Consider the following 144,179-nt stretch of genomic DNA (forward strand, 5'->3'; position numbering starts at 1 on the left):
ACCTCCAGTTCCGTTCGTGGTGGTTCTTCTGTCTTCAGCTATGGCTGTCCTCAGCCAATTGAAAAGTATGAAAGTCACACGACACGAAAGCAGCGTATTTGCTGCATGAAATACGAAACTGCCAAGACGCCTAAGTGATAGTTTCATACTTTCTGCTATATTATTAGCGCTCTCGCACCTCATTTGTGTTTATATGGACATACCTATACAGTAGACATTCAAGATGATAAAATGTCTAGGTTTATTAGATTAAATAACACAAACTGGTTCACTGTTTCGAAACAGCGTATCGAAACATTACATTGTACTGTTTCATTTGTTTCGAAACAGTTACGTGTTTCAGTTTGCCCATCTCTAGCGTGAACAGTGAGTTTCGGCATTAACATCTATTTATAAATAACTGTTTAACCATGGGTAACGCCACAGTTCAAGCTAGTAATATATATAATTATACTAACCCCCTAAGACATTCCCCCTCCCCCCCCCCCCCCCCTGGTTAAAGCACAAATCGTACACTGCCTTGGACATCTCATGCTTGCACCCTCGTTCTCAAAGGTAACTTTGTTTCTGTTATTATTACTTCATACGCTAAGGAGCTGGGGTGGACTAGGATTAGGCTAGTATTACCAGTAGGTAATAGTGCTCTATTGACTGCATCACCTAGCGTTTGCTCAAAATTAAGACCCCTGCAGTTCAGACCACAGGATTACCTAGTTTTGTACACATACATTTGTTTTAAATACCTCCATAGGGAAAAAGTTTGTTGGTGGGTACAAGACGTGGACGTCTGGTGAACCAGTGGACCATTCCTCCCTTACATATCCCATTTTCACATAATACAGAGACGATTCTAAACGAGTGCTATCGAGTTCGGTGGATCTATATTAAGTAAGACTGAGGCTGAAGAAGAACTTTCTAAGATAATTAGAGACCGGCTTACAACAGAACTGATTAAAAGATTCACAGACTTGCGTGGAAATGTGTACATGTAAACAAATGTGCAACAGGTTACCGGTACGCGTTATAGTTCGGACAGCACTCATCTCACCCACAGAAATCTCTGCCTAAGATAACCCTCTGACGAATTCGTGTTTGTCAGAGTTTTATGGTTAGGGTCCAGTTAATAGTGCGGGAAAACAAGACACAATTAGCACAGCAGTGATTACTGCAGAAACCTTAGTGGGTGATGTATTCGGGATGCGAACTAGTAATTTTGGAAAATAGTCCTATATATTTACGAAAACTGAAGAGTTCAAATCTAGCAAATGAGATACGTTGTGTATTAATCGAAATATTTCTGGTTGTTACTTAGAGGCCCTGTTCTTCCTTTTGTTGAAATCTTGCTTAATTTCGAGTTGACACATCCTGCTGCTGTTCTTTGAACTGCCCAAGTAAGTTCATAACTTAACTGCAGTGTCACAGCAACTACAGTTCATTATGAAGCCATCGAATAAACTGTAACATTATGCATTACCACTAAACACCGATTACACTTCCATGTGAACACCAGACCTTTTGTTTGCGAAATACTGCCTTGCCGTCGACGTTCTTTTATTTTTGCCTATAAACCAAGCGGGAAACTTCACACGGGGGTGCTAGTTATCTCCTGGGAAATGTTAATATGTTGAAAATCCAAATTTTGATTAGAGACTTCCGTCGATGAATTTTACAGGAAAATTGTCAAAAATGATATTGTTAAGGATTTTCTATTAATGCACTTTACAGTGTAATCACTAGAATTAAATCACAAACAGGGAAATCCCAATGAATTCTCAATGTTGGCAACATATTAAAAATTAGACGCTTGAATTTCTTGATTCGCAATTGCTCTGCGGGTTGAGTACCCGCAAGTGCACGAAATCGTGGTGCCTGTCGGAATTTGGTGTGTTAGAGGCTTTGCATCGCATTCGACATGTAAACAATAGTCAATGCGATGTATGATACTTATGTAGTCCGTCACACTTACAAAATTGCGTACAGTTTAAGGTGGCATGGATCTCATTCCCGTAAAAATAAAAGTTCATCAAGAAATTTACCATCATAGTTAGTAAATACGGCATAATGACGAATTCTGCGTTACTTAACTAATGTTTTAAAATTTATTATACCTTGAGACAGTGTCGGCTGAGGAGAATCACGAGAATGATCAAAGAAAAATACGGCGATTCGGACACAGCTACTAGTCCGGTCATTCTCGATTTAGAGAATTGGATGTCAGACCTTCCAGAAGAGTTGCAAAATTTGCCGATAATATGTCTGGCAATACCAGGTACATAAACTTTTTTCTCCTCTGAATAATATGTATGGAAAGTTGTGAATGACTAACGAATATACATTAGACTTTTTTTGTAGGCTGTATTAATCTTCCATTGAAGGTTACCTATAATTTGTTTATAATAATAGCTTATAATAGTGTTCTGGTAAATCCAGTGAAATTTCGGAACCCAAGTATAATACAATTTGACATACTGACGTTTTTCATCGTTGCTGAAAATTGGTGGTTCCAGAATTTTTATTTTGCGTGTTTCATACAGCATTTGGTATATTTTTCACACCTGTACCATGTACATTGTACTTTAATTCAAAATGGAACTGCCCTTCCTTTGAAGATATTTTGTGTTGCAAGAGCATTGATTATTAAACTGTGCAATTAACATGATTTCTGTTAGCTATCTGTTTTTTCAGTCACTCATTCTTATCAGCTTCAGTGACTGTTAGCCATGCAAGTGCCCTAGGTATTCATACCAGTTTGCTGGTCATATTTTTTTCAATTTTGTGTACCACTTTAAATGAGAGCCAATCTGCAAAGTGCATCACGTTACTTACATAATCTGTTATATTCTATTTTCAGCTGAAAAACAGTCTACGGTGTCAAGAAGAGGCAGTGTATCACACTATAATACTCATTTAATGTGATACGTATTCCACAGGATCATTTCCTCAGATGGTGATTTTTCTGAACTCTTACTTATCCTGTGGTACATTTAGCATGCCTGTTAAGACTTCAATTACATGTGTATTGTTTAATTTTATTCATTATTTTTTTAACTTCTGTCTACTCATGAGTAGACTATCTTCTGTTGCCATTATACATATTTTGTGTTCATTTCTTTCCACACGTTGGACTCTATTTCGAGCATGTGGTTGAGTTCTGTAGTAGCAGCACTGGACTGTCCCCTAAAATATCTTTTCTATAGATGCTAGTTTTAGAATTCATCCTTTTGAATACTTCACATTACTTTCTTTGCCTGTAACATGATTCTCCTTTTTCTTCTTCATATTCTATCCACCCTCTGTCATGACATCAAAAATATCTTCATTTATTGATGTACGGAACAGCCAAGTATTACCCTCTGAATGAAGTCTGATTCTGCTGATAAGGAATATTGAGAATGTTACTGCTACCAACTCCGGCAACAGCTCTGTTAATTTGTTATTATTTGGCAGGTACTCATGACTCCGGAAGCAGCTCTATTACTCGAATGTCACCCATTGCCCCGGATTCAGGACCCCTTGTGCGGAGATTGGGGAAGATATTTGGACCAATTGTTAAATTCCTGGTTTATAACTGGGTTGTCACTCAGCAAACCTCTCTTACTGAACAACTGAAATATGGTATCAGGTAATCACTGCAAATGTAACAACATGTAAAGCTCTGTAATAATGTGTAATTTCAGACACTGGATGTTTTTAAGTAGGTGACAACACTTGCTTTCATATTTTCTTTAAGTAATATTTATCTTTCACTGTGTCTTTCTCATTCTTTAAACTGAGATGTTATTTTCGGTAACAACAAAGTTGTTTTGACATGAGTGACTGAGCCTATTTTTAGACAATTCAGCCAGAAAATTAAAAGATGCCTTGTGTAGAAATAGCTGCTACATAATTCTCAGGTGAAGGTGTATTAAAATGGCCAGTGTTTTAAATAAAATAATCAGATTCCCACAATACTGCACAACAACTTGTTCCTGACTATCTAGAAATGTCTCTATCACTCATTCAATCTCTTCATTTTCTTGGATCACTTATTGCATTCAACATCCAGTAGGCCCCAGCATATACCAACAACAACAAGAAAAATTGTAACAGCACTATTGCTATAAGGGGAAGCAATATTTATTAAAGTGTCAACATAGCTCACAAGCATATATTTGTACTGCCTTTTGTGCCATGACTTTAACTACTGAACGTCCCATTTATATGAATGGACAGGTAGAATGTGACCATGGCAATTTGTAGTACTTGGTTGCCCACCATGCACCTTAATGTTACATGTGTGCTATTTACTGTTCAACCCACATCATGTAGATACCCACACTGTCTTCCATCATAGGTTGAAATGATCTGCTTCACTGTGTAAATAAGTGAGTGACTGCATGTGAAGTGTGTTGTACATTTATTGTTTGAGATAGAAATGAAAGTGAAACATAATGTCTGCCTGTGGTTTACAACTGTTTACAGATACCAAAGGGCTGTCAGATAAGTTACTTATATTTTTTTCTAAAAATATTGCTCCTATGTTCATCTGAATACCATTGAAGAATAAGTGGACCCTCATTTCAGTTAGTGTATTAATTTGTTCTGCTGATTGGCTCTGAGAAGCAAAAATTAGCAGTCCACACTTTTCTTGTGCTCATTCATGATTTGTCCTAATTTTTGCTACAGTACTCACTTTTTATGAGCAGAGTCTGTGGTACTCCATCAGTACACACAATTTTAAATTAATTAAAAATTCCCAGTGAGTAAAGGAAGTTGTTATATCTCTATAGTTTCTCGGCAAAATATATTTTTTATGCAATAAGAGCAAATTTATATATGTTTATTTTTTACAGTGGTTCAGGGTACTGTTTTATTCAAAGATTTAAAATTGTCATGTTTCATGCTAAGAATTTATTTGTAGTGGCTTGTAAAATATATACATTTGTTCTCTCTTTGTAACAGGTATTTTGATTTGCGAGTTGCAACAAAAAAGAACTGTAAGGAACTTTACTTTGTACATGGTTTGTACGGCAGTGAGATAAGTTCGCTGTTACAAGAAGTGCGTGCATTTCTTGACACACATCAAGGAGAAGTGGTGATTCTTGACTTCCAACATTTTTATAATTTCTCAATTGAAGATCATAGTCAGCTTGTATCACTTTTGGATTGTGTCTTTAATGGCATGATCTGTCCAGCTATTAGTGATGTGAAAAGTATTAGTCTTTCTTGGATGATAGAGAAAGGGTTCCAAGTGATTGTAATATACAGGGATGCTGCAGGGCAAGGGTTTTGGCCAGCGCGGCGCTGGCCTACTCCCTGGCCAGATACGACATCCCCACAGAAGATGCTTACCTTCCTCACAGAGACACTGAATCGTCGTCCAGCAGGGTCTGGGTTTGTTAGTCAGTGTGTACTTACACCTAATATAAAGTTTGTACTGTGTAATCCATTATCCACGTTGAAGAAAACGTGTGGTGAACCGTGCAACCGAGCTGTACTGCCTTGGATAGAAAAACAGTGCCCTGGTCCTGCTGGAATCAATGTCATAATAGCTGACTTCGTACACACCAAAGGTTTCCCATTCACAGAGACAGTTATCCTGCTTAACCTCAGACTGTTGCGAAATAATCGAGAATCTGAGAAGACCAACTACGAAATGGAAATTTATAGCTCAGAAAATTAATATTGCAGACATGTGGGACAGCCGAAGTCAAGCACACAAAGAACTTTAAGGTATAGCGTATATACTTGTCTGCCCCTATAGATAGAACTAATATTTATCTTGAAAAGAAGCCACTGATATGCAAAAAAATGGCTTTTCTTGATCTTCGTATGTAAATAAGCACAAATAAAGGTATTAATCTTCACATGTTATTGAATAATAATAATAATGACGGATGTGTCTCACACACACACACACACACACACACACACACACACACACACACACACACAGTGTCATAATTTATGTAATTTAATAATTCATTCAAAGCAGTTATATGGGGCATTCCATGGTGACTCACGTTACATTTTGAAATAATCGGTGTTTTGTTATCAATCTATAAACCCATATTTTCTTTTGTAACTCATCATTATAAATTGTTATTCAGGCAAAGATTTTGAAGTGTTGTTTAAGCAGGGAAGGGCATTAAAATTAAAGAACAAGAATGTAATTTATCTTATGACTCATGTTACAAATTTGGGACATCCAATTCCTAATGTGCATTTTAGGTCAAAAGTGTCCTCAAACTATTGGGAGTATGGTTTTTATCACAGAAAATGTGTATTAGGTTGGCATTCAAATGACAGTTAAAAATTTCTAAAAATATTTATACCCTGTGAAATATTGTGATATATTGAAAAAGGCGTGTCACTCAACGTTACGTAACTCATGTTACTTGCTACTTTTTTCCTGCTAACAGAGATATGAAAATATGAAATGAGGTAAACTTAACATTAACATTTCACTTTTCAAACACTATGAAAAATTATAAGAGCATGACATCTGGGAAAATGAACTGTAATTTCAACTAAAAGTCAGAGAACTGAAAATATACTCTTGCATTTAAATCATCAAGTGGATTAATTTTCTTTATAATTTCATCACATTTTACAGGCCATTGCACAGATTAAGTAAGAATTTCCAAAAACTGCATGTACTTCTCCAGCATTGAATTTACTGTCTTATCCTACTTTTTACCAGTCTCCACTTTTCACACTTTCTATAGTTTCTACAGTACGATGATTTGCAGTAGCAAAATTGTTTGGAGAAAGCAGATATGTTTGTAGTATTCCTTTCTTGTGGTGATAGCAGTCAATGCTCTTTATGTTTGGTACTGAAGAAAATATTTGAGCCAGATTAAGTATTACATTGATCCCTTGAATTTCATGAATAGACACATGAAAAACCTGCATAAGCCCTAGTTGTGGTACTTGCAGGTACCTGAGCAAAAGTTGATGCATCACCTACTATAAATTTTCGCTTTTTTTTTTACTGCATTCCCCAGTAGCCATTCCACAACTTCACCAATTCCATCAATGGCTTTTTTACCATGGGATGTATAAAATAAATTTCAATAGCTTTCCACATTATGAAATTAAGGTACAGCAGCAGTTTTTAAATTGTGAGGCAGGTCTATCTGACCAGATTGAAACTACCTTCACATTTTCACAGGTATAGTTGACAGTATGTTGCTAATGTAAGCAACTGCAGCATTCAAGCCATGGCGTTATCCAGCACTAAGTGACTTATATGGTGACAAACTTGCTTTACTAGGTTGCTGATCTTGCATCTTATGTTTCCTGTGTTTTCTGACTCTCTCTCTATTTTTAGCTCTTCTTCTAATAACAGCCGTTGCGTATGTTGACTCAAATGTAGAAACTTTTGTTTCTGCCTCTGCTGCCCTTTTCGAGCTTCTAGATGCTGCTTCTTACATTCTTCATATTTTCCTTTATTCTTTAACTTTTCCCTCCTCCTACTCTGTCTTTCTGCTGCTTCTAAGGGCATCCTCTTCTTCTAATCTCTGTGACTCAGATTACGTGACTCGTGTTTTCTGTTTTTACAATATTGGTTGAAATTGGGAAATTTTTAGTAGTGATATTAGTTCCACATTCACATTAAGAAGTAAATTACTGAACAAGATAGTTATTTCTAATATCTCTATTTGTATAAAAACTTAATTACATGAAAGTTCATGCTGTTGTATTATATTGTTTACCCAAACCTATAATTTCCCTACTTCAGTTTTAAACTATCTGTGCAATACATTAGGGTATGTAACAGTAATATAAATAATGATATTCTAATTCTTACCTGCCAATTAGTTGAAATGAAGGTCCAAATCTCCAATAACTCACACTCTCATTACATGAAAAACGTATGGTGTTATAAAAATGGCCACAAATTATGGAGGGAAAGCAATAATGGGTCACAAACCATTGCTGCCATACAGTAAAAAGTCCAGTCCTTTCAAAAAAAAATGTATAAAAAGTACCAAATTTTAAACTTTTAAATATTGTACGTGTCCTACGTTACGTGGAATATCTCATATGATTCATTTTAGCTTCTGTTGCAATGCCATTTTTTGGCTTGGTTAGACCAAAAATTAAAAGGTCAGGGGTTCAATATCCCCAGTCGAAAGATTTTTCTGTCACTTATTGTTGGTTTCACGTCTGGCAATGACTGTACACACAAAAAAATGCAGGTTCCCCTATAACTAGCAGTTACTTTCAAAGACCTGATGGAGACAAGTGTATACCATCTCTAATAAAACCATACCCAATAAAGCAGTGTGATGTTAAAATCTTTCGGAGGGTTGATGACAACTTTTCCACAAGTATCAATAAAGGTATTGTTTGCTGAGAAAATGAAAACTTACATCCACTTTTAAATTCTGAAACTAATCTAACTTATTTACTGTAATTAAATCAGTAAAAAAGAAACCATGAAATACAAATCTTTCAACAAGTGTAGAAATTCATTTTATTACTTTCTTAAATTACTACCATCATAATAGATTTGACCTTCATTGGGTGAATACCGGCTTGACAAAGTAGTGTTGGACTGGTCATGCTGTTACTTATGTCTGTAAGTCAGTGCTGAATATTCTACATAATTAGCAGAGGTATCCTACAGCCAGTGGCAGTACAGAAATACCTAAGAATGGGCACTAAAGATATCTTGAGCTACCTTTACTTTTACTGTAATAAAAAATAAGTCACATGCAAAGTTTAAGAAAGTTTCATTTTAACTGATTATACACATATACAAGACACTGCCATCTTATGATATAAAAAAGTTACAGTTGTGGTTCTCTTCCTTAAATGATGACTTCTATGTGCCTATTCTTCCAGGCAAATTGTTTAATTACATCATCAATAGGACAATCAATGTCAGGGTGAGTGTTCAACAGAGCTAAGCCATTAAGTCGGTCCTCCTCCATTGTTGATGTCAGCCATGTCTTTGTATGCAGCAATCTTCAAAAATTTCTTTCTACTGTAGTAATAGATGCAGGTAGACAAGCATATATTTTGAACAGCATGTGCAAAGTTGGATAGTGAGCTCTAGGACAAATAGACAACACTTGCATAACTGAATCACGGTCATTAAGGGCATTTATATATATCCGCCACTGCCTACAGCAAGTACTGGTACATAAAGTTTGTCGTCTGGCTCTCTTAAATAGTCAAAGATAAATGTCCACATCATGAAAGTTTCTCTGCCTGTTGTTAACGACAATTAGCTTTGACTGCACTGGACTCTTGCAATCTGCTGCCTATATTTTACCATATCTAACTTTACAGCTTACTCACCTTTTACAGAAATGCCAATAAATAAATCAGTTTCCTCAAAAAAAATTACAACTGATCTTGGCATATTTATCATACTTCCAGTGTTTATTGTATATATTTAACAGCAGCACACAAACAGATCCAAATATATTCTTAGGTTGTATTCATCTGATGAGTTTTGTATAATCTTTTGGTTTGCTGGTGAAGTTTTAGGCCAACTGGTGCCTTAAATTCCCTTGATACTTGTTAGCACTTTTTTCCCTCCTTCCTCACTCATGCTGTGGTACAAATCTGTCTAACTGTTGTCATTTTGTAGGTCTCTTGTCAAGTGTCAGTGTGACTGTAGTTGCATTTGCATAACAATCCAAGAAATCTGTGTATGGATGGTGATACAGGGTGTTTCAAAAATGACCGGTATATTTGAAACGGCAATAAAAACTAAACGAGCAGCGATAGAAATACACCGTTTGTTGCAATATGCTTGGGACAACAGTACATTTTCAGGCGGACAAACTTTCGAAATTACAATTTTCAACAACAGATGGCGCTGCAAGTGATGTGAAAGATATAGAAGACAACGCAGTCTGTGGGTGCACCATTCTGTACGTCGTCTTTCTGCTGTAAGCATGTGCTGTTCACAACGTGCAAGTGTGCTGTAGACAACATGGTTTATTCCTTAGAAAGAGGATTTTTCTGGTGTTGGAATTCCACCGCCTAGAACACAGTGTTGTTGCAACAAGACGAAGTTTTCAACGGAGGTTTAATGTAACCAAAGGACCGAAAAGCGATACAATAAAGGATCTGTTTGAAAAATTTCAGCGGACTGGGAACGTGACGGATGAACGTGCTGGAAAGGTAGGGCGACCGCGTACGGCAACCACAGAGGGCAACGCGCAGCTAGTGCAGCAGGTGATCCAACAGCGGCCTCGGGTTTCCGTTCGCCATGTTGCAGCTGCGGTCCAAATGACGCCAACGTCCATGTATCGTCTCATGCGCCAGAGTTTACACCTCTATCCATACAAAATTCAAACGCGGCAACCCCTCAGCGCCGCTACCATTGCTGCACGAGAGACATTCGCTAACGATATAGTGCACAGGATTGATGACGGCGATATGCATGTGGGCAGCATTTGGTTTACTGATGAAGCTTATTTTTACCTGGACGGCTTCGTCAATAAACAGAACTGGCGCATATGGGGAACCGAAAAGCCCCATGTTGCAGTCCCATCGTCCCTGCATCCTCAAAAAGTACTGGTCTGGGCCGCCATTTCTTCCAAAGGACACATTGGCCCATTTTTCAGATCCGAAACGATTACTGCATCACGCTATCTGGACATTCTTCGTGAATTTGTGGCGGTACAAACTGCCTTAGACGACACTGCGAACACCTCGTGGTTTTTTGCAAGATGGTGCCCGGCCACATCGCACGGCCGACGTCTTTAATTTCCTGAATGAATATTTCGATGATCGTGTGATTGCTCTGGGCTATCCGAAACATACAGGAGGCGGCGTGGATTGGCCTCCCTATTCGCCAGACATGAACCCCTGTGACTTCTTTCTGTGGGGACACTTGAAAGACCAGGTGTACCGCCAGAATCCAGAAACAATTGAACAGCTGAAGCAGTACATCTCATCTGCATGTGAAGCCATTCCGCCAGACACGTTGTCAAAGGTTTCTGGTAATTTCATTCAGAGACTACGCCATATTATTGCTACGCATGGTGGATATGTGGGAAAATATCATACTATAGAGTTTCCCAGACCGCAGCGCCATCTGTTGTTGAAAATTGTAACTACTGTAATTTCGAAAGTTTGTCTGCCTGAAAATGTACTGTTGTCCCAAGCATATTGCAACAAACGGTGTATTTCTATCGCCGCTCGTTTAGTTTTTATTGCCGTTTCAAACATACCGGTCATTTTTGAAACACCCTGTAGGTGAATAGAGAATTTCAGTGCTGCTTCTTCATGTGACATTTGGACAAAATACCGAAAGCATTGCTCTTTCTTATAGAAACACGCACACAGGTGTTTTTTTTTTTTCATTTACATGGAAATATACTGACTAACATTAATCTCAAAGAATATTTGACAAAGTTATTAAACGAAGGATATTTCAGGTTGGGATATCAATATAAGGAAAAGGAATAGATAGCTACTCACAGTTAAGATGGCACACTGTAAAGACTGTTACACATTTAGCTTTTGACCTAAGCTTACTTCAAGAAAGGAAACACACACACACATTTGTCCAAACAAATTAGTACACCTCACATACACATGATGCCACCTCCGGTGGCTCGAACCAGAATGCAATTGTCAGGTCAATGAAAGCCTTCACCCAATATCACCCTGGACTGGAACAGCTGAACCACATCCTTTGTCAGGAATTTGATTACATATCATGATGCCCTGAAATGAGGGACATCCTAACTAAGATCCTTCCCGATCCCTCCTAAAATGGTGTTACATTGCCCACCCCACCTCCACAACTTCCTAGTCTATCCTTATGCCAATCCCAATCCCTTGCTACAAGGATCATATCCCTGTGGAAGACCCAGGTGCAAAACCTATCCCATCCACTCACCCAGCACTTCCTATTGCAGTCCTGTCACAGGATTATCCTACCCCAAAAGAGGGCAGGCTGCCTGTGACAGTAGCCTTGTCATATACCACTTCTGCTGTAACCATCACACAGCTTTTCATGTTGGTGTGACTCCCAACCAGCTGTCGACAAGGATGAATGACCACTGCCAAACTATGACCAGGAGGAAAGTAGACCACTCTGTGGCACAACATCCAGCTGAGCATAACACGCTTGATTTCAATGGCTGCTTCACAATCCAGGCCATTTGGATCCTCCCCACCAGCATCAGATTTTCTGAACTGTGCAAATGGGAGTTTTCCTTAAAACACATTCTCTGCTACCAAAATTATCCCGGCCCTAACTTAAGATTACTGTGTCCACACTCTCCACCCAACAGTTTGACCCCTCTGTCCTATCACTTCCTCCCTATTCATATCCCCTCCCCCTCACTGTGTGCTGCCCTTTGCCAATGCACCTGTCCATCCTTCCCCTTCCGTGCTCCTCTACTTTTCAGCTCTCCATCCTGCTCTCCCTCCCCACATCTCCCTTGCATCTCAGTGCTGTGCCTAGTGGCAGTCTTCTCATGCCTCCGTTTAGTCCCTGCACACTCTTTAAGACAACACTCTTCTCTCCCTCCACCTGTACCTTGCTATCCCTTTCCCTACCCTGCCCCCTTTTGGTTGTTGCATTCATTCACGTGACAACTGCATTCCAGTCTGAGCTGCTGGAGATGGTGGTCATGTGAGCATGAGGTGTGCTTCTCTCTCTCTCTCTCTCTCTCTCTCTCTCTCTCTCTCTCTCTCTCTCTCTCTCCCCCCCCCTTCCACCAGCCTCCAACATCCCTGTTTCACATTGAAAATCAACAATTTGTGAATAGAAGTATAATTAAACATTGAAAATTTAATTTTTGTTATACTGTTTATTTAAGTAACGGACAGGAGGGTAACTCTGTAGAACAAAAATGTTTCGTAGGTTATGCGGCTTTTTATATATACCCACCCAGTTTCGAGACAATTCACCACTTCAGGTCTCTTGGGGAACCCAGTAAGACTGCATTAAAAACAAAAAGATCAAAATGGGGCAACGCCACTATTAGGTATGCGACACACCTCATATACTGACCAAGGCTACTAAGAAAACTACCATAGTCGATGGCTATTTATGATAGTGTACAGTAGCAGCTGGTAGAAACTTCTATGAACTCCCTGCATTTATTCAGTATAAATGTAACACAGCAAAAATAAATGAACATTGCTTCCTCAGTCTTATTAAATAGTTGGTCTGCATCTCCTATTTCTTGCTTAATACCTGTGGCAGCACTAATTTATCATATAACTGAACACTGTTTACACAACCAGCACTGCTATTTGGTACACAGCTAACATAAATAAAAACATTATTTAAAAAATTAAGATTCAATATTTGTCAATTAACATTGTCATTTGTTAATAAATATAGAGTTTAAATAAAAGCAAGGAAACATGCTGCGACTACTGAGGTTCAAACTGACGACTTCACAATTACAATACTTCTGTGCCACACACTCAGCCACCAATGACAGTGAAGAAGATATTAATAGTGCTCGGAAATCTTCTAAAACATTCTCCCCCCCCTCCCCCCATTTCTTTTTATTTTTATAACTGTGACTTAATGCTTTAAGAAATTGATGTCTGGGCACTGAGCTCCAAATTTAGTATATAGTATATGAAGAAAACAGAAGAGAGCTGGTCCTTGAAACTGAAAATCATTTCAAGTTCTCACTACCTGCCTTTGTATATTGCTCATAATGAAGCAGCCACAGGAAACCTCAAACATGGTTGAAGAAATTTTGCCCATTTTAAGATATTCCATTTTGATGTATTTAACCTTTACTGATAGTCACTATAAAGGAAGCTATGTGATCAGCCTGCATGTCTTTACATTTTGTTTCTACCGTACAACTCACTTAACATATACAGGGTGCAGTTTTGAAGATTTTCAACACCTGGAGAAGGGACAATGGCAAGCACCTTATTTTAGGGTGCCCCAACCTTTCACCATAGATATCTCTCAGTGTGCCCTTCCACTTCAGAGGACAGTATGAGGTAGGTCATATTTTTATTTTTGGAAGATAATTTATAAACAGTCATCTCTGGCTAAAGTCATTACATGTAACACTTTGACTATACAACAAACTGAGATGTAAAAAGTTTCCTCTCTCTAAAACATCACAGATACCTCACATAGTAGGTGACAGAACCTCAAATTAAGGTTTTGCTTTAATTCAGAGCCAACGATTAAAGCAAGAACCTCTGGATGTACTGGATCTATTCTGTTTTTGTGTGTGGTCAGTTTCAACAGAGAATGGCATTAGAAAGTCTTGTGATCTGACATACCTACATGACTAGCAATATGCGGTGAAATATCCTTGCTGCAGTGTCGAAATTATTGCAAGAAAAGACTGAAAATTGGGTCTTGGAGCCAAATAAGAGTAAAATTGTCCTAACTTTAACCCAGTAACTTAAAATTCCCCACACAAATGAAGGTTTGCTGTACAGTTGCGCATTAACACATCTGATTTACTTGTGTTAAATAAGGTACTAGGAGGCTGTTGGCATTACGAACTGTTGATTTTATGAAGGTTACACTGGATGTTTTAAGGACAATGACAACTATTTAATATTTAACCAAAATAAAATTCTTTAATAACAATGTTGCAATAAAGACACATACACCACACAATAAATAATATATTTATTGCACTTCATAAATACAGGTTGTAAAATATGAGTATGCTATAGCTGCTTAATTTTCTTTATCCACTTTTAATTACAATTTTCCAAAATTTTGTTTGGAAGACAATAATAAATATGACAAGTAATTCTAAAAAATAACCTAAAGGTAGGTATCAAAATTTGAAAATACTTTATTACAAAGAATTAATGAATATATGTATAGTATTCTTCATAAATAATTTTTTTTTTAGTTAAGTACTAAATGTTCACTTACAAAAGCATAACCCAGGCGGAGAAGTGTTCTCATAACTGTCAAAAGAAAATGGTGATCATATTCTTTGAAAATAAATTATTACTGTGACATAAAAAAATGAACTGATCAGGGACATGTGCACAATGAGAAAGATTACAATGCTTTTACCTTCAACTGCTTCATTTTTGGCGCCTTTTTCTTCATTTGGCGTTTCATTTCACGGTCTTCCCATTTGCGCTGCTTATCTGGGTCATCTTCCTTCAAATACAGACAAATAAAATATTAACTGATCAACACCTTGGTATTATTTGATTGCTGGTCAGGCAGAGAGAGATAATTGTGCTAAGGTGTATGGTTCCTCCTCTCAGCTTGTTCTAATATTATTTGGATGACATTTTTCAATATACCATGTATCGCAATTTGTCTGACCTCCAAACTGAATAGACAAGTTGCGCCTTAGGTCAAACAACCCAAGAGCCTACCATTGCAGCAAGACTATACTTAGTGAAGCCAAGACCAACCTATGGAAGAACAACTACTCTGCTGTACCTAAAAATTAATAACAGTAAACAGTCACCATGCCCAACATTTATAACTACTAAACTAAATGTGTCAGGTCTGATCCCATTCACAGCTTAAATTTCAAACAAAAAATGAGTAATTTTGGCCAAAGAAAGACTTCCATGTCAATGAATTATCACATTTTGGAAACAGCCTTATTTAAAGATACAGAGTAGATGGTAAAGTTACGAGGTTTTAGGGAGTACTCTCATCCAGAGTTATAAACAAGCCACAGAACAGAATTGAGGCTATCAACACTATAGTGGCCTAACCCACAGCACACTGGTTTGTGGAAATGGCCACTGGAAGATATTGACGTTTGCAGAATTGATGTGTAAGGTAGTGATTGTGGCGTATAGCAATGATTGTGGTATAAATAATGTGGTATGGTGTCCGGTAATCGGCTAAACGTGGAGTTAACTGTAATACTGTATTTAGACCCTTTTTTGTGTGGGTTAGGCCACTATTGTTTCAGCACACTTGGCCATAATACACGAAACACGCTTTAAACTGTAGTCGAACATTGGACAAGATACACATGAGGTTTTAATGCTCATCATCCATATCATCATTTGCAGGGATGGTGTCGCCACACGGCTGTGCAGTTGTCTTCAAGTTACGGTAATAACTAGTACACCAGGGTTACGAATTGCTGCGAGGTCATTAAATCGGTCTTTTTCAATGCGCTAATAGCATGTCCATTGGGATATAGTATGTCCAGACTCTCCATTACTTTCTAACCTCGTTTAGAAAAACGTCAGCATTCAGGACATCTGGCTCATTGGAGTACTTATAACACATGATCTGGGGAGAGGATACTTTATATTAAAGCCACTGAATATGGAACCATTGCACCCTGGTATTTTGTGTCGACACTTTACGGTTACGTATGTTTCTCTCTAAATGTACTGTGGACACGAAACCATTCTTTGTCATACATAGAGCGGTGAAGCGTTGCTGTTTCTGTGCAGTGATAATGACATTCATCCAGTCAGAGGGTGTGTATATGTTTGGGTGAAATTTCCTGTTTGCCATGATACCAAAGTCCTGGTCACATGGTAGGTATGTATGCCCACTGACTAGGAATTTATGGTGGATTACTTTCGGTGTGAAGTCTGCATGCAGAACCATGAATTGACACAGGAAGGCCATTTTTATATTCCAATTTTGCCCACCACATTGATCCGAGTACATAATCAGTTGCTTTGTTTGGACATTATGTTTAATGTAATCCATGAGACACAATCCAGTTTCTTGCGGTCCTCAGGATGCTTCGCCCTCACTTCATACATACGTGGTAGCTTTCTTGGTACGCAGGTCGTGTATTCCAAGGCAGTATGTCGACAATTGCCACTTGTAGTAACAGATATCTGTCGGTAAAGTCCTCATCAAATCAAAGGCAATCACAGTTGTATCATTGTTCTGATGCCTTCTTTCTGCTGCACTGCGATGCAGTCCTGCCCGCACGCTCTGGCCTTTCGCTGATGTAACTCTCTTTCACGTTCCCATTTACCCTGCTCTTCCATGGCGTCAGCTGCAGCATGTTTGATGTTACAGAGGTCGCATTTACAGCAGGAATCACTTACAGGGGGATGAAAGGACATCTAATGTGAATTGAGATTGAAAGAAGTATACAGAAGTAATTGTATACAGAGTTACTCAAATCAGTGGAAGGCACAAGAACTACTTTATTTCATCATTCATTAAAAATCTATGAACCAGAAAGCTCACTATTATATTTCCATGAAAGTGTAATCACCATACCACTGAAGAAACCATGAATGTATAGATGTAGAAACTATAAGAAATCTCGTGTAAGTTAAATTATGACTCAAATAATGTATGGAGAGAGAAGAAAACATCTGCCTCAACTAAATATATAAGAGTAGCAATTCAGTTTTTGCCTGCTTAGTAATGGATCGAGACCTGCTATCAAAGAACATGTGTTCCGTGTTTTGAAAAATAATGAAAAGATCAGCTGTCCTCAAGATTCACAGGTGAAAAAGAACTAGTAGATACCAATTTATATAGAAACAAAGGGTGAGTGTTTGAAGTTCTCTGGACAGATACTTCTCAACCTCAATCTGGCAGATCGAAGCTGATATTCAACCTGATTTCATATTCATGATAATCCTTCTGTACCTGAAGTGACCAAAGAAACGAAAGACCATGGTCACAGAACAAACAGAATCCTCAAATGCCTAGTAAACTTATTCAAGAGACTGATTTACACACAGCTCCACACTGACACTGGAAAAAAATAATGATCTTTCAACCTGACAGCATACTGAATACCAGGAGTGTGAATGCAATGAAAGTCTTCCTGCTGTGTCTAGTAGTTACACATTATTATTGAACTTATAAATGTGTATTGGTTTGATGGTGCTCCACGTTTGCTGTAAGTGTTCCAATGAACCAAATATCAGCTATGCATGAAACCTTCAAAATTATCTTTAAGTGTTATTCATTTTACAGTGGTGATGAACTGTAGTCTGTATTCAAACATTACCATTCCAGTAAAACTTACTTGCAAAATACGTTCCTTCTCCTGCCTCTTCTTTTCCTCACGGCGAGCTGCAGCTGCTTCTGCCCTTGCAGCATGTGTCGTCTTGAGGAAAGCCTCATCCACACGGTTCCTATTTTTCTGTGCTTTATTCTTTGCCTGCATCAACCAGAATATTTTAAATTAAATTTCACATATTTACATCCATATATCGACTGAATAGGTTGCTTCAACCTTTACAACTCCGGTTAACTCACATCTGTCATTTGAAACATCCATCAATGGTCAGAAAGTGGCAAAAAGAGATACAGGTCTCCTTCCAGAGTTCTAAGATACAGAATTGCAAGAGCTTGGAATCTCTTTCTTCTGCTACCTAACTGAAGTTTAGGACAAACTGGACAGAATATGCACCTCATTTTTCTCTACCTAATTTTCTAATGAAATTCTGACTCACAATTGTTTTTATGATACTATACTGGCTGGAAGCTTAGTAATTATCTGCAGCTGCAGTTTACTGGTTGTAATTCTGAATTTTGTCAAAATTAATGTTCTGAATTTTCACTGTGCTAGCAACAGAGAAATAATAGCAACACCAAATTGGACAACTGGTTGTATCTTTCTGTGATATGGCTACGAAAAGAGAAAAAGAAATGTCTTAATGTATTAACTGGCAAAGATATACAAAACAGAAGATTACGTAAATAGGACAGTTTCCCCCCTTCCTCCTCTATTAATCCTAGAATCTAGTTGTATGCACATAATCATATACACGAGACAGGAAGTGAATGAATACAAATGCCAAAACTGTTTTGTGTGTTAATAAGCAATGATAATACACACCTCTCTGCTGAGACGGAATCTTTTAACTTTCTCCATGCAGTAGATAACAAGCATCATAAGAGGTTTCATCTGTTCCATGGCTTCATCTATTTGTCTTCCCTTAACGATCATGTTGAAATTGAACAACAATACCTTCTTTGTTTCAGGCAATTTTGTAAGATTTGCATCACTGCAGAGAAAATGTAAATGGCTGTAGTTAAAGTTAGTTGTAAAATTCAATTAAAATGCTAGACTACTAAAAACATGATATGCTCAATATACCCTTCTACCCCCCCCCCCCCCCCCCCGGCCCAAAATTCGACAATCTGGAAGAATTTGGTGTTTAAGAGCGAACACAACAGCTATCACAGAGGCCATAAATATACACACTATTTATATTAGTGGAAATGTGAGACCTCACCATATGTTAAATTTGTTGCATCCCGTAAATAATTCAGAATAAAGCCTATGACAGTATGAAATATTCTATTTCAAACGGCTATTTTTTCATCTCTTGTGATATTGACCTCTCCTTTTGTACTAGCCTTATAACGAAACATGCAAGGACAATTTTCAATGAAAATATTTTTTTATTTAATAATCTAAGCTGGCACTTTCATAGCTCTGTTCTGTCACTTTTTAATTACAAAAAGCACAGGTGAATTCACATGTGGGTATTAAATATAATTAATCAAACTCACAGACTGGTAGTGCAGCACTCACTGAAACTTATCATAGACTTGCAGTTCTAACTACTAAAAAAATACATACAAGGCACTGAGAATCACAGTGGCCTTAAGCACATCAACATCAGCTTAGAGATTGTAGCAGGTATGCAGGTTCCTGACATTTGTTGATATTATGGTGAGTCAGGTTTATCTGTGTTGTAGGTCCATGTTACCTATATGAACATTCACGAAAAGCTATCTCACTTCCATATGTACTTGATGACTGTATGCTTTAGGCCATTATGGTTCTCAGCACCTCATCATAACTCTGAGGTTTGCTGATGACACTGCGGTTCTATCAGCAACAGCAAATACTGGGAAAAGCAATTAGGAAATGAACTATGTAGCCAAGATAACCACAAATCCCACACCTACCACAGTAGTAAAAGTTTATATGCCAATTAGCTCTGCAGACGAAGAGGTTGTAGAAATACACATATATCTACACCTACATAGATACACCGCAAGCCACCATACAGTGCGTGGCAGTGTACCCTGTACCACTACTAGCCATTTCCTTTCCTGTTCCACTTGCAAATCGAGCAAGGGAAAAAGACCTTCTATATGTCTCCATACGAGCTCTAGTTTCTTGTATCTTATCCTCATGGTCCTTATGTACAATGTATGTTGGTAGCATTAAAACTGTTTGGCAGTCACCTTCAAATGCCAGTTCTCTAAATTTTCTCGTAGTGTTTTTTTTGAAAAGAATGTTGCCTTCCCTCTGTGGATTCCCATTTCAGTTCCCCAGGCATCTCTGTAACACTTATGTGTTGTTTGAACCCGCCAGTAACAAATCTAGCAGCCCAACTCTGAATGGTTTTGTTGTCTTCTTTCAATCCAACCTAGTACAGATCTGAAACACTCAAGCAGTACTCAAGAATAGGTCACACCAGCATCCTGTATGCCATCTCTTTTAAGGCGAACCACTCTTTCTTAAAATTTTCCCAATAAACTGAAGTTGACCATTCACCTACCCTATCACAGTTCTCACACGCTTGTTCCATTTCATATTGCTTTGTGATGTTAACACTCAGAAATTTCAACGACTTGACTGTGTCAAGCAGGACACTAGCAATACTGTATCTGAACATAACAGGTTTGTTCTTCCTACTCATCCTCATTAACTTATATTTTTCTACACTTAGAGCTAGCTGCCATTCATCGCACCACATAGAAATTTTGTCTAAGTCATCTTGTATTTTTCTACAGTCACTCAACTTTGACACCTTACTGTACACCACAGCATCATCAACAAACATCCGCAGATTGCTGCCCACTCTGTTCATAAAATAATTTATATATACAGAGAACAACTGTGGTCCTATCACATTTTCTTGGGGCACTTCTGACAACACACTTGTCTCTGATGGACACTCGCTGTCGAGGAAAACATACTGGGTTCTATAACTTAAGAAGTCTTCAAGCCACTCACATATCTGTGAACTTATTCCATATGCTCATACCTTCATTAACAGCCTGCAACGGGGCACTATGTATAATGCCTTCCGGAAATGTAGTATTTGTCTATTGCCCTTCATCCATAGATTCCAGTATATCACATGAGAAAAGGGCAAGCTGAATTTCACACAAACAATGCTTTGTAAAATCATGCTGATTTGTGGACACAAGCTTCTCACTCTCAAGAAAGTTTATTATATTCAAACTGAGAATATGTTCAAGAATTCTGCACTAAACCAAAGTTAGGGATATTGGTCTGTAATTTTGCGGGTCTGTTCTTCTACCCTTCTTATGCACTGGAGTCATCTGCACTTTCTTCCAGTCATTTGTATCTTTGTGGTGGGCGAGAGACTCATGATAAATGCAGCTAAATAAGGGGCTAATGCCATAGGGTACTTTTTGTAAAACCGAATTGGGATTCCATTGATGCCTGGTGATTTATTTGCTTTCAATTGTTTCTTGATACCAGGGATGCTTATTACTATGTCGTCCATATGGCAGTCTGTCCTATGGTCAAATGACAGTCTGTTTGTAGTACGATTCTCCCCTGTGAATGATTTTTTGAACGTGAAATTTAAAACTTCAGTTTTTGTTTTCCTATCTTCAACTGCCACACCAGACTGGTCAACAAGAGGCTGCATGGTAGCCTTAAACACGCTTAGTGTTTTATATAGGATCAGACAAAAGATATTATTCATACAGTTAAGGGAGATGAAAATGTAATTGTGATGGGGGGGCTGGAATTCAACAGTAGGAAAATGAAGAGAAGGAAAAACAGTAGATCAATATGGACTGGTGGGAAGGAATGTAAGAAGCTGTTTGGTAGAATTTTGCACAGAACATAATTTAACCAGCACTAACACTAGGTTCAAGAATTATAAAAGAAGGTTAGATGTGTGGAGGAGACCTGGACACACCGGAAGGCTTCGGATTGCTTATATAATGGTAAGACAAAGATTTCAGAACCAGATTTTAAATTGTAAGACATTTCTGGGGCCAGATGAGGACTATCTGTCCAATTTATTGGTTATGAATTATAGATTAAAACTTCAAACCACAAAAAGGTGGGAAATTACGGAGATGGAACCTGGATAAGTTGAAAGAACCAGAGACTGTTGAGGGTTTCAGAGGGAGGATTAGGCAACGACTGACTATAAAAGGGAAAGGAATACAGCAGAAGATGAATGGTTAGCTTTAAGAAATGGAAGAGTGAATGCAGCAGAGGATCAAATATGTAAAAAGACAAGGTCTAGTAGTAACCCTTGGATGACATAGGAGATAGTGAATGTAACTGATGAAAGGAGAAAATATAAAAATGCAGCAAATAAAACATATGAAAGAGGATATAAGTCTCAAAAATGAGTGTGACAGGAAGTGCAATATGGCTAAACAGGAATGGCTAGAGGACAAATGAAACAATTTGTAAGCACATTTCATTACAGGAACAACAGATACCACCTACAGAAAAATTAAAGAGGCCTTTGCACAAAAGAGAAGCAGCTATATAAATATCAAGAGCTCCAATGGAAAACCAGTCCTAAGCAAAGAAGGGAAAGTTTCCAGAATGAGATTTTTACTCTGCAGCGGAGTGTGCGCTGATATGAAACTTCCTGGCAGATTAAAACTGTGTGCTCGACCGAGACTCGAACTCGGGACCTCTGCCTTTCGCAGGCAAGAGCACTTGCCCGCGAAAGGCAAAGGGCCCGAGTTCGAGTCTCGGTCGAGCACACAGTTTTAATCTGCCAGGAAGTTTCAAAGAAGGGAAAGCTAAAAGGAATATATAGAGGGTCCATACAATAGAGGTGAACTTTCAGGCAATGTCATAAAGCAAAATGTGGACAATAAATGGTTAAGATAAGACAAGAAAAGAGTAGCTTTCGAAATGTGGTGCTAAGAAAGAATGCTGAAGATTGGAATTAGGAAGGAAAGAAATTTATGGCACAACTTGACTAAAAGAAGGGAGCACTTGATAGAACACATTCTGAGACATCAAGGGATCACCAGTTTAGTAGCTGAGGGAAGTGAGTGGGAGACCAAGAGATGAATACAGTAAGCAGGTTAAAATGGATGTAGGTTGCAGTAGTTATTTGGAGATGAAGAGACTCGCACAAGATAGACCAACATGTAGAGCTGCATCGAACCAGTCATAAAACTGGTCCCTTATATCATGATTATCTGTAACCTAGTCAACAAGTAATATTCCACCTTCTTCATGTCACATTTGTTGATGATACCACTACATTGAGGTCTGTATTATTGCAAATGTTTCATAGAAGTCCACACATATGAGGGTCACTCCAAAAGAAATGCACACTATTTTTGTAAAAATAAAGTTTTCATTCTGCATTTGTGAAAGTTTGACAGTGTGTAGATACAGCCTTCCCACTTGTTTTCAAACTTGGTTCAACCTGTTCCCGTGAGTGGCGCCGTCACAGCATGTCATCAAGATGGCTGCTACACTTGACGTTTGTCAGAAGCAACGTGCTGTCATAGAATTCCTGTGCTGTGAAAACGAGACAGTGGGAAACATCCACAAGAGGTTGAAAAAGGTGTACGGAGATGCTGCTGTCAATCCCAGTACAGTTAGTCGGTGGGCAAGCAGGTTACGTGATGAAAGCGGGCACGGCAATATTGAGGATTGTCCTTGCAGCGGTGGCCTCATACTGCACACACTCCAATGTGACTGTTGGCAGACGCATCACAGTGAACGAATTGTTACACTATGTTGGGATAGGGGAAGGAAGTGTTTGCAGAATACTGAAAGTGTTGGCGTTAAAAAAGGTTTGTGCCAGGTGGGTTCCCAGGATGTTGACAGTGGCTCACAAAGAAACAAGAAAAACGGTATGCAGCGAAGTTTTGGAACAATACGAGAATGGTGGAGATGAATTTCTTGGAAGAACTGTGACAGGTGATGAAACATGGCTCCATCATTTTTCACCAGAGACGAAGAGGCAATCAATGGAGTGGCATCATGCAAATTCACCCCAAAAAAAAATAATTCAAAACCACACCTTCTGCTGGAAAAGTTATGGCTACAGTGTTTTTCGATTCTGAAGGACTCTTGCTTGTGGACATCATGCCAACTGAAACCACCATAAATTCTGATGCATATGTGACGACACTGAAGAAACTTCAAGCTCCACTGAGTCGTGTTCAACCACATCGGCAAAAGGATGTTTTGCTGTTGCACGACAATGCGCGGCCACATGTCAGTCAAAAAACCATGGAAGTGATCACAAAACTCGGATGGACAACACTGAAACATCCGCCTTACAGTCCTGACCTGGCTCCATATGACTATCATCTCTTTGGGAAACTGAAAGACTTTCTTCGTGAAACAAGGTTTGAAGATGATGACTCCCTTGTGCACACTGCCAAACAGTGGCTCCAACAGGTTGGTCTAGAATTGTACTGCGCAGGTATACAGGTGCTGGTTCCAAGATGGTGTAAGGCAGTTGAGAGGGATGGAAATTGTGTGGAGAAATGAAAATATTGTTCCTAAAGGATGTATCTACACACTGTAAAACTTTCAAACATGTAGAATAAATGATGGATTTAAAAAAAATAGTGTGCATTTCTTTTGGAGTGACCCTCGTAGAAGTAGCTCTAAAATAATGATGCACTAATTCTTCGCATATCAAACAAACAACAGAAAAAGACTACTTATGTGGTCCACAAATAAATGCTCGGGAAATTTCTCAGCCTGGCAAGTGAAAGAAAGCTTTTTTAAATCTTTAGTTAATTAATGCACTAACTTTTCAATGCAATCTCCTTTAGACCAGTGCACGCTGTTCAGCGTTTTTACTCTCAGTAGCTTCCATTCTTAGACTGTGATTCTGGAAAGTCTGCAAAATATCCATTAACTTTTGCCACATCTTCATTAACTTCAATGCATTTATCACCCAAAAATTTCAATAAATATGAGAGGAAGTGAAAACAAAGATTCCCAGTACCGTGGATATCATGGTTGTTCCAATAATGTTTACTTCAGTTTTCCCATGTTTAGGTGCAATATTCTGATGGAAGAGGAGGAGGAAGAGTAATAGTAGTTTAATGCTTAACATCTTGTCACAACAAAGTCACTGGAGATGTAATGCAAGCTCGGATTAGGGAAGAACGAGAAAGGATATCAGCTGTGCCCTTTCGAAGCAACCATTTCAGCATTTGCCTGAAGCAATTTAGGGAAATCATGAAAAACCTTAGTCAGAATGGCCAGACGCCATCGTCCTCCCGAAAGAGAGTCCAATGTGCTAACCACTGTGCCACCTCACTCAGTGATGCAAGTGGATTTCATTCCTTTTTAAGTCCTGGTATTTTCTCACATATTTATTTACATATTAGTATAAAAGACATCCATGACATTTACCAGCTGCTCTGTTATCCTTTACTAGGTAATCAAAAAGAAAAATCCCTTATGCATCACAGAAAACACTGCTTATAGTTTTTGCAGCAGATGAGTCACCTTTCCTGTGGGGACCACCAGCTTTCACTCGCTGCTTTAACTGCTCTCATTCTAGCATGGATTGTAGATCTGTATCATGTTCACAGTAACTGCACATATCCCTTACTGTCAGGCAACAATTGCTGTGGGACAAGAACCACCAACCTATGATATTTCAAGAGATATAATGTAATAAACAATGAGGTGTGTGAAAAACTGCCACATCATGCATGATGTTTAAATTTATTACTTCTGAGCTATGAATTCTATTCACAAGCAATTTCGTAGACAGCCTCCACATATGTCACCCAATGCACCAACAAAATAATATCATGGAACCACACACAGTTCAGGAGATATGATGTCATAAACACTGAGATGTGTGAAAAAAAATACCACATCATGCATTCTTTGCTACTAAGACACTCCTACAGCCGAGTCACCTTGAGGAAATCCCTGACACCTAGCAGCATTTCTGACAGCTTCTAGCTGTGAAACTCAAATGGCTGTATATAGAAACAATAGCCATCTACAGAGCTATGAAGAGGCATTGCCACAGACATTTACAAAAACATGTTGTAAATGCGAGACACAGCTGTGTTATGTGTACAGAAACTGAATGTTCCTCATAGAAAATTACCAAAATGAATGCCTGGGCAATGCCGGGTGGGACAGTTAGTTCATCATGTAAAATACACTAATCTGTTTCTTTTGATATGCTTATTTCATACACATTTAACAGTTACAGGCTAATACCATACTGTGCAATTTCTTAGTGTTTTTATCTGTGAATCCACTTTGTGGGACAGCTTTTATGCCTCTCACTTCAAGGCAAGTATGATATATATTTTAAATCTGCCACACATTTCATAATGGTTGCAAATAAACAAACACCAACAACAATTTTGGATAAATTTCTGTTAGTGTTAATATGTACAATGCAAAGAAAATTAATGGTGTAGTATTCCATTTTATCCATATGAACAAAGCAAAAACAACGAAATTACTTCAAAATACCTTACTAACAAAACTGTTCCCCAAATGAAGCTGACACTTCACTAACATTAAACATTCACTTACATTGAACATTATCAGCACAACACACGAAGACATGCTGATATCAGTATAATCACTGTGCCACACTGAGAAATTTTCTCCTTGCTCTTATATAATTTACTATATATCAGAAATTATTCAGAATCCCTTGAATTTTCTGAACAAATATAAAGTAGTTTTGTAACACTTACAAGTTACTTATATCAACAGGGAAATTCTGAACACAGCTTTATCAAAAGTGGATCTAGACGTAAAGAAAAAAAAAGAACTATATGGAAAACATCATTTATGTGAGAACAACAATAGTATTCTCAACAGTCAGCAAGAATGCATTAACAAATTTTTATATGTTTGACCTTCTTATGCGGCATTTAAGAAAATCAAATGAATTCCAGTACTTACTCTGGCTGCTTTGGGCCTGAATATTGATCAGAAAAATGAATGTAATCAATCATATCTGCGTGAGTTTTAATGACGTTTACAACTTTTGAATCCAAAAGAGCAGAAGATGCTTCAGCTATTTCAGATAGCAAATTAAAACTGGCTGGCAAGCCGTATTTCTCCACTGAACGCCTCTCTGGACAGTATACACTCTAAAATGGACAAAAAATTAGAAATATATTTAACCACAAACACCTTTCATTTTGATAATATTGTTCTTATCTCAAGATGAATATACAATTATAAACCAAACAACGGAAAATCCGAGATGGAATGACAACAAATTGAAAATGATAGACGCTACTCACCACATAGAGGTGTTGAGGGGCAGACAGGTACTTTGAAAAAAGACTGCTAGATATAATTAGCTAGCACACTAAATCCTTCATCAGACAGACAAAGCAAAACAAAACAAAACAAAAAACCGCGTGCGCACACACAGTGCACTCTAGCCGGAGCGGGACAGCTCCGCTCCAGATTCTGCCCATTTGGATCAAGAGTAGATGGCCAGGACACTTTGCTTCTGCTTTGCACCTATGAACTAAGTTATGTATGCCTCTGTAAATATTCCTGCACCAGTAAACCACTTTTACTCACTTGCAGTACCGACGTGTATTACATTTTCCTGATCCTACCCACGCGCCACCTTCCAGGCGGGATACAAAACACTGCTGTTTCCAGACATTAATGCTTGACTCAGATCTTAGCATCCAGGGACAACAGTGGCCATGTGTCTGTGAGGTGTGCGTGTGTGTGTTTTGTTTTGTTTTGCCTCTGTCTGATGAAAGAGTTTGTGGAATGGCTACCAGTATCTAGCACTCTTTTTCAATGTGCCTCCCTGCCACTCAATGCCTATCTATGTTGCGAGTAGCACCTATCCTTTTTATATAGTATTGCTGAGGGTTCTAAACACAAAAGGGCACATCAACATTAATGGCTTCCAGTAAAGACTCAAAGTTAGGGTTTAATGTCCCATTTGGTGAGGTCTGTAGAAGTGGAGTAATGTCCTGTAAGCAATGCTTAACACAATCTTATACAGTGAAAATTAAAAGTCCACTGACTAGCTTCCAGAAGTTGATGAGGATTGTTTGTTGAGTGTTTTCATGTGACAAACCCTTACAACCCAGTGGTGTCAGAATAATTGATTTGATTTGTTTTCCAAATCACCTTTCAAAATGTATTGCAATGAGAATATTTGCAAGATTAGTGCAAATGTGTTTAACAGAATGTCACATTCATATATAAAAACAAAGCTGCTCATGGTACACAAATGAATACCCTCATATCACTTTTCACCTCAAAATGAGTCTTACAACAGTAGGACACTATTGTGTACAGGAACAGATTCCAAAAATTTACCAAACAAAAACACAACAATATAGTTACTGGTCGGTACAGTACATTACTATCACTATAAAATTGTTTGTCTACACGAGTTGTAAGGCGTATTTCGATCAATACGGCTGTATGATATTTAACAAAATTTCTGTATCTAATGCATATGAACGTGGCCCTTGATACTGGTTAATCTCATTAAACCAGGCAATCCACCAAGTTTCTCTGCCAGACTATATTGGTTTGATCATTTGAAGCATTGATTTTGCTTCCATTATATAAAAGTGACAACAGGAGACAGTTAAAACAAATAAATTTTGAGAAAAAATAATAATAATTTCAAGTGAGACTAAATATTACACAAAGAATCAATTTTTTAACTTTGATAAAAAGGGTTCGAAACTAATGACCAGGTGTCCATTCATTTTTATTGCTGAAGAATCTGCTCCCAGTTTTATGGCCACTAATAATCAATGCGTTCTCATTTTCAGAGGAAACACTTTTAGGGAATTGTAAACTAAATCTGTTTTTACTTACCCCATGTCAGAGAAGACAATGAAGTGATTTGGTAAGAGTAGGTTTTCTGTTCACAGAGGTGAACAGGTTGGATGGCATCTTCAAACTGAACTGCTTTTTTTCAAAAAGAACTGAATAATGAGTTCAGGCATAGTGTAAGAAATAAAAAATACTTTCCAAAATAGTCCTCCTCACTGGTAATGTTCCCAGCCTTCTGTTTCCAATTATTGAGTTGAATGAAAGTATCAATTTTATTTAATGCCTTCTAACACTACTTCCAAATTGCACCCTATGAACCAAGGGGCTACTGGCACATTTTCAAAGCTTGTTAACAGACTGTGGCTTGAGGTGAGGTTACCACCAAGACATTCAGCCACAGTTAAAGATTAAGGTGGCAATCAATATCATTAGAGATGAATGGGACAATGATCACTCCAAAATGTATTAAAAGTTTTCTTTTGAAAACTGTCGTCTGATGTTGTATCAGTTGCAGAAAATGAACTGGACATTAGTTGTATCAGTTGCAGAAAATGAACTGAACATTAGTTACACTGCCAATGAATCAGAAAAAAGAATGGGAATGGCACAAACAGTAGAACTAGAGATGTCAATGAATAGAAAGTGTAAGGCTCTGAACTCAAATTCTGAAGAATTGAGGAATAAGGATTGGGTGGCTATTACAGAAAGCAATGACATGGAAGTAATCAAAGTTTAGGAGTCTCATTCTGTGAGAAAGCTAACTAAGATGATGACGGAATCCTTCTGAATAATAGCAGCCGAAAATGCAATCTTTGAAGACAGTGATCACACGAATGGAGAGAAGTGCTGAAGTGAGAAAGAGTTTGTGTGTTTTACTATGTTCCAAAAACCTGCACGACCATATAGTGAAGAATAATCATCACTCAATTGTACTCTCACAGTTAGATGATTGAAATGAACCTCTAAGGTCCACTTAAAATGAAAAACTTCCCAAGTCATTTCAGAAGCTGGACTGGGTGCGGCATCATCAATATATTCTGTTCATGAAGATATTTAGGGTGTGAAATTTGAATTTATAAGGATAATGTACAGTATATGTTGAAAACATTTTAGTGAGTTGTATCACTAAAACACTGCATTTCCATTTTTTATTTCCTATATTCAAATCAGTGACAGAAAGATCCTTTTAGAACAGAAGGCTACACAAAATGATTCTGAGAAACTTTTTTTTTTTTAATTTATTGGCCTTTAGCTTACACCATAATACTATAGAAAACAAACTATATAAAATATACAGCTATTGATAGAAAACTGATGTTATAATATTTGTTTTTTTGCATGCGCACACATATTGTAGACAGAACATACGTAGTTACAGACAGACCAAGACCCTATAAACAGTGTACAATCAAATGATATAGACCACTTTTGAGCTTTTCAGCATCAATCATATATTGGTATTAGATGTGGATACCTGTGGCAGTGGTGAATCTGTACGTCACATTATGGAGTCTATGATTCTGTATTGCTAACAAAGGTGTCATACAGGTTGACAATGGATGACAAAGCTTCACAAGTTATTGCTCAATGACTGTAATACTTCCATGCCGTCTGGGGCAACCTCAGAAAAGAGCAGAAATGTGTTTCTATCTTGTGCAGCCTGTGAAGATGTTTACAGAAACATCTGTTGGTTCAATCTGAATCTAAATATTAGAAAACCAAGGTGTTTAAGCAATGATTATGTATGAGATTTTGTGGAATAGAGGAGCGATGGGCGAACTGCATACTTCTGATCCCTGTATCTTGTTGTTTCCTCCCATTCCTGTTGCCATCATACTGGTAACACAGACCTGGGATTGCAGTGCAGGTGGTAATCACTGTCACAGCAGCTCCTTTGGCTAAATGGTTAAAAGCTCAATGTCAGTGATCCACAGTGTGATTTTACCCAAATAAAATGAACAGAATAGCCTTCTTCACACAAGGATTCAATCACTTCAACAATCCTGTATAAAATGATGTTTTAAGTCAAACAGCTGCTGAAATTTTTGAGTGAGTTGTCAAGTAGGAAATCCAGAGATGCTGTCATCTGCTAGGAGAAATTAAATACTTCTAGTACTGCAACTAATTCCACGGTTATGGTTCTTGCCTATGCTGGTTATCTGATTAGCTCAGACTTCTGCCAACATGGTATGCAGTACGTACTTCTAACACAGTCACCGGTATTGGAGCCATCAGTATAGGTATATATTGCCTCCAGATAGGGTTTTAAAATCAGCAACAAAGTTTTATTGTTAATGTAAGCCTCATGGTCATAGGTAACTCTAGTTATTATGTACACCTTAGACAATTTCAATGTGAGTGGGATGCTAAAACTATGTACGATATCTGCTCTAATGATATTCCTTGCAATCTCCTGAGTATCTACATACCCTTGGACTTAAGGAGGAAGAATTCTAATTATCCAGGAATGTCATGGTTAAGCACTGTAGGGTTAGGTCTGAGGCAATCTTTTCCATATTGCTGGATTCATGTTGATTCCTTTTAAGAGGGAAAAAAAAAATGGATGCAGAGATGCCACTGGAGTAGATGGACCGGAGGTTCATGTGCTTCAACTTAGGCTGCATTGGTAGGGGTGGCATGTGTTGTTCCCACACAAGCTCTCACTGCTTTACACTTGCATTTATTAATTCTGCTGAGGTAATTGTCGGTTGCAGATACATAACCATCACTCCCATCAACCATAATTGGATGTACTGTTGTCAGCAACGTGCTGACATTTAAGCCCTACCCAAGTCATGTCATAACTCTAATTCTGTTGACAGCCACCTCCCATTTCTTAGACATGTATTTTGTGTGTGCCTCTGAGGTTAACTTATGTCTGATAAAGAGTCCCGGATAACTGAGTAACATCTTTGAAGGGTAGTGGTAGTGGCTTAGTGCTATTACCACTGGCAGATTTACTCTATGCCTTGAAAACAATATTGCATTTGATTTAGCTGTGGACACATACAGTCAGTCTCTTGTGAACCACTATTGGAACATGAGCAGTGTGGTAGTCAGTTGAGACGTGCAGTCTTATGGGGATTGTATTTTCTACCTAAGTACATATATCGTCTGTTTGTTGCAAAATTTTCACCTTCTCCTGGAACATCTTATAACTTCATTTTGCACTGTGTAAAATGTGGAATGTATACACTAGCTATACAGGACCTTTTTGTATATGATAAACTACTTTTAATACTGGCACATTAATGGGCAGAGGAAAAAAATTAATTAGAAACTTGATTCTATTTCTTAAAAAAGGATTTGACCATACTTACCAGATCTGCCATTTCCTTTGAAAGTCTTAAAGCAGTTTTCTTAGCAGCAATACAGAAGACAAAACTGTCCATATCTTCCTTGTTCATATCAACCCTTATGTGTACCTGATCACTGGAAGGCCGCATCAATTGTCCTATGACAGCAACAAGATCTTGGCGCTGCAACAGAACGATTATTTAAAAAAGAAAAATTCCTGTTGTTCTCATCTGTATTGCACGATCATTTTGCTTGCTCTTTTATTTACTGAACTATCATTTAGTCTACATATCTTCATGTTCTATATGGATCTTAGAAATCTGCAATCCTAAATAGTGGAAGATCCAAACCTAAGTAACAGACAAGAGATAAACCTCTGCATAAAATACAGATCAAAAGAAAACTGATAAATTTAACAGACAACAAACTCACTGCAATTTTAAATTTCTGTAAATAACAGTTTTAACCCTATAACTTCTTCTCTCTTTGCAGTTTGTAAAGGTTAAGATACTAACATTTCATCTATTAGGACTATATAAAAATGAAAAGCACAAATCCGTGTAGCACTTCAAGGTGAATAATGGGGAAAGGAAAACATATGTACAGGCTTTGTCTCTTCGATTAAAGTTTTACACCGGCAAACAACTTTAATTGTTGTTACATGACACAAACAAAAGGAGAAGCAGTGAGTGGCTAAATCTTGGAAAGCACTCATAATGACTGGATTAATGCTACATTAAATACCACAATGTCACAGTAGCAAGTGATAAAAAATCTGACCAATAAGCAACAATAACTACACTTTGACAGCTGCCACACAATGACAGCTGTCACATCTCCTACTTCAAACATTCCTCCCCTGGGAATCCGCGACAAAATGTGTCTGCTCTATGCTCTATCACCGACTCTTGTCAACACCTACACCAGCAACCTCTTCCAGACTTTCCTCTCCTGCATCTACCCCACTAATCTTATTCACAAACAAGTCTCCTGGGCAGTATCCTCCCTCAACCTCTGTGTCATATAGTTCCCACTTTAGAAAATCTAAGAAGCACTCCCCTCTTTTCCTGGCCTCAAATCCCTCAACACATTACTTCTCCCAACCTCCGTAACATCTTAGTATGACATTCCGGACATCAAGACTCCTTCCCCAGCTGTAAAAATTGCTTCGTACACCTATCTAGTCCAGCCCCACCATTGGTGAATCGTACAATACCAAAGACGGAGCATCTTACAAAACCATACATGTTGTTTAACATGTCAACCTGTATCCACTGTCGAGCATTTCATGGAGGCATGGCCAACACTTATCTGGCTGAGTGCTTAAATGGGCATAAAAGACCTGTCCACCTTGAGAACACCCAGTATCCACTTGCTGCTCATCTTCTACAGCAGGGGCTTTCAAACTTCAAGTCACGGTTCTCATCATGACCTTAAGGTATGGGTGTCATAAAAATAATAATTTGTATTGTTTGCTTTCTGAGTAAAGGATCAACATGTGAACTAGTAGTGACGTATTGCAAAGCTGGTGTATAAAGTGTTGTTAATATTGGAGTGATGTAGATGACAGTTGAATCACACGACTTGCTTGTTATTACTCAGTAACAGTCAGCATGCAGGTTAGTTTTGTCAAATGTAGATAGCTTTTAATTGCTGCTTGTCTTCTGTCATTTGTGTTTCTCTGTCAGCATGGACAAATTTTTACATGCAAGTTCAAAATGTAATAATTCCAATGTACCATGCAGTTTTAAAGAGAAGTATGATGACAGTTACTTGAATTTCGTTTTAATGTGTACTGTCATGGGAAATGGAACACAAGCACAGAGCATCATTTGTTTCAGAAGTCCTAGCTATTGAAAGCATGCTTCCTAAAAAATGATACTACATTTGGAGTCAATTCACAGTAGGTTGGTAAACAAACCATACGAATGGTCCCACAAGTTAAATGACAGAACAAAAGAAAGCTTTCACTAAACAAGCTGAGATTCCAACAAAGGCTCCTCTTTCACATTACGAAGTTGCCTATTGTGTACCAAAGAGCAAGAAACCTCACACCATAGCAGAGGTGGCACTTTATTTTACCAGCCTGCCCAGTTATGGTATGTATTACGATGGGTAAGTCAGTTGCTAAGCAATCTGGAAATATGCTCTTGTCAGACAACACTATTAGTCGTTGAATATTCAATATGGCTGATGACGTTAATGAACAGTGTGATGTGCATCTAATTTATTACGTGCGGTTTGTACATTACAACAAAATTCACAGAGATCATCATCTTTCCTGCAGAAAAAGTAACATTTGGAACAAAAGCCACAGAACTCTTTGAAACACTACACTGTGTTATGCAAGAAAACAATGTTAATTGGGAAAACTGGATAGACTAGTATACAGATAGATGTCATTGCATGGCTGGTTGTTACACCAGACTGTAAGCTCTGATCTGTAAAAACACACCTCATGCTATTTAGATACACTGTTTCACTCACCAAGAAGCAATGGCATTAAAAAGAATGAGAGTGCTGTCCTTCATGAGGTTATTTAATCAGTAATTGACAAACTTCATTAAAAGTCAGCCACTTATGATGTTTTTGACAAATGTGTGTTGATATGGAGGCTGAGCGCATTTTGCTAATTTATTACAGTAAATATCACTATCTTTTATGTGAGAATGTCTTAAGGGTTATTGAATTCAGGAATGAATTTAACTCTCATATTGTTCAAGAGAAACACTTAGATTCATTTAACAGTGACTGTTTTGAAGCTCATGCATTTTCATAAAACTCAATTCACTGGATGTATCTGTTCAATGTAATGAGACCAACTGTCTGAAATTGACACACAATTTCAGTCTTCAGGAAGAAACTACTACTGTGGGAGAAAGTTGTATGATTAAGGTATACTCTATATTTTCCCTGCCCTTCACACAGTCTTAGAAGACAATAACATTCAGTGGAGAGAAGAACTGCGAACTGTGATTTGGTTTGTGTCATTTAACTGAATTCAGTGACTATATTCTGAGAACTTTCTAGAACCAGACAAGCACACCAGGATCATACACCCTTTCAGTACTGAATTCTGTCAACACTTTCCACTGAAGAATAAGAGCAATTTATTAATATTTCTTCAGACACCACGATGAAATCAAAGTTTGTTTCCTCATCACTGTTCAAGTTTTGGAACTTAGTGAAGCAGGAGTGTCAACATGAAATATAGATCACAAATGAATGTGGAGAAGGAGATGTGAGTCACAATTTCCAATTTTGTGCCATGACGTAAAGAACTGACGATGAAGAAGCAAGCTTATACTTCCCATCAATTTCATTGCAAGAATATGATGCAGTAACATTAGAAGTGGCTTAAAATGTGTTATGTTAATAGATACAAAAGAGATAATTACTCTTATTCATTTTTTTCGAAAGTTGAGTTTATTTTCCCCATACTCCGAGTCGGAGGTCATGTGCGAAAGAAGCTACGGGTGTTCACGTTCAGGTCAAAGAAGCTGTGGATCCAAAACGATCTAAAACTGTGGATCCAAAATTATCTAAAACCACTGCTCTACAGCATGACTCAAAGGAATCACTGTTACACCATATGGGCTATTTAAATACTCCCACTCAATGCTAGTTTCCCTGAAATCTGGAGTAGGGAACATGGCCTCCAACACATCTTTGCATCCTGACACCCCCCTACAAGTGATCACTGTCAGCACACATCCTCAAAGTTTTCTTTATATTATACTTTTTATTATATTTTTAAAACTTTTATTTTTTCATCTTTGTTCTTCTTCTTCACTCCCCCCCCCCCATTTCCCTCTTGTCACAGTTTTATTGCTGTCCTAGTTCTTGACTGCATTATTCATTTCTATCTTTACTTCTCACTCTGCCTTTATCATCTCTTGGTCCCCAATGCAGGCTGACCTTAGTGTAAGTAGTCCTTTTGCCCAATAGGGGCTTGGGCAATCAGGAGAGATGCACTGCACAAATCCACAGATGGAAGGTAGTGGGGAGGGATGATGATGAAGATGATGACGATGGTAACAAAGGTTTGTTTGTGTGATCACACAACAGTAAGATTTTTAGTGCCCATACTAACATTTCATAGAATGAGTGTGGTTGAAGCGTAAAAAATAATGTAACGAGTAACTACAGGAAAAGTGAAATAATACCCTAAGTGTGTATGTAGATACACTTGTGCATGCCCACACCTATGCATGCACGCGCGCGCGCGTACCTCCCCTCCCCCCCCCCCCCCCCCCCCCCCCACACACACACACACACACACACACACACACACAGTTTGAAAATATTGTTATAGTGCAGACAGAAAAAGGAAGAAATTAAATTTTTTTCTTAAGTTCACACTACTACAGCCACAGGTGACACCAGGCAGAGATGATGACATAGCTATGCAGAAGGGAAGAAACAGTTAATGCTCAAAGTAAGTCTGTCACTTTCATGAGCACGAGTTGCTACAGCAGCAGACACGACTTACACATTCAGCAAAATGTCCACTGAGACAGAATATTCATTAGCTCTTGTTACATGGAGCAACAAACTCTACCTTGGATGCAGCAAACATCTATCGCAAACTTGACAGTATAGTTAAGAGCATTTAAAAAACTGATATTGCAACTGTGGTCTAGGGGTAGCGTCCTTGATTCGTAATAAAAACGTCTTCGGTCCCGGGTTCAAATCCCGCCGCCACTTAAATTTTGATTAATAATCAGCATTGGCGGCCAAAGACTTTTGGCATAAGAAGTCACCCTCAATGTGCCAACGGCCCTGTCAAAGAGGGCGGAGGAGCGGACAGAGGTTCAGGGCACTCTCTTGTCCTAGGAATGGGAAACTGCCCCTACAGGTGGAAGAACCCGCAATGATCAATGGAATGAGTCGGTAAATGAAGAAGTGCCATGATGATCTCTCCTTTAGCAAAAGATTCCAGAATAGTCCCCCATTCGGATCTCCAAGAGAGGACTGCCAAGGGAGAGGTTACCATGAGAAAAAGATTGAATAACCAATGAAAGGATAACATTGTATGAGTCAGGGCATGGAATGTCAGAAGCTTGAACATGGCAGGGAAACTAGAAAATGCAAAGGCTCCATTAACAGCAGCAGTAAGTGGTACAACGGGGTTACGATTCATTATGAATAGGAAGGGAGGGCAGAGAGTGTGTCACTGTGAACAGTTGAGTGACAGGGTTGTTCTTACCAGAATCGACAGAAAACCAACACTGAGAACGATAATTCAGGTGTACATGCTGACGTTGCAAGCTGAAGATAAAGAGATAGAGAAAATGTATGAGTATATTGAAAGGGTAATACAGTATGCAAAGGGGGATGAAAATCTAATAGTCATGGGGGGCTGAAATGCAGTTGTAGGGGAAGGAGTAGAAGAAAAGGTTACAGGAGAATAGAGGCTTGGGACAAGGAATGAGAGAGGAGAAAGACTAATTGAGTTCTGTAACAAGTTTCAGCATGTAATAGCGAATACTCTGTTCAAGAATCTCAAGAGTAGGAGATATACTTGGAAAAGGCCGGGTGATACGGGAAGATTTCAGTTAGATTACATCATGGTCAGACAGAGATTCTGAAATCAGATACTGGATTGTAAGGTGTACCCAGGAGTAGATAGACTCAGACCACAATATAGTGGGGATGAAGAGACATTAGTCAGGAAGAATCAATACGCAAAGAAGTGGGATACGGAAGTACTAAGGAATGACGGAATACGGTTGAAGTTCCTTAAGGCTATAGGTACAGCAATAAGGAATAGCTCAGTAGGCAGTACAGTTGAAGAGGAATGGACATCTCTAAAACGGGCCATCACAGAAGTTGGGGAGGAAAACATAGGTACAAAGAAGGTAACTGCAAAGAAATAATGGGTAACAGAACAAATACTTCATATGATCGATGAAAGGAGGAAGTACAAAAATCCTCCGGAAAACTCAGGAATACAGAAAAATAAGTCACTGAGAAATGAAATAAATAGGAAGTGTAGTGAAGCTTAGATGAAATGGCTGCAGGAAAAATCTGAAGACACTGAAAAAGAAATGATTGTCGGAAGGACAGACTCAGCATACAGGAAAGTCAAAACAACCTTCAGAGACATCAAAAGCAAGGGTGATAACATTAAGAGTGCAACAGGAATTCCACTGTTAAATGCAGAGGAGAGAGCAGATAGGTTGAAAGAATATATTGAAAGCCTCTATGAGGGGGAAGATTAGTCTGATGTGATAGAAGAAGATACAGGAGTCAATTTAGAAGAGATAGGGGATCCATTATTAGAATCAGAATTTAAAAGATCTTTGGAGGACTTAAGATCAAATAAGGCATAAGGGATATCCAACATTCCATTAGAATATCTAAAATCATAGGGGGAAGTGGCAACAAAACGACTATTAACCTTTGTGTGTAGAATGTATGAGTCTGGCTACATACCATCTGACTTTCAGAAAAGCATCATCCACAGAATTGCAAATACGGCAAGAGTTGACAAGTGTGAGAATTACTGCACAATCAGTTTAACAGCTCATGCATCCAAGTTGCTTACAAGAATAATATACCAAAGAATGGAAAAGAAAATTGAGGATGAGCGAGATGACGAGCAGTTTGGCTCAAGGAAAGGTAAAGGCATGAGAGAGGCAATTCTGACATTGCGGTTAATGATGGAAGCAAGACTAAAGAAAATTCAAGACACATTCATAGGATTTGTTGGCCTGGAAAAAGCATTCGACAATTTAAAATGGTGCAAGATGTTCAAAATTCTGAAAAAAAATAGGGGTAACCTATAGGGAGAGAGAGGTCATATACAATATGTACAACAGCCAAGAGGGAATAATAAGAGTGGAGGATCAAGAACAAAGTGCTCCTATTAAAAAGGGTGTACGACAAGGATGTAGCCTTTTGCCCCTATTGTTCGATCTGTGCATCAAGGAAGCAATGATGGAAATAAAGAAAGGTTCAGGAATGGAATTAAAAATCAAGGTGAAAGGACATCAATGATATGATTCGCTGATGACATTGCTATCTTGAGTGAAAGTGAAGAAGAATTACATGATCTGCTGAACGGAATGAACAGTCTAATGAGTACAGAGTATGGATTGAGAGTAAATTAAAGAAAGACGAAGGTAATGGGAAGTAGTAGAAATGATAACAGTGAGAAACTTAACATCAGGATTGATGGTCACGAAGTAGATGAAGTTAAGGAATTCTGCTACCTAGGCAGTAAAATAACCAATGATTGACAGAGCAAGGATGACGTCAAAAGCAGACTAGCAACAGCAAAAAGGGCATTCCTGGCGAAGAGAAGTCTACTAATATCAAATATAGGCCTTAATTTGAGGAAGAAATTTCTGAGAATGTACGTCTGGAGTACAGCATTGTATAGTAGTGAAACATGGACTGTGGGAAAACCAGAACAGAGGAGAATTGAAACATTTGAGATGTGGTGCTACAGACGGATGTTGAAAATTAGATGAACTGATAAGGTAAGGATTTCGGAGAGGAAAGGAACATATGGAAACACTGATAAGTACAAGGGACAGGATGACAGGACATCTGTTAAGACATGAGGGAATGACTTCCATGGTACTAGAGGAAGCTGTAGAGGGTAAAAACTGTAGAGGAAGACAGAGATTGGAATACATCCAGCAAATAATTGAGGACGTAGGTTGCAAGTGCTTCTCTGAGATGAAGAGGTTACCACAGGAGAGGAATTAGTGGCAGGCTGCATCAAACCAGTCAGAAGACTGATGAAAAAAAAAAAGGAAGCAGACAGAGAAGAACTACGACTGTTGACCACTAGTAAAGAAGCAGGCTACATTTGATTATAATGAACAGAACATCACGGCATTACGTACCTCCCATCTCCATAAGTACTGCGGTTCTCCATCTCTGAATTCAGTTGGTCATTTGCACTGATGGCAATTGTACCAAAGCACTCAATTCAATGATTATTATGATGTAGTGACATCCATGTGTTAGATATTCCAGCACTTCATGTGAACGTTCCTGAGATGGTAACGTCCAAATAACCATGATCTGCCACTTGTCAGACTTCGCATTTGCCGCTGCCTACAACATCGCTGATGAGGAGACTGGGGGTCTTCCAACACCAGTACATCTCGCAGTGCTTATCACATTAACAACATCGCCTATGCTGAGTGAGAGGACCATCTGGCACTTATGTTCCTGATTATCACTGTAGGTACTTCCGGGTGCCAAGGCAAGACCCTGTCTGCCCAGTGGCCTAGGATCATCCAATTACATGCCTTCCAACAGTGCGGTACACCCAAATGGGTCACCGCATATCATCAACGTCTTCCAGAGAGAGACTGCGGATGCTGTAACACAGTTTGGGGGGCGGGGGGGCATAATCTCATGCTATGGCTTTGCCTGCCAGATGGCAGCCTGCAACTGGAGGACTTCGGCCAAATGGCTGGAGCAGCAACCTTGCCAGCTGAGCCGAAAGTGGGAATTTCACTGTGTCACTGGCATAGGGTGTCAGTTGAGGCTGACAAGAAGAAAAGAACTGTAAATCTGAATGAATAAATATTAACTTGCTAATCATGTTTCACTAGTGCCAAAAGATAGTCTACACTTTTCACGGCACCATCCGGACAAGGAGACGTGTCTCAGCTTGGTACCCCTACAATAACATTAAAAAGGAAGAGAAAGAAGTATAAGAATATAGCATATAGCTGTGGCTAGCAAATCATTGAGATAGAATGTACGAGCCAGCCTCTCTGTAACATACTAAAATCCCCAGCCTAGAGTCCAGACACTTCACAAAACTTTAAAATCTTCACCACACTTATATCAGCTACAACAGAGGGCTGACTCCAACAGAAATTTGTTTCTGTGTTCTCATTACAATATAAAATGCACTCAGGAAAAATGTGGCTTGCAGTGATTTGCACACCACAGGTTTCATAGACTGGGGGATCCTCTCACTGGATTATGGAGCCATGTGTTTGGGGACAATGCCCAATTCAGAGGTGTATCAGGGTCACATTATCCCACCTGTGTGACCAGGATGAGGAATGTCATGGCTTGGTATCTGGCTACAGCGACCACAGATTAATATCACTCACTGGCAACTACTACTCCTCTACAACTGCATGGATCTCTGATGCAATAGTGAAATGACAGTCCGCAGCGGTGTGGCGCATTTTGTTGTGTCATGTTCCCTGCAGGCCTCTTTGGTGGTTTGGTCCCCAGATTCCTGAGTGTCACGGTACCCAGCAGAATGATACCTACTTCCCACCCATTGAAAGAAGTATTAGCTGGACCAGTTTTTCTGCTGCGTGCTGTGCAGCAATGACTGTAAGGCAATAATGGGATCAGAGCAGGGACAAGATGCTTGCCCTGAAGATGCTTCATCTGCACGACTGCCTTCAGGACTGCATGGAGCTCTGCATTAATCACAGTGTATTCATAGCAAAGGCAAATCCTGAAAACCGGTTGGGGAGGAGTTCCCTTGCTTGAAGCTGTTAGTGTACACAACTTTAAAATTTTGCTGCCTATCTAAAAAAGCAGATTTGGAAATGTAAACTCTAGAATGTAATCCTTCTAATACTGCATCAAATAATTCTGGGTATCTGTAGGGGTTACAGTGGAGGTCTGTTACGACCTTGATGAAATAAATTACAACCAACCACACCCATCTCTAAAAGGGAATACTTTGCACAAGCCCCATATGGTCTCATCACTCGTGTTGATTACAAAAAAACCTTTCCATTGGTGAACAAGCAATGGGGCAGGATGGTATGCAGATGTGTAGAGTGTGAGCAGTGTTTTATAGGCCTATTGCACCATGAGGAGTCATCGCTTGAAGTGAAGTGTAGGCTCACTACTTCAGCACAAAGGCTCAATATAGGGCTAGTTCAAAACCCCCGGTGGCCAGCCAATTTCTTTAATGAAGCACCATGTCCAACATCTTTAAATAAGAGGGTCATGCAGGCCCATACACCAAGCATCCATAATCAAGCTGAGAACCCACAGAGCTCCTATAAAGCTTGAACAGTCATGTTCTGCCTGCTACCCATGAATTGTGCCTAAGACACTTTAAAATACTGAATGATTTAAGGGACCATCTTTTCAAGTTCCTAAGGTGTGGCAAATCAAGTGTAAGGCCCAGAAACCTCACCATGCCTTTAAAATTAAGAACAGTGTCCCTAATCCTCAATTCAAGAAAGTTTAAAACAGAATGTGAATTGTTACAGAGAACACACACAGACTTCTTGGTAGTGAATTTAAAGCCTCTCTTCTCTACCAATTCCTCCAACTGACAAATAGTCTGTTGCAATTGATGAGTAGTTGTTGCAAGGCTTGAGGAGGAACAAAACACAGGAGAGGAGGAACAAAAGACAAAGAAGTCATCAACATGTAAAGAACAGTGGGCAGAATGTTCAACTACTCACGTGACACTATTAATAGCTATGCCAAAGACAGTCACACTTAAAACACTGCCTTGAGAGACAGCATTCTCTTGCTTCAAGCGATCAGAGAGGAAGTCACTGACTTGATATCTAAAATAGTGTACCAAGAGGAAGGACTGTGTAAATATGGGAAGACATGTGTCTCAAAGCAGTATCACAGGCCTTCTTGGTGTCAAAAAATGATGGTGCAGGAAAGCCTGTTGTATAGCTGCTTCCAGAAGGGTCCGGTCATCAATGGTGGAACCCACACTGAAAGCAACTAAGGAGATTCTACAATCCAGACTAGATGGCAGCTAACCATCCACTTCCAGGTCTCTCACAAAAAGCTAGTGAGGGCAAGACTATGAAAACTATTAGTATATATACCATCCTTCCCAGGTTTTAAAAATGGAATTAAAATTACCTCTCTCCACGAGTTGGGAAAGTATCCTGATATTTAAATGAGGTTAAAAAGGGAATGGAGGATTTCTTTGCTCTGCCTTGTGAAGTGCTGTAAGAAACCATAATGGACCGTATCATGACCATGCGATGTGTATCAAGCTGCACACAATACAGTATCTAGCTCCCACATGGGAGTCCCAATTGCCCCTTTCAACAGCCACCCTGTGGTTTCGGAATGCTGATTTCTGGCTAGCTGCGGCAAAACAGGCTGCCGTACTTTGGGCAATTTCTCGCAGGTTGGTCTGGTGGTTTCCATTCCCCATTACAACAGCCACTGTGCAATTCCCTCCTCCCCATAAGTCATCCTGATGGCCTCCCATGCAACTGTACTTTTAGTGGAATGGTTTATGGTGTTCAGGAACTGTTGCCACAATCTCTTTTTGATGTGTCTGGTAATTTGACAACTTTTTACCCTCACTACCTAAGAGGCAGCTTGATTCCCTGCAGTTGGCCGCCACTTGAATATACACAGAGCTGTCATCCTTGTCCTGATTGATTGCAGAACGACATTTCTTTGTCCATCACGGGACTGGCTGCCTTTTCAGCTGGCATGAACACTGTGGAATGGATGCTTCAGTGGTGTGATGGATCATTTTGATAATACGATCCACCCATTTCTCGATGATGTCACAGTATTCAAACACAGCAAGTTGGCTGTAAAGTGCCCTGTCTGACCTACTGAGCACCCATCGTTGTGACTATCTTTCTGGCACCACTCTGTCTGGCAGATGAATTCAGATTAGGAAGTGATCACTTGAGTACAAGTCATTGACCACTTCCACTGAGTGGTGCGTGCAAACACTATAAAGCATACCAAGAGATTGAGAGAGAGTGCGTGCTCTGCCCCATATTCAACAAACGTGCATATGAAGACACTAGAAGCTCTCAATTGCTCTACATCTGGGGCACATGGCTGCAGAGCCCCAAAGCACACTGTGTGCTTTAAAAACACCACGGAGGAGTAAGGGCTGAGGTAGCTGCATTAAGGCACATTTACACTGAATTCTAAACATGTTCTGCAACACTGTTCATGGCCAGTACTGAGCTAACAGTGTTCACAGCATGTAGTCAACACACAACAAGTGTTCCATGGCTGCGTTGGTCAGATCAAAAGAAAATTGTTCCTGGCCTGCCATCACTAAATGCTGCTACACAGTGATAGTGTCCGTTTTGGCTCAGTCTGTAATGTTGTCTGTTGTCTTTGTGTGTGTTCCTTTATGAAAAGGAATGGATAAGAAGCAAAATTTACAAACTTGTCACACACTATGAGACAGAGGAGTGCATCTGGAATGTTTGAAGTCATATTTATAAAAATATTAGAAAGAAGCATGACTCCCTACAAAAAAGTACTGGTTTTTTTATCACCAGCAGCAGTGACATACATAAAAAAAAATTAAGTCTCTCCTTTCTCAATATGACAACGGCACCGGCAGCAGCAGCAGCAGCAATAACAACAGCAACAGCAACAACAATAACCCGTCACATTCATTGGAGAAGTTGTCTTTATTGAAAATGATATTGTGGAATAATCTTAACATGAAAATAAAAATAAATATATAATAAATTAAGTACATGTTTCAGCAATACTAACATAGCTTAATTGTGTTTACTATATTCTTCAGTCCTGCAACCAAAGCTTCACAAACTGCATGAACTATTTGAGATATGGCTGGCTTTGAAATGTGGAATAAATGTGCAAGGCTTTGATATGAATGTCCTGTTGCCAAAAAATGACGAGTAACAGCAAGTCTTTGTTTCACAGAAACTGCTTTTCTGAAGTTTTTATCTTTCTTTGAAAGAAATGGCACTGTACTATTCACTAGAATTTCAAAATCAGATGGTGACATCCTAGTGAAGTTACAAAAACCAGAACCAACTTAAAAATTCAGCTCACACTGTGTGTCATTCCTGCCACATATTCTATAACACGTCTTTGTTCACGAACGTGAATACGTCATTATCTTCCTCTGCTTATTTTGTCGAGTGTTGTTAATGCAGCACAACATATAATTAATTCTTCCTCTTCACTTGTCATAGCGTAGCACTTGATGTGAATACACAATGCAAAATGTTTCCTGCCAGTTCAGCAAAGCAGACAATGCGGATACATAAACATTCCGCATATTTCTATAGACTAGAGTTCAAAGCAGTGCCCACTGCATTGATACCAAAGTTGGGTTACATCAATTCAGTGGCACACTATGACTTAGCTGACGTGCAACACATTAGTTCCCTAAGAGTTACAGACCGCAAACACAAGCTTGGTGGTTGGTGACTAAGTTAACTCTTTCAATTGGAGGATACAGCCCCTTTTTATGGCTTAGGTTTTCCGTACCCAAGTGGTTATTGACAGTTGGTAATGCTGGTGGAATACATAAAAAAAAAACAATTGAGGCAATAAGTGAGTGCACATTACGCATGTCAGAACCAAGAGAAGCAAATATCAGTCTCTTGTGTAACTGATATAAATGGACACATCAAACTAGGTTCTGTTTGTATGTCCTTATCATCCCTGTAATGAAGCTGGCACAGTCATTACCGGTGTTCTGATCTTCACTCTCTGACACCACCTCCTTCATCTTTGTCTATTCCCATCCTCACTACAGGTAGACCCTTCTCATCATGGGATCTGAGAGACCTGCTCTTCCTTTTAACCTTCCTTAAGCTATCACCCTCCTCGCAGAGGAAAAATGGTTGCAAAATATATGACTCTGTAATTTAACAATATTATGAAAAGAAAAGCTGCCGCTCACCATATAGCAGAGATGCTGAGTCACAGACAGGTACAACAAAAAGACTGTCACAAATAAAGCTTTCAGCCATTAAGGCCTTCGTCAACAATAGAAGTCTTCTATTGTTGACGAAGGCCTAAATGGCTGAAAGCTTTATTTGTGACAGTCTTTTTGTTGTGCCTATCTGCAACTCAGCATCTCCAAGAGTGGCAACTTTCCTTTTCATAATACTGTTGCATTCCATCCTGGATTTTCCACTGTTTGATTCTATAATTTTTATTTTATATGAGTCTACAAGGAGGACTAAACATTTTGCCCCGTGAAGGTAAGCCAGCAATTCTGTCTCATAATTCTGAGTACTGTTATAGCTTTGGCAGTAGTCAGCCATCATTCATTTTAACAGCTTCGCTTGACAGCCATATTTTTGCATATTGTGAGGGAAAAAGAACACATTAACACAGTACTTTACGGGGCATGTGGACAGCAGTAATCACCAGCGTGAATGCATGTGTAATGCATGTAAATACTGGAAATTTTGTCATGCAATGATTTCAACTTGCAAATATGTTTATTTTTTTACCCCACTATGCAATTAAAAGACTAATAGAGTTGTTTCATTAACCACTAGTCCTCAGTGCATCAAAAATGAAGTAGTGACGCCAGCTGGTGACATTCAAATGAAATGTAATTTATGTGTTCAACAAGTCTGGTCAAGTCCAGCTCTTAGAGGCATAGAGTCTAAAACAATAAATTTCATAATTGAAATGCCTAAACAACAGCTTTTTTATATTTTATTACATTTTATGACATGATATACCTTCAGTAACTTCAGTTCCACAAGCATTCCTTCACAACATGTTCGGCCACTGCACCATAATAGATACATGCTCTCGGAGTCTTTCATTAGCCCAGGATTTTCGTTTTCAATTTTCCCATCATCACCTATGGAAAGAGTTAAATATGGCAAATCTATAAAAAATGATGACAAAACAAATGTCATAATCTTGGACACTGGAATTCTAACATGGTTTAGAACTTCAGGTTATAGCACATGTTTCACTGACAGATCAAACAGCCACTTAAAAACTGTGTGTTTGTCACTACTAACTATGAATTGCTTATGAAAAGATAATTACTCAGCTGTCCCCAGGAAAAGTAAGTAGGCACAAGGGCACACAAAAGCCGCAAGATGGGTTGTCAAGATTATCATGCATAAAATTATTCAGTTATCCATAATTATCAATGAGACCCATTTTGAGGAATCAGTTATAATCTACACCTCATTAATTTTAACCATATTATTCACATACCATTTCATAATTTCATCAACAAAGCTGCGCCCTTCCTCTGTCTGCATTACCTTGATGAAGCATTTTTACACAACTTTTGATGATAATGAACCATAATATTCAAGAGAGGATAAACTATAACTCTAGGATTAAAGATAACCAAACATGTCAAAGATCAAGTTGTGACCATGAACAGATAGAACTAAAGGGTTCTAACTTCATAAATCTATATTTTATTGCCAAGCACTGAAAATCGGAACAATTAGCATACATATTACCACAGCTGCAGTATGAGTACTGTAATAAATAATAAATGTGACCTGGAACATGTCTGTAGCAGCAAGAAGCCAATCAGACATAGCGCCAGGACACTTTTATGGTTTGGATATCAGGTGGAAAAGTGCCTTGTTCTGAAGTGAGAAGAAAATGGTCAGAAAATATGGCATGCAATGTAGATGGAAAAAAGATATCATATAGCATTCAATCAGAAAGTAGTAGTAGTAAAAATAAAACTATCCTCAATCAAAGAATTGTTTGTAGACCACACTGTTTTATTAGGAATGGTCCTTACCTTCCTCCGACCGCTCGACTTACTTACCAAGCCTCTTGTAATATGACCCACAGTTAAAAGTGGACTGTGAACCACACTGCAACTTGGTATTTGCAACATTAATAAATCACTGTCAGAGGTGAAAGAAGCAATAAATGATAGAAAAACTCCTTTAACTGACTGGGGATACAACCTCAAATCTTTGGATCTACCTCTGGTTTGTATAAAAGTTCTCATTTATTCCTTTCTTATTTGAGAGCCAAAATGTGTAAGGTTGTGCAATTAGTGAAATAAAAAAGTGGTCAACAAACAAAATTCTATTATTTAGTGTAATTATGATTGTAAACTCATATATTGACTATATATCATTTACTGACAAAATTTACCACCTAGCTACAATCAACTCAAAACTGACATGGGAATGAATAAATGGTAGGATGCAAGGGGAGACAAGCTAAGTAGAAAATAAATGGACAATTTCAAAAGCTTACAACTATTAAAATTTTGCATGCAGTTAAGTCATGGTCAAAGGTGTGCACACCCATCTGAAGAGGATACATTCATGGGAGACTTTGGCTTCATTTCATTGCACACAGTAGGTCACCTCTGAAAATCCACTTGCATACACTTAATAGTCTGAAAAAAACTTAACATTTCTGACTGTAAAAGCTTACACTTTATGGCGATAATTGCAGAAAAAGCTAATGACTCTGCTTCCCTTCACATATCTCAACATGTATTACTATCAGCCATCAGCTCTTCATAAGTTTCTAGATTAAAGCAGATGCTGCACACCAATAGCTGTATGTGCTACTGCAGTTGATAATTTCCTATCACAACAATCTACAGGACAATAACTGTAAGAATTTTACCCTCCACTGACAATGTGATTATGTCTCACTGTACACTTCTTTTTCATTTTGAAATTTCTAGATCACTCCTGGTAGTTACAAGCAGTCAACTTGTAATCACTGTATATAAAACACAATGTCCGGACCAATTGACTGACTCATCATTGCCCAGCCCAAACCACTATGGGTAGCAACTTGAAGTTTGGAGAAGGTGTGAATATTACAATGTAGGCATCATTTAGGAAAGTACTTTTCAAAATTCCAACCCTAAGGGGGTGAAACAGGGGACAAAATGAAATGTCGATATTAAGGCAATTTTGAAGCCAGACTGACAAAAACTGGTATTCAGTTTCTTGGTCAGAAATAGAGAAATAGGTATTTCAGCATTTTTTGAAATTTAACCTATGGGTTTGCAATAGTGGGTGAAAGCTTTTTTTTCCAAAATATATCATTGGTAAAGAACTACTAAAGAATTTTTAAAGCTACAACTATGAACTATACTGCAAAATATTAAAGACTTTAATACGGATGTCAAAGCAAATATATTACAAGGAAAAGATAGTTATATCAGATAACAAAATAAAGACAATATGGGATATAGCGAAGGAGGAGACCGGTAGAACCAAACATGAAGAGGAACAAATAGCATTAAGAGTAAATGATACATTGGTGACAGATGTGTATAGTGTTGCAGAACTTTTTAATAAACATTTTATAACTGTTAGCGAAAAGATGGGGTTGTCAGGTTCGGTAGATGCTGCTATGGAATACCTCAGACCAGAAATTTCAAGCAACTTCCATAATATGAATTTGACCCTCACTACCCCAACAGAAATAATGTCCATCATAAAATCTTTAAAATCAAAAACATCTAGTGGGTATGATGAAATATCAACAAAGTTAATTAAAGAATGTGATTCTGAGCTAAGTAACATATTAAAGTATCTGTGTAACCAGTCATTTATCAGTGGAATATTTCATGAATGGCTGGAATATGCTGAAGTTAAGCCACTGTTTAAGAAGGGAGATAAAGAAATAGCAACAAATTTCCGTCCAATTTCACTGTTGCCAGCATTCTCAAAAATTTTTGAAAAAGCAATGTACAGTCGGCTTTATAACCATCTTATCTCAAATAACATACTGTCAACGTCACAGTTTGGATTTCTAAAAGGTTCTGATATTGAGAAGGCTATCTACACTTACAGTGAAAATGTGCTTAATTCATTAGACAAAAAATTGCAGGTAACTGGTGTATTTTGTGATCTGTCAACGGCATTTGACTGTGTAAATCACAATATCCTTTTAAGTAAATTAGAGTATTATAGTGTAACAGGAAATGCCTCAAAATGGTTCAAATCTTGTATCTCTGGCAGGAAACAAAGGGTGTTATTAGGAAAGAGACATGTATCAAGCTATCAGGCATCATCCAACTGGGAACTAATTACATGTGGGGTCCCTTACTTTTTCTTGTGTATGTCAACGACCTTTCATCAGTAACATTACCAGAAGCCAAGTTCGTTTTGTTTGCCAATGATACAAACATTGCAATAAATAGCAAATCAAGTGTAGTCTTAGAAAGATCAGCTAATAAAATATTTGTGGACATTAATCACTGGTTCCTAGCCAATTCTTTGTCACTAAACTTTGAAAAAACACACTACATGCAGTTCAGAACTTGTAAGGGATGTCCCACGAGTATATGTCTAACATACGATGACAAGAAGATAGAAGAAGTGGACAGTGTTAAATTCTTGGGATTACAGCTTGACAATAAATTCAACTGGGAGGAGCACACCACAGAACTGCTGAAACGTCTTAACAAATCTCTGTTTGCAATGCAAATTTTGTCACACATAGATATGAAAATGAAAAAGCTGGCATACTATGCTTACTTTCATTCCATAATGTCATATGGGATTATTTTTTGGGGTAATTCATCAAGCCAAGCTGAAGTTTTTCGGGCACAAAAACGTGCAGGAAGAGTTATATGTGGTGTGAACTCAAGAACATCCTGCACAAGCCTGTTTAGGGAACTAAGGATACCAACTACTACTTCCCAATATATTTATTCCTTAATGAAATTTGTCATTAAAAATATATCACTTTTACAAACCAACAGCTCAATTCATGGAATCAATACTAGAAATAAGAATAATCTTCATAAGGATTTAAAGTCCCTTAGTCTTGTACAAAAAGGTGTGCATTATTCAGGAACACACATTTTCAATAACTTGCCAGCAGCCATAAAAAGCTTAACAACCAATGAAATTCAGTTTAAGGGAAGCCTAAAGGATTTATTGGTGGCCAACTCCTTCTACTCCATTGATGAATTTCTCAGTAAAACCAACTGATTTTTGTGTGTGTGTGTGTGTGTGTGTGTGTGTGTATATATATATATATATATATATATATATATAATAGAAGGAAACATTCCACGTGGGAAAAATTATATATAAAAACAAAGATGAGGTGACTTACCGAACGAAAGCGCTGGCGGGTCGATAGACACACAAACAAACACAAACATACACACAAAATTCAAGCTTTCGCAACAAACTGTTGCCTCATCAGGAAAGAGGGAAGGAGAGGGAAAGACGAAAGGAAGTGGGTTTTAAGGGTGAGGGTAAGGAGTCATTCCAATCCCGGGAGCGGAAAGACTTACCTTAGGGGGAAAAAAGGACGGGTATACACTCGCACACACACACACACACACACACACACACACACACACACACACATATCCATCCACACATATGCAAACACAAGCAGACATATTTAAAGACAAAGAGTTTGGGCAGAGATGTCAGTCGAGGCGGAAGTGCAGAGGCAAAGATGATGTTGAATGACAGGTGAGGTGTGAGTGGCGGCAACTTGAAATTACCGGAGATTGAGGCCTGGTGGGTAACGGGAAGAGAGGACATATTGAAGAGCAAGTTCCCATCTCCGGAGTTCGGATAGGTTTGTGTTGGTGGGAAGTATCCAGATAACCCGGACAGTGTAACACTGTGCCAAGATGTGCTGGCTGTGCACCAAGGCATGTTTAGCCACAGGATGATCCTCATTACCAACAAACACTGTCTGCCTGTGTCCATTCATGCGAATGGACAGTTTGTTGCTGGTCATTCCCACAAAGAATGCATCACAGTGTAGGCAGGTCAGTTGGTAAATCACGTGGGTGCTTTCACATGTGGCTCTGCCTTTGATCGTGTACATCTTCCGGGTTACAGGACTGGAGTAGGTGGTGGTAGGAGGGTGCATGGGACAGGTTTTACACCGGGGGCGGTTACAAGGATAGGAGCCAGAGGGTAGGGAAGGTGGTTTGGGGATTTCATAGGGATGAACTAACACGTTACGAAGGTTAGGTGGACGGCGGAAAGACACTCTTGGTGGAGTGGGGAGGATTTCATGAAGGATGGATCTCATTTCAGTCATTCTTCCGGCGAACAAGGGTTCCACGAGCGTGGTACTTGATCGTCGGGAGTATGTGGCTGAGGGACTGCGTCAGCTTTCAAACACCACATACAAAGTTTGCCAAGGTAACCCCATTCCTGATGTCCAGGCGGAGCTTCAAGGAATCCTCAGAACCTTAGGCCCCCTGCAAAACCTTTCACCTGACTCCATCAACCTCCTGACCCCACCGACACCCCACACCCCTACCTTCTACCTTCTTCCTAAAATCCACAAACCCAATCATCCCGGCCGCTCCATTGTAGCTGGTTACCAAGCCCCCACAGAACGTATCTCTGCCTACGTAGATCAACACCTTCAACCCATTACATGCAGTCTCCCATTCTTCATCAGACACCAACCACTTTCTCGAACGCCTGGAATCCTTACCCAATCTGTTACCCCCGGAAACCATCCTTGTAACCATTGATGCCACTTCCTTATACACAAATATTCCGCACGTCCAGGGCCTCGCTGCGATGGAGCACTTCCTTTCACGCCGATCACCTGCCACCCTACCTAAAACCTCTTTCCTCATTACCTTAGCCAGCTTCATCCTGACCCACAACTTCTTCACTTTTGAAGGCCAGACACACCAACAATTAAAGGGAACAGCCATTGGTACCAGGATGGCCCCCTCGTACGCCAACCTATTCATGGGTCGCTTAGAGGAAGCCTTCTTGGTTACCCAGGCCTGCCAACCCAAAGTTTGGTACAGATTTATTGATGACATCTTCATGATCTGGACTCTCAGTGAAGAAGAACTCCAGAATTTCCTCTCCAACCTCAACTCCTTTGGTTCCACCAGATTCACCTGGTCCTACTCCAAATCCCACGCCACTTTCCTTGATGTTGACCTCCATCTGTCCAATGGCCAGCTTCACACGTCCGTCCACATCAAACCCACCAACAAGCAACAGTACCTCCATTATGACAGCTGCCTGGACATCAGGAATGGGATTACCTTGGCAAACTTTGTATGTGGTGTTGTCTGAAAGCTGACGCAGTCCCTCTGCCACATACGTGTGAAAGCACCCATGTGATTTACCAGCTGAGCTGCCTACACTGTGACGCATTCTATGTGGGAATGACCAGCAACAAACTGTCCATTCGCATGAATGGACACAGGCAGACAGTGTTTGTTGGTAATGAGGATCACCCTGTGGCTAAACATACCTTGGTGCACGGCCAGCACACCTTGGCACAGTGTTACACCGTCCGGGTTATCTGGATACTTCCCACTAACACCAACCTATCCGAACTCCGGAGATGGGAACTTGCTCTTCAATATATCCTCTCTTCCCGTTACCCACCAGGCCTCAATCTCCGCTAATTTCAAGTTGCCGCCACTCATACCTCACCTGTCATTCAACAACATCTTTGCCTCTGCACTTCTGCCTCGACTGACATCTCTGCCCAAACTCTTTGCCTCTGTATATGTCTGCTTGTGTCTGTATGTGTGTGTGTGTGTGTGTGTGCGTGTGCGCGCGCGCGCGAGTGTATACCCGTCCTTTTTTCCCCCTAAGGTAAGTCTTTCCGCTCCCGGGATTGGAATGACTCCTTAACCTCTCCCTTAAAACCCACATCCATTCGTCTTTCCCTCTCCTTCCCTCTTTCCTGATGAGGCAACAGTTTGTTGCGAAAGCTTGAATTTTGTGTGTATGTTTGTGTTCGTTTGTGTGTCTGTCGACCTGCCAGCACTTTCATTTGGTAAGTCACATCATCTTTGTTTTATATATATATATATATATATATATATATATATATATATATATATATATATATATATATATATATATATATATAATGAAACTTACCAAACAAAAGCGCTGGCAGGTCGATAGACACACAAACAAACACAAACATACACACAAAATTCTAGCTTTCGCAACCAATGGTTGCCTCGTCAGGAAAGAGGGAAGGAGAAGGAAAGACAAAAGGATATGGGTTTTAAGGGAGAGGGTAAGGAGTCATTCCAATCCCGGGAGCGGAAAGACTTACCTTAGGGGGAAAAAAGGACAGGTATACACTCGCACACACACACATATCCATCCACACATACACAGACACAATATTTTTCCCACGTGGAATGTTTCCCTCTATTATATATATATATATATATATATATATATATATATATATATATATAACTTCTGCGCAATTTCAGTGCAGTATTGTGTTCACTGTAAGTGTGTGTGTGTGTGTGTGTGTGTGTGTGTGTGTGTACAATCTAACTTCTGCGCCATTTCAGTGCAGTAATGTGTTCATTGTAAATAAGTATTATAGTAGTTGTATTACATGTTTATTACCTTATAAATAAATAAAAACTGTTTTATTTTCAATTCAGTGCATTAGTATTTGTAAAATGACTTTCATAATATAGTGTTCATTAAAAAATGACGATCATTCCACTTGGGACCTGTGGAATGGTACATTAGCTTATTTGTTTTAGTTGTAAATATTTGTCATGTATTATTGTTTTTCTGACATGTTCCACATCCTGGAGGACCTCCTCACTACGGATCAATTGGAATGAAAGAAATCTAATCTAATCTATTTGGTTTCTTGGTTACAAACGAAAAATGTGTGTTTTAGTTGTTTCTGGAAACTGAACCCCTAAGGCGATGACATAGGGGATGAGAGATTTTTACGAACATATTTTCTTATGAAAGCATTTTTAAAACTAAATCAACGAGAATTTAAATTTGGCTCCTCAGTTAAAAATAAAAAATACATGTTTTACTGTTTTTGGAAATTCAACTCCCATGGGGGTCAAATGGGGGGAGGGGGAACATTTTTAAATCTTGATGTATGAACGTTCATATTTGGTTCCTCTGTTAGAAATAAAACATATGCATGTCATTGTTTTTGGAAATTCAACCCCTTAGGAGGTGAAATAAGTGGTGAAATGTTCTACGAAAATATTTCACTATGAAAATGTTTTTAAAGCTAAATCTTTGAAAATTGGAGTTTGGCTTCTCAATTAGAGATGAAAAAATATGTTGTTTCACTGTTCTTGGAAATTCACCCCTAAAGGGGTATTGGGTCAGATTGATTCACTGACTCATCATCGCCCAGACCTAACTGCTAAGAATAGAAACTTGAAGTTTGGAGAGGGTGTGGATTTTGTACTGTAGGCATCGTTCAAGAAGCGATTGAACGAAATTCCGCTCCTAAGGTTATGAAGTAGGGGATGAAAGACTTATTGAAAATATGTCGCTATTAAGGAAATTTTGAAGCTGGAACTATGAAAACTGGTATTTCACATCTCAGTCATAAAATTAAAAAGTACATTTTTCAGCATTTTTGAAAAGACAACTACTAAGGGTGTAAAACAGTGGGTGAAAGTTTTTTGAAGATAAAGAATTACTAAACAACTTCTAAAGGATTTTTAAGGCTACATCTATGAAAAATGGTATTTTACTTCTCATTTTGAAATACAAAAAATACATGTTTCAGTTTTTCTGAAAATTCCACCACTAAGGGAGTGCAACAGGGGATGAAAATTTTTAAGAAAATATTTTGTTACATTAAAACAATTTTAAAGCTAGTTTATGACAATGGATATTGTATTGTATGGAACTGTGGCCCTAGAAATGACGGAGAGGCTTCATCCTCGCCGTAGCCCTCAGTGATTCACAACCCCACAACAGGCTACAGCAGTCCACTCACCCCATCACCGCCCCACACCAAACCCAGGGTTATTGTGCAGTTTGGCCCCCAGTGGATCCCCCCTCCCCCCACCTCCCTCTGGGAATACCAGACAAGTGTAACCCCAATGTTTACATGGTAGAGTAATTATGGTGTATGTGTATGTGGAGTTTGTGCAGGATTCGCTGACATTGTGTAACTGAGACAGAATAAGGGGAATCAGCCCGCATTCGCCAAGGCAGATGGGAAAACGCTTTAAAAACCATCCACAGATTGGCTGACACACCGGACCTTGACACTAATCTGCCGGGCAGATTCATGCCTAGGGACCGGCACGCATTCCCACCCGGAAAGAAGTGCGTTAGACTACACAGCTAACCGGGTGGGTCAAAAATGATATTTCACTTCTCTGTTAGATACAGAGAAATATCTGTTAGAGAATAAAAGTTGCTATGGAAATATCTCCACAAGAACGCAAAAGGTATGATTAAGAAAAACCTTGGACTCTAGCTACCAGAATTGCTTTTTGGTCAGAAGTATATTCAGAAAAGACCATGCTTATATGGCCTTAATTGGTGCAAAAAGCTTACAAGGAGTTGCAATTTGTGGACGACATAAAAATTCTATTAAATAAAAACAAACAATATCTCTGCAGACCATACAGTCTATGCAAGGGAAGCAGCAGGCACTAAGCTAATATGTATTAATCTCACAATCATTTACTTCTCACTTGTCTAGAGGCTCAACACCTTGTCCCAATTTAATTGCACATGGCTGTACTCTTCAAAGTAAACTTCTCTCAATGCTATACTCCATCTCTCAGAGCTTTACTGTAAATAGCTTTGGAAGATCCACAATTACATTTTGTGGTTAGAAAAGTCAAAGATTACTCATGCGTATCACTGGCATTTATAGTGTCCCATGTAATTAAGTGCTGGGTTCATTTTACAGAAGTATCATTTTGACCTGCTGCAGAAAACCTAAATTGTCCATTATTACTGCTCACTACCCTCTTAGAAATACTTCTCACTTCAATTTGACACTTATATCTGAACTGATTAACAATGTATATTAGAGTTTTGAAATTCCCATTGTGTCTAGATGTGAAGTTCCATTACAATGGTCTAATTACATCTAATGATTAATTTTACATTTACTAAACCTGTGTAGTATTCCAGACAAATGACAGTGAACAGAGCTTTCCAGTGCTCTCTACTTGCGTGGCTAACATAACTGTGAAACATTTCCCATGCATCAATAGCAGAACAGCTTGTGATAGTTTCTGAACAAAAACAGAACTTCAGTGCAATGAAAAACTCAGCTCATGGTATGTCAAATCTCAGTCATTGGTTTGTTACCCAGTCTATGCTGAACGTTCCATAAAACCTCCAGAGGTTAGTAAGTAGTAACTGATTACTGTAAACCACTATTCAGGACCAACATATGCTGTCAGGTTTCTGGCTGTCTTTAAGAACACCAAATTCTGATCCCTGTCTTTTTGTGTGAATCAGTATCAGTGTTCCTTATCACTCTTCCTTTCTTATTACTCTTATTTTGAAATCAAATAAAACCATTTTTTCAGCTTCTATTGCCATGTCATCTACCACAAACCACTTTTACGCTCACTGCTGCCATCTCACAGAGGCACCAATCAAATAGCATTTCCTCTATTCTTTCACACATCTCTGACCAATTGGATTTCAATCTGCTGCTGCTGTTCTTATTGTTGTAGTCTTCTACCCGAATATTGGTTTCAATCTACCCATCTAGGAATTTATCATTTTCAGAAAGGCTTTTTCCCCTTTGTCCGTACCTGACGTAATTTGATTACATTCAATTTGCCTGATTTTATTTTTGGTGGTGTTCACCTTTTAATCTTTTTTCCCTTCTATTCCACTGATCTTCCAAGTCTTTTACCAACTGTGACTGAACTACAAAGTCGTCAGAAAAACTCAAAGTTTTTATTTCTTCTCCCTGAACTTTAATTCATTTTCAAAATTTTTACTTGATTTTCTTTGCTTGTTCAATGTTCAGATTGAATAACTCCCTTCTTATTGTTTCCCTTTCATGTCCTCCTGTAGTCTGCTTTCTGTACAAGTTGTAGATAACATTTTGCTCCCTGTTTTTTATCCTTGCTACCTTCAATATTTCAAAGAGTATATTCCAGCCAACACTATCTAAAACTTGTTTTCCATAACAACAACAGTTTAGTTACAATGGGGAGAATTGGATTGGGCAACACCGTGAATTCATCATAGAGACGTTCTTTAAAAATGCAGTACTTGTGGCCACCATTCAGAGGAAGTTCTATCTCCAATTCAACATTCCACATAATGGTGCAATTTCAACCCACAATAAAATTCTGCTACAGGTTAATAACTTCCTTGAAACAGGTTCTGCACTGAAGGAAAAACCAGGAGGCAGTGCAAAGATGGCCACATCACCTGAAAACATTGAAGTTGTGCAACATGCAACTCAACAGAGACCCAACCAATCTGCTAGATGACACGCACATTCTCTTGGGTTATCAAATCCGTCCATTCAATGCACGTTACACTGTCTAAATTTTCATTTCCACAAAACTGCAATTGTTCAGGTGTTGAAGACTCAACATTTTGTAAGAAGATGTTTCGCTGAAGCAACGACAGATGTGTTGGTGCAAGAACCTGGAACTGCGATTTTAATGTCAGATGGGGCTCACTTTTACCTAAACAGCAGTGTTAAAAAAAAAAAAAAAAAAAAGTACCGTTATTGGTATCCAAACAATGCTCAACGACTGCACCAGTGCCCACTGCACTTTGGCTGTGTCACAGTGTCGGTGCTCTTTGGCTGTGTCACAGTGTGGGCTGGATTAGGGAAATTTTGTGTCATGGGGCCTTATTTCTTTGAAGAAAATGGGAAAGCCACTGTTGTGAACTCAGAGCATTATTTGACCATGTCGTGTGAATTTCTCACCCTGGAACTTCGTCTTCTTGGGATAAATTGTTGAAATGTTTGGTTTCAGCAAGATTGTGCAACAGCTCACACTTCCAATATATTTATGTCTGAAGTAGGGAAGTCGTTTCCATGGAAAGTGATATCCGACTGAGGAGATGTTGACTGGCTGCCCTGCTCTCCTGTCCTCATTCCATGTGACTTTTTCTTGTGGGACTTCCTCAAGAGCAAAGTGTACATCAGTAAGTCACGTACTGTGCTTCAATTACAGAATACCACTGAGTGACAGATTCATGCTATAACCCGTAACACGCTGGAGAGAGTGATGATAAACTTTGTGCAGAGGGTCAATGCGAACACCGAAAAAGAGGGCCAGTACTTGAAGGGCAATATCTTTCACAAACAATTAATTTCTCTCAAAATGAACACATAAGATGTAAACATTTATTCACTGTGTATCTTTCGAAATAAAATAAGTTACTATATTTTAAAATGTCACTGGGTGCTATAAATTTAAAAACCATCAGACAATGCTGACTCACCCTGTACTAGTTTTCGCCAATGTTCTGTAAATAATTCATGTCAGTATTTTGTGATGATGATTCATTAAACTGATACTTTGGAAATATTCCCACCAGTTCTCACCTGTCTTGTTTGCAATAGGAATTATTTAATTATTTTTGAAGTTTGAGGGTATTTCACCTATCTCATATGTCTTGTACACAAGGTAGAATAGTTTTGCTTGGCTGGTCCTTCCAATAGTGCATTAATTTAACAGAATGTCTACGCCAGGGGCCTTGTTTCAGCTTGGGCCTTCCACTGCTCTGTCAAATTATTCTCACATTATCATATCTCTCATTTTGTCTTCTTTACCTCCTTTTCCCTTTCTATAATACTGTCTTCAAGTTCATTTCCCTTGTATAACCACTGTATATATCCCTTCCCCTTTACAGCTTTCCGTTCTTTGGTTAGTACTGGTTTTCATTCTGAGCTCTTGATATTTATACAGCTGATTCCCTTTCCTCCAAAGTTCTTTCATTTTTCCATAGGTGGCATTTATCTCCCCCCTATGTTTAGAGCACAGCTCTATATGGTGGTGCAATGTGGACTGCGGAAAAACCAGAACAGAAGAGAATCAAATCACCTGAGGTGCGGTGCTACAGAAGAATGTTGAAAATTAGAAGGACTGATAAGTTAAGGAACAAAGAGGTTCTCTGTAGAATCAGTGAGGAAAGGAATACCGTATATGGAAAACACTGACAAGAAGAAGGGACAGGATGGTAGGACATATGTTAAGACATCACACAACAACTTCCATTGTACTAGAGGGAGCTGTAGAGGTCAAAAATGTAGAGCAAGACAGAGGCTGGAACACATACAGCAAATAACTGAGGACATAGGTTGCAACTGTTACTCTGAGATGATGAGGATGGCACACAAGAGGAATTCATGGTGAACCACATCAAATCAGTAAAAAGACTGATGCTTCTATTTCTACAGCCTTACTTTTGTCCTTTGGCCATTCCTGCTTAGCCATTTTGAACTTGTGGCGCATGTGCCTTCATTTAACTTCGCATATTAATTTGCGAATTAAATTTAAACAAATGTCACCTGTACTGTTAAGGAAGCTCAGGTAGCTCTCACACAAAGATTGGCAGCTATAGTATCATGCTTAATGATACAAACAAATACTAGCTGTTGTAACGGTACTTTGACTGCCGCACCTCCGCCAGTGCAAAGATATGATTTACGATCGCGCATGCAGAAGAGCGCTGCGCCAGCGACTGATTTTTTATAAGGGTTGTTGGTTTTTTTTTTTTTTTTTTTTTTTTTTTTTTTTTTTTTTTTTTTTTTTTTAAAGGTGCTTGTTTTTAACAACTAGTTTATTACTCTCTTGTCTTCATACGTTCAAGACGTGTATTTTTCGGCGCTGTGTTAAACAATGAGGAAATTAAAACTATATTATGAAACGAAGTTATTTCAGTAGTGAATCGCAATGGTTATCGCCAAATTTATAAATTAATCCTGACAGCAAACAATAAAAACAGGTCATCCTACAAGAAAATTAAGAAGTATTCCAGACGCAGCCACGAAGACTATATTATAATAAATACTATGTTTCTAACAGAATTATAAGGTAAATTTCAACTTATTTCTGATGCTACTTCCTTACAGTCGCTTTTTGTAGTGTTGCCGACCTGGTCTGCCATTCACGGTCAAATTACAGCACTATCTCAATCAGTGATACGAAGTCCGCCTTATCCGTAACTTACTCCATCAAAATTCAAAACCCAATCAGATTTTCTATTTTGTATTTTCATGGCAGAACCCCGAGGAGAGGAAACATTACACTGCACACAGGAAACTGATTTTATCATCACAACTTGATTATTACCAGTAACTGCTTGTCACACAGCAGCCATTTGAACTGAACGGCAGCTGTGTGTACTAACAGCGAAAAAATATATCATGTGCACAAACTAGATTTTTCATACACTGGAAATGTACAGAGATGTCTACTATGTGCATCACAAGACACAAGAAGGGCACATTATTTATGTACACATTCTTTTTGTTATGTGAATTACATTTATTCAAAAGTACTTGGAAAGTAACCAATGCTAACAGAATCTTAACTGCACTTGTTACAGCTCAAAAGAACCACTGTCTGCCCAAACAACCACCACACCCAGCAGTGCACTCCTGATTACGTGTGTGCAGATTATCTGCTTTGTGGATTATTCATGCTTAAAAAACATCTGCACCTTTTTCTCTAATAAATAGCAAAGAACAGTCCACTGCATGACAATAAGTGCCATTTCCATTGTTTAAACAACTGCCGTGTGGCAACAGAGTGCCATTTCCACTGTTATTAGCCTGCTTGTTCCATGTAAATAGAAAACAAACTCTGTTTTCCAATATTAGCCGGTGCGTAACTGACAAGGAAGCAATTTGAAAGAAAAGTGATGACGGAGAAATAGATGAAACATGTTTGACATTAAAACAAAAATTAGAATTAACTGAAAGATGGGGGGAAACTGCTGCAAAACTAAGTGCTGATTATGGTACTGGAATGCAGACTGTACAGGACATTAAAAAGGATAAGCAGAAAATACAAGGTTTTGTCCCAAAATGCGATTCTAATTCTGGATTATCTGCACAAAAATGCATTAAGAGATCTATACCTGATGAATTAGATGCTGCTCTTTGGCTATGATTTAACCAAAAATGAACAGAAGGTGTCATTGTTTCAGGCACAGTGTGTGCCAAAAAAGTTAAATTATTTCATGAAGCTCTATTTAAACCTCATCCAGATGGCTAACCATATTCAAATAATGTCAGGGGATTTGCAGGCTTAATTCAAATTTTACAGCAGCTCATTCTTTCCAGGATGAGTTCCAGAAATTTATGCAATAAGAGTATTTCACACCCAACCAAATTTATAATGCAGATAAAAGTGGTCTGCACTGGAAATGTCTGCCAACTAGAACCCTAACTTTTAGGAGCAAAATTCGTGGTCTTGGATAAAAGTCATTTAAAGAAAGCATTACAATTTTGTGCAGCCCTAATGCTTCTGGGAGCCACAAAATGAAACTACTAGTGACTGGAAAATAAAAAGAAAATCACAAGCAGCCAAGGATATTGCAGATAAGGATTTCCCTGTGCTTTATTACAACCAGGAAGGAGCAGGAATGGATAGTAAAATTTTGTACCACAAGTTTGGCAATTTCTAGAAGAGAAAGGATTGCCACAGAAGGCTATTCTATTGCTTGATAACTCCCCTTTTAGTTCCCGATGAGAGGATTCTCATATCTGATGATGGTCTCATTGAAACTAAGCTTTTACCTCGTAACATGACTGCCATTATACAGTCAATGGAATAGGCGTAACTGCATCAGTGAAACAACACTACCAGCCTTGTCTACTGAGAATGCTAGTTGATGAGGGTGATTTGGTGGCATTCTGGGACAGATTGACAGATCTAGATGCTATACATGGAATTTCTGATGCCTGACAGGAAGTCAAGCCACACACACTAGTTCGATGATGGAGGGAAATTTTTCCATATACAGAAGAAACTGATTTTCAAGATTTCAGTGATGAAAAAATAACTACACAAATAATGAATCTGACAATGGGTTTAAAATGGTTCTGAAGATGTCAATGAAGAAAACTTGACTGAGTGGCTGAAGCCCGATGCCTATAACCCTGCTTCCAGTCAGTGAGTTATGCTGGAATTGTGACAGCTGCTTCACAAAAAACAAAGAAGAGGACATTGAATGTGAAATTGGAGATGAAGACAGTAGCCCTGTCGGTCATAGTACTGCATTGCAATGTGTCAATACTCTCCGAGATTATATGGGTCACTGCAGGTTTTAGTACAATGACATCACTGCTGCAAGAAAAATTCAAAATGTTGTGTGAAAAAATGTCATCTCTTTTCAGAAGCAGACTAACATCACAGATAATTCTAAGAAATAACAGACCTACAGTGCACACAACTTTCAAACAAAGAATATATATTTGAAAATTATTTTTCAATTACTATGAATAATCAGGAGGATACTGTACTTATACTGTTGAGCTTCAAAAATATACTGATCAAGCAAAATTATAAACACAATTTACTTCATAATAAACATAGACTAGACTAGCATAAGGATAATTAATTTTTTGAGTCTAAATTATGGGACACTCTGATACTAACCAACAAGACTGAAATTCTCTTCTAGAATGCCATGGTGTGCATTAAACCATGCATTTGCTAGTTTGCTATTCTTGCTTTTTCCACTGAAAAAATTTATGGCATAAACTACTAAACCAGCAATCATCAGCATTTCCAGGTAGAAACTGTCCCAGTTAGTTCTGAAGTGCAGTGGAACCTACAACAGATGATGCAATTCCTGTAAGCCCAATAACTACTAGTTTATATGTTAATTTAACCTTCATTCAATTGGACATTCATAACAGAAACACACTCCCAGACCATATACTTATTAAAAGAAAAGATAGCATAATAAGCCAAAATGAAAATATTAATTCATAATAGTAATGAAACAGTATGAAATGACACAAAGAACTAATACAAGACACTATGCCTCGTGGACAGAGTGTGCACACAAATCTATTCACAAAGAATAAAGGAATTTTGGTATTGTAAGAAAGCAAAGTTCACTGCGAAAGACAATCATATGATCAGACCCAGACTAGAGGACTAAATCAGTAGTAAACATTTCATATACAAATGTACTTCATTTTACAAATCTCTATATTTAGTTGCCCCACATCCCCCTACGCAAAATGAAGAACTAAAAGTAACACGAAGTATACAACTTTGATTGTAAAGGTAACTATATACATCAGCTGCAGGAAGTCATGAAGATGCACCTTCCACAGAAAAACAACCTAAGTATAACACTTTCAGTATTTACTGTGAATATAAAGCATTCTCAGCAAGCACATCCATGGCTTTCAGTTCCTAACATATATCTTAAGATCAACATGATAACCATATGATTTAACTGGCTGACATCAGACCAATATGAGTGACTCCCACTACAAAAATTTGAGTTGGATTTTTGGAGCATATGTGCTACTTGCAAAAGTACTTCACAAGCCACCTCTCCAGTCATACTATACAGCAAGCCATATGACAATACAATTCCCTGCTCCCTTCCCCTACACAAAATTGAGTCTGATTGCTGAAGCAATTTTTACCAGTTGCAAACCGTACTTAACCAGCACATTATCAATCACATTACCATGCAAGTCACTGAATTCTCTGCTCCCTTCCCCTATACGCAATGTCAAATAAACAGTTAAACACTAAAGCTTTACATTGACGAGTGACTGCAACCTTCTTTTGGCAGACGGAAGAACCACTTCATCAGTTTTGCCTTGAGGCATACCACCTATAAACAGTGTCAGATTACTCAGAACAAATGTTGCTGCAGAAAATTTTTGATCACACACTGTGTGTAGCACACAGAAATTGTTCCAATTCCTCAAATAGGGGATAGCAGCCACACAGAAGAAGGAAATTTCGGAAATTTGTAAGTTTCTACAGGACCAAACTGCTGAGGTCATCAGTCCTTAAGGCTTACACACTACTTAATCTAATTTACGCTAAGGACAAAAACACACACACACACACACACACACACACACACACACACACACACACACACACACACACACCATGCCTGAGGGAGGACTCGAACCTCCGACAGAGGGGAGCCTTGCGAACCATGACAAGGCGCCTTAGACCGCACAGCTACCCTGGGCGGCACACAGAAGAAGGAATAAACAGAAAGGTGACTAGCACACTAGGTATGATATCTACGGGGAATACAATAACCATCTTGTAATTACGGTATTTTTCAGTGTCAGGTCAGTCTCAAATTCTGAGCAAGTCATCATCAGGTGATACCAATACATTACACAGCAAATCATCTACTGGACAGGCCAGGATGGCATTCACTACAAATTTACTGGAAATGAATATTCATTAGTGGCAATTTGTTTGTGGTGCAATTGTGTGTAGAAATGAGTTGAATGTTGCCAGAATGAAAAGAAGTACCTCCTGAATTTCACTATCTTTACCTTAGTTATTGTAATTTTTGGTGCTTCTTTGTCATCTGGCTTGCCTCCCTGGCCAACAGTATCAAAACCTTCAAACTCTTCTTCATCTTGGAAATGATCAAATTCACCATCATCATCCTGAAACAAGAAACAGACAATCTGCAATGAGACATCAAAGATATTTGCTTAAAATCAAACAAATAAGTACAATTTCATTCAAAGCTTAAAAACAAATTAATACTATTACTGCTTTAATATACCAGCATGCGCGCGCGCGCCCACACACACACACACACACACACACACACACACACACACACACACACACACACACACAACTCTCTCTCTCTCTCTCTCTCTCTCTCTCTCTCCTCTCCTCTCCTCCCCCCCCCCTTTCCCCCATGGTGCTTCAAAGATGAAAGACCCACAACCTCAATATATCACCGAGAAATTCATTTTCATTCTTCATGGAAAATATTTTTAGAATATTCAGCAAAGCAAAAGTATTGAATCTGGAAAGTAGTAGTTTTCAAGAAACAAGACAAACCATTTAAAAAATACAAGTTCTACATTCTTCTCCATTCACAAAATTTTAATTATACATAAAACATTATGGTCTCTAGTGTTTTCTTGGTGTGACTAACAGTGTGCTTTTGCTTATTCAGCAAAGTTGTGGATTCTGTTTTATGTACAATATTTCAATGACCAACCTAGTCATCATCTTCACTGTTGTTGATGCTGCAGAGCTATTTATAAAAGAGTTTGACTCCCAATACTCTTTTATCTTTCAGAGCCCACACTAATACTCTGAAAAAGTCAGCATTTTCCCACTCTGGTGGACGGGTTAGCCAGTTGGATCTTAAGAAAGTGAGTGAAAAACTCCAAGCTCTGTTTAAAGTGAAACCTCCATCACATACTTTTTCTTTTCTTTCTTTTGTGGGGGGGTGTTCCAGTATCTCTTACTTTGACAGGCTTCTTAAATATGCTGTTTCAAAAACTTGGCGTTCACACAGCGACACTGATCTCATCATAATTCCTTTCTTGATCCTATCTGCAGCAGCTTATTTGCTTGGTTGTTTCAGTCAGGTGTGTTACTTTTGTTTCTTGAGCCTCTCTTTGACTGATCTAATTGTCTGCCACATATAAGATCTACTACATTCTCAAGGTCTGCAGGAAGACTAAGATGAGTATGCTGATGTTCCTAACAACCTGTCAAGATAAGCAAGTTGTACATATGTTTGCCAAAATCTATCATCTTATTAACACATGAGTAGCCAACAAAATTATGTGTCTTGTACATCCAGTACTAGTACAAGACAGAATTTGTGACACCCGATGGATGCTAGAGATCACTCTAAAACTCTCTTCAGCCCCAGCTTTACATGCCATCTACACACTCTACAGTTTCTTGGGAATGGGTTGAAAATATGACACTGTCACAAGTAGAATTCACATTGCTAAAAACAACTACATTGCTAAAAACAACTGCGTGCCAGACAGCAGAATACGATCTCTTGTCCAAAAAGCTGTGACAAGAAACAGGGACCCATACTGTAGTTAACCTCACTGAAAGAAGTGTTATGAGATTACACTGAAAATCCTTGCTACAGAATTAAATTTTGTGCTCACTCAAAACCTGTCACCAACAAAACGTTATATCAATTCCATGGAGCATGTTGAAGCTTTGCTCCCACTAGAAATAGCAGTAGCGATTCACTGCAAAATCTGTAGAAAAACTTACGAAGGTGCCACCAGCTTAGATCCAACATCTCTAAGAAACAACCAATAGCATTTAAAAAATCTGTGGGAGTACAAGGAAACTTCAGTCCGTGCGATTATTGGCTTTGGGGTTACCTGAAGTCGCATGTGTATTGTGATCGACCGACATCTCTAGGTATGCTGAAAGACAACATCCGACACCAGTGCCTCACCATAACTCCAGACATGCTTTACAGTGCCGTTCACAACATTATTCCTCAAATACAGCTATTGTTGAGGACATATTGAGCATTTCCAATAAACATGTTTGTCTTACTTTGTTATGCTAATTATTGCTATTCTGGTCAGATGAAGCGCCATCTGTCGTACATTTTTTGAACTTTCGTATTTTTTGGTTCTAATAAAACCCCATGTCATTCCAGGCATGTGTGTCAATTTGTACCTCTCTATATACATTATTCCATGATTTATTCAGTTTTCAAATTTATACTGACTTTTTGATCACCCGGTATCTTAAGTTCCACCCGGTACCTCTCCAAAACTATAATATTTTGATTTTCTGATGATGGGTTAAAATGCTACAGACCTCTCAAAATGAGAGTATTTGTGAAAATGTTGTAATGAAAGGGAAAATTGAAAAATTGTAATAAAGAAACCAAAAGTGATAGAGATCTGAATACTTTCAATAAATACTTTGTTTTGAAAATATGAATAGTCACAGGATGTCAACTGTCTTGAGAAATGATAAAGTGGAAGACTGCTAACTGTCAGCTAAGGCATTAATGTATGAAATTCTTAAACTGTCAAAATATTTGTACATAAAGATGAAAGAATCTGACATTTTTTGGTTATTTAGAAATTATTTTCTCCAAAACCCCCATCCTAATGTTCTAAAAATTTCATGGTACTTTAGTTGGTTGTTTTACTTAGCAAATGTACAATCAGAGTGGGCAATACTTGTCTGAACAAAATGTGAGAATTTTATTAGGTAGACCTAGCTCTACTCTCAAGGTAAAAAAACATGGACACTTAAATATTTAAATTCCTTGCTGATTTTAAGTAAATATCATGCAAAACTGGTATTTCTGAAACAAAATAATTACTTTACATTATAGGTGAGTTAGAAAACAATTTATAATTTTGTTCAAATACATTTTATAACAATAATGAGATACAGAATATTTTTATACCCATTTTTCCATTTTTCTTTTTATGATATTGTTCAAAAATTATTATGGTCTTCTGTCATGATTTTACTTCTTCAGACTCTCCACAAATTAAAATTGCCTACAATGTAACAATCAACACTGCACTGTTGGAAAGAGTTCATTTGCGTTTTTCATCTGCTGCTCACTGAACTTGTATAGCCAAGCTGAATTTTCATGCAAACAAAGATGATCCAATAAGAGCAGTACTAGGGAAATTGGAACTGTACATTGACCTTATGATGATGGCCATTTGAAAGCATAAGCAGGACCAAGAGGTGTCATAAAGGAGATGGTTATATCTTGCAGTTCATGAGAGACATTTATTATCTGCCCCACCTAACACAGATTGTCATACACACAAGGAATGAAGTGGCTCACTATGAAGTCTTTTATTGTAGATTGTGGTCTCTGCATTTCTCACACAGTAACAGACTGCATTTTGTAGAGAACCATTCTTGCAATTTGTGTGTCACTCTGGGATGCAACCCAGTAGTGATTTGATTGAATTCCTACCACATGCTTCATAGAAGAACACTCTTCTCTCTCTCTCTCTCTCTCTCTCTCTCTCTCTCTCTCTCTCTCTTTTGGAATTCCCTTGATGTACGTTCATTTATAATTAAGAGTTTCATGTTTGTTACTAATGTCAATATGGTGTATACAAATCTAGTAGCATCTCTCATAGTATCAACAGCTTCATGCTGGAGATTAAATATTGTTGCAAGATGTTTACGCATACCTCCTACTCCATCATATGCACCTTTTCCATGACCTTTTGCTGAAAATATCCCTTTTTTTGTCTTAATTCCTGACCAAGCTCATTAAGCTGGAAGCAGTTTTTAAAATGAGATGCTGCACCGTCAGTCACATACAAATGTATATGAAATGCATGGCCTCTGATGCCATGTCATCAATTATCATGCTGACAGCGTGACATGCATGTGCACTGGCATGACTGAGATCATCACTGACAATAGCAAAACAGTGTGATGTTCCCAGGAAGTGAGCAACACATGTGAATATTGATACCTGTGATGTGTGCCAGCGATAACTTTGAATTTCGTTCTGTAAAGCAACAGACAAGTTCTCAGCAAAGTTGAAACGAGGAACTAATGTGGCAGTATTCTGGGATGTAGCTGATTTTACTTTTGCTATGGCTGTCTCTGAATCGTCTGGATATGATGGTGAGCTATTCCTTTTATGACCCAATGCCTAACCTCTGTATCAAACTTGTCTGGCTCTACTGTCTTCTTCAACAACTCTCCTCCCTCCCACAATGCATATATTATGTTATTGTCAGCATCCTGAAGGTGTAATGCTTCAACAGTCATCACTTCAGTATCATGACACATTGCACCCTCCTGCAACCAACATTTATCTTGTGTCTCTAGACATATACACAAAAGCATAGTGTCCATCTGTGTACATCTTTCTCGTGACACTGCTTATGGCAAAGCAAACAAGTTTCAAATTAGAGCAGTAAATACATGTGCATACTTCCTTCACTGACTGGCATTCTACCCATTTTGGTTGTAAGGAGGAGAATTTTGTGAGACCAATTTTTAAATTCGGGTTCTCTTTTTTCCATTAGGAGATACGCTTCTCTTATTGATCTTGTTATAGATCTTTTTAACTTTTTTACCATTTTCACTAACAGAGATAACATCAGCCCGGTTAGGACTTCGCTGCTGCAATCTTTGTCATCATTTGGGTAATATTGCAGAGCAACAGTAAGCATATCATCTTGCAACAGATGCCCACAGTATGAATCTGGGCATGCCCAAATACCTTTCTCATTCTTTATTTTACGAGCTTTTGAAATCAAATAGCATGTGGAAGTGGGTATGTATTTCTGTATCTCCTGCTTAGAGTAGCTACCTGGTATCAGTGTCCGTAACTGTACTTTAGCAAGACCCATCTTGGGCACAAAACTATGTTGTGGTTACTTTTCTGGGGACTGCACCAAAGAGCAAATTATGTGCTCCCGTCCTACCAATTGTTTGAGTGTTCAGGGCTCCAGATCACAGAAAGTAAAGCAACATCTGCAATAGTTACCTTCTGAGCTGCCTTACATTCACTTTATTACCCTCAGGCAAACACATTGCTCATGTATGGTTTCCTTTACTATTAAGAGAGGAATTAAAGATCAAAGGTAACAGATGCTAATTCTTCTGTTCAGAGACAAAGCAGCCTTTCTGCATATCAGTAAAAAAGTGTTAAACTTACATCTTAGTACAGAATTTAGAAAGGAAGTGAACAGTCTAAAGAAAAGCCATTGCCAGATGAAGGGACAAATTCGTGAGACATGCTGAGACACATCCAATAACTGTAAACTTGAGAATGAAAGAAATAGTTAAGAGAAAATAATACAGAGCTAGGAAGAACTTAATATACGTAAAATATGATGGAAGGACATTGGGTGTAGGAGAGCTCCAAACTGAAAAAAATTAGCAGAAGATAGGTGTAGTTGAAGCACTGCATCAAACCAGTTGAAAAAGTTGAATGAAGAATGAAGATTACACTTCAACGTCCTGTCACTCAGAGAATACATTAGCTTCAACAGGAGGAAGAAAAACTACAGAATTTCAAAGGAACCATTCCAGCATTTGGCTTAGGCAAGTTAGGGAAACTATGAAAAACCTAAATAAGAATAATTATATGGGGATTTGAACAGCTTTCTTCCTAAATGAGAGTCCAGTTTTCTAACCACTGTCATCTCACTCAGTTTGTGACTGATCACAATAAACAAAACAGTGGCTTCATAGTGATTTCAACTGCAATCTAACATTAAATTATTCCAAATGATCCTAAAATATTGATAAGATTATTCATTCTATCATAATTTTTCAACATTTGATTTAATCAGGGAGACAAAACAACAGTAGTGCCAGCCACCTGTTACCCACACTGTAACTAAGTTTATAGGCCTAGTGCAGTTTGTGTTCCAAGGCATGCAGTAAAGTTTGGAATGGACCTCCATTAAAGTAAAGAGGTTTTATCTGGACTTCATCTTACAAAGAAAGCCAGAGAAACTGACAGCAACACAGCCCACACTGCCATTTCTATCACTCTTTTGACAGATACATGTGTGTCACAATTGTATTACTACATAACAAATGTACAACAGCTGTTCACTAAAGAATGGTCATAACATTTTTATTGTCATAATTTCTCATGCTAGAATTTAATCTTAGGATATTTCGTTTGTTTAATGCATACAGAACATGCTATATTAGTTTCATTGTTGGCACTCCTGGTTCACACCTGTGAGAGGCACACAAATTGAGACATATTGCAACCATGGTGGCGAGGTGTGATGAACAATATGCGACTTTGAAACTCTGCTTTTGTCTCAACTAAGCTTCAGCTGAGGTCTACGCAGTGTTGCAGGAGGCCTATGGAGAATCTGTTCTTCCCTAGAGCACAGCTCAAAGATGGTTTAAAATGTTTAAAGACGGGAGACAACCAATTTCATAGGAAGTTGGACCCAGTGTTCCAGTCACTGCTCTTACGGAATAAAACAACACTGCAGGTGTTACTGTGCGAGAGGATCGATGAATAATCTTGCTAACACATTCTGGAGCACAGAAAATTCAACAGTATGCCACCCACAAGTTGGCAAAGATAATTTACACCTAAAACATGTTTGTCCTTGGTGGGTTCCAAGACTGCTAATTCCCAAACGAAAGGACATTCGCTTGTAGGTCTGCATGCAGTTGAAGGTATGTTAGAGGAAAATCCAGAGTTTCTTTCAAAGGTAATCACTGCTGATGAAACATGGCTACTTCATTTTAATCCTGAGAGCGAACAGCAAAGCTCAGCATGGGAATCTCCATCACCAACTTACAAAAAGGCAAAACAGGACTGCTTCTGCTGGGAAGTTATAGTCATTTTTTGATATTCATGGAACGGTTTATCATTATGTTCTACCTGCACAAACCATAAAATGAGCGATACTACAGGATTGTTCTGAAAAGTTTGGAAGTTCACATCAAGTGCAAAAGACCACATATCTGTGAAATAGGTGGATGCTGCACCATGAAAACGTGTGGCCACATATTGCAAATATTATTCCTAAATGTCTTACAAAAATCAATGTGAATTGCACTCCTCACCCTCTCTATACTTCGGATTTGGACCAATGTAACTTTTTCCTATTCCTTAATCTGAGAGAAATGCTTTCATGGGAGGTGTTTTCCATCATCACTCTTTATTGAATAGCCCTCATGAAATTTAACAAACGAAAGCTGTGTCTTAATACGTGCCTTTATTGTTTGACTATTACTTTACTCGACATTTAATTGCAAACAAGTAATATGTGGATAATATATTTCCCATGTGATACTAAAGAAGAGAAACATTCCATAACTTTTTTAAAAAAAAAGGCCAGGTTATTGTCAGGTCTAATGGTGTCACAAAACAACTAAAATCAACCAACAAGCATGCCAAGTCAAGTTTTACTTACTTCCACTACTGCTTCATCTTCTTCTTCCTCCTCCTCTTCTTCTTCAATTTCTGGATGATCTGGAGGTGCTTTGGCTTTGGGCACCTGATTGGTTTCTTGTGAGTCCTTCAGTGGAATTTCTTCCTCATCTTCTTCAAAATCTTCAAATTCTGCAAACTCATTATCTTCAACTTCATCTCTGAGATGTGCAGCTACCCACATGTGAGTTGCAATAAGAAATATGTGAATTATAATTACATATGGCTTCATTATCCACTGCAACATTCAGAAAAAAGTGATCATTGGCATTATGTTAAATAATAATATATAACACAATTAATGATATGGATTTTACTTATATGAGTATAGCCTACCATTAAATAACACTCAAAACAAGCATCTTCCAGAAACTGAGTGGAAATATCTATTATTTCACAGTGAGCATACCACAACAGATTCCAATGTCAAATCCACAAATTCCCATTCACCTACGTCTATACTCTGCAAACTGCTGTGAAGTGCACGGCAATTGGATACATCCCACTGTACAAGTTATTAGTGCATTTTCCCCTATTCCATACACATGTGGGAAGAATGATTATTTAAATTCCTCTGAGCTTGTTGTAATTAATCTTACCCCTATAATCTCTATGGGAGCAATGTGTAGGGTGTTGTAGTATGTTCCTAGAGTCATCATTTAAATCCAGTTCTTGAAATTTTGTTAGTACGCTTTCTTAGATGTTCAGTTCTTTCAACATCTCAGGGACACTCTACCGCTTGTCAAACAAACCTGTGACACCCCCGCTGCCCTCCTCTGTATACATTCAGTACCCCTTGCCGGTCCTATTTGGTGTGGGTCCCACAGACTAGAGCAGTATTCTAGGATGCCTCACATGAGTGATTTTTAAGTAATTTCCTTTGTAGCTGGACTGCATTTCCCTAGTATTCTACCAATAAACCACAGTATGCTACCTGCTTCACCCATGACTGAACATATGTGATCATTACACTTAATGTCCCTACTAAATGTTACACCCAGGCATTTGTATGAGTTTACAGATTCCAACTGTGATGCACTAATATTGTATTCACAGGCTAATACGTTTTTTTTTGTAAATGGTATAATTTCACATTTTGGACATTTCAAGCAAGCTGACAATCACTGCATAACTTTAAAATCTTATAGAATATTTGTATAGCTTCATGCAGAATGTATTTCACTGTAGATAACTAAATTGTCTGTGAAATGTTACTATAAATATTGTCCGCTAGATCATTAACATTGTGTAATTGATAGTAAACATAATTTACTCAAGCTGAGGGATATCTTTGTGGGGAAGAAATATCAATGGTCTGATCATGAACCAACACTACATACAGCACAGTGAGACAATGCCTGTAAACCATTTGATCAAAAAGCTTCTTCTTGAGTCACATAAAGATTGCTAGACACAAACAGCTTCTACTGTATTCAGGGATAATATAGTTACAGAATCTTAGGATGATACAAAGGCCAGTCAAGTAAAAAGTGGAATTAACTAATATCAATTGGGATATCGGCCTAGTAGGATTATTAGAAATAAGTAAAACATAATTAAAATCAGGACATGCATTCTATACCCAAGAAACAAAGCAAACAAGAAACTCAGGAATACACTTTATTGTGAATAAAAAAGTTAAAAAGAGTTTATAGATATTGAAGGAATTTGCCAACACAATATCAAGCCTCGTTTGGAAAAGAAATGAAAGATTTTTAATACATAGAAACTATTCAAGTCTTTGCCTTAACATATCCACATTCTGAAGAAAAGGTGCAAGTCCATCACAAAGAGTTACAGAAACCGACAGGCAGGAAATCTCAGTACAAAATAATAGGTGGTTACAAATTAAATGCAAATATGTGACAAAATTAAAGAGCAAGTCTTCAGTGGGAAACTTTAAGATATGGCAAATATCGTATGTCAGTAGAAACTGACAAGAATGATAATACATTTGTTCTAAACACTTTCTTTCAGAAGAAAACAAATATAAAATGGATTCTGGAAAAGACAGAATCAAACTAAAATTTAAACTAACTTTATGAATGGCATCATAGTCCTAGGCCACCTTAGAATTTGTAAGTAATCACAGACTAGTGAGAAGCACAGTGAAAAACAGGTGCACAGCTCAAAAGAAACATATTATTCCGGCATGAAATCAGTGATGCAGGTACAAGAATTTATTTCAGAAAAGAGGAGGTACGCAAGTTTAAATTAACCCTTTCCAGCCCAGTGATGCCATATGGCATTATCATATTTAACTTTTTCCCAAGGCCAAACTATTTGTCCAAAGATTATAAACAAGTGTACAGGGCTTTCTAAAGTTCATTGTTCTTAGGTTGGCTACCGCGAATTCGCTAAAACAGAGAGCACCAGGCTACAATGCCTTGACAAAAGTATTGTTGCATGGTGTCTACAGTACAGTGCATCCAGCTGGACTTTCAAAATATTATATCAAGGTAAAGGAAGCAAACTAATATAAAAGTTGCACTAATAAATTATTGTTGAAAGTGTAAATTAACTAGTAAACACTCTGAAAATAATGCTAGTTATGGTAATTTTCTGCTTGGAAGTCACAAACATGTGTGATTCCATTTGGCATCATTGGGCATTTGTTATGTTACCAACTGTAGTACATGCAATAACTTCGACTAAAGTTTACCATAATGTGTAACTCTAATATTTTCAAGTTTCTTTTGAAGCTTTATTATACTAACTAATATTAATATGTTAAAATTTTTAATGATATAATTTACCAGTTTTTTAGCTGCTTTAGTAAAAAATTTCTGGCTTGTTTACCAGATGATTCACAATCATAAATCATTATCAGAAGAAGAAATATTGCTGCTTCTCGAAGGTGATTTATCTGATTTTGACCTTGATACGTCTGGAGGAAGAGATTGAAAATGCTCGGCAGCAGCACCCTACTACACTGGATATACAGTTTCTTCAAGGAATGGACCTTGATGTGGTTGGAATTCTGGACCCTCAAGCCAATGATGATGATGATGTTCCCTTAGCTTCAAGATTACTTGCTGAGCCAAACCTTGCACCAAGTCATTCAGCTCAGAAAATTCAGTGTGATACACACCGGGATCTTCGGTGGAGAATGAAGGACATTGAAGAAGTGGACACATCATGTAATGCAGTTTTTTCTGAACCTCCAGGAAATGAACTGAGACCTTTGCAGTATTTCAGAACAATGTGTAGTGATGACATTATCCAGAACCTAGTCGAGCAATCTAATCTATACTGCACACAGAAAACAGGTGCATCTTTAGATACAAATTTTCGTGAAATAGCAGGTGTTGTGAAAATGCCTAGTTACAGAATGTACTGGGCAGAGGCTACAAGATTCTCTCCAATAGCTGACTCAATGCCTAGAAATAGGTTTGATAAGCTAAGAAATTATTTACATGTGAATGACAACACTAAAATGAAACAAAGAGAGGACCCTGATTATGACAAGCTGTTCAAGGTGAGACCATTTGTTGACAAAATCAAACAAGGTTTTTCAATTATTGAACCTGAGGAATATCATTCAGTGGATGAATTAATCATTCCTTTCAAAGGTCATTCATCCCTGAAACAGTATGTAAAAAGCAAACTACACAAGTGGGGTATAAAAGTTTTTGCCCATGCTGGTTCTAGTGGAATTGTGTACAATTTTGAAATATACTGAGTGAAAGGAACTGTACATAATGATACTGGTCTTGGTATAAGTGGTGATATTGTGATAAGGCTTGTGGAAGGTCTGCCAAAATATAAAAATTTTAAAGTGTTTACAGACAATTGGTTCACCTCTTACAATCTTATTTCTGCCCTGAAAAACTATGGCATTTTGGCTGTTGGAACTGTTAGATCCACAAGACTTCAAGGCTGCAATCTAAAACCAGACAGTGAGCTGAAAAAGCAGGGACGAGGATAATACGATTACCGAACTGAAACAGAAAGAAACATCATAGCGCTGAAGTGGTATGATAACAAGTCTGTCGTTCTTGCATCATCATACAAAGGAGTAAGTCCAGTAGAACCAGTGAGACGTTGGTCAGTGGGAGAATGAAAATATATTGATGTTCCAAGGCCAGACATTGTTAAAGAATATAACCGTTCAACGGGAGGAGTTGATCTGCACGACATGCTGGTTGCTTTGTATAGGAGTAATATTGGTGTGAAAAGATTTTATCCAAGGATCGTATTCCACCTCCTTGACATGTGTGTTGTGAATGTGTGGCTCCTAAACTGCCGACATTGCAGACAAAGAGGAATTACGAAACACATGTCTATGTTGATTTTTCGGTCTGATGTAGCTCATGGACTACTACCAAAAGCAGGAGACATTTTGGTAAGAAGACGAGGACGGCCATCAGATGACAGTCCATCGCCTACAGTTGTGAAGAAACGAGCCCCATTGGTTCCCAGCCCAGTTGATGATGTAAGGTATGACATTGGACACTGGCCACAGCATGTAGAAAACAAACAGAGATGTAAATTGTGCATTACAGCATATTCTCGAACGAAATGCATCAAATGTAATAAACCTCTTTGCTTTACCAAAGACAGGAACTGTTTCTTAAATTTTCATGTAAAGTAACAATCATGATGTAAAAAACATAAAATTGTCCTGAAGTGCAAGTTGCATTATTGTATGTACTAATTTTTCTTTACTAAACGCATCAAATTGTGTAATTAAAATATTCATTCAAGTTCCATTACCAAGCACTGTGACATCCCAACCACCTGACTGAAGGAAACAAATCCTGCCCAATGTTGCCATATGGAGTCATCCCAAATTTCCCTCCAAAAACAAAAAATAACAAAATTTCTTATAAATATGTATTTTTCCAATCATTATGTAGGGAAATACGCGAAAAAATATTTTTTCCCACAAGTAAATAAAAGTTAGGCTGGAAAGGGTTAAACAGCAATTTCAGCATCTTAGTATACTGAAGAACATAATATTCGCACAAACAAAGTTGACACTCGGTGCTGTGGCTGATGGGAGTGACTGTAAATAGGAAATGCCGTTACGGTCGCTCCAATCAGCCGCCGTGCAAAGTGTCAACTTTCTGTGTGTGTGTGTGTGTGTGTGTGTGTGTGTGTGTGTGTGTGTGTAGTATACATTGATGGTACAACTAATATAAGACTTCATTAGAAGAAAAGTGATAGAGAAATATCAATAACTACCAGCCTGTTTCACTGCTGACATTTTCCAAAACTTTTGAGAAGATGATGAATTCCAGAATAGTATTTCACCTTATAAACAATAATATCCTGAGTAAATCATAGTATTGCTTTCAGAAGTGTTGCTCTACTGAAATGCCATTTACATGTTCACTCACCAGATTTCACAAGCATTAAATAACAAAATTTCGTATTTTCTGCAACCTATCTAAGGCCTTTGAATGTGTGAATTACAGTATTCTCCAAGGTAAATTAAAGTATTATGGGGTTGATGGGTATAGCCAAACAATGGATAATGTAATACCTAACCAAAAGAATGCAGAAAGTTGTACTCAGTAATTCAACCAATGTAGGCCAGGGACATAATTCTTACTGGGGAGAAATCATGTATGGGGATCCACAAGGCCCAATCGTAGTCCATTATTGTTCCTCATACGTGTACACGATCTGCTGTCTAATATAAAACAAGCAGAATTAGTTCTTTTTGCTGATGATGTAAGTATTTAATCAATCCAAGTATACATACAGAAACTGAAGAACAGAAGAAATTGTAAACGAAGTTCTTAAAAGTATCACTGACTGAATGGTCTCATCCTCAATTTTAAAAAGACACAACATGTTCAGTTCTGCACATCTAGGGACACTACATCAATGTTATAACACAGGGCACGGAAATATTAAATAGAATGGAAACTTCAAAATTCTTAGGTGTCCATAACGGGATTTTAAAATTGGTAAAAAGGACATTTTGGAAATCCTGAAACAAGTTAGTTTCACTAAATTTGCACTTACAATCATTGCAAATCTTGGGGAGAGACAGATCAGTAAGTTGACATACTTTGAACATTTTTCATTCAGTAATGTTATATGGAATAATGTTCTGGTGTAATTCATCTTTATGAAAGGAAGTCCTCATTGCACAAAAACACGTTGTAAGGATAATATGTGGTGCTCATCCATGGTCATCTTGTAGAGACCTGTTTAAGGAGTTGGGCATTCTGACTACTGCTTCACAGCATATTTAGACCCTTACAGTGTTTGTTGTAAATAATCCACAACAACTCAAAAGGAATAATGATGTACATAATTACAATACCAGAAAGAAAACTGACATTCATTACTCTGCATCAAGGTTGTTTTTAGCACAAAAAAGGGATACACAAAGCTGCAACAAAAATTTTTGATCACTTACCAAGTGATATAAAATGTCTGAAAGACTGCAAAGTAAAATTTGAAAACAAACTGAGAAAGTTTCTGCTTCACAACTCCTATTCCACAGAACAATTTCCAACACTGTAATGTTTAAAAGGTGGTGGGCAGGACTTACTAACCCACAACATCTGCACACCTTCTTTCCCTTTTTTGGGAAAAAACTTCATTGTTCAGAATGTAACCATATGTGCAAATTAATTTGCGGTGTGAATGCAAAATGACTTGTTCTATCCTGCAAAATTACCTATGGAACGTGAAACTAACTAACTACTGAACTAAGAAGAGTCAGGTATGATAATTCCTTAACACATAACTGATCTCAATAGTTAAACAGAAATTACCACATTCTCAAACTGAAAAAAAGAATGTGTATTAGTGGAACATATCTGAACAAACTGACAGTCTGTTTACCACTATTTTTGATAAAATTAGACAATGAATGGAATAACTTATTACCACTTGTTAACTTTGACGTCCTACAACATGGGTTTTTGTATTGGGGGGGGGGGGGGGGGGGGGGGAGGGGGCGGCTCGAGGTGACAACTGTATGGGCAGGAAAAGAAATAAACATAAGACTTAAGACATGAAGAGTCTTTTCGGCACACTAAATAGAGGTATGAATTAAATAAGCTTCCAGCACACCTGAAAAAGAAAGTTTAACAATTGGCATGTATTAGCAGCTTTGATTCACGGCAGAGAGGTAAGGACTTCTACTGTAAAACCCATTCAAAAACCGAGGAGAGCTAAATAGAGAGATATGGGTTGGGAATTACTAGGATACACAAAACTGACATTTTTGCATATGTTCCACTAACAAAAATCTCAGCAATAACTACCAAACTAAGTGGACAAAGGAAACAATTTGGCATTACCTTGTTCAATGAATCACATTAGATTCATTTCCAACAAGTTGTGGAAACAATGAAAAACACAAAATGGTGTGGCTGTACTAAGATCCAAAAGATCATTTTCCAATTTTAAGTGTAACAGTTTAGTCACGGCATAGTCATATTTACTGATGTAAAAGGAGATATGAGGATTTTGTGATAGTTAAATAATGAAAACAAAGATGCCCTGAGTCACTAGGCAAAGTTGAATGGGTGCTCTCAAAGGGAGTGTTAATAGATTTTGTGGAAAATCAACCTTTAAGCAACACAATTAATCTAAGTACCACATTCAAAATTTTAAATTAAATATGCATACGTAACAGATCTCAACAGAAACAAGTGATATATGGGGCATCCTGATATATTAAAACAGTGTGGGCCAACTACCTGTAATCTGAAATGTAGATATGTACTTTTTGAGGTAATGCAGTACCACCGAGCTATATGAACACTTCTGACACAACTACAGCAGCTCTCAACTGCATCTCTCCTCCCAAAGTGTATCCAGCACATCAAATAGCTGAAGCTCTAGACCTATATGGCTATAAAATGTACTTGCGAGATACTAGACACAAACGTCTGAGTACAGTCATGTGACATCCTTGGATGACTTTGTAAAATACCATTCTTTGCACAATACACTTCTTCAAAACCAGACAGTTAAAGACTCCTCGTACATAAACAAAAAAATATACAATTCAACATACCTACCCTTACGACATACAGTGTGATCGTAAGATGTAGAATACGAAAGATTTCATCACCTTTAAATATTATCCCCCCCCGTCCCCCCCTCAACCATGGAACCTGCCATTGATGGCCAGGCTTGCATGCCTTAGCGATACAGATAGCCGTACTGTAGGTGCACCCGCAATGAACGGTTATTGAGAGGCCACACAAAAGTGTGGCTCCTGAAGACGAATAGCAGCCTTTTCAGTAGTTTCAGGGCAACGGTCTGAATGATTGACTGATCTGACCTCGTAACATCAACCGTAATGGCTGAGCTGTGCTGGAACTGCAAACGGCTGAAAGCAAGGGGACACTACAGCCATAACTTTTCCCGATGGAATGCAGCTCTTCTGCATGGTCATATGATGATGGCAACCTCTTGGGTAAAATATTCCACAGGAAAAATGGTCCCCCATTCAGATCTCTGGGCAGGGACTACTTAGGAAGATGTCATTAACAGCAGAAACAAAATTGTTGTTCTGCAGATTGGAGTGTGGAATGTCAGAGCCCTTATTCAGGCAGGTATGTTAGAAAATTTAAAAAGGGACATGGATGGTTAAAGTTAGATATAGTGGGAATTAGTGAAGTTTGGTGGCAGGAGGAACAAGACATTTGGTCAGGTGACTATAGGGTTATAAATACAAAATCCAATAAGCGTAATGCAGGAGTAGGTTTAATAATGAATAGAATAATAGGAACACAGATAAGCTACTATGAACAGCGTAGTGAACGCATTATTGTAGCCAAGATAGACATGAAGCCCATGTCTACCACAGCAGTACAAGTTTATACGCGAACTAGCTCTGCAGATGATGAAGAGATTGAAGAAATGTATGATGCGATAAAAGCACTTATTCAGATAGTTAAGGGAGACTGGAGACTGGACTGGAATTCGACAGTAGGAAAAGGAGTAAGTGAATATGGACTGCGGGTGAGAAATGAAAGAGGAAGCTGCCTGGTAGAATTTTGCACAGAGCATAACTTAATAATAGCTAACACTTGGTGTAAGAATCATGAAAGAAGATTGCATACGTAGATGAGGCCCGGAGGCACTGGAAGGTTTCAGATAGATTATGTAATGGTAAGACAGATTTAAGAACCAGGTTTTAAATTGTAAGACATTTCCAGGGGCAGATGTGGACTCCGACCACAATTTATTTGTTATGAACTGTAGAGTAAAACTAAAAAAACTGCAAAAAGGTATGAATTTAAGGAAATAGGACCTAGATGAATGGAAAGAACCAGAGGCTGTAGAGTGTTTCAGAAAAAGCATTAGGGAACGATTGACAAGAACAGGGGAAAGAGATACAGTAGAAGAAGAATGGATAGCTTTGAGAGATGAAATAGGGAAAGCAGCAGAGGATCAAGTAGGTAAAAAGACGAGGGCTAGTAGAAATTCTTGGGTAACAGAAGAGATGCTGAATTTAATTGATGAATTGAGAAAATATAAAAATGCAGTAAACAAAGCAGGCAAAAAGGAATACAAATGTCTCAAAAATGAGATCAACAGGAAGTGCAAAATGGCTAAGCATGGCTGGCTAGAGGACAAATGTAAGGATGTAGAGGCATATCACTAGGGGCAAGATTAGATACTTCCTACAGGAAAATTAAAAAGACCTATGGAGGAAAGAAAACCACATGTATGAATATCAAGAGTTCAGATGGAAAACCAGTCCTAAGCAAAGAAGGGAAAGCAGAATGGTGGAAGGAGTTATAGAGGGTCTGTACAAGGGCATTGTACTTGAGGGCAATATTATAGATATGGAAGAGGACGTAGATGAAGATGAAAAGGAAGATATGATATTGTGTGAAGAATTTGACAGAGCACTGAAAGACCTAAGTCGAAAGAAGGCCATGGGAGTAGACAACATTCCACCAGAACTGCTGACAGCCTTGGGAGAACCACCCATGACAAAACACTTCCATCTGGAGAGGGGCTGTTACATGAGAACATGGATACAAATCTTAAAAATATTTTTATTACAAATCTGATTATCAGTTCTGTTAGCTGAAACACAGTTTTTTTAATTTGAAGCTTCATATTCATGTTAAGAAGTACTGGAACTGGACAAATGGCTTTACAGCTTGTCTTAAATTTCGGCTTCTAGACCCTCTAAGAAATTAGTTTTCAAAAGTACTACAATGATGCATTGTAAAGCAATTTATTAACGGAATACATCGGAAAAACTTTACAAGTATCTAAGGGCAGCCCATTTCGACAGCTTATATTGATTTTATTTAATTAGTACAGTTCCCAAGTTGGTTTATTTTTTATTGTTATCTCCTGTCATTCCATTACTGAAAAAAGCCTGAAATTTTGTTTTTCAGGATCAATACAGTTTTATAGACTCCTGAAAATAGACATGCAAATACAGATTTATGAGACAGATAAAAGTATCACAGCAGAGAAAAAAAATGTTCATTATAGACAATATTTTATAGTGGTAATGGAATGACACATTTGCGGTAACGGAATGACAATAATTTTATAACTGAATTTGACTGACATTCCTTAAGAAGTTGTATGTCAAATACATTTATATGTTGGCTATACTGCAATTTAGTATGTTGGATATACTATTAGTAAAAATTGGAGGGAAAATGGGGAAGTTCTACAAACCAAGAATGTTCTTTTCAGAGAGAAGAAACTTACATTCAGTGAGTCTGAAGAGTAAACACTGATAGGTGAGTTAATAAGCTTCCTTAGTAAAGATTACAATGAAATGACTAAATGGCTGCATGCCACATATAGAATGGAGTTAATTATTTTGATAAACAGTATTTATTCTTCTATAACCTATGTTTTCTCTGGGAAGCAATAACAATGCCAAATTATAAGGCAGGCTCAATATTGTCTATAGTAAAAGAAGTTACTGACTTCCTATGTACTAGCAGTTATCTTTAAAGGTCACTACATATTATGCCTAAATAATAGAGACATTTTAATATAGTGTGTTGAATAGAATTTTTTTTTTGAAAATAGATATTAGCTTATTTCTAGCAATTACACTGTTTCCACAATACTTATCAAACAAGATATTTCATTTTTACAGTGTTATCATGCTCCTCACATCAGGTGAGGAAATGAGAGAATACTGGAAACAGCGTTACGTGATGAGATTAAGGGGAAAGACAGGTAAGGGAAAAAACAGCAAAGTTTAACTGTTGCTCAACTTAAGAAATAACGAGAAAAAGAGAAACTTAATCAAAGAAAATTCAGAAATAAAGTTAGAGCCCAGCAGTGATAGTGATGCTTACGTCACCTACCCCAACAGTCCATATAAATCTCCCGCTTCATTAACGAAAGCAGTTAAACATGTAGAAACTTGTTTACCTAGATGTTCAAGAAGGTGCAAGAAAGTTGTCTTGGAATTAGCTGCCTAAATCCAGGCACAGAAGAAGCTGTTGATACTTATTATGTTTGAGATGATATTTAATGCCAAACTCCTGGGATGAAAGATTATGTGATAATGAAGGATAAGGAAAGTGGAAAAACCAAAGTCCAGAATAGGTACATGATCATGACCTTGAAAGAAGCCCATGCTATATATCAAGAGGAATTCCCTGACATGTCCATAAAATTGTCCAAGCTCTGCACATCAAGACCAAGTTTCTGTGCACCTTACAAGATACACCGCACAACGTGTGTCTCTGCCATTACCATGAGAACGTAAAGCTACTTTTGAAAGTTATAAATGAGGTTGTTCCACAAGTGAAAACCATTTTTTCCGCCTTCAGTAGCACAATAGCTTGCAATCAAGAGAAAGAAGTTTGCATGATGTCAAACTGTGAAAAGTGAGCAAATGTATCTTTGAAAGAAAAGTATTCTTTGGCTGAGAACTTAATGAAGAAGCTGATCAAATGGACCCGATGGCAAACAGTGAACCTGTGAAATGAACCTGCGAATCACTCTGAAAAAGTTTCATGCTACTGTTGGTCAGAGTCTTGATGCTCTTTTAAACATGCTACCCCAATTCTCACAACATACATTTAATAAAAGACAACACTCAAAACTTTTTGAAAGCAAAAATAATTCTGCTAACAAGAAGAGCACCTCAGTGCAAGTAGATTTTGCAGAAAATTATACTGTTCACCTGTAGAATAAAGTCCAGAGTGCTCATTGGTCAAAACCACAAATCACTTTGATTACAGCATATGTTGGGACTCACAAAATGATGCATATTCTTGTGCTGTTGTTAGTGATGAACTTGATCACAATAAATATTCATTGCACGCTTTCCTAAGTTAAGATTGTAGAGCACATTATGTCCACGAACCCAGAGGTAGAATCTGTCACATTCATGAGTGATGGTGCAGCCAGTCAATTTAAGCAGTGTTTCCTGTTTGCCAACTTGACATTTTTACGAGAACACTATGAAACAAATATTTCATGGAACTTCTTTGTCACGTCACATGGATTGGTGGAACTGTAAAGCTTGCAGTCTGGAATGTCTGCAAAACTGGCAAACACATACTATCTGGTGCTGAGGACTTTGCAAAAATTGCATGTGAAAGATGTTGTGGCATAAACATTTTTATATCTCTGCCCTGCAAATTGCAGAGAATAAAGAGGAATTAGATCAAACATGGATAGGAATAATTTCAATAGAGGTGACCAAAACCATCCTTGCTGTTAAACCTGTTGTTGTTGTTGTGGTCTTCAGTCCTGAGACTGGTTTGATGCAGCTCTCCATGCTACTCTATCCTGGGCAAGCTTCTTCATCTCCCAGTACTTACTGCAACCTACATCCTTCTGAATCTGCTTAGTGTATTCATCTCTCAGTCTCCCTCTACGATTTTTGCCCTCCAATGCTAAATTTGTGATCCCTTCATGCCTCGGGACATGTCCTACCAACCGATCCCTTCTTCTGGTCAAGTTGTGCCACAAACTCCTCTTCTCCCCAATTCTATTCAATACCTCCTCATTAGTTATGTGATCTACCCATCTAATCTTCAGCATTCTTCTGTAGCACCACATTTCGAAAGCTTCTATTCTCTTCTTGTCCAAACTAGTTATCGTCCATGTTTCACTTCCATACATGGCTACACTCCATACGAATACTTTCAGAAATGACTTCCTGACACTTAAATCAATACTGGATGTTAACAAATTTCCCTTCTTCAGAAACGCTTTCCTTGCCATTGCCAGCCTACATTTTATATCCTCTCTACTTCGACCATCATCAGTTATTTTGCTCCCCAAATAGCAAAACTCCTATACTACTTTAAGTGCCTCATTTCCTAATCTAATTCCCTCAGCATCACTCGACTTAATTAGACTACATTCCATTATCCTTGTTTTGCTTTTGTTGATGTTCATCTTATATCCTCCTTTCAAGACACTGTCCATTCCGTTCAACTGCTCTTCCAAGTCCTTTGCTGTCTCTGACAAAATTACAATGTCATCGACGAACCTCATAGTTTTTCTATCTTCTCCATGGATTTTAATTCAGAATTTTTCTTTTGTTTCCTTTACTGCTTGCTCAGTATACAGACTGAATAATATCGGGGAGAGGCTACAACCCTGTCTCACTCCCTTCCCGACCACTGCTTCCCTTTCATGCCCTTCAAGTCTTATAACTGCCATCTGGTTTCTGTACAAATTGTAAATAGCCTTTCGCTCCCTGTATTTTACTCCTACCACCTTTAGAATTTGAAAAAGAGTATTCCAGTCAACATTGACAAAAGCCTTCTCTAAGTCTACAAACGCTAGAAACGTAGGTTTGCTTTTCCTTAATCTATTTTCTAAGATAAGTCGTAGGGCCAATATTGCCTCACGTGTTCCAACATTTCTACGGAATCCAAACTGATCTTCCCTGAGGTCGGCTTCTACCAGTTTTTCTATTCGTCTGTAAAGAATTCGCATTAGTATTTTGCAGCTGTGACTTATTAAACTGATAGTTCGGACATTTTCACATTCATCAGCACCTGCTTTCTTTGGGATTGCAATTATGTTGTTCTTAAAGTCTGAGGGTATTTCGCCTTTCTCATACATCTTGCTCACCATATGGTAGAGTTTTGTCAGGACTGGCTCTCCCAAGGCTGTCAGTAGTTCCAATGGAATGTTGTCTACTCCAGGGGCCTTGTTTCGACTCAGGTCTTTCAGTGCTCTGTCAAACTCTTCACGCAGTATCATATCTCCCATTTCATCTTCATCTACATCCTCTTCCATTTCCATAATATTGTCCTCAAGTACATCGCCCTTGTATAGACCCTCTATATACTCCTTCCACCTTTCTGCTTTCCCTTCTTTGCTTAGAACTGGGTTTCCATCTGAGCTCTTTTCTCCAAAGGTCTAATTTTCCTGTAGGCAGTATCTATCTTACCCCTAGTGAGATGAGCTTCTACATCCTTACATTTGTCCTCAAGCCATCCCTGCTTAGCCATTTTGCACTTCCTGTCGATCTCATTTTTGAGATGTTTGTATTCCTTTTTGCCTGCTTCATTTACTGCATTTTTATATTTTCTTCTTTCATCAATTAAATTCAATATTTCTTCTGTTACCCAAGGATTTCTACTTGCCCTCGTCTTTTTACCTACTTGATCCTCTGCTGCCTTCACTACTACATCCCTCAGAGCTACCCATTCTTCTTCTACTGAATTTCTTTCCCCAATTCCTGTCAATTGTTCCCGTATACTCTCCCTAAACTCTGTACAATCTCTGTTTTAGTCAGTTTATCCAGGTCCCATCTCCTTAAATTACCACCTTTTTGTAGTTTCTTCACTTTGAATCTACAGTTCATAACCAATAGATTGTGGTCAGAGTCCACATCTGCCCCTGGAAATGTCTTATAATTTAAAATCTGGTTCCTAAATCTCTGTCTTAGCATTATATAATCTATCTGATACCTTTTAGTATCTCCAGGATTCTTCCATGTATACAACCTTCTTTTATGATTCTTGAACCAAGTGTTAGCTATGATTAAGTTATGCTCTGTGCAAAATTCTACCAGACGGCTTCCTCTTTCATTTCTTACCCCCAATCCATATTCACCTACTATGTTTCCTTCTCTCCCTTTTCCTACTCTCGAATTCCAGTCACCCATGACTATTAAATTTTCGTCTCCCTTCACTACCTGAATAATTTCTTTTATCTCATGATACATTTCATCAATTTCTTCATCATCTGCAGAGCCAGTTGGCATATAAACTTGTACTACTGTAGTAGGCGTGGGCTTCGTGTCTATCTTGGCCACAATAATGCGTTCACTATGCTGTTTGTAGTAGCTTACCCGCATTCCCACTTTTTTACTCATTATTAAACCTACTCCTGCATTACCTCTATTCAATTTTGTATTTATAACCCTGTATTCACCTGACCAAAACTCTTGTTCCTCCTGCCACCGAACTTCACTAATTCCCACTATATCTAACTTTAACCTATCCATTTCCCTTTTTAAATTTTCTAACCTACCTCCCCGATTAAGGGAACTGACATTCCGCTCTCCGATCTGCAGAACGCCAGTTTTCTTTCTCCTGGTAACGATGTCCTCTTGAGTAGTCCCCACCCGGAGATCCGAATGGGGGACTATTCTACCTCCAGAATATTTTACCCAAGAGGACGCCATCATCATTTAACCATACAGTAAAACTGCATGCCCTCGGGAAAAATTACGGCTGTAGTTTCCCCTTGCTTTCAGCCGTTCGCAGTACCAGCACAGCAAGGCCGTTTTGGTTCGTGTTACATGGCCAGATCAGTCAATCATCCAGACTGTTGCCCCTGCAACTACTGAAAAGGCTGCTGCCCCTCTTCAGAAACCACACATTTGTCTGGCCTCTCAACAGATACCTCTCTGTTGTGGTTGCACCTATGGTACGGCCATCTGTATCGCTGAGGCACGAAAGCCTACCCACCAACGGCAAGGTCCATGGTTCATGGGGGGGGGGGGGGGGGGGGGTGCTGTTAAACCTATCATTCCATATATTACTGAGTACCAGCATTACTCGCTATCTCCCCAGAGGATTGTGCACAATTTCAAAAAGCGATCTTCAACCAAAGAAAATTCACAAGGCCTGATCAACGATATGGCCTTGCATCGAGGTGATTTTGCTCTGGTTTCGTATGCTGGAAGAAACATATCAAAATTTTTTGTGGGGTAGGTGATTTACATTGAAGATAGTTACAAAATTTCTTTTCTTAGAAAGAATGATGCAAATGGAAATATATTTACACTTCCCGCAAACGAATATAAATGTTGGATAGAAAAAGACCAAATTGTAGAGAAACTAGCTGCACCTACTATAGACCAGAGGAATAAGTACCATTTTCCCTACCCATTCAGCAGAGCAGAATAAAACTTGTAATTTTCAAGTGAAAGTGTCATTCCATTATTATTGACTGTCATTCCATTAACAGCGATTTTTTTTATTGTGTTAGTAAAATATTAGTTTCGTGCATTTATCTTCTATGCCATTTCGTTTCCCTTTATCCTCTTCACAATATAATTTTCGTGAATTTTTATAGGGAATGGACATGTTGAACTATTGTTGCATTATAAATGATAAAAATATGCATCCCTGAATTATATCATTCCACTACAGAAAGTTTCTTTTACGTGAGTCTCTTTATATGAACAAAACTTAAACTATTAAATTAAATAAATTGTGTTCCTTTGGTTTTGTATAAAATACAATATTAAATTTTTTTGTCTTTTATCATGGTTTTTGGTCTTTTCTATGCTTAAGTGCAGAAACAATCACTGAGTGTCATTCTGTTACTCATGGAACTACCCTGAGCAAGATGTATGAGACAGGCAAAATACCCTCACATTTCAAGAAGAATGTAATAATTCCAATCGCAAAGAAAGCAGGTATTGACAGGTGTGAAAATCACTGAACTATCAGTTTAATAAGTTATGTTTACAAAATCGTAACAGGAAATCTTTGCAGACAAATGGAAAAACTGGTAGAAGCCAACCTCAGGGAAGATAAGTTTGGCTTCCGTAGAAATGTGGAACACCCGAGGCAATACTGGTCCTATGACTTAGATAAGATAGGTTAAGGAGAGTCAAACCTATGTTTCTAGCATTTGCAGACTTAGAAAAAGCTTTTGACAATGCTGACTGGAATACTCTCTTTCAAATTCTGAATGTGGCAGGGGTAAAATACAGGGAGCAAAACGCTATTACAATTTGTACAGAAACCAGATGACAGTTATAAGAGTCGAGGGGCACGAAAAAGAAGCAGTGGTTAGAGGGGAGTGAGACAGGGTTGTAGCCTATCCCTGATGTTATCCAACTGTATACTGAGTAAGCAGTAATGGAAACAAAAGAAAAATTTGGAATAGGAATTTAAATCCATGGAGAAGAAATAAAAACTTTGATGTTTTCAAACAACATTGTAATTCTGTCAGAGACAGCAGAGACCTGGAAGAGCAGATGAAAGGAATGGGCAGTATCTTCAAAGGAGGATATAAGATGAACATCAACAAAAGCAAAACGAGGATAATGGAATGTAGTCGAATTAAATCAGGTGATGCTGAGGGAATTAGATTAGGAAATGAGACATTTAAAGTAGTAAATGAGTTTTGCTGTTTAGGAAGCTAAATAACTGATGACTGTTGAAGTAGGGAGGATATAAAATGTAGACCAGCTATGGCAGGGCAAGCGTTTTTCAAAACATGGTTCAAATGGCTCTGAGCACTATGGGACTTAACATATGTGGTCATCAGTCTCCTAGAACTTAGAACTACTTAAACGTAACTAACAGAAGGACATCACACACATCCATGCCCGAGGCAGGATTCGAACCTGCAACCGTAGCGCAAGCGTTTTTCAAGAAGAGAAATTTGCTAATATCAAGTACAGATTTAAGTGACAGGAAGTCCTTCGTGAAAATATTTGTATGGAGTGTAGCCATGTATGGGAGTGAAACATAGACGATAAATAGTTTAAACAATAAGAGAATGCACGGTTTCGAAATGTGGCGCTGCAGAAAAATGCTGATTAGAAGGGTAGATCACGTACCTAACGAGGAACTGGGGGAAAGAGGAATTTGTGACACAACTTCCCTGGAATAAGGGTTCGGTTGGTACGGCACGTTCTGACGAATCAAGGAATCACCAATTTAGCCCTGGAGGGAAGCGTGGTGGGTAAAAGTTGTAGAGGGAGACCAAGAGATGAATACACTAAGCAGATTCAGAAGGCTGTAGGTTGCAGTAGGAGATGAAGAGACTTGCACAGGATAGAGTAGCATGGACAGTTACATCAAACCATTCTCTGGACTGAAGACAACAACAATAACACAAAGTTTGTTTAAAGGAAATGTGTTTTCATAACAAAGGTTGTGTAGATCTATAACTACACAATACCGATATCACCGGTTTTTTAACGAGGTTATGAGAAGGTTACACATTGCCGTTTACCTTCTAAATTTTGTGAGGTTGCGAACTCCAACTGCAAAAACTACACTCGTTCAATCCGATGACTTATTTCCTGCGCAACTTCTGCGGATTATGAAAACCTACAAGTTCTTAAGACTTAATTCAATTTGTGTCGCGGTAGGAGTACATCAATCATACGTTAAGCGGCAGACCGAATTTCCTATAACAATTTTTAAGTCTCAACATCAAAAGTTTGGGCCGATAAAACAATTCACATGGTATGTAAACACTGAATCACCTGACCACTACATGCAGCCTAATTTGCTACAAACAATTTGAAGGGGAAATATGTGATACACTTATACTGATGATCTTTGAGAGAGTAATAAACGTACAAAGATATTGACCGAGCAATGCATTCACTTCATGCTTTTACTGGCACATGTAATAGTTTGGAAAAATAAAGTTAATAGACAGCTGAAAATGCCATCAAACTTTGCTTTCAAACTCAACCTTAAAAAATTTAATTTTAATAATTTAGGTAACAGACAAACTATTTAAAAAAACGTTGTCAATACAAATGTATAAAAGCACCTTTCATACGTAATTACATTGCTGACTAGGCAGCCGTCATCCAAGTACTGGGACACCTCATCGACTTATACTCTAGAAAGGCATGGTACACCCGTTACAGTTCATAGCAAGGTAAAGTTTCTTTGCTCCCACTAACCCACATTTAGGCTGTCATCACCAGAAAAGTTTTCCGTGTTCCCTGCAATCGTCACCTTCATCAACATCATCTTTCTTCAAAGCACCTACACTGCCAGGATCATACTTACTGTTATCGCTGTCGTAACGGTTGGTCTCTTCCCAGTCGCCGTTTACCATTCCTGCCCCCTGCTCCTCATTTCGAGTTGTCCACTTTGTCTCTGTTGCTGCCTTCTTCCGAACATTCACCGAAAAAATCAGCGATGGACAATACCACAACTACAACATCCAGTCATTTACACCCACTTCTGTTCTGTTCCTACCGACACCCATAACTTCATCCCCCCTCCCCCTTCGTTGGCCCATATTTCCTGCATACTCCACCGCTAAATGACTTCTCCAGTCTTTATGCCAACTTACACACATCTACCACCTTATCCACCACAACTGAATTCATTTATTTGTCCTGTTGCAGCTGCCATTACATCAGCTCATTGGTGATTGTCACTTCCAGTTCAGTAGCACCACCCAGAAACAGCACGATCTGCAACAGTAACCTACAAGTTTCAACATCAGCAGCATCATCCCTTCAACCTCATATGCACCTGCAATAGTCATATCATTCTTATCTGCATCAACTGAAGTACATTCCAGGTATGATAAATTCAGTGTCAAACGAAATTCCACAGTTTCCTTGCCGAAACAAAAAACTCAGACAAAATACAGGGTACTGATACTTCGTCCTTCCAAGAAGCTAAGGAAATCCAACATGAAATTGCCAACACTAAACCAATGGATGTGACCTTCATCACTTTTTAAACATCTTCTTCAACACATACCTGTGCTGTGCTGACCACAGATTCTTTATTCCCAGGACGCTATCCTCCAGAATAGAAAACATAAATCCAACATCATACAGTTTTGGAGGACAGCACCTTAAATAGCTGTCCAGACATCCAAATTTAGATTTTCCTAGATTTCCCTCAAGCCCTCAAGGAAATTTTTTAATGGTACTGTTGAAAGGCAGTCGCAAAGTTCCTTCCCTACCCTTTCTCAATCAGAGCTTATGTAATGGCTGCACTATCAATGGGACGTTATACTCTGATCTTCTTTCCATTCATTATTCAACTCACACTATGTAAAGAGTCTATGATCAATACCTGATCACTCTTCAATTCCTGCGTTCTGCTCTGTGTTGGTACAAAAACTCCCATCCACAACCTTGGCCCTAAGGATCATTGCACCATACAGCGTCCCCTCCCTTCCCCAAATCACAAATAAACCCTGGCTTCCAAGTTATCTGTCAACCTTCACAGCTGTTTTCCATGGGACAGAGTCTGAGGCCACAGGAGGTTGATTAGGAACTTAACTCCAGTCCTGGTTCCTAGATCGAAAATTCCTCCATATCCACTACTCTTGTTCCCCATTCTCTTCCAGAATGCTTGTCCACTATTGTTAATTGTACTGTCATTTGGCACCATACAAAGAATATTGTCAATTTCAAACCAATGTATATTGCTCCTAAAATTTCTCATCTACAAAAAATGGTTCAAATGGCTCTGAGCACAATGGGACTTAACTTCTGAGGTCATCAGTCCCCTAGAACTTAGAACTACTTAAACCTAACTAACCTAAGGACATCACACACATCCATGCCCGAGGCAGGATTCGAACCTGTGACTGTAGCGGTCACGCGGTTCCGAACTGAAGCGCTTAGAACCACACGGCCACACCGGCCGGCTCTCATCTACATTTACCATCAAAGGCAGAAATATAAAAGCTCACCTAGTTGTCCTCACTGAAAATCCAATCCCCTTCTAAGACAATGCCCTTCCATAAAGTAATACCTGTAACCTTTTACTCCTCACATATTTCTAGAAGTTGAAGATAAAAACCTCTCCCACATAATCTGAAATGACAGTGCCTATTTACCATGTTAAATTTTCACTCTATCAAAATAATTCCCTACATCCCATCCCCAATGCAATCTGTCTTATCACGACTGTTCCCGAAAATACTCATCAGTTTGAGTAATCCCTTAATCTCCAGCAAATCACACTGGTCACCCATTTCACATTTCACCTGAATGCAATAACCACTTAATCACAGACCCACACACATTTTACTGTCTCCTGCATATATATTCTTGTTTTGTACCACTCAGGCCATATCAGGTGCAGTATGTCCACTCTTACTGCACCCAATCCTGACAAAACTGCAGACAGATCCTGATGCTTCACCCCAACTCTCGCAATCCTTACCTGATAAATACCCTTCCTCAACCCATAATCACCAACATCACATCCTGACTACAACCCACTTTCAAAATACTCTTCAAGGTCTGATCACCTCATTCCATCTAAAGTTTTAACTAGATGTAGTTATCCTGACTCCAGATATTGTCCTTAAATCGACATACACAGAAGTACTATCATAAACACACAACATAACAACAACATCACAACATTTATGTTGAAAATCGTTACATAATATCAAGACAGTCTGTTTTAACAACATCAATTACACGTTTTCACTTTTAAATATCTTTTTATTTTCGTATTTTAAGTAATTAAAATCCTGAACAGGAGTCACGATCTAGTGACAGTCTACACATCTCCAGATAATGAACCGACTGTCATCAGATTCAGAAGCACAAATTCTGATGTGCAGTAGTTTGTACAGAGACATACAGGTCACAGATTATTTCCTTACTACAGCTTTTGACAGAAACTGAAAGATAGTACTATATTTATTATCAATATTGTTCAATATTTTGTGAGAAATTGCTTCAGAACTTGTTGAGACAAGGCTTCAGATGAGCAGATATCCAATTTGGATATGTGATGTAATGATTATTTGAGTACATGTCTTTGGCGACTATTGTGCCAGAAAGATATATGGTTCCCAAACTCCCAAGATCTCAGTCAGACCCTTCACTGTTCAGCAAGCTGTACAAAAGCTTTCATGCAGATACCAGTTGCCACAGAAAATATCACGCAGACTGACATCATCACGCCCTTTGGCCTCTTTGAATCGTTTTATATAACGTTTGACCTCTGAAATGCTGCTGAGAAATGGCTGCAATTCATTGTGTTGCATGACCTGCCCTTTTGTTTCGCCTACTTCAACGACATATGGGTATTTTCTTCCTCACTGCAGGAACTCCATGATCATCTGACAGTAATGTTTCAACAGTTCAACGATTTTGGGGCTATCATCACTCCCACCAAATGCATCTACGGTGCCTCCCAGGTGACAATCCTGGGCCACCAATTTGTGCAGAGAGTATCATACCCCTCCCCTGACAGGTTCAGGGTATTCAGGAAATTCAGCACCCACAAACCTTCCAAAAACTCTGCTGGTCCCTTGGAGTGCATAACTTCTACTGGCATCATTTCTCTGGCACAGTCTCTATTCAAGAGAAACTAACAGACCCCCTTGCTGGTCTTAACACAAAGCATAACAATCCTGCTTCTTGAACAGACCAAATGAACGCTGCTTCTACCACTGCAAAGAACAGCCTTGCCAACACCACACTTCTGGCTAACTCAGCACAGCACCCAGCTGGCACTAGTGATCTAAGCCAGCCAGCATGGCTTAGATGTAGCCTTGCAGAAACACTTCAGTGACCTCTGACAACCACTGGCTTTCTTTTCAAAGAAGCTTACACTTTCACAGCACAAATGAAGCATCTGTGAGAGGGAGTTCCTTGCCATCCATGACACAGTTCACTACTTTTGTCCATCACTGGAGCATAAGAACTTCATGATACTTATTGACTACAAATTCCTCATTTATACTTTCTGTCAGACAAACATCAGTGATCACAACGCCAGTTCTGCCAATTTAAATATTCAGTGAAGTGAAAAAAGACGTGGGATGCCTCCTAATATCGTGTCGGACCTCCTTTTGCCCCACATAGTGCAGCAACTCGACGTGGTATCGACTCAAGACGTTGTTGGAAGTTCCCTGCATAAATATTAAGCCATGCTGCTTCTACAGCTGTCCATAATCGCAAAATTGTTACTGGTTCATGATTTTGTGCAGGAACTGACCTTTAGATTATGTTCCATTTGGAATTAATGTCGTGCGATCTGGGTAGCCAAATCATTCGCTTGAAAGGTCCAGAATGTTCTTCAAGCCAATTGTGAACAATCGTGGCCAGACTGTAGTCCAAAAAAATTCCATTGTTGCTTGGGAACATGAAACCCATGAATGGTTGCAAATGGCCTCAAGCAAGTGAACATAACCATTTCCAGTCAATGATTGGTTCAGTTGGACCAGAGGATCCAGTCCATTCCATGTAAAAAGAGCCCATACCATTGTGGAGCCACCACCAGCTTGCACAGTACCTTGTTGAGAACTTGGGTCCATGGCTTTCTGTGCCACACTCAAAGCCGACCATCAGCTCTTACCAACTGAAATCGGGACTTGTCTGAGTATGTCACGGTTTCCAATCGTCTAGAGTCCAACTGATGGGGACATGAGCCCAGGAGAGGCAGCGCAGGCAGTGTCATGCTGTCAGCAAAGGCACTTGCGCCGATCTTCTGCTACCATAGCCCATTAACACCAAATTTCGCAGCATTGTCCTAACGGGTACGTTTGTCGCACATCTCACATTGATTTCTATGGTTATTTCACGCAGTATAGCTTGTCTGCTATCACTGACAACTCTACACAAATGGCGCTGCTCTCGGCCGTTAAGTGATGGCTACTGGCAAATGCGTTGTCGAACGTGACAGGTAATGCCTGAAAGTTGGTAGTCTCAGCACTCTCTTGATGCTGTGGATCTTGGAATACTGAATTCCCTAACGATTTCCGAAGTTGAACGTTCCATGCATCTAGCTCCAACTACCATTCCAGGTTAATTCCCATTGTGTAGCCATAATCACGTCAGAAACCTGAATCAGAAACATGAATCGATTGCATGAAAATGACAGCACTGCCCTTTTATACCATATATACGAGAAACTACCTTTATCTGTGTACGTACACATCGTTATCCCATGAGTTTTATAAGCTCAGTGTATCTCACAGTTCAGCACAGATATTTGGCCTGTCTCATGAATGGACAACATTGTTGCTGCCTGTTTGTCATGAGTTGCCAACAGCAGAAGTTGCACAGATTTTCCTGCACTTGCTGTGACACAAGAGGCTGATAAAGAGTTGGGTGCTTATCACCAAGATCCAACAACTGCCTTCAGACTGAAACACGTCTCTATCCCCAATGCAGACGCAAAATTGTTCTGTGATACCTCTACAGACAAGCACAATCACTACCGCTTTCCACTGTCAGACCTTTGACAGCATCCACAACCTGAGACAAATTGGTGTTAAAGCCACTACCAGGCTTGTTACCAATTGCTACGTATGGCCTGGCATCCGCTGAGACTGTTGCACCAGGGTCTACTGTTGTGCCACATAGAAAGGTTGGCTGACACGTCCATGCTCCTTCTTGATGATTTTCTTGACGCCACAAGAAAGTTTAGTCACATCCATGTTGATATTGTCTGTCCTCTTCCCATCTTTGACACTCAATGGTATCTTTTAACAATCATCAGCCATTTTGCATGCTGACCAGAGGTGTCATCAATTTCTGACATCTCAGCCAAAACTGTGGGACGAGCAACTGTGAGTATATGTATTGCTGATTTTGGCTCCCCAGTCCCTATGACCATGGATACCAGCAGACGATGTGGATCCCAGTTGTTCAATGAGCATGCCCTGTTCAATGAGCATGCCCAAGTCTGTGGCACTTATAATCACCCCACCACTGCCATCTTGTAGTCAGGAATGATATAATTGAGCAATGACATCACAAAACCTCAATACTTCAGCCACTAGCTTGATCTACAGTGATGCCTCTGGCATTCCAATCTTCCTGAATGCACTTTGTTTGCATACTGCACGTGTCCATTTGGAATCCACTGGCATGGTACACAACCTTTCTTTGTTCATGAAAATTTGGCTACTGCCACACCTACAATAGTCAGGTATACACAACATAAACATGCATACTATCTACAACTGTCGTAGAATGTTAGCCCTTTTACAAGATTTGAGTGTGAATGTGTGATTAAAGGATGTGGAAATTGGACTATCAGTAAAAATAGAATAATACTGAATCTAGGACCTTTCTATACCAAGTTCATTAAGTGTTTTTCTAGTGGATTTAAGGTCGCCAGCCTATCTATGCAAAGAGATGGATAAGTTTCAGAAAAGCAGAAGAAGTAAATTTGGCCTATGATCCTGCTATTCCTTAACATAAATTCACAAATAAATATAACTTTTCACAATATGGTTATGAGAAATACACAGGAATCTTTTAGCTACTAAACCCATATACATATATAGTTCTGACCTAGAAAGACCACGAATTTTTAATCACCACAATGTACTAAAAAATGGCCAGAGAGGACTTCTATGTTTTCATTTTGTATAACCAACAAATTAAACACTTAAATATTCTACTAGCATAATACACACATTTAAATTTACTAAGAAACTTTGACTATGCCTTTCTGCTAATAAATGATCTGTCAAAAGCAAAAGGTAGGGTTTGGTCACTCTATATTGTCATTCAATATTTTTATGCATCCCTATTTCAGTGTTACTGAGGCACATAAGCCATTTTCTTCTTATAACTCTTTGTACTTTACTGAATTTCATTTATAACTATTGAAATTTAATCTATTTCAGTAGTGAAGCAAAATTTCGCTTCAGCACTTCTGCTATGTAAATTATGCAGTACTTTTACTTGCACTTTAAAAGTTAGTACACAACAATTATTTTCAGAAATTCCATCTTTTATTAAACACGTATCCTACACATTGTCCCTAAGTGTGTACCATTTTATACAAATGACAACTTGCATAAGTATATAAAATTACATACACGAACATTTTCATTGCATCAATCCATGACAAATTATTTTTTAGCAAATTGTACATTTCATATATTTTTTACATAAGTTACAAATATACATTAGCAAAGCCCTCCAACATCACACTTTCCAAATAGTCTTTTATCACAGTTATATTATGACAACTTTTAAAGTAAAAAAAATTATAAATTAGATGACTGATTGAATAATAGTGTTATAATGTCAGGAGTCACTTGTGTAATGGAATACGTCCAGTGGTCTCAGTGATGGCTCAAGCGAGGATTGTGTACAGTGATGTCAGTGTTTGCTTATGTGACAGGATGTGTCCAATGATTTCAGTGGTCACATCTGAAACATAGTATGTACAGTGACTTAGTGTTGTCCTGTGATGAAAAATGGTCTGTGATATTTAGTCTCCTTCTGCAAATAGTGTCTTGTAACCAGTCTTATCAATAAATGTCGACTTTGTAAATAGTTGTGCCTTTTATGTGCTAGAACACGCCTATCTTACCACCTAAGTAAATTACTCCAAATTTTGATAGACGTGTCTTGGAATATGATCTTAGTTGTCAATGACGCAAAAACGAGTGTCTGGTAGAGTTTCGAGGCTGCATGAGCTAGGTATGGCCGCTATGTATGCATACTGGAGCTCATGATCTGGTTTTCCACACTCTGTGTAAAATATGCTGTAGGGGCGATTCACAATGCATGTGAAATGCTGCGATCCAAGATTACAAGACTTGCTTCAGTGTTATTCTCCTGTCAACTTTAACTGGGAAATAATAATTTGTGAATTCATATAAGGTGACAGGATAAGATCCTTGGAATTATGATTTGTACACCTTTTTTCGTTTCACATGCGAATGGAGCACAAAAAATGATAGTTGGTCTATACCTTCTGTGTCTAGCGTTTTTCACTGTTGACTACTATGACGTCTGATTGCTGTATTTACCATACACAGCAATATACACTGATGTGACAAAAGTCACGGCATAGGGATATGCACACATTCAGATAAGGGTAGTACCGGGTACACAAGGTATAAAAGGGCAGCATACTGGTGAAGCTGTCATTTGTATTCAGATGACTCACGTGAATTCCGACGTGACTATGATGCGCGACGGGAATTAACGGACTTTGAACTTGGAATGGTAATTGGAGATAGATGCACAGAGCATTCCATTTTGGAAATCGTTAGGGAATTTAATATTTCAAATCCACAGTGTTAAGAATGTGGCGAGATAACCAAATTTCAAGCACTGTCTCTCACCACGCACAACGCAGGTGCCAGTGGCTTTCACTTAACAAGAGAGTGCAGCGGCACTTGTGTGGAGTTGTCAGTGCTAACTAACAAACAACAGTGCGTGAAATAACTGTATAAATCAACATGAGATGTGCGATGGACGTACCCATTAGGACAGTGCGGAGAAATCTGGCGTTATTAGGGCTTTGCCAGCAGAATACCGACGCAAATGCCTTCAGCGCCTCTCCTGGGCGCCATGACCATATGAGTTGGGCCACAGACGACTGGAAAACCCTGGACTCGTCAGATGAGTCCCGATTTCAGTTGATAAGAGCTGATGGTAGGATTCGAGTATGGCGCAGACCCCACAGAGCCATGGGCCCAAGTTGTCAACAAGGTATTGTGCAAGCTGGTGGGTTGTGTTTACATGGAATAGAGTGGATTCTCTAGTTCAACTGAACTGATCAACTGAACGGATCATTGGGTGGAAATGGTTATGTTCGACCACTTGTTTCCAAATAACGGTGGAATTTTTACAGATGATAGTGCGTTATGTTACTGGGCCACAATTATTCGTGATGGTTTGAAGAACATACTGGACGATTCGAGCGAATGATTTGGACAACCACATCGCCAGACATGACTCCGATCGAACATTTATGGGATGTAATCGAGAGATCAGTTCCTGCACAAAATCCTGCACCGGCAACAATTTTGCAACTATGGACAGCTGTAGAAGCAGCTTGGCTTGATATTTCTGCAGGGAATTTCCAACGACTTGTTGAGTCATACCACGTCGAGTTGCTGCACTACGCCAGGCAAAAGGCGGTCCGACACGGTATTTTGTCACCTCAGTGTATAGTCGTTAGCATATTGCTAAGTTTACTGCTTAGTAACATGAATTAATACGTCTTACTAGGCTATTTACACTTGATTCTTCTTTTTTGCTGTAGTGGGGTTATAGAAGTTTGTTGTATGACTTCTCTTTAGCTGTATCAATCTTTACTCCAGCTGTTACTTCTACTCAGAGAAATTCGTTAAGAGCCTTACTCAGGAACTTTTAATTTGGTACATATAGGATTGGGAGATATATGCTGCAAACCAGTGCAATGCATGAATTAGGTCTATGATAAAACCATGAAACTACGTTACATTAAGAAATCAGAGTGTGCTTGAACAAAAGTGAGAAAATCACTTTTATTCAATAATTTTACGAATATGGAAATATCATACGAGATCATGCACATATTTTTATGTGTTCACATCGAGGTAATAGAATCTATCTCCTCTGGTTCAAAGACGATGTAAGGTAGCCAGTATCGATTTTGTCTCGCGGTGCTGGGTGTATAGCGCATGTCCAAGGCAAGCAGTGAGGCTGACGGAACTGAGAGACCAGGAGGCGCAACTGTCGTGCGCTGCAGCTGGAGCACAGTGTGCGAGAGAGGCGAGTGACGCTAGACTGCCTTGGTGTTAACACCGGACGCTGATCTGCCCTCTGGCCCTCAGACGTTGGTTATGGGGCTCCGTTTCCATCTGCTGGAGTTTCAGTCTTACCGATAATCTTTCTAGTGAGCATCATTCCAACGACAACTGTGATTATCGCAAAAATTAAAGAATTGCGAAAGCTCGTTCGTCGATAAAAACTTTCTCAGTTCAGATTCAGATTATGATACTGGTGCTGCTCATTACTTGTCGTTAATTAATATTCGACTAAGCTGGGACATGCTAATTGGTAGCGAAAGAGGAATTTTGGTTTTCATATGTGTATATGAGCGAATGTTCTTTTCATTAGTTAAAGAGAGATGTGCAATTGTTAAGGGTTTTTACTCGCAATTAAGTTGTGGGGTTGTTTTCTTAATTGTATGGCCACTATTTTATTATGTTTTATTTGCATGTTAAAGATTTCAATAGCAGACTTCTGTGTGTTCTAGAAGGCTTTCTTGTTCTGGTTTCAGTGTTTATGTAACTTGGCCCGGAGGAGTACGCGGGTCATGCGGGTCCATTTGGAGAGCAAGAAGGGCATGTGCCTAGAGCAGGACTGTAAAATTCTAAACTTTATTTTCTTCCTGTAATTTAGCACTCTTATTGAGCTATAATTGTCTGAGTAGCTTACGCTTAAATGTGTGGTAATTAAGCTTGCAGAAATTTTGCTTTGTTCAAGGTTTGCTAGGATAATGTTGAACATTCAATAATTTTATTAATTGGGTAAATATTTTTTTAAAATGCAATTATGCTTGTGTCCTTTTAACGTTGAGTTTTTTAGTATATTTTATTTAAGGGAAAGGTAAACTTTAGCCTGGTTGTGAGGCGAGTTTCCTTCTGAATTGACTTCGCAAGCCTTTGCTTAAATTTTTGGTGTTACTGAAATGGTTTAAAGAGAGTTTGATAGTGATCATATTTATTTCAAAACTAGTTTGCTAAAGGATAAAGAGTGTAGTGAATGTAAATTGCACAGTATATTTTTTTGAGTACCAAGGAATGTGAACATGTGCTGAGGAACTACACTTATTATATTATTATATATTATTTATTATATGTGCAAACTTGGGCCTAGTCCTTCCTTAATCAAAAGTGAGAGCCTGTTCTAAAGATTTTAAGTCATTGCTACATATTTCACTATCCCTGAATTACAGGATGTTGTGGTGAGCAATAAGTGAGCATGAAGGCATGGTTGTCTCTACTGGTCTGTGTTCATATACGACCACAGTTTCAAAACTAGTTAAAAATAGCAAAAAATAGAGAGTTAAAAAGAGAAGCTCAGAAAAGTGTTTGAAAGATCTAAAGATGTGCAAAATGGGATAGGTAGGTGAATTAAACGAACTTGATAACCAAATGCCATAACTAATCAAAACTTTTTGTTAATAGATGAGAAGATAGAAAATTAGCAAAAGTTTGTCAATTTGTAGTTGTCTAAAATGATGAATTTTAGGTCAGACAAATATAAGGTAATGTCTACAGCAGCAGGAAATAGTGCAATGGTAGTAGGGGTCGTCATGAATAGGGATGTAGGTCAGAGAGTGAATTACTGTAAACAGTTCAGTGATAGGATTATTTTCATCAGAACTGACAGAAAACCAATGTAAAAACAACAATTCACATATACATATCGATGTTACAAGGAGAAAATGAAAAGATAGATAAAGTATATGAGGATACTGAACATGTAATTTGGTATGTAAAGGGAGATGAAAGCCCAATAATCAAGGTTGATTGGAATGCTATTTTAGGGAAGGAACAGAAGACAAGAGTTACAGGAGAATATGGGATCACTAGTAGGAATGTGAGACAAGAAAGACTAACTGAATTCTTTAATTAATTTCACCTAAGTAACAGAGAATACAGTTTTCAAAAATCACAATACGAAGAGGACTGGAGACACCGAAAGATCTCAACTGGGTTACATAATAGTTAGACAGATTTTCCGAAATCAGATTTGGATTGCAAGGCATACCCAGGAGCTGATGTAGACTCAGATCATAATCATCATTTTCGTAGACAGAAGTTCAAGATAAGAAAAGAGTCCAGAAGAGCTAGTGTGACAAGAAGTGGGATGCTGAAGTACAGGGGAATGATTACGTCCATTTGAAAAGGAAGGTAACTGCAAAGAAACCTTGGGTAGTAGAAGAAAAACTTCAAGAAAGCACGAAAATGCTGAAGAAAAGACAGGATCCAGCAATGAAAATCCATTGGAAATGAAATAAATTGGAAGTGCATAAAGCCAAAACGATATGAATGCACAAAAAATATGAAAAATGAAACAAGGTCATCGGCAGGTTTCATTCAAAATATAGAAAAATCAGCACAGCTTTCGGTGGCATTATAAGAAACGCCATCGACATTAAAAGTCCTAGAGGAATTCGTCTGCTAAACACAGGTAAGAGAGGGGTAGGTGGAAAGAATATATCGAAGGCCTGTACAATGGGGAAGAACTGTCTGATGAAGTCACAGAAGAGAAAATGGAAGCCAATATGGAAGACAAAGGGGATCCAGCATGAGAGCCAGGATTTAACAAAGCTTTATAAGACATGGATCACATGTCTTTGGGAAGTGGAAGAACTGTCGCACAATCAGCTTATCAGCTGATGCATCCAAGTTGCAGTGAAGAATAGCAGACAGACGAATGGAAAGGAAAATTCAGGATCTCTTAGATAGCGATTAGTTTCGTTTAATGAAAGATAAAAACACCAGAGAGGCAGTTCAGACACTATCTTCGATAATGGAAGTAAGATTCAAGAAAAATGGCGACATGTCCATAGGATATGTCCACCTACAAAAAAGCATTTGACAACATAAAATATTGCAATATGTTCAAAATTCTCATGAAAATAGGTGTAGGCTATAGAGAAATATACTATGTGTACAAAAACCAAAAGAGAAATATAAGAATGGAAGACTAAGGACGAAATGTTCAAATTAGAAACGTTGTAAGACTGGGATGTAGTCTTTTGCAACTACTGTTCAATCTACACAATGAAGAAGCAAAAGCCCTTTGCTGCAAGTGAAACGAGCAGCAATAAAATTTATATTCTTCCTTATCTCATCGGTGGTTGTGGTTAGTGTGCACAAAGATCACGAAGAGACAGATACTTCACATTTCAAGCAATTGTAGGCACTTCCGTCTAGTATAATTATGCATGTGACGACATGTGTGGAGACCAAAACATTGTGAGCAGTTTGTGTGTGTGTATTGGAATAATGAGATGCATATTTAGATACAATGTACATCGCTACAGCCTACTAGTGTTGCATCTCCCTTATAGAGAGAACTGCCAACATCTAAACATATATTCTGTAAGCCACTACACATCACAACAGTCTTATTGATATCACTTCCATTCTGCTCCCACACAAATACTGATTAAGAAATGATTGTCTACATGCCACTGCAAATAACCTAATCTTGTTTATGATCTCTACATCGTATTTAGCATTTTAATGGTGACAATATACAAGAAGATGTATTTATAGTTCTCCAGAGCAATGATCAAAGAGACTTTGCAATTGCACCTTGAATTAAAATATACTTAGCATAGTACCTGCATGATAACAGATTTCGACTAGAGTAGAGTATATCCCCACCCTCCTCAGGGACACTGTGTGAATTTGTCCCCTTTAGTCAGTGTATATTGAAGGCTTGCACAATAGGGAAATTAAATAGGATTCAAAATGCAATAGGTTTCTGAAATGATCCTAGTGTCTATATGGGCATCGTGCCAAGAAATCAGATTTGTGACACCCGCATGATACTTTGTGCTGTGTTGTAGAGTCTATTGACACTCATACTGCTCCATTCAACTTGTAATAATTTCACATGACATATACGCGGGAAAGAAATGCACGCCCACAACATACTCTCATGGATTTTTTTTTCTCAACACGAAATACCTCTCCATGATGCATATCGCCTTTCTCATAGCATCTACAACAAAAAATTATTGTTATTGTTGACCAGACCCATAGTATTCTCCTGACACTACGACAAAAACTCATATCTTTTATTAATCCAATATGGCAAGGATCACAGGCTGACTAGCAAATACTTGTAATAAAGATCAGTCTACTATGTGTTTTGCAGCTCACTCCTTTGTGGATGTTTAAATATATTCCCTTAAGGTTCCTGCAAATGAATCTGAATCCGATGTATGCTATAGCTTGCTTCAGGTGATTAATCATAGGTATTTTACGATGGTTAATGTTTCCAGTGTTGCATGGTAGAGAATTTCTATACCTATTTAGATGCAGTACTTACAGTTATTTACATTCAGGTCAACTACCCCAGCAATCACCAACCCTCCTCAGGTATTTCTGAAATTCACTACTACCTGTTTATAGACAACTGCATCATCTGCAAACATCCTGCACCTAAGCAGATTATGGTTGTACAGTGGATGGTGGAGGGTACATGAAGCAATATTAAAGATTTCCCTTCCATTCCACTCTCTCTCACTGATCGAATTATTTTCTATATACCTCTGTACATGTCCTTACCTCCCTTAAATTATATCGCGAGAAATACGTCAAATTTTTCCGGTCTTATTTTCTTTCAAATTTTTGAATGGAGTATACAGTCCTAAGATCTACACGATGTGCTCAATTCGCAGGTCAGCTGCAACCAATGACATAATACAATTTTTATCAGTAGTAATGTTTTTTAGGGAAACCGCTTCTTTCACTGATGATTTACATTTTTATCAACCCAACATCTACTTCCACTTTCTTTAGGTCCACTACTCCTACGTATTATACAGCTACTAGCGTCTCCAGCGATGGTGCTGAAGATCAGCACTGAATTTCTTATTCTATGTATGCACAATTTACATCCAGTGTCAACTCCATGTGGAAGTCACAGGAAGCAAACCAATTCTGTAGTTGTGGAATGACTTTAACATTATAGGAAAATATCGAAGGAGTAGCACGTTTTTCGATGATTGCTCACTTATGATTTAATTACTTTACCGACGACTTTTTAGTGGAAATATTGTTGGAAACTGAGGGCACATGTAATAAGAAGTGGTTTGAGTGGTTAATAGGGCTTCCATTCTGGCTGCAGCTTGTCGTGGCTGGGCCCATATTCCCTGGCAGGGGCTGTGTCTGGGTGATCAGGTAGCTCTGCCAGCTACTACACTGGTCAGCCAAAACATTATGACCACCGACCTCCTATCGATATAAAGCTATGCATGTGTGTAGATTGGGGAAGGCGCGCGATCTATCTGAGTTTGACCAAGGGCAGAATGTGACGTCAGTGGATGATCAGTGCAAATATGGCAGTAACCCTGGTGATTAATTACAGTAAGATAAAGATAATATACAGTCTGTATGCCTATAGGAAAATAGTTAAGAATAGTGATGAAGTTATACCAGTCGGCAAATTTGCATACTAACTGAAGATTTTGATTTTGAAACGGGTACGTAGAATCTGGCATGAAAGGGAAGCAGCGGTTGGGAAGGGAGTGAGACAGGGTTGTAGCCTCTCCCCGATGTTATTCAATCTGTATATTGAGCAAGCAGTGAAGGAAACAAAAGAAAAATTCGGAGTAGGTATTAAAGTCCACAGAGAAGAAATAAAAACGTTGAGGTTTTCCGATGACATTGTAATTCTGTCAGAGACAGCAAAGGACTTGGAAGAGCTGTTGAACGGAATGGACAGTGTCTTGAAAGGAGGATATAAGATTATCATCAACAAAAGCAAAACGAGGTAATGGAATGTAGTCGAATTAAGTCGGGTGGTGCTAAGGGAATTAGATTAGGAAATGAGACACTTAAAGTAGTAAAGGAGTTTTGCTATTTGGGGAGCAAAATAACTGACGATGGTCGAAGTAGAGAGGATATAAAATGTAGACTGGCAATGGCAAGGAAAGCGTTTCTGAAGAAGAGAAATTTGTTAACATCGAGTATAGATTTAAGTGTCAGGAAGTCGTTTCTGAAAGTATTTGTATGGAGTGTAGCCATGTATGGAAGCGAAACATGGACGATGAATAGTTTGGACAAGAAGAGAATAGAAGCTTTCGAAATGTGGTGCTACAGAAGAATGCTGAAGATTAGATGGTTAGATCACATAACTAATGAGGAGATATTGAATATAATTGGGGAGAAGAGGAGTTTGTGGCACAACTTGACAAGAAGAAGGGACTGGTTGGTAGGACATGTTCTGACGCATCAAGGGATCACAAATTTAGCATTGGAGGGCAGCGTGGAGAGTAAAAATCGTAGAGGGAGACCAAGAGATGAATACACTAAGCAGATTCAGAAGGATGTAGGTTGCAGTAAGTACGGGGAGATGAAGAAGCTTGCACTGGATAGAGTAGCATGGAGAGCTGTATCAAACCAGTCTCAGGACTGAAGACAACAACAACATGTATAATCTGAGATAAATTTCGAGATGTTGCAATTGAGTTCTTTAATATCACCTTTGCTTCAATTACAAATGCTATTTTTTCATGGCCTGTTAACTTTGTAATCGAGGACACCTTAAGATATTTATTTGCCTCCACATTCAAAAGTCCATTACTTTCTTTGTCGACAGCTTTAAACATTAATTTTACTCAGTATTGATTAGCGGTACCTCCGAGTCTTCGCTAGCATGTGAGTGTATTGAGAAAGAAGCAAGTGTTGGATTATAAATAACTGTTGTAACCATCAACTTCACCGCCTATAAAAATACAAACAATAAAGCCTACAAGCTATCTGCTACTTCTTCGCTCATTATTGTCCCAGATATGTGCATTTCATTGGATGGATACAGTACCATTTTTCGAACGTTATGTGCGGCATATTTCTTCATTCCTTCAGAATAATAACACAGCGATTTGTGAGACAAACGTCTCGCCAATAGGCTGCAATAAACTGAAACTGTGGTCTGCCACTTCTAGGATCTAAGGTGAATCTGCACGCCCAGCGACCTATTGAGCTGCAAGAAACATTGCAATGTATTATGCTGACATTGTTCCTCACTCTTTGTTAATGCCCAGCAGCTATACCTTTTTGTATCACCATTTTGAAGTTTCTTTCTGTTTTGTTGCACTGTTGGGCATTACTGTTGTTGGTAGTAGATCCATATTTCCAGTAAAATTCGTAACTAATAATCGGACAATAGGCAAGTGCGTTACTCCTGAAAAACTTATCCAATTACTAACAAATATCGGTTGAAGGTTACCAAGTTGCACCATGAGAGAACAACACGCCCTTCTTCAGGGAAAAAGGGCTTCAGTACACAAACAGGAAAATATGAGATGGTGTGACAGAATAATGACAACTTGCTTTGAGGAAAAGAGTATTAGCTTACTTTGACTAATTAAACCAGGAACTCTTTTCTTCATACGACGTTAACATGCACAAGCATATGAGCAGCACTACACCTTTATGCCCGAAGAAGAGCGAAACACCTCGTCCTGCATGACTTTACAATAGGGACAAGAAAAGAGTGAGAAAAGACAAAAGTTCCTTTGTTGCCAGTGTTCACTTCGGCATCCGCAAGGGGTGTCAATGTCACCTCCTGGAGTCTCGAGTAGAGTTTTTATTCATTGCAGAATTCTCGTGCACTTCTAGGAACGATTGCCTGTGATTCTACTGAACCGCAGATTTAGCTCTGCGGAAACATTGTGCCTTATTAAAAACTGAAATCATTGCTTGTTTGTCAGGCTTTTCACGGGAAATCATATTCTTTTCCTGTCACGGCGGCGCTCTCGGCGTTGTTTTGCAATCTTGTCGGATGTAAATCTGTGCGGCACGATGTCGACATAAAGTACCCGCTTTTTTTCTGTTGCTACGTTCTACAGAAACTAACGAACTGTAGAAAGAGACAGCTCCAACACCAAATCGATTATAAACATGGCAGTCATGGCTGCAAAATAGCTGCTTGATACTTATTCCCAATTCCCACTGGACATCCCCTTCGTCTGGTACTCAACCTCAACAGTTAAGTTAGCGTTTGTCTTTTTACAAAGTAATGCGATTGTAGTCGAATATGGAGAAGATGGTCACACTATACTGTAGGTGTATTCGCCCATCATTCATCTATGGTCACAAACGCAGAATAATTACCATTTACTGTGCTGAAATAGAGGAAAAACTGTGTGTTTTCAAAGCCGAAAATGTGTTGGTATCTTCTTTAACTAGTACATGGGGAGCTGTCCATAGCGACATTAAAGTGTGACCCATATTTCTGCCATAGAACCAGCACCCAGCATTATGCTACTACCAGTAATGATGTAACTTCCCGGATCCTCCCGAAATCATCTGAAGATGACTCCGAAAGGGTTCGAAAACCGGTTCATGTAATAAAGCATTATTATTGAAAAAAGTGACTGGTTGCAGTTGTGTATAACTTATTTACAAAAGGATAGTGTTTTACACGTTTTGAGGACATTACCAATCCTAAATCTATTATCGAGACCGTTTGTAATTTTGGTCGAAAGCGCCCCTGTGCATGTGCAGATGTATCTGACTGATCTGCTAAATAATTACCATTTTAAAGACAAATCATTTTACGTTACAACTGTCTAGGACATTTACATTGCTTTCCTCAGGTGGAGTTTCCACGTCTCAGTAATGAGACTGCAAAAGTGCTACAATATTTCGATCAACATATGTGTGTGAAAGACATTTTTTTCTACCATGAAATTAAATAAGTCACGATTATGTGGCAATATGAATGCGAAAATCTGTGAAATTGTCCACATCTGTTCATACGCCGACAATCTGTACCAGATAAAAATTGTGTCTTCAATTGTCCAAAAATAGTTAAGTAATACTCAGTTCTCTCATTGTGATCTAAGTTGTTAAAAAATATAAAATATGAAACCAAGTAGATGCACTGTGACTCCACTGCTATATGAATACGACGCTGTCGCAGTTGCCGCCTCTTTCCTCTCCTCCCGTTCAGACAGTGTGGCATGGCAGTGGGGGAAGTGCAAAACGAGGCTGAGCACTATGGCTCACTAGCAACGGCGTGTCTCGCAAGCCAGAGCATAGATCACAAGCCGAATTCTGGGCCGCTCATATTTTAAGATACAACCCTAATGAACTTTCAAAAAATGTTGATCGGATAACCTTCAGACATTTAAGGTACAGTAAATTTGTGTACCTTTCAAATTTACATTTTGGGGAATGACAGTTTCTTAAAGTCAACAAAGGTATACAAGAAAAGGTATTTTTTTGAATCTTGCCTCCTTTTGGATGAAGTTCTGTGGACATCCATAGGTGTTTGTGTAGTGTCCTCGTCAACACTGTAGATTCGTGTACCATAGGAATCAAGGGAGAGGACATTGTCTGGTGGCTGGTATCCTCTTTTTACAACACAACTGCATACATGTATTAACAAGGTTCTTTATTTACATGAACAAGAAGCTACTTGGTACAAGCTCTTCCGTAATAGTCCATGTTAGCTTCACTGCTGGTGAAGTACAAGTACCGCTATGTGACGAATGACAGACGCCAAACTGGAGTGCGAGTTGGTGCATCAGTGACTGAGTCTGAGACACCTCCAGTCAGCGACAAGGGCCTAAATACTTGCGGTCGAGAGGGCGTTGGTGGCGTGTTGCTTGTGAGTCTGTCTCTGGCCGCTCTCGTGATAGGCGCACTTGATCCAGCACCTACTATCGATCTTCGCGCTAAATCTTTCCAACCAGTGTGCTGGTGACAGCTTACGCCGGCATATTCCCCCCCCCCCCCCCTCCCCGAAATGCCGCACCGTTATCACCTAAGGAGGATGCGAACGACAATGAGAAGGCAGGCAAGACGCTGGACGTAGATATGAGCCGGGAGCCGGGACTTTGGAGGACAGCGTACTCCCGACCATACCCCACCATCTGGCTTGTGAGGCAACAGGAATATCCTCCAGAAAACTGCTGCCAGAGCACGCGTCCAGGTCTGGCAGCGCGTCCTAAGGCGATGAGGGCGACGGCGACGGCGATAGCGATGGCGGGTCCTGGTCCATTGGGTCAGCGAGTGGGGACGGCGGGGCGATGGCGCATCGTCCATCCGTTCCTCTTGGGGTGCCCTGGTGGCACCAGCAGGCGGCTGCGAAGGCCGTGGGGTCCCGTAAGGATGTGAATATAGAGGAAGAAAAGCAGCAGATCATGGGGCAAATGACACGCACGAATTTGGTTCTGGTTGCGGCGCTGCAAACCATTGGGACCTGCAATCAAATACATAAAAGAGCCAATGCATTCCCGGATCAGGCCTCTTTCCTAGCGCCCATGGTTGCCATAAACCCTGAAAATAACAATATCGTGTGGCGCACAGCGATATTTGCGGACGATTTGTGGAGTCAGATGCTGCGGCGGGTGTAGCAAGTGTAGCAGGGTCCGATGGTTCGGCCATGCAGAAGTTCCAACAATGATGGTCCGCCTCGTGAGTGGGAGCGATAGGAGGCGAGAAAGAATTGCAGCACCTGTTCCCTGTGTGGGTGGTGCGAAGCTTGGCCATTTGTTGTTTAAAAGTGTGCACGAAGCGTTCTACTTCTTCACTAGACTGGGAGTGAAACAGAGCACTTGTTAGATGACGAATGCGATTACATTCACAAAACTGTTCAAAATCACGTGAAGCGAACAACGGTCAGTTGTCCGATGTAAGTACTTCTGGTAAACCTTCTATGCAAAATGTGGAGGACAACGCTTGAATGGTGCTATGTGATGTGGTAGAAGTCATGGGCACCGCAAATGGGAACTTGTTAAACTGTTTAGTGCGAACAATTCCCCAATGACGTTGGTGGAGCAATTGCAAAACATCCTTTTGCAGCACTTTGGGAATGAGCACACGGAATTGTGCACTGCAATTTTGAACTAGAATCACACCCTTTGAACTGAAAGGTTATGCCGACTTGCAAAATATCGGAGCACAACTGAGTTCTGGATACTGTTCAATGAACAAAGCCAGACGTGCGAATGTAATGCAACAAAATCTTGAGATCAGGGTCCGCTTCCGTGGCCTGCGCAAGTTTTCTTTGGCGCAAGGGAAAAGATTCCAGCAGTTCAGAGTCCTGCGCATGGATCTCGCAACGAGATGCGGTAGATGCATCAAAATCAGAGTCTGGGCCTATCGGAAGGCGAGATAGGGTGCCTAAGACAACAGAGCCCATCGTTGCAATTTTTGAGCAATCGGCTTTGACGGATGAATCAAGGACTGTAAAGGCTTGTGATCTGTCGCTAAATAGAATTTGCGACCATAGAAATAGTGACAGAATTTGGGATACCATACACAATAGCGAGAGCCTCTTTTTCTATTTGAGAATAATTGCACTGAGTTGGAATTAACAACTCTGTGGCAAAAGCAATAGGTCTGTTTTGTGCACTAATTCTGTGTGAAAGCACAGCGCCGATTCCGTAGGAAGAAGTGTCTTCCTGCAAAACTACCAGCTTGACATGGTCAAAATGCTGTCTTATTGCAAAACCACCAGCTTGACAGGGTCAAAATGCACTAAACACCTGCCACTAACAAAGGCATTTTTGAGTTTGTCAAATGCTTCTTGACAGTCTTTGGTCCACATAAAAGGTACATTTTTGCGACGCAAGCGATGCAATGGAGCCGCGATGTGAGCGGCATTCTGTATGAACCGAATGTAGTAAGTCATCTTGCAGGTGACGGATTGCAAGCAAATGAGATTGGAGGAGGTGCTCACCTTTACTGTTTATCACATGACCTAAGTACTGTAGTTCAGTTTGAAAAATGGCACACTTTTCGAGACAACACTTGAGTCCTGTGTCTGACAACACTCGAAAAAGAGTACGTCAGTTGGCAATGTGTTCCTCTGGTGTACGACCTGAGACGACAATATCGTCAAGCTAGTTTGAACAAAATGGCACTTTCGCAGTCACCTGTTCCAGGTACCGCTGAAAAATGGCGGGTGCGGAAGAACTGCCGAAGGGCAAACGCAAATACTTGAAGAGGCCTAAGTGTGTATTAACAGCAAACACTTTATGTGATTCTTCATCCAATGGAATTTGGAAGTAGGCATCACGCAAATCTATCTTAGAAAAGTAACGTCCGGCACCAAGCCTGTCCATGAGTTCCTCAAGGCGACGTAACGGATAAGTGTCAACTACTGTCTGTGGGTTGACTGTAGCCTTGAAGCCAACACAAATGCGAATGCAACCAGAAGGTTTAGGCAACAAAACGAGAGGACTTGCCCATTGATCAGCTTGAATGGGAGCAATTACATCATTATCTTGCAATTCAATTCGCTGCCTACTTTGTCGCTTAAAGCAACTGGAACGGGGTGGACCCGAAAAAACTTAGGCCGTGCTTTGTCTTTCAATGTAACATGCGCAACAAAGTTATTAGCTTTTTCCATTCCTTCTGAAAATAATTAAGAAAATTCTTTATGCAAGCTAGCGACATTGTCTTTTGGTGCAAAAGCCGATACTGAAAGTATATTCTCTTGTATGCTAAGGCCAAACAAATCAAAAGCATCTAATCCGAATATGATTTCAACACAAAAGTTCACTGTGCTGGTGTGAGATTTGTAAGTGGCAGGCAAACTATACTGTGCAAGCACTGGAATTTTTTGTCCGTTGTAAGCAGTGAGGTGTTTACTAAATTTAGAAAGGCATGGTGAGCCTAACTGTTCGTACGTGGCACAATTAAGCATAGTTACGGAGGCACCTGTGTCTGACTGGAAGTTAGATACAACAGTTCGTAATGAGACAAATTGTTTGGTAGAACGTCGTTGCACTGCACTAGGGCGAAAAGGAGGCACAACCTTAATCTTAAGAATGGGATTTTCACTCTACAGCGGAGTACGCGCTGATATGAAACTATCTGGCAGATTAAAACTGTGTGCCGGACCGAGACTCGAACTCGGGACCTTTGCCTTTCGCGGGCAAGTGCTCAACCAATTGAGCTACCCAAGCACGACTCATGCCCCGTCCTCACAGCTTTAGTTCTGCCAGTACCTCGTCTCCTACCTTCCAAACTTTACAGAAGCTCACCTGCGAACCTTGCAGAACTAGCACTCCTGAAAGAAGGGATATTGCGGAGACATGGCTTAGGCACAGCATGGGGGATGTTTCCAGAATGAGAGTTTCACTCTGCAGCGGAGTGTGCGCTGATATGAAACTTTCTGGAAGATTAAAACTGTGTGCCATAAAAATTGACAACAACTAAAAAATGTCACCACATTTGTCGATCTTTAGTTTCCTAAGATCCTTTGGAGGTATGAAATGATAGATTGCAGGACAGGATTAATATTCTCTTGTAAAGTATGGATACTTACTGAAGAATGTTATTTTTCTTTTATAAAAAAAATTGCTATAAACACCAGAAGCCTTACTTTTTGCAGGAAAACGTAATACATCTACCCAAGGACGCGAAGTTTTGTTCGCTGTACTTCCAGTCAAATCAGTGAATTTGGAACATAGGAAACCTGTATCGAAAGTAGTACCTACATTACTTAACGCACCAAATAAGCTACGACGCCTTTTGCTGGAGGTTAAACCGCACAGACGTTATAATAATACGTAAAAAAGCAATAAAACTGTTTAGAAACAGGGAAGATACTATTTCCACAACTGCTTCCACATCTGAGCCATAAACGCTAAGATATTGGCTTTTTAAGCAAAATTAATTACATTTACAAAAATATTCGTTTATCAGGAAGTCGAATGAAGAGTAGATCCTAAAAAAATTATTTACGTGTCAAGGAAAGTGGCTATCATAATAAGAACAGACAACAACAGAAATATATGCTTCTCATGCATGAAATAGGTATTTATATTCTCTTGCTGTCAACGAAGAATGCTGCAATTACGCACAAAATGACTCTGAGCACTATGCGACTTAACTTCTGAGGTCATCAGTCGCCTAGAACTTAGAACTAATTAAACCTAACTAACCTAAGGACATCACACACATCCATGCCCGAGGCAGTATTCGAACCTGCGAGCGTAGCGGTCGCTCGGCTCCAGACTGTAGCGCCTAGAACCGCACGGCCACTCCGGCCGGCAATTATGCACATATTCGAAAGAATTTCTTCATAAATAAGTTATGCTTACTCCATTGAATCAGTGAAATTCGGCTGTTTTTACATTTATTTCACGATAATTCATGTCCCTTGGTAATTTATTAATTAAGATTATTTCGTTAATTATGTAAGCGATACTCTGACGAACGGGGAGTTGAGAGCTGAGCTCTGTACCGTTTCTTCTAAGTATTGTGGACAGTCGTCATATTACAACCTAATTACGGGCTAATACGAAGCATTTTACTCGGAGACAATCAGCAGCAGAAGTTTCGTCTTTTGTCGATAAATCAGAGACAACATTCTTCCTTGAGTTTCGTGTGCCTGTAAATGGATGGACTGACATCTTCATAGGTAAACTAAATTTACATCTAAATGTATATGCGTGACGGAGCCTACTTGTACGACTACTAGTCATTTCCTTTCCTTATCCACTCGCAAATAGAGCGAGGGATAAAAGGACACTCTATGTATGCACATGAGCACTAATTTCTCGGATCTTATCTTTGTGTTCCTTACGCGAAACGTATGTTGGCGGCAGTAGAGTCCTTCTGCAGTCAACTTCAACCGACGATTCTCAATAGTGTTTCTCGAAAAGAACATCTCTTCCCTACAGGTGGTGACATCGGGGACGGGGGCAGAAGCGTCACGGGGGTGGAGAGGAGAGTGAAGCATCCTACTGTTTCCACAGACTGACAGGTTGGGTTGGGTTGTTTTGGGGAAGGAGACCAGACAGCGAGGTCATCGGTCTCATAGGATTAGGGAAGGACGAGGAAGGAAGTCGGCCGTGTCCTTTGAAAGGAACCATCCCGGCATTTGCCTGCAGCGATTTAGGGAAATCACGGAAAACCTAAATCAGGATGGCCGGACGCGGGACTGAACCGTCGTCCTCCCGAATGCGAGTCCAGTGTGACTGACAGGTCTCAGCAGGATTAGTTCAGGAGCAGTATACCGGAATTCTAAGTAACGTACTTCCACCAGCATGACAAGGCGACCGACAGACCGATCGATCGTAAACAGTGTGGGATGTCTTCAGCTATTTGACGACAGTTACCACTCATTTTGGTATCAGAGGAAGTGACTACCCAGCCTGCGGGAGGCTCCTATATACGTCACAGAAGCGTCTGTAATGGTTACCGGGAGAGTGTAATCAGACTGCAGGAAAAAAATTACTCACCATGCAAAGGGAATCTCATGAGCAATTTAATTAATTAGTCTATCAATCTGCTATCAACGACGTGCTGCCGGGTGGGTGGAAGCGAGGGCGAGAGTATCATGCATGTGATTCGCGAGTTGAGAGTGGTAACGCGGCGTTTTTTCGTCTCGTCGAGATCTTTTAACGGAATTTCGATCTCCCGGCTACAACGGGAGATATGACCATGGTAGTAAAAAAAGTCAGCTATATTACCGAATTTATAAAGTGAAACGTAGTATTAACGTGATATTTACAACTTCTCTGTGCTGCTACCTCAAGAGACTTCATAGGTGACGAGGCATTTGGCTGCTCTAAGAGAGTTCGGAAGTGAGAAGGCATCTTGTGTCAGGTGTAAAAATGGTTCAGATGGCTCTGAGCACTATGGGACTTAACATCTGAGGTCATCAGTCCCATAAACTTAGAACTACTTAAACCTAACTAACCTAAGGAATCACACACATCCATGCCCATGCCCGTAGCGGTCGCGCGGTTCCAGACGGGAGCGCCTAGAACCGCTCGCCCACACCGGCCGGTTGTGACAGATGTAGAACATGCTCTTAGTACTCCGTCATGAGCCAAAAATGAGACTAATATTCTAGCCCTGTGATGCAGGACGTAACAGATATGAAACTGATACGAAACAGATTCCTTTTTACCTGATGAGAGGATTTTAAGAGAAAATACAGCCTACACAATTCTATCGTACATGATTTTTACAACAAGTAACGATACTTTAGCAACGTGAAACGGCGTGTATGTTCCAGTTTCTTCTGTCTTCGACAACAATTCGTTTAAAAATGAAAAATATACATTTCGCGTGAGAAATTCGAGGCGTATGGAGAAAACAACATCCCTCTTCCAGATAGGGTAAAGCGAATTTTTTAAACTGGTGAGCGTCTATGTAGAGGGTGGAACTGTGGTTAGAACCCTAAGTCCAAAACGTGCCTGCTTGTCTCGTAGTGTGCCGCAGCCAGTGGCAGAGGTGGTCACGAGTGTCGGCGACCGGAAGCCACAGCTCAGCCCCGCGTATCCGGTGGGCACGATGAACTACCCGACCTGTCGGATGTTGCTTGCAGCTGTGGGGACTAGTCCGGCGGCTGCGCCCTCAGGGTGGGTGGACAACGAAGTAACCAGTACGCTGGTCGGGAGGCGACAGAAGCGGACGTGTGTGTTATGTGAGAAGATTCAATACGGCGAGTGTTTGTGCTGGGCGATTATTCCCCCATGTAAATTGATCGTTTGATTGCTTGACGGTCACGGTGTCAGTCTCTGTTACATCTGAGCGTCTGCTACTGGAGAGATGTGCGCCAAGTGCCGGCATGGCCGGCGCGGTAGTCCTCTCCCAGTTGGTGCGGCCGCGGCTTCCCGGCAGTCAGTAGGCGACGGCCCGCGCTTCCCGATCGCGAGTGTGTGCAAGTTTTTTTTCAGCACATATGTTTAGCGTAAGGCGGAAACGTTGTGGTGGAGGATGATGCTTATGTTCTCAAACGTCTGTGTATACAAAACCTTGGATATACAGGGTGGTCCATTGATAGTGACCGGGCCAAATATCTCACGAAATAAGCATCAAACGAGAAAAACTACAAAGAACGAAACTCGTCTAGCTTGAAGGGGGAAAGCAGATGGCGCTATGGCTGGCCCGCTAGATAGCGCTGCCGTAGGTCAAACGGGTATCAACTGCATTTTTTAAAATAGGAAACCCCATTTTTATTACATATTCGTGTAGTACGTAAAGAAATATGAATGTTTTAGTTGGACCACTTTTTTCGCTTTGTGATAGAGGGCGCTGCAATAGCCACAAACGTATAAGTACGTGGTATCACGTAACATTCCGCCAGTGCGGACGGTATTTTCTTCGTAACACATTACCCGTGTTAAAATGGACCGTTTACCAATTGCGGAAAAGGCATATATGGCGTTGATGTATGACTATTGTGATCAAAATGCCCAACGGGCATGTGCTATGCATGCTGCTCGGTATCCTGGACGACATCATCCAACGTTCCGGACCGTTCGCCGGATAGTTACGTTATTTAAGGAAGCAGGAAGCGTTCAGCCACATGTGAAACGTCAACCACGACCTGGAACAAATGATGATGCCCAAGTAGGTGTTTTAGCTGCTGTCGCGGCTAATCCGCACATCAGTAGCAGACAAATTGCGCGAGAATCGGGAATCTTAAAACCGTCGGTGTTGAGAATGCTACATCAACATCGATTGCACCCGTACCACATTTCTATGCACCAGGAATTGGATGGCGACGACTTTGAACGTCGTGTATAGTTCTGCCACCGGGCACAAGAGAAATTATGGGACAATGGCAGATTTTTTGCACGCGTTCTATTTAGCGACGAAGCGTCATTCACCAAGAGCGGTAACGTAAACCGGCATAATACGCACTATTGGGCAACTTAAAATCAACGACGGCTGCGACAAGTGGAACATCAGCGACCTTGGCGGGTTAATGTATGGTGCTGCATTATGGGAGGAAGGATAATTGGCCCCCATTTTATCGATGGCGATCTAAATGGTGCAATGCATGCTAATTTCCTACGTAATGTTCTACCGATTGTTTCACTGCATGACAGAGTAGCGATGCACTTCCAACATGACGGATGTCCGGCACATAGCTCGCGTGCGGTTGAAGCGGTATTGAATAGCACATTTCATGACAGGTGGATTGGTCGTCGAAGCACCATACCATGGCCCGCACGTTCACAGGATTTGACGTCCCCGGATTTCTTTCTGTAGGGAAACTTGTGGCATATTTGCTGTCGTGATTCACCGACAACGCCAGACAACATGCGTCAGCGCATTGTCAATGCATGTGCGAACATTACGGAAGGCGAACTACTCGCTGTTGGGAGGAATGTCGTTACACTTATTGCCAAATGCATTGAGACTGACGGACATCATTTTGAGCATTTATTCCATTAATGTGGTATTTACAGGTAATCACGCTGTAACAGCATGCGTTCTCAGGAATGATAAGTTCACAAAGGTACGTGTATCACATTGGAACAACCGAAATAAAATGTTCAAACGTACCTACGTTCTGTATTTTAATTTAAAAAACCTACCTGTTACCAACAGTTCGTCGAAAATGGAGAGCCATATGTTTGTGACTATTACAGCGCCATCTATTACAAAGCGAAAAAAGTGGTCCAACTAAAACATTCATATTTCTTTACGTACTACACGAATATGTAATAAAAATGGGGGTTCCTATTAAAAAAAAAAACGCAGTTGATATCCGTTTGACCTCTGGCAGCGCCATCTGGAGGGCCACCATACCGCCATCTATCTTCCCCCTTCAAGCTAGACAAGTTTCGATCTTTGTGCTTTTTTCGCTTGACGCTTGTTTCGTGAGATACTCGGCCTAGTCACAATCAATGGACCACCCCGTATTTAGCGATACGATCTATTTGTGGTCGAAATTTAATTACTTGATTTGCAAAATGTTTGCATGTGATTTTCAAATGTTGAAAATATGTTTTATTCCGAAGAAGAATCACCGTAAGATTGCGATGAGTGTTAAACAATTAATTTGATAATTTCTGATATCGCATTTGTGACGTCACAAGAGTGGGCTATTTTTCCCGCACACATTACGAGAACCACAGTCCAGAATTTGCCACGAATTGAATAATTAGTTTAATTAATGTTTAAATAAATAAACAATATATCGCTTGAATCTACTGCCCACTTCGTGCCGCGAGATCCTCCCAGTCCAGCAGCTAAGCCGAAACCACGTCGCACCCCCCTCAGATTTAGTGGTAGGATGGCTCACTGGATAGCCCCTCAACAACTGAACGCAGATCAAGCTTGAAAACAGGAAGATTTGCTGCTGAATTGTGAAAAAAGGAGCAAAATAGAAACAGCGAACTGTTCAAATTCAACGTATACAGCCACGAGTGTACAGGTAGAAGCACACGGTGTGGTTGTGTGATCACAGTATCGCACTATAAATACAGAGATCCGTGTTCAAATCTCCCTCATGTCCAATTTTTATTCACAAAATTATACAGTGTCCATCCGCTGATTAATGTGTCTGTCCTCTGTATCTTGGCAACTGTCATACTATACGTTGGTTATAGAATAAGAGTCATGTGGTAAGAGTATATTACCGTCACAAGTAAATGTCATGAATAGTGAAGGTAGGCGAGATGCCACATGGACCTCTCACAGAAATGAAAACAACAAATAAACGGGTGTGAACTATGTTATAAGGATTTCAGGAGTCAAAACTTCCAACGTAAGACTCATAACATGTGGTACATGTGTAGAGCAAATAGGAGGTACATACATCTGGAGGCCCCCTTCCTTACACCTCGCTGTTGCAGACAGACGTCACACCACGACACAGACACAAATCTGAATACAGCAAACAGATACGTCAAAAACTGGATGGTCAGTTCATAACTTTGTGAGTAAAAAATGAAGCACGAGAGAGATTTGAATGCAGATCCTCCTTCTCAGTCAAAGACCGTGAGCACATAAGCATGGCGCTATGGTTCTTCATATTTGCTCGATTGCACATCTTGAGTTGGACCATTCACTGTTTCTATTTTGGTTCTTTTCTTCACAGGTCAGTACACCTTCTTTCTGTTTTCATGCTTGATCTGTGTTCAGTTTTCGACAGGCTATCCACCGGGCAATCTTACTCCTGAATGAGAGGGAGGGTACGATTTCCCTTGTGAGCATTTTTCCCACCAAATACCAGATGGCGGTAGGTAGGAGGGAAGTGGGAGAGGGGAGGGCAGGTGCCCTGTCTGCCACAAGCTGATTAAATAAAGAATATCCAAACTGAATTGAACAGTATATTATTGACACTGATTTGAATTTAATGTCTGAGACCCTTCCTCTATAGCAACTCAGCACAGACGAAGTCTTTATCTCTCCAATTTCCACATGCAAATTAAGATGGAAATGGGGGAGGGCAGCGGAGAGTTGGGGAAATTCCCAGGAGGGGGTAACTGCCTCAGAATTGAACTTTTCCCAGAGCGGTTGGGGAGGAGGGGGAGAGAGAGGAGTGTGGGGGAAGGCAACCACTTAGCAGAACAATAGGATAAGGGAAGGGGGAGAGGTGATTTAATTTATCAATTTAATTACTTAGCATATCAATTTCATATCAAAAGAGTCCCAAGATTGGCTCCATCCCACTGCTACCAACAGCATCACTTTTAACACAAAAAATTGATTCATCCTTAAAGAAGTGATACACAGTACTTCTAAATAGTACATACTGTTTTGTTTGTAAACTATTTACCCTTAAATTTTCTTTCATCCAATTTCCCGATGTTTGTCACTGTTAGTATTAATTGCACTCTATTTAATATCTAGACTCACAAAACTCTGTAGCACTAAGGCAACAAACTGTCAGCAGGACATAAGCAAAACACTTCACCAAAGCGAAAATATAGAGGAGCAAAAATGATCATTTACAGATGCTGGAAACAGCGTATACGATGTACCCCAAACAGAATCGTTGTAAGAAAAAATTTCCCAGTTTTTTTGCAAATACTAATGGTTTTCTGTAATGTAAATAATGCGATCATGGTAGCATACGTGACAATGATTCAACATTTAGTATACAGCAGTCGCTTTTCAATCTACACCCAATAAAGTAAATATCAAAGTAATCAGGAAAGACTATAGACTAACACAGTAATCACACAATTTCGATTTTTCCCCCATTCAAAAGCACTTTGTGTCGTTAACGTAACGTGACAGCATAAGAAACCACGTGATAACAGACTGTACAGGACTTTCGCGTGGATATACAATATTGCACGACCGCTCCCGCCGGAGGTTCGAGTCCTCCCTTGGGCATGAGTGTGTGTGTTGTTCTTAGCATAAGTTAGTTTAAGTAGTGTGTAAGCCAGGGACCGATGAGCTCAGCAGTTTGGTCCCTTAGGAATTCACACACATGCGAACTTTTTTTATATGTTATTGTCCTACGGCTTCGAACAAACAAACTGGGGGCGCTTGTTTCCTGTGCAGACAGAACACATTCCAAAAATGCCCGTCGAATTCCTCGTTTCTCTGTGGTGAATATGTACACGCTTCACATCCGCATGCTCCAGATCGCCACACATATTTATTGGTCGCTCTGCTTAGGAGCAGTCACTGGTTTCTGTCACATGTTATCGTCAAGCAGAGCGAGACTGGAACTGTTTCTCGTTGCCTTTTGATCGCTACTGCTATCGGAGCTTCCAGTATGTCGAATTGACACAAAATACATAGGACAATATTCGTAACACGAATGGTTCAGATACCACTTAACGGCGGCAGAGGAGATTTGGTTATAATTACGCTAGAAGTAGACATGAGTTACTTAACAAATTCTGGATGAGTCACTGCCTAACCTGGTCTGTAGTTCTTGTAATCTGCCGTCTTGTCGCACTGTCAGCGTCTTCGCAATCTAATCTTCTAACTGCGGTAGTTACAGGTTGTGGAAGTAAACCCAGTTCTTACTAGCGCTTCTTGAGTCTTTCATTTATTAAGACCATCATACCCACGACATATTTTGAACGATAAAATGGTGAAAAATAAGCACTGCGATCAGATACAATTTTACACAACGATTCGGTGCAATGATTAAGCTCTTAATGCCGAGTGTCGGGAATTCGCTGTGCTAATAACTGGAACGTTAACTGTTTTTTTAATGCCGGAGTCAGTAGATGCTGATTCTTCATGAAGCTACCAATGCTTCTGACAACTGCTGCATGCTCCTCAGTGTTTAGGGTATCTCTAAAGCACCGCAAATTTTGATTTTTATCTTTCATCTAGAAATTTATTTAGACATTAACGTGTTAAGGTTAAAGCAATGGCAATGGTAAGCAATTCGAGAGAAGCAGAAATTCAAATTGCTTACCTCGACTTATCCAGTTTGAGATAGTGTCCCGGCTTGTCAAACTTTAACATTTATTTGAATTAACAATTCACTATACCTTGATCGGTATAACCCGTCTTCGCTTCTGCATTCTGCTCCGTATTCAAGCATGAGCTTGCTGTCAACAAACGCCAATATTGTTCTCAAAGTTTTTGCATCGGTACCTCACCAATTTCCAGTGAGTCTTTCCAACAATATCATTGCCACTTTTCACATTAGCATCCATATTCCCCACGATGTTATCAGTAAGTAAATGACCTGTCCAAAGACACTTTGGAGTGCTATTGAACTGTGATGCATTGTCTTTGAATACTATATAATGTCATTCACTATAAAGAAACCGAGCGAGGTGGCGCAGTGGTTAGCACACTGGACTCGCATTCGGGAGGACGACGGTTCAATCCCGTCTCCGGCCATCCTGATTTAGGTTTTCCGTGATTTCCTTAAATCGCTTCAGGCAAATGCCGGGATGGTTCCTTTGAAAGGGCACGGCCGATTTCCTTCCCAATCCTTCCCTGACCCGAGCTTGCGCTCCGTCTCTAATGACCTCGTTGTCGACGGGACGTTAAACACTAATCTCCTCCTCCTCCTCACTATAAAGTTTATTACAGTCAGTGGCTATGAAATTGTTTGGTGACTACAGTGGTCCTTTAGTAGAAGTCTCAACAAAATACTGATATCTTGCGTGTTTTGAAGCAGCCATAGGCCAAGTAATATTTACGTGCTTTGATAATGACTAGATGGTCGAAACCGTTATGCTGTCAGCAGTGTGCATGTTCGTTTCTCAAATGGAATGGCTTGAGCTTCCATCTCAAGAATTATGTATGCAATACACGCAGGTTGTCTGTCATTCCTTGTACGTCTGAGGTATTGCTCCGCTGAGTCAAAAGACCGACGTCCGTCTTCGGCGCAAATAAATTTGTGAGACACGGTTTCTGATAGGTTGTGTTTATGTAGGTTGAACCGTGTGGAGGAGAGAACTGATTTTGTGTCAGGCCGCTGTTCAGTTTGTGGAATGGTCAGAGTACACTAGGAACAGGCGAATTACTCCGTGTACAGTACTGCCCAGCAAGGAAATGATCTTCGTCATTTAGAGTTCTTCTCTCCAATGTTTGTTACGTGCTGAGGGCAAGTCTCGGAAGACAGCAACACTTTTTTATGTTTCCATACCTCAACAGGGAAAACGGAATGCTTATTGGATCACTTTATGGTCCGTTTGCCTGTTTGTCCGACTGTTCAAAAGAATTTTTCTCAGGAATCGGTAGACGAATCATATTGAAATTTACGCCACATATTAAGGTCTCCGGTCCCTTCGCCATGTAAAAAAGTAAATGATCTAAGTCAATGCAATCAAAAGACACGGCCAGTCGTGACACGTATTTTGATACACGCAAACTCACTCACCGAAACCTCGACTGTACTTCTCGTCCACTTAGAATCATGAAATTTGGTAAGAAGCACCGTTTCACTGTCTACGTAAAGAGAAAAAATCAGAAAATTGTTAATTTGGAAGTATATCACACGACAAAAAATATATCACGCGAAGATAATTTTTTCATCCTCTCTTATAAGACTGTCTGTCTGTCCGCCCGTCCATTCTGTTAAGACTCCATTTTCTGAGGAATGAGTAGACGTAGCGAGTTGAAACTTATGTCACACAGCAAGGTCTATGGTCCCTTTGCAGTACAATAAACGTTAGCTTCTAAGTCAATGGAATTAAAAAATACGGCCATTTATATCATATATTTTAATACTCACAAACTCGCTCATCTAAACCTATAGCATACTTCTCGTTGGTCTAAAATAATGAAATTCGGCAAGAAGAAAGATTTCACAGTACAAGTAAAAGGAAAAATATGAATTTGTTCATTTGTAACTATATCACACGAAAAAAAAAATTGTCACTTGTTATGCGACTATCTGTTTGTCCGTCCGTCTTTTAAAGCCCCCTTTTCTTCAGGATCGGGTAGACGTATCAAGCTGATATTTAAGTCAAGTAACTATGGTCTTTAGTCCTTTGGTGGTACAAAAATGTTGTTCTGAAGTCAATGCAATCAAAAGATACAGCCATTTATGCCACATATTTTGATACTCGCAAACTCACTCATTAAAATCCGTAGGGTACTTCCCCCTGGACGTACAATCATTAAATCTAGCAAGAAGACAGGTTTCACAGAGCATGTAATGGACAAAAAAATCGGAAAATCTTTCATTTATAATTATATCCCACAAAATATTTCTTTTAACATTTGTTGTCCGACTTCAAACTAAAATTAAACCATTCCCGAAAATACTGAAATCGGTGGGACAAATATATTGTGACAATAACAGCAAAAATCATTGAGATCATCGACTCTCAGATTTAATGAACTGTCTATATACTCGTCCATAATTAATTTTGGCGCGAGTGCTGCTTGCACCTGGTCAATTTTTTCGTTCACCACACTAGTTTCCATATAGTCATCGTTCTATCAAGAATGAAACAGTTCAGTGAGTGCATTTAGAATAACATTAGGAAGCCATTGTAGCTGTTCCTGCTGCAATATCCGCAAACGTAGCGTAAATAGTAATTGTTTGTTGGTTGCATTTTAGTTCAAAAGTAATGAACACATCATTAGCTGTTAAATATTACAAAGAATCAAATTTATGTCTTTGTATTTGTTCTTCTTTGAGCCTTTCGTAATATTTATAAGAATTTCTGTCAGAGGAATTAAACTGCCTAGACCAGAGTTTAGCACATATTTATGACAATTCATTTGTTACATTATACTTGAATGAGTTTAGCACATACTTGAGACAGTTCATTTGTTAAACTATACTTGAATGTTGACATTCAAGTATAGTTTAACAAATGAAAGGGTTGGAGAGATATAGCCATAAGCCACACTTTTGTCGAAATTGAGATATTCACACGTGACAGTAGTGTAAGTGAGGATTCTGATCATTTTGACAGCATTGGTGACGAGTCTTGGTGCCCATCAAGCAACAGTACTAGCTCAGAAGATGTTTCGGTAAGTATACAAAAAAATTGTTTACTGGTACAGTAATCATTGTTCAGTGGCTTGTGACTTTGTTTCTCATACTATTTCTCTCACAGTTGATCGTCGTCTTTTGTGCTAATGAGAAACCTTTAGAGCCTAATTTGAATGACTACTGATTGCAGTAATAATATAGTTGTCATAGCTACGAACTTGTAAGAATATTTTTATTATCAATGCCATTTCAGCAGCATATTATGATTTGTGTGGCTTGTGACTATATCTCACGGAAGTTCTGTGACAATTTTTCTATTCATATTACAGCTTGAAATAAGCAGAGCAAATGAAGTATCACCCCAGAAACCAAGCTCTTCAAGAAAAAGAAAGCGTAAATTGATGAGTGGAAAAAAGTTAAGGCCAAACATCGACGTAACGCGGGGCAGCCGTATGTGTCTTCTAAAACCAATAAGACTGTTCAGGCAGCGTCTTCGGGAAGTCCTCATAGTTGTTCAAATACGTGCTATACGAAACTACTCGGAGAAGAAAATATTTTCCACTCGTCTTGGGACATAGGAAACTTTAATGCTCAGAATATTTTCCTAACGTGTTGTATGAAAATGGTACAAAAAAAAGCAAAGGTCCGTTTCACTTTTTCTTAAAACATGAATGGCCCAATTGTCACAAATTTACTTTACCTTGTTCTGCTTCACATTTCTTTATTTCACAGCTATCCAAAAAGGACTACAAAGCAAATTTCATCTAGAGCTGTGACATTTTCATACAATGTGAAAGTAAATGGAATGGAAGTCATGATCTGCAAGCAAGCTTTCCTCAGCGTTCATGGCTTACGGAACCACACAAGAAGAGCGAGGAATTTGCAACAGCAAATGAAGTTGGGTCGCTCAGTTTCAAAAGAAGATGGAAGAGGTTTGTGTATTACATTTTACTATAAGGCATCCATTTTCACCAAATAAAATTATGTTGAAGTATAATAATAACACGAAGTAATGTTTTAACTCATGTGCTCTTTTGTTTCAGGCAAACATGGCAGTCATCCACATAAATTTCAAGACGAAGCTGTGCAAGGTGTCAGAGACTACCTCAATGCTATACCAAAATACAACAGTCACTATAGCAGGCAGCAGGATCCCAACAAAGTATATTTTGGATGTGATCTCACAACTGCATCCTTATGTCGGAACAAATACTCTGAATACTGCAAGGAAAAGGGTGCCCCTACTGTATCACAAAGCAAATTCTGGGCAGTTTTTAGTCCGAATTTAACATAGACTTCAAACCGCCGAAAGTCGACACCTGTTCAACATGTGAAGACTTTCTAACAGCAACGAGTAACCCAGAATTATGCGAAGAAGAAATTAAACAAAGGAAAAAAATAACATGGGTTGCATCAAAGAAAGGCTGATAGCGGGCAAAATATGATCGTGTATGTAATTTCTCTGGCTAAAGAGAATGTGAAAGAGCACCATGTAATAGTAGTGGACATGCAAGAAACGTTTCCCATGCCAAAACTAACATTTGGAACAGCATCCTATAAGAGAAAAATATGGACATATAACTATTGTATCCACAATTGTGGATCAAATAAGGGATACATGTTTCTGTGGAGTGAGAAAGACGGTGGAAGGGATTCAGATGAAGTTGGGAGCTGTTTATTAAAATATTTGGAGATAACTAACACTCAAACCAAAAATCTCCACATAATCACAGATAACTGTAAGGGCCAGGCAAAGAATTGGTCCCTTATTGCCCTAGAAGTGACTCTCATTGCCACCAAAAGATTTGAATCTGTGCAGTATTATTTCCCCATTGTAGGTCATATTAGACTTCCTTGCGATCGTGATTTTGGTCGCATTGAAATTTATGCGAGAAACAGACCCCCAGTAGCATACATGGCAGATGAATGGGCAGAAGTAGTCAAATCGGTTAGCCCAAAAAATTTCATTGTGACGAAAATGCATAAACAAGACTTCAGAATCTTGGGCGATCTGAAGTCATTAATCTCGATACCCACTCTATTCAGATCTGGAGATCCCTTTCATTTTAGTGAAGTGACTCAATTTAAGTTTGAGTATAGAGATCCCTTCATGCTAAGTGTGAAGCACTGCTATAGTCAGATACAGGAACCTTCATGTCAGCAAATCTACCTAGCAAGAGGAAAGGAAGACCTGCTGACCAAGATCTATTTCAGCTGCCAATAAAATATAGAAAGCCACTTCAAGTTAATCAGAAAAGATCGATGACATACTGTCTCTTATGGCATACATACCTGAAGCATATCAAAGCTTTTTTCGGTCATGGGCTGGAAATAATGTGAATGATGATGACCTAGAAGAACTTCCTTGATTTCACATTTACAGTGTGAAATAAAGTGTTAGACTGACTTATCTGTTGTGTATGTGTGTATTTGAAAGTGCAAAAATTGTTAAAAATTACTAGTTGTTATATAATTTTCAAAACAAAACCTTAAAAACGTATTTTGTGTTCTAAATTATTTTCAGGGAGACACAGTCATAAGCCATTTTCGACCACATCATAATTAAAATGTCTCTAAAATTAATATAATGTAACATAAAGAAGATCGTGTGTTTTACACAAGGTTTGCAGTGTATTAAAGAATAATGAAAAGCAAAAAGGAAGTGTCTATTTTGTCTTCAACATTTTTATACTTCCATGAAACTTTATAGTCGCCGTATCTCAAAACTAGTTGAATGTGGCTTATGACTATCTCTCTCCGACTCCTTCAAATGAATTGTCACAAGTAACTCTGGTCTAAAAGTCTACGACTAAGCAGAGCGGCGGTTTCATTCCTCTGACAGAAATTCTTATAAATATTACAGAAGGCTCAAAGAAGAACGCATACAAAAACATGTTTAGAGAGTTCCAACGTAGGCCTGACGGTACGTTGTAATTATGTGAACTTTCTATGGAATGCTTGTTAGACGCGTGCTGTTTCCGAGGTGCAACTGTCTGCGGAAGCTGCTGCGACTTACACGTTGGAAGCACGTTGTGAAGTGTGAACGTTCTTTCCATGGTCAACCCTGGAGATGGTTTAGCGAAAGACAAAATTTTTTCACCGCAAGGCACCGGAGGGATTCGAACCCTCGATCTCCTGTTTACTAGACAGGCGCTTTAACCAACTAAGCCACGGCGCCGCACGGGGAGCAACGGCATCCAGTATTGAATATAAATGCATTTCAGTCTTCATGGAATGTATTCGCATGATAAAAATGTGCGCCCAGCGTGGGGCTCGAACCCACGACCCTGAGATTAAGAGTCTCATGCTCTACCGACTGAGCTAGCCGGGCTGATGTTGCCTTATGCAAGGTATGTAATTGTCATACTGCTTGTAATTATTTTGTTGCTATGGTTACTAATTCTTGTTTATACCACAAACATAACAATTTGTGCATGTTATAAAGGTTCTGTGGTATGCGGTTTGTGTCCACCAGAGGGTGAGCATTGCCACTTTGCCAGGATTGAAAGAGTCTCACCGTATGCCATTAGTTGCACTAGTCGAACGTTCATCCGATAGATGGCAGCACAGCGCAGTATCGAGAGATGCATGCCGGCCGCAAGCGACACCGTTGGTTATGTTAAATGCATGTAAACTTGCGAAAATGGCGAAGAATGCTGCCGTGGATGAGGTTTGTTACTGTCGTTGCTATCAGCTGATTAGATGATTGATGAAAAACGACGCTGCTGAATGAAATATGCAGGGGATGGGAAAATAATCACTCGTGTCCTATTTACTGCGCTTTTTTTCCGCCTTTGTATGAAGATGAACTTGACAGTGTCGTACGTAAAATGCTTCTTGCGTAGTCGTGAAATACCTTTCATTTGGCGCCTGGACGTGGTAATTTCTTGTAACAAAACCGTTGATCTTTTCTAGTAGTAACCACGCGTTCTCGCTATACTCAGCGTGACCACAAGAACAGTTGTTTTAAAGACTTCTTCCTTTTGCGGAGTAACAACTCTGTATTTAGAACACTATTTTGAGAGGTAAAAGTGTCACTATACTTAACAGATAGAATATAGAATAACGAAAAATAACTTTTACATACAGTATGTACGTCTCGTTTACGGCAGAAAAAATTAATATTTGGCGCATTTCGCGAAATGTTGTGGGACACACTCGCATTTGTATTTGATGTATCTTTTGACGCAATCAATTGTTGCATTTTCTTATATTAATGCCTGTTTCGGACGAGTACTGAATATCTTCTGAGCAAAGTAATTGTACAAATAGTTATTTTACAAGTGCTGTGAAAACGTTCATTAGATTTGCTAGATAGTTTTTTGTCTGACTGGACAACAGGAAAGCGCTTGCAAGACCGTAAATATGTATTCATATGAAACCCGAAGCGCTACTGACGAATAGCTCAGAAAAAAAGGAATATTTTTTTCATCTTACGTTTATTGCAACACAAAGAAGAATAGAACTTACGTCACAAACGTCCACAGGGGATGGGGGGAGTGGGGGGGGGGGGGGAGGTTGCAAAGGGGTGTACTTATCATCTCCTGGAATCTGGATCATTCATTAGAGAATCCTCACACACTTCTAGAAGTGATTTCTCTTGATTCCACTAACCATCTCGTTTAGCCAGTAGTAGCACATATAGAATTTAGTTCTTGTGGCATGACATTCATCGAAACTGACCAAATCATTAATACCAAAAATGCTAACTCTGCCGTCTTTTCCACAATTACAATGTCATCGTCACCTTTTGAAGTTCTTTTATTTCCTCACTATGAACTTTAACGCCCTTTCAAAATTTGTTCTTGGTTTCTTTTACTGCTTGCTGAATGTGCGCACTGCAAGGATGGGCAACAATCGTGTCTCACTCTCATTGCAAATCCTGATTCCCTTCCATGCCCTCAATTCTTCCAGCTGCAGTCTGGTTTCTGTACTAGTTGTAGACGACTTTCGCTAATCTATTTGACACCGACTATCTTCAAAATTTTAAAGAGTGTGTTTTAGTCATTAAAGGGATTATTTGAACAATATTGCTTATAAATTAATTTTTTTACTTTGCGGAATCACTTTTAATCTTCGCTCTCATGTTCGCTGGAAGAAATGCTTGAACTTAGCGAGATGCCAGGCGTAATTTGTGAGTAGTGTTCGCGCAAAGTAACTGTGGCTGAGGCCGATAAACGGTTACAAATACACGCTGTTAAGTGTTTCTTCCATCACCTCCATTGTTCTCTTTGTGAACGAAGTGGAAAATGTTGCCGTAAAATCCACCAATCATATTTCAGAGCAATTGTCGATTTAGGAAAGGTGCATCCGACAGGAGCAATACATGTAATGATTCTTGAGTTTCTCCCGGCGTATTTGATAGTCAAAATATCCACGGGTGTGCTGCCGGTCTATAGTGTCCAACGGGCACAATATTTCGGCGATCATACATGTCGCCATCATCAGGTGAACTGACGGACTGAGCTCCTGTGAACGTGCCGGCACGGAGATCCGGCAGCACACCCGTGGATATTTTGACAATACATGTAATGTCTATCTACTCAGCCCCACAGTGCTCACGTTATTATTTTACATATTCATCTACATCTATACTCTGCAAACCACACGGCAGGGGGTACGTCCCATTGTTAACAGTTATTAGGGCTTCTTCCCGTTCCATTGATGTTGGAGAGCGAGAAGAATGATTGAATGTCTCTGTGCGTGCTGTAATAAATTATTCTAATCTTATCCTCATGTGCCCTATGTGAGCGATATGTAAAGGGTTGAAGATTTACGCCTGTCTTCAAGAGTATGCCAGTTCATTTCCTTCAGTGTCTATGTGATACTCTTCCATGGACCAAACAAACCTGTGACGATTCGCGCTTCTCTTCTCTGTACACGTCCAATATTCCCTGTTAGTCCCACACGCTTGAACAATATTCTAGAATCGGACGCACGAGAGATCTGTAACCAATCTCCTTTGTAGACTGATTGCACTTCCCCAGTATTCTACCAATAAACCAAAGTCTACCACCTGCATCACCCACGAATGAACGTGTGTGATCACTTCATTTCATATCCCTACAAAGTGTTACATCCAGGTATTTGTAGAGTTGGCCGCTTCCAACAGTCACCAAACTCAGTGATAATATGGTCATAGACACTACGTTTTTTCGTTATGTGAAGCGCACATTTGACATTTCTGAACTTTTAAACCAAATTGCCAATCTTTGCACCACTTTGAAATCGTATCAAACTCTGACTAAATATTTAAGCAGCTTCTTTCAAACAGTACTTCATTATGGATAACTGCTGACAGTCTGAGGTTACTATTAATATTGCCTGTAAGGTCATTATTGTATAACATGAATAGCAAGGGTCCCAACACACTTCCCTGGGGTACACGTGAAGTTACTTCTACATCTGACGGCGAGTCTCCATCCAAGATAACATGCCGCGTCCTCCTTAGCAAAAAGTCCTTTACGTAACAACCAATGTGCTGTGGTAGCTCCCCTGGTACGAGGTCTGTTCAAAAAATTCCCGAACTTCGTCCACAAAATTTTTCTGCCCTTACCTTTTACTTTTTGCGCATGGTCTCCTTCGAAACACTCTCTTCCACAGCTGATACACCACTTCCAACGCAGTTTCCACTTCCGGAAGCAGTTTTGGTACGTCTCTTGCTGGATTGCGTGAAGCGCCGTCTGCGAATTTTCTTTTTTCTCGTCTGTCGTTGTAAATCTTCGTCCTTTCAACGGGGTTTTAAACTTTGGAAATAAAAAAAGTCAGCAGGGGCCAGGTCTGGAGTGTATGGAGGATGAGGCAACACGACGATTTCGCTTTTTGTGCAACAGTCACGCACCAACAGATCGTGATGCAAGAGCCATGAATTGCCCCACCATATTTCAGGACGTTTGCTTCTCATATTTTCTTGCAGGCGTCACAACACGTCCCTATAGTACCACAGATTAACAGTCAGTTCCTGTGGCACGAATTCATGATGAACTAATCTTCAAAGTCAAAAAAACTATCAGCATGGCTTTGTCATTTGACCTGACCTGACGAGCTTTTTTTTGGTCTTGGAGAACCTTTCCCGACACATTGCGAAGATTGAGCCTTGGTCTCAAAATCATAACTATAGACCCACGTCTTGTTACCAGTTACAATTCTCTTAAGCAACATCTCCCTCTTATTAGCGCAATCCAAAAGCTCTTCACTGATTGCGAGGCGAAGGTCTTTCTGTTCTTGACTCATGAGCCGTGGGACCAACTTGGAGGCAACACGACGCGTTCGAAGATGCTGTGTCAGGATTTCGTGACGCGACCCAACTGAAATGTTACGTTCTTCAGCAGTCTGTCTTCGGTTGTCACGCACAATTTCCCAGAAGTTCCTGACATGAGCGTCGTAGGTAGACGTGGAAGGGCATCCTCAACGAGGATCATCGTTAACTTCTGTCCGCCCATTTTTAAACCATGTGAACCATTCGTAGCACCTATTACGACTTAAACACTCGTCGCCGTAGGCTTTCTACATCATTTGGTGTGTCTCTGTAAGGGTTTTCTTGAGCTTCACGCAAAATTTAATGGAGATGCGTTGCTCCTCTAACTCTGCCACCTCGAAATTCACGAACTGTGCGAGACGACGTTCTACTCAATACAGCACTGAACAGTAAGTAAAAGACATACAACGATGGAACTTCGGGCCGTTACACATTAAACACAGGCGTGTGCAGGGGTGCCAACGGCATTTCGCTCCAACACACCATTGGCACGAAATTACGAATGTTCCGGAATTTTCTGAACAGACTTCGTACATTAAGCACAGGGGACGCGGAGCCGTTTCTTTCACATTTGTTACTCAAGACTTCAAAACGTAAATTCTATCTATCCTGCTGTGGCCTGTTGGATACAAGAGAAGATGTACCACTCTGTCGTGTGTAGCCTGCAGGTCAAAAACGGTGTTCAACTTCTGGTCAGTAATTTTATCTGGGAACTTGGCCCTGTAGCTTCACTACACAGCTAACATCACCAGCTAGCACAATGCTTTTTCAGATCCGATTGCTCTCATAACTTCTTCACGAAAAATGTCCCTCTTAACTGTACCAGCGCAGATCCAGACGGCGTGCAGACGTTCACAAAAATGTTTCCTTCCATACTGCAACCATTAAATCTGTAGGTCATAGACTCTGTAGCGATGACCATTACGTCTTCTATTCTTAAAATTGTAGTTACAATATTTTCACATCTATGTACCTACAGCCATTTGAACCTGCCTACTATTCTACACACTCTTTCCACATATCTGCTGTCTCCTTTGCGTTTAGCAATGGAACTCCTCTTTCATTCTGAATGTTGACGCTTTCCCTATTAGTTTCATACAAGGTTGCTTTGATTTTTCTATGTGCAGAATCAGTCGTTCCGACGATCTTTTCTTTTTAGTTTCCTTCGCATTCTTCTGCGCATCCACCTCGCCTGGCTTCACAGAACTTCGAATTCATTTCAATTCTATTTGACTTATGCTGTTGCATTGCTTTCCTTTCCTGCACTTTTGTACTTCCTTCTTTCATTGATTAACTGAAGAATTTCTCCTTTTACCCAAGGTTTCTCAGCAGTTACCTTCCCTGTACCTATACAGGGTCAGGCAACAAACAGAGGCCATCCGAAATATTGAATAAATAAACCAAGGTGCGGTTTTTGCCTAGTTATAAAGGACAATATGGAACATTTCCTGACTTTCGCAAGTAATTTTTTTTCGTTCATAGTCACCGAGATACTGCACAGAATTCGTTTTTTTTCTCCCGGAAAAATATATTTTTCCTGTGGCATTTGAAATACGCTTCTAAGTGAACTTCAACGATATAAAATGTGTAGGACTTGATCAAATAGTATCAAGATAACAGCGACACAAAGGCGCAGACCACTGACCTCCCGTCAGGAGAAGAGAATTCATATACATCTGTCCATTATCCCCTTCAGTCCCGAGGTATCATATATGATACCTCCACGTTTTATTCTTTTTCTTCGGCGCGCGCCCCTTAACCTTCTCTGCCGTGTGGCATCATGTACGTTACAAATCGCACTTGCGCAGTCGCTTGTTCAGCTTGTTCATCCTTCTGCCAAGCACCACGAGGTGTCGGCACTGACTGCAAAACTTCGGATTCTGCAACTGCACAGCCTGTCTCGGAGAAATAAAGGTAAAGACGTATCTTTTTCAGTTACAAGTGTTTTCACGTGGTTTAATAACTTGCTAAAGCTGCACAGAAATTCCTTAGTAGATAGGTGATTATAAATTTATTGTATAATTGATTTATAAGCTTTAAAGTTTTGGGTGATAATAAATTAATTGTATAATGGATTTATAAGCTATAAACTTTTGGGTATCATACAATACCTCGGGATTCTGTGCCAACTTTTTTTCACATCACTGGAAGAGGCGTTATTTTTTTTTTTTTTTTAGTATGGTTACTGCGAGGTAATATCCCAAAGATGTTCGGGCTCACATGCGGTTCCTCTTCGTTGAAATGTCTTGGCTCAAACTCGTCCACGGATTGAACCGTATGTGTCGCATTACACGCCCTAAATTAGACACTTATGACTCTTTGGTTAAATTGTCTGGCTTATGGCAAGTTTGCGATTTACAAAGTTAATATAACATATGACAACAGTAATAATAATATCGGGAGCTAAAGCAACGACCCATAAATCATGTAGGCCACACAGTTACGATTTGGTTAGGATAATATTTATTCAGAAAGTAAACTAATAGCGAAAGTGGTCGTATTTAGAATTACTATAGCACTCGAGCGCATATCCATTTGACACAGTTCGATGATTCACAATCTCATCACGAATTACAAGTCCAATACTCCACCTCGTTAGCTACGCGAAAAGTTAGAGTTCACACCAGGCGCACGGCTGCTCACCGCTCAGAGACTAAGTCCTGCGATACCACACAACGCGAAATTTTCCAAGTCGTTTCACTTCTTAGCTGCCTAAAACCGACCGTCCGCTTTCGCGTCTCAATCCGAACTTTGGTGTCTAGACCAGAACTGTCCCTCTGCCCGTCTCTGGCTGCGTCCCCGGCGTGCCGAACATCGTCGCTCAACTGTCTAGGGCAGTTCAATTTCCTGAAGCTGACCATGTGATTGGCTACTGCTTATTCTACATTATCTTACGTTTTAACACATTTAAATAATCAAAGCTTGGCCACTTTCACGCTCTAAATAAAGTAACAATAATATCCGTTACACAATAAACGTTAAATTCTTTTACATAAAACCAATACAATTTCCTTCTTAACGTTGAATGCCACGGCCAGCAGCCTTGCACCAATGTGTTTTCTGATAAATAAATAAAGAACAAAAGTAACTATTATGCACTAAACTTTACAACAAATATTCTAGTACCTAATGATTCAATAAGGTGTTAAGCTGTCATCGTTCAATGTGTCTTGTGTGGAGGAAATGATGATCTGATGCTTAACTGAAAATACTGATAATTTAAATTTATTACATCTTTTGAACAAATTAAGTTACAGAGTTGATGTTTCTAACATTTGTCATTTTAATGATGCGTTTCTATATGAAATGTTGTCGACCGTTAAGATCGACCAAACCATTCAGATTTTAGCATTCAGTTCCTTGTTACAAAACTTGTTAATTTCACTATTATAGATATGAACAATATTCAAGTTTTATTAGGATTACCATGAAAATTAATGAAGGACTGTAGATTAAAATTACTGTGGCTTTATTCCCTGAATTACTACAGAATTAAATAGTTTTCATAAATGTTTCCCATTATGGCCGATCTTAGGTCCGCCATATTAACACTGTTATATCTTCCTAGCCACAAACGGCTTCCACGGGATTTCCCTATGACGCAGGTTCTCATCTTGTCACACTCACACACTGCCTAGGCCTCATTCAGCACAATAGAAACCTGTGAATTTCCACATCTCGTGGCGAATCTGCGCTCTTTGTGGCACACGGTACTGGACGACAGGGTTCGTTTCACAATTCCTGAAGGCTGTCTCTTTCGGCCATATACTTAAAAAAGAGCAAAATGCTCGCTAACTCATACGTTTTCACATGGTTTAATAACTTACAAAAGCTGTACAGAAATTCCTCAGTAGATAGCTGATCATAAGATAATTGTATAAGGTATTTATAAGCTTTAAACTTTTGAGTATCATACATTATATCTCGGGACTCAGTGCCAACTTTTTTTACGTCACTGGAAGCGACGTAATTTTTTTTTAGTATGGTTACCAAGCATGACTGCAATGTTGAGATCAGGTTAAATACCAGGCAGGAGCCTGTAGAGACCTTACCTTTGTATGGTGTGAGTGGTGCAAAGGTTCCTCTGCTTCACTACCGACAGCAATTTCTGAACACATTCCACAAAAAATAAAATTAAATTTGGGATAGTAATGTTTTCTTGATAACATTCCATGTGGTAACATCAGGAAAAGCAAAAGTATTTTTAAAAATTTTGCTATGATAATTTTGTTCAAGTATTTTGTGTTTCTTTTTTAATTACAGTTGTTGAAAGTTTTGATACTAAGTGTGTTTTATGACTTATTTTCAGATCTACAGCAAATATGATGAATATGTGTAATGTATATGACTTTTTTTTTGTAATAAAGTAACAAGTAGCTGCAAAGTTGTGTGTATAATTGTCCTGTTTAATCCATACATGGTATCATCTATAAAAAGTTCGCAATGGTTTCAAAAATGTTATTTAGGGTCATTCATTGTTAACTAGAACACAAAGTAATGAACACAATAGTGACCAAGTTGTACTTCTACGATGTGATCCAGACTAAAGAGTCTAAAGATAGTGTAAACACGCGCATAACTCAGGTACGGTTCCTATGTTTATTATTTCGGACGCCATACTAAGTTCTCAAAATGCTGGCCTTGTACATTGTTACACTCTACAAAGTGACTCCGAAGAAACTATAGTGTGTTGTGGATTGGCAAGACAGCCAACCCACTATAAGGAAGCCGAAAGGCACGCGTTTAAACTCACGCAGGCTGGCGTGAGGTCTGGAACAGGACAAGGAATTGAGACTAGCAAAAAACGTACGTATCTTCTGGAATACTTAACTTTAATCCATAATTGGTGAACATCGCTCTTGACGGTATATGTATTATAGCATCAATAGTAACTGGTAATGGCACCTTGCTAGGTCGTAGCAAATGACGTAGCTGAAGGCTATACTAGCTATCGTCTCAGCAAATGAGAGCGTAATTTGTCAGTGAACCATCGCTAGCAAAGTCGGCTGTACAACTGGGGCGAGTGCTAGGAAGTCTCTCTAGACCTGCCGTGTGGCGGCGCTCGGTCTGCAATCACTGATAGTGGCGACACGCGGGTCCGACGTATACTAACGGACCGCGGCCGATTTAAAGGCTACCACCCAGCAAGTGTGGTGTCTGGCGGTGACACCACATAGTGCACGTTGAATTTCGTTTGTAGTTAACAGCAAAACATGAAGGCGTTTCAAGGCATTTCATGTCTTCGGGAGTCGATGGTTTTTCCTAACAAATCTCTTATTTTATTGTAGAATGAAGGCTTTCACGACCGGGTGACATGGCTGTTGATATACTTTCCGGGATGTGAGGTCGTGGTCCAAGAACTTTTCTGCTCCTTACGTTTCGTCCAGGACTGCGCTGGACTTCCTCAGAGGCGCTGCTCCGCTGAGTCTTGGACGAAACGTAAGGAGCAGAAAAGTTCTTGGACCACGACCTCACATCCCGGAAAGTATCTCTTATTTTAATTTTAGCCACAGATAAAAGTACGACAGTGCTAAGCATGGTGAGTGTGCGGACTGTTCCACTGCTCTCTAAGTGTTCTCTTAAGAGGGCCTGTCATTACATGTGCGGAACGGGAAGGACATCCGTCTCGATGGTAGCACACTGACTGCCTTGTATCAAGTGGGATGTCTTCCAATAATTACGGCAACAGCATTTCCTATGTTAGGAACCCGAGGTACTTGAGGGTATTTTTTCCCCATCAAGAGACCGATGCGTCTTGGAAAGCACGCACGAAAGCGATATTTATATCGACTTCTTTAAGTCAGCGAGGATTTTCGACTTATGGTTAGTGCATTTGCGAAGACTGACTTGCCCATGGTTTGTAAACGATGCTTCTTCGTTAAACAGAATTTTGCATAATTATGCCGCGTCATCTGCATTTTTCGTAGATAACATTCGAAGAACCGTAACCAGTTTTGAAGTCATTGCCGAGAAGCTTTAGATCCAGCGAAATGTGAAGAGGATGAAACGTGATGGAATTTAGCGTTCGCAGACCACTCGTTTGGTTGAGCCCTCTGTACGTTGTGAATGTGTCGACAGCTTTATGAGCAAAAAAATGGTTCAAATGGCTCTGAACACTATGGGACTTAACTTCTGAGGTCATCAGTCCCCTAGAACTTAGAACTACTTAAACCTAACTAACCTAAGGACATCACACACATCCATGCCCGAGGCAGGATTCGAGCCTGCGACCGTAGTTGTCGCGCGGTTCCAGACTGTAGCGCCTAGAACCGCTCGGCCACCTCGGCCGGCACTTTATGAGCAACTGATATGATTGCTACAATAGCAGAACACAGACTGATGGGCTTGAAGCGCACAGGCTCGTGTCTGTGTACATTTGGTACAACAGGGCTGACGTTTGTGGAATCTGTTCTCCTGATAGCGGGACAGTGGTATACGGCGCTGTCATCTCGATACTATTCTATCAAGTCCCACACGTTTTACGTCGCCGAAGTTCTCGTAGAAGCTTAGTTCAGGTGCCCCTGAAATAATATACAGTTCCATGAGAAAAAAACAGAGTCGGTGTTGTATTTCGGCGACTATAAACAATAAAAATTACTTGCAAACGTCAGGAAATTCATCTTACTGTCCGCTATAACTTGACGAAAACCGCACCTCGGTGTATTTCTTCATTCTAGATATATTTGGGGTGGCCTGTCTTAACTGCCTCACCCTGTATATTTTGTCTTTCCAACTTCTATGATTGTCTTTTCTTTAGAGATATCCATTCCTCTTCATCTGAATTGACTGTTGTGGTATTCATTATCGTAGTGTCTATACCACTAGAGAACTTCCGACACGCCTTTTCGTTCCTTAATACTACAGTATCCCACTTCTTTGAACACTGAATCTTCTGAACTACCCTCTTAAATTACAATCTGCTCTTCATCGTTACTAAATTGTGATCTGAGTCCATCTGGTCCTGGGTACGCCTTACAGTCTAATACTTAATTTAGAAATCCGTCACCTTCGACCCTATCTTCCTGTTCCTCGCGAAACCTACTCTCATTACACCGCTACTGGTATTACCATCTATTTGTCGAATCAGATATCCTTCTCTTCTTGCCATTTCATTTCACTAACCCCACTATATCTAAACAGAGCGTTTGCACTTCCCTTTTCAGATTTTCTAGCTTCCCAACCACATTAAGATTTCTGGCATCCTACACTCCACCTGGTAGAATGTTATCCTTTTGTTTAATCATTTTTTGATGACTTTCCCATTGGCAGTACCCTTCCCGTGATTCGAAAGGGGGGACTGGTCCGGAATCTTTTGCGGATGGAGAGATCGATATAACGACGCTTTTCCAATTTCTTCTTCTTCTTCTTCAGGCCGTTGATCAATGCTGCTTCTTCTTTCGACAAGGCTGTTGGCTCCCTTACGATGCAAGTCTTAAGCCGCCATTACTGATGGTTTTTATTCAAAATTTCAGCTTACGGTAACCAGTGAAAGTCGCTATCCCTAGACCACGGTTTTTTAACCAAATTTTTGAACGAGTTGTAAGTAACCCATTGCTCCCTGCATCTTATACCTCATACTTTCAGTATTTGAAATATTGGTTTCCTGTCAAAATGTTGTCAAAAAGCTTCCTCTAAAACTGCAAATGCTAGAAATGTAGATTTGCCCTTTTTTAATGTAGAGCATTTTCTAAGATAAGATGTATTGTAAGTATTGCCTCTCGTCTACCCACGTTTCTCTGGAGCCCAAACTTATCTTCAGCGAGGTTGGTTTCTAACAGGTTTTCCATTCTTCTGTGATTAATTCGTCTTAGTATTTGGTGCCATGACTTGTTAAACTGATAGTTCGGTAATATTCACGCCTGTCAGCATCTGCTTTCTTTGGAATTGGTTTACTGCATTCTTCTTAAAGTCTGACGGCACTTCGCTTGTCTTAATATATAACATACCGATGATGTTTCTTTGAATGGTTTGCACGCTAACACTTGTTGATGGCCCAACATTGAAATCTGCAACAATTAGCGGATGGGATGCACTTCTGTCCGAGGTAGCGATGAAGTGGCGATTTTCCCGTACGAATATTTCACGAGTGTACAGTGAACATCAAGAATCCATTCATGTCTTTTGTGCATTCCTGCGGACTTAGGCAATAAAAAAATGGCCCTGAGCACTATGGGACTTAACTTCTGAGGTGATCAGTCCCCTAGAACTTAGAACTACTTAAACCTAACTAACCTAAGGACATCACACACATCCATGCCCGAGGCAGGATTCGAACCTGCGACCGTAGCAGTAGCGCCTTAGGCAATACCAGCAGGGCAATGCGACACCCCATACGTCCAGAATTGCTACAGAGAGGCTCCAGGAACACTCTTCTGAGTTTAAACACTTCCGCTGGCCACCAAACCCCTCAGACTTGAACATTATTGAGCATATCTGCGGTGCCTTGCAACGCGCTATTCAGAAGAGATCTCCATCCCCTCGTACTCTTACGGATTTATGGACAACCCTGCAGGATTCATGGTGTCAGTTCCTTCCAGCACTACTTCAGACATTAGTCGAGTTTATGCCACGTCGTGTTGCGGCACCTCTGCGAGCTTGCGGGGGCTACACGATATTAGGCAGGTGTAGCAGTTTTTTTGGCTCTTCAGTGTAGCTACGATTTGTTATAATAAAATAGCAGGAAATTGCAGATCGGTAGGTACTGGCTTCCTCTAGTTGATGGTTTTAGTGACACATGGCGGGTCAAATAAAAGTGGTACCGGGTGAGTGGACAGGATTGGTTGTGAATATATGCATATAACCACTCCCCGTGAGGCGCATACCATGTGTACGCCCGCTCCGTTGCCCACTGCACACATTGGAGCACATTTGCAGTTTTCACGCCTGACAGAGTTGCTAGCAGAGGTAGCCTGGTCGCGACCCCACCTTGCCACCCACGCCACCTGATCCGTCAATGTGCGATTACTTTGTGTGGGCATCCCTCAAGTCTAAAGTGTATCGCAACAAGGCTCATAGTCTTCAAGAACTGCAGCAGAACATTCTGGATGACACTACAGCAATTCCGGCAGTCCAGCTTCGATCTGCCTTCACCAATGCAGGGCCCAGAAGTGCTAAGAGATGAATGGTGGTCACTTTCAGCAAATGCTATAGTCAGTTAGTGCTGTACTTCCTTTTCTCTGCTATGATTCTTTGCACCCTGGAACTCTGTTCTCCAGGCTTTTTTTTTTTTTTTTTTTTTTTTTGCCCCTCCCTGTATAACTTTTGTGTTAAGAAAGTATACCGTTCTGAAGGTATGGTATAATGATGTAGAAAAAGCGTGTCTTTTTGGTACAAATTCCGTATTAAATATCAAATAATGTCAGTTATAGATACAGCCTTTAGACGATGTATGCCATATACGGAAGTTCTGCTGCTGTGTTGAACTTGTAGCGCAGTTGGTAGAGTTGTGAACTGTGAAAAGGAGGTTCGAGTCCACAACCCTCCAAATATTTTTCCCACATTTTGTTTTTTAAAAGATTATGGGTTCTCTCATTATGTAATAGAAGTATTATGAAAAACGATGTTTTTTCTTCTAAATAATGTATATGCTGCAGTTCTTGTAGCAAATGTTTCGGCAATGGCCAGAAGTCTTAATGTGACTGCCAGTCTATGTCAGAAGGTAACACAAGTTACGCACTAGGTCTTTCTGCTATTACGAAACTTTTTGCGAAATATATATATCTACCTCTGGGTTTATGGACTGGCTCAAGTTTGTATTTATTTTCTTTATTTTCACTTCTAGTTCCGTAGCACCAAATTGAGGAGCAAATCTCCAAGGTCACGGTACGTGTCAGTACATGAAATTACAATATGAAAGTAATAACAGATAAAACAAAATGTTTATGAATACAGAAAAGTCAACCTACATCTACATCTACATCACTACTCTGCAATTCACATTTAAGTGCTTGGCAGAGGGTTCATCGAACCACAATCATACTATCTCCCTACCATTCCACTCCCGAGCAGCGCGCGGGAAATACGAACACCTAAACATTTCTGTTCGAGCTCTGATTTCTCTTATTTTACTTTGATGATCATTCCTACCTATGTAGGTTGGCCTCAACAAAATATTTTCGCATTCGGAAGAGAAAGTTGGTGACTGGAATTTCGTAAATAGATCTCGCCGCGACGAAAAACGTCTTTGCTTTAATGACTTCCATCTCAACTCGAGTATCATATCTGCCACACTCTCTCCCCTATTACGTGATAATACTAAACGAGCTGCCCTTTTTTGCACCCTTTCGATGTCCTCCGTCAATCCCACCTGGTAAGGATCCCACACCGCGCAGCAACATTCTAACAGAGGACGAACGAGTGTAGTGTAAGCTGTCTCTTTAGTGGACTTGTTGCATCTTCTAAGTGCCCAGCCAACGAAACGCAACCTTTGGCTCGCCTTCCCCACAATATTATCTATGTGGTCTTTCCAACTGAAGTTGTTCGTAATTTTAACACCCAGGTACTTAGTTGAATTGACAGCCTTGACAATTGTAGTATTTATCAAGTAATCGAATTCCAACGGATTTCTTTTGGAACTCATGTGGATCACCTCACACTTTTCGTTATTTAGCGTCACCTGCCACACCATACAGCAATCTTTTCTAAATCGCTTTGCAACTGATACTGGTCTTCGGTTGACCTTACTAGACGGTAAATTACAGCATCATCTGCGAACAACCTAAGAGAACTGATCAGATTGTCACCCAGGTCATTTATATAGATCAGGAACAGCAGAGGTCCCAGGACGCTTCCCTGGGGAACACCTGATATCACTTCAGTTTTACTCGATGATTTGCCGTCTATTACTACGAACTGTGACCTTCCTGACAGGAAATCACGAATCCAGTCGCACAACTGAGACGATACCCCACAGGCCCGCAGCTTGATTAGAAGTCGCTTGTGAGGAACGGTGTCAAAAGCTT

General features: G+C 39.4%; 2 protein-coding genes and 2 non-coding genes across 7 annotated transcripts; 1 reads left to right on the forward strand and 3 right to left on the reverse strand.

Moving 5' to 3' along the window:
- Window positions 1-1,806: 1,806 nt before the first annotated feature.
- Window positions 1,807-5,846, forward strand: LOC124777274 (PI-PLC X domain-containing protein 3). Of its 2 annotated transcripts, XM_047252610.1 has the most exons (4): window positions 2,717-2,735; window positions 2,852-2,947; window positions 3,448-3,622; window positions 4,942-5,846. In XM_047252610.1, the coding sequence occupies exons 3-4, from the start codon at window positions 3,483-3,485 to the stop codon at window positions 5,660-5,662; spliced, it is 861 nt and encodes a 286-aa protein (XP_047108566.1). In that variant the 5' UTR covers window positions 2,717-2,735; window positions 2,852-2,947; window positions 3,448-3,482; the 3' UTR covers window positions 5,663-5,846. The 2 variants fall into 2 exon arrangements, with proteins under 2 accessions (XP_047108565.1, XP_047108566.1); XM_047252609.1 differs by lacking the exons at window positions 2,717-2,735; window positions 2,852-2,947 and adding an exon at window positions 1,807-2,269.
- An 8,667-nt stretch (window positions 5,847-14,513) lies between these two features.
- On the reverse strand, window positions 14,514-90,974 carry LOC124776280 (PAT complex subunit CCDC47). 3 transcript variants are annotated; one of them, XM_047251184.1, is made up of 11 exons: window positions 72,614-72,945; window positions 72,261-72,515; window positions 64,893-65,009; window positions 62,998-63,172; window positions 46,385-46,509; window positions 31,979-32,137; window positions 26,790-26,980; window positions 18,726-18,894; window positions 17,910-18,044; window positions 14,990-15,079; window positions 14,514-14,877 (listed from the first exon to the last, which is right to left on the reverse strand). In XM_047251184.1, exons 1-11 carry the CDS (start codon window positions 72,614-72,616, stop codon window positions 14,872-14,874), a joined length of 1,425 nt encoding a protein of 474 aa, XP_047107140.1. In that variant the 5' UTR covers window positions 72,617-72,945; the 3' UTR covers window positions 14,514-14,871. The 3 variants fall into 3 exon arrangements, with proteins under 3 accessions (XP_047107140.1, XP_047107141.1, XP_047107139.1); XM_047251185.1 differs by lacking the exons at window positions 14,514-14,877; window positions 72,614-72,945 and adding an exon at window positions 90,653-90,974 and having other exon boundaries at window positions 14,975-15,079; XM_047251183.1 differs by lacking the exon at window positions 14,514-14,877 and having other exon boundaries at window positions 14,975-15,079; window positions 72,614-72,947.
- Window positions 90,975-129,064: 38,090 nt separating this feature from the next.
- Window positions 129,065-129,138, reverse strand: Trnat-agu. Its single transcript has one exon. It is a non-coding gene; the product is annotated as a tRNA-Thr (tRNA).
- Window positions 129,139-129,218: 80 nt separating this feature from the next.
- Trnak-cuu lies at window positions 129,219-129,291 on the reverse strand. The gene has a single exon. It is a non-coding gene; the product is annotated as a tRNA-Lys (tRNA).
- Between the last annotated feature and the right edge of the window lie 14,888 nt (window positions 129,292-144,179).

This window comes from Schistocerca piceifrons, chromosome 2 (assembly GCF_021461385.2).
Source record: "Schistocerca piceifrons isolate TAMUIC-IGC-003096 chromosome 2, iqSchPice1.1, whole genome shotgun sequence".
Classification (NCBI taxonomy): Eukaryota; Metazoa; Arthropoda; class Insecta; order Orthoptera; family Acrididae; genus Schistocerca; species Schistocerca piceifrons.

Coding starts and splice junctions, on each gene's coding strand:
- LOC124777274 (XM_047252609.1), top strand. CDS start 2,143: ATGATCAAAGAAAAATACGGCGATTCGGACACAGCTACTAGTCCGGTC. Junction 2,270..3,447: donor AATATGTCTGGCAATACCAG/GTACATAAACTT, acceptor ATTATTTGGCAG/GTACTCATGACTCCGGAAGC. Junction 3,623..4,941: donor CAACTGAAATATGGTATCAG/GTAATCACTGCA, acceptor TCTTTGTAACAG/GTATTTTGATTTGCGAGTTG.
- LOC124776280 (XM_047251183.1), bottom strand. Junction 63,173..64,892: donor CAAAAATTACAATAACTAAG/GTAAAGATAGTG, acceptor CATCTGTTGTAG/GTTCCACTGCACTTCAGAAC. Junction 46,510..62,997: donor AGAGAATTTCAGTCTTGTTG/GTTAGTATCAGA, acceptor CTCTTTCCATAG/GTGATGATGGGAAAATTGAA.